Source organism: Leguminivora glycinivorella, chromosome 4 (assembly GCF_023078275.1).
Source record: "Leguminivora glycinivorella isolate SPB_JAAS2020 chromosome 4, LegGlyc_1.1, whole genome shotgun sequence".
In the NCBI taxonomy this organism is placed as follows: Eukaryota; Metazoa; Arthropoda; class Insecta; order Lepidoptera; family Tortricidae; genus Leguminivora; species Leguminivora glycinivorella.
The window spans coordinates 10209733-10353911 of NC_062974.1; the positions used below are offsets into that span (position 1 = coordinate 10209733).

A 144179-nucleotide genomic window follows, 5' to 3' on the forward strand; every position below is an offset into this window, starting at 1 on the left:
TAAAAATGAATAAAAGAAAAATATCTCTAGATCAGTCGGAAATATCCCCCCATTTCTAATCGTGTGGTGTGTATTCCAATACTATGCAACTGCTAGCGACTCAGTTTTGAAATCAGCTCATCTGAATCTCGACAATGAACCATGATAACTCCTTTCTCAGAGTCCACGCATCGCCAGGGATATCAGGTTGTGAATCTGATAGGTCCTATTAACCCGTTCTTGCTAGCTCGTTCCCCGGTCGCGGCGAATATTCATTCCATCCACACTGTTGGACCGGAATAATTATCGTAATAATTTCAACGAGTTCACAATAACTTCCCACGCAATTACGAAGAAACCTTTAGAGCTCTCATTATAAGTCCAGAGCCTTCAATCTCCATTGTCGGAACTCAAACCAATTTCTCTACCTAATCACTCCAGCCACATGTTTTGGCGCATGTCTCATACTTGAATAAAATATACCGACTTAAAGTTTGCTGGGGTGTTTTTTTTTTTTTTTTTTATAAAACAAACCTTAAATGACATAAGCATGTACCTCAACTCGGTACCATATCATGATCAAATGAACAAATGATTTGATGATACTAAACTTCACATATTTGAACACATAACAAGGAAACAAATATTGAAAAGAGCCTCGTTCTCACTAGACGATATCGACCCTTAAATATGTCGATTGTCAAATACATCCCATTCAAGATGAGGTGTGTGGTTTTCGTATGGGTCTTATTACCTTGTGTAGTAGTAGTCACAAAAAACTACCCTTGAAATGGGTCGAATCCATTGGATTTTAACCTAACCAATAAGAATTTTATGACTAATGTGTTCCCAAAATTCCCCCCTTGTTTGTTCCCGCAAATTCCGACCAAACTAGTTTTGACTACTTTCCAGCGCTGTCTGTCCATATCAATCCACTCATTCCATAAAAAAAAATCATTCGAGACACACTTCATTCAGTCATTCATCCCATTCAAAACATTCTTACATCTATAAACATTCATCATCTCTAAATTATTCAAACACACACACACATAATGTAACCATTCTTACTTCCTCATTCGCTCTTTCACTCGATCTCAACAGAAAGCCAACGCTTTTAAAAGTAATCAAAATAACGAATAAAAATGGAAATAAAATTACACAATAACTTCAAAAGTTTACGTATCCCATTTTACTCCACTCTACCCTGACTCGAAGGCAAAGAAAATTTCAATTTATTTATGATAGGTTTCATTTTATACATCTATATTTAATTTTATAAAATAATTACTAACCGCAAACAATTTGACAATGTGTGAAAATTGTTTGATGCACATACTAAAAATAAAATGTTCGTACGAAGAAAACGTTACATTTTATGTTCACATTTTAATTAGAGTCAATTACTGTAAGGACACTACCCTACTTTCAATTTTCCTGTCTTTGTTGTTGTTGTTTTTTTTTTTTTTTACAGTTCATAATGCAAAATTGATAGCATAAAATGCAAAAAATTATAAAAGTAAGTAAGCAAAAAAAGAATAGTGGCCCTCCCTACTCTGATCTTTGTCTGATAAAATCGTTATGCTTAGAAACGAGGATTTGCACTGATGCCAACCAACATCGTACAGTATACCACCCTATATAATGTAAAACCGATAACGCATAAATAATAAATATCACTGCTAACTGTAATAACTAAAATGAAAAATAGCTTTTCCACCGATCTCGATTTTCCTAACGTCTACCCCAGGCAGACTAGCTACTATGATGTCCAGTTATTGTTATATTAAAATAATCTAACCATACAATGTATATCCAATACATTCTTCTTACAAAATAAAGATTTTTAAAAAAAAATTGTTGTCCATATAATGAACCGACTTCTTTATCTAGATAATAAAAAAAAATCCGTATTATAAATTTACATCCACCATACACCATTTTATAATCCTAGGAACGAAACTACTAAATGACAGAGAAATTATACGATGTGCTAGCCAATAAAGCCCTTTATCACACAGATCACTATAGAAATAAAATTAATTTCTGACAAAATTTTGACTTCTACCACCCCTATAATAATAACACTGCATCTCAATAAAATTTTGAAGAACTCATGACACGTTTAAAATAATGATAATGATGATAAGAAAGAAAAATAATAATTTTCCCTATAAGTATGCTACAATTAAAGAAAACTCTTTACTAAAAGGTTATTGACTTGTAACCAATGTACACATCAAATTTACATTACACATCATGTAATGTTCATAATAAGCGCATAATACAATTTTGCAAAAAAAAAATAATTGCAATTTTGAAGTGGTTTTGATATTTTCAATTTTTCCTGCAAAAGATGATGTATCATCAATTTTGAAGTGGTTTTGATATATACATATTTTTTTTTTTTGTAAAATATAATGTAACAACAAATTTGATGTGGTTTTGATAATATATATATTTTTTTGTTTACAAACTATCCGCAAAATTTTATTTTGGTTTTAACTACCTTATGATAAAATACAAAATGATGCCATAAGTAGGTTCAAAATACTTTTATTTGATTGAATAATAATGTAACAACATAATAAATTTCTTAAAGCGAGCTTAAACTTGCATTGTCCTCTTCTATGTTCGTGTCTTCAATATTGTAAAACATGCCCCGACAGTCTTTTGTAACCTCAGACAATTTATTCCTTCTTCATGGCATTCGCAGCTGCAGCAAACTTAGAAAATTTTTAAAAACATGACAATGGACTGAGGAATTTTCCAGTGTGTCCTTTATGGACTGTACTCCGTCTTAGCACTATCCTCAAGTAAGTACAAAAAATCATTGCCACTAAACAGCTACTTTTTAACTTAATTAACTCTACTTAGTGAGTAAAACGACTCGGCAGGAAAGTTTACATTACTTAGAAACATGGATATGGTTGTTCTTCTTTTTTTTTTCTTAACCATGAATGGCCTAGATAAATATAAACAATCTTAATGATACGTATTTATAAATAAGATTCCTTAAACATACATACACCTTTTTTTAACAATTTTTTTTTTCATCTATACAATTTCAGGTTTTACCCGAGAGGCCACGCTTCAGGTTGGACCGTCTTCCATATATCTACTGACTTCATATAAATGAAAGGTACTTATGTTTTATTATAATAACACGTTCTAATTATTAAATTTAAAAGTGAACAGCTCATGGCATCAATATTTTATCTAGAAAATTGAAATGAAGCGTAGAGCAAAACGGCGAGGCATGAGCGACCGGATAAAAATCAAACTTAACTGACTCATCATCATTTTATTGGCTAAGCAAACTTATTACTAATTTATGTCCTAGCTCATGTAGATATGAACTGCAAGGCAGGGGTTCTCAAACTTTTTTTTATTTTTAATTTCCTTTTTGTAAATTTTGCTGTATGCATTGTTTTTTCTGACACAATATTTCTCATGGGCGTGTCTTAGTTCCAAAAATTAAGCGACGCGCCCCCGTGAATAGATAAATGAAATAATATTGTTCCTATTTGGCAGAACCCCACTCTAAAACTAAACCCTTTTCTTACGCTATCTACATGAACATTTCTAATCTCTGACGTTTCCTTTCAGTGTACTAAAGGCTCACTGATCTACACTACCAGCTCATGCTCAACGTTACTGAACAACAAAGTAATCCGACAATCAGACTGGACCCGGTCATGTTAGGTAAGTTTACATACTTAATGCGTACCACATACTACATACTTTTTCTGAACCTCAGTGAAATATGGTTTTATAATGATAATAGTGCTTATTATCTATGCCTACTTAACAGGAATATTACAAATTTCAATCAATTTTCATGAAATTATTTAAGCAATTGTGACAATGATCAAGCAGTGGTGGAGTTAGGGTATGGCGAGGTACGACCTCCCAGATGCTGGTAATGCTAATATTTCGTAGGATATGTTTGACATGGTTGTAATGAAGTACAGTATGTTGGCATACTCCTGACTTGTGAAATATTGTATAAAAGCTGTGTACACAATCTACCGAACATAATGATTGTATGGTTTTACACTTACTATTTTAGACTAGCCTACAGCTTATCATGTGAGGTATCGAACTCATGTCATATGGAGCTATTGAAAATCTTATTTATACATACATACTTATTTGTATTACTACAGTAAAAATGTATACCTATAGAAAGTTGAAATTCGTACAGTGCATTTAATTTATTGAAATAATTGGCAGACATAGGCTACGGTGACCTCTCACCATCAAGAGGGACATATGCTTGTTTACTACGGATGTAATATGAAAATATATGATGACTTATAAGCTAATGAACTAAAATTAGTCCTAATATGATTTATACCTATATCTTAACAGACAGAAACCTATTCTTCTCACGGCTGCACTACAGTGACAATATTTGGTACAAACCGTACAAACAATATGCCAAATTATTGTATGATGTATGAAATCCTGTGAGCCAATTTGTAGATTATAGAGTTACAACTGAAATGCAAACAAACCATCCATCGAAGGATGTACTTGTCATAGTATCACATGCGTGTAGTATCACATGCGTGTAGCTATTCAGCATTCATAGAAAAATGGCGGGACGCCCCATATAATATTGTACTTCAGCGCGACAACGAATAATCGCGCCCCCATAGCCATTAGACTAAAGCCTATCTTCTTGTATTACTAGGTCTTAAATCTAGGGCTTAGGTATCCTGGATTATTTTAGGAAAATAATCTTACATCTAGACTATGTTAGCGACCTACTTACTGACCTAACTAGTAGTTATCCTACCTATGAATGAAGTTCTGTATAACAGGCGCCTACTAAGAATAAACATATCAGAGTATTCATGGACTATATAAGACAGCATCGAAGCTATCCGATCTCCAATGTAAAGCGCAAACGTGATGTAAAGCTTTCAAAATAGCCCTGAAGATGGCAGAACCTGCTAAGAAAATGTACTGGGCATATAGAGAACTATTTGTTTTAACATGAAATTCTATTACTATTGTACATTGTGTACACACTTATGTTTCCAATTCCGATTACTAGGTGGGAAACTCTTCTAAACTACTACAGCTCCGCGCCTTCTTTTATTTTAGGTACATGAATATTTTTTCTATAAGTACCTAGTATTTTACGTACTAGCCCCGCCTATACAACAGCCATAAAACATACATTAAGACACAGAATAAATAATAGTACTACGCACAGGCGCAAAGGAACGTCAAGATGTGCCAATGCCAACAATTGCTACGTAGCAATGCAACCCGAATGGTGCTAAAATTGCCTAATCGGGACAATATTTAGTTCAACCACTGCGATTATGAGCTAATTTCCTAGAAATAGATTTTGTCTAAGTTTACTACGCTACTTTAATTTTATTATTTTATTTTTACAGATACCAGAGGAAGACGAAAATATAATTGATTCTGTACTGATGCATGACTTCGCTCGGAACGCTGCAAGAATTAACAATGGAAGAAAATACTACAGACTTGTTTATTAACGATAAAGTTATTTTAGTTTTTATGAAATAGCGATTGAATAAAAATATTAGGTATATGAGTTTTATTTAGAGATGAAATAAGTCAAGAAATACAGCACACCCACTCGTTTTCACAACAACAAATGTAGCCTGGTAAGGCTAATTCCTATTATTTATTTATAAACCTTGGTATCCAAGATGTGTTCTACAGAGCACATCTTAGATCCCTTGGGCACGGAACCAAATGTAACTAAACCTCCGCTCACCTTTACTTATTTACTTACTTACTCGACTAATCATCAGTATAGCTAACCCCCCTTTAAATATACCCCGTAAATTTGGCCTTGTGATCGTCTAGCGTGAATAAGTAGAACCCTTCGATGTGAACCGCGATAACCTAGATCCTTTAATGAGTATCAGCTGTATTTTTGACTAATTTTTAAAATTTTATTTATTTATATTTTAAAGAAGAATAAAGGTTATTGTAGCATAATAATATAGTGTTATAGAAGAGTATTTTATCAGATTTAGGCCTAGAAAGTTATATGTGAGAAAATTAATGACGTGATGAAGAAATTTTTAGTATAAAAGTTAGTGAGTGAAACATACATGAAATAAATATTAAAAAATATTTTGGTAATCATCCGCTACGCCTTATTAGTGGTCCCGGTTTGGGCAAGGGCTTGCGATTCGGTATGGGACCCCTGACCTGATCAAACCACTTTATCAGGATCCTAAGCAAGTAAGCCTGAAGGGCTATCTATCTACAAACTAACCCCCTTTTTGTTTTGTTTCTTGTCCCTAGCTAAACCCCCCGTTCCCCAATACTGCTAATAGACCATAACTTCTCGATCTTTCTAATGTTTTATCGAAACACCGAGCAGTTGCTAACTTTTATAAGAAATAAGTAAGTCAAACTTTTCTAAGCTTTAGACTTTCCATCAGTGGACGGCGCTCGCATGCCACTGGGCCCTATAACAAACAAATCCTTTTATTCCAAAGACAGTTTGTTTCCCTAGCCAATTTGATAGAATTTACCTTGAAAAACTAGTTAGCAACACTAAGTGTCCCGCAGCCACACCGAAAGATCAGAAATTGCTACCACAATTATTAATTTCACTCAAATAAATTAAGTAATAAGAGATTTTATAAATTACCAGTTTTACCACATATTTTAAGATAGTAAACACCACATTTAAAGTCCATTTAACCCATATAAATAGTAGTAGTTAAATTATTTCTCCACAATACACGTTGACCAATTATATTCCAAGACCAATCATAAAAGAACTCTACTTTCATAGAAATAGTGTGTGACTTTACCCTAGTCCTATCGTTTTCCCTACTCTAACATATCTGAAACACAGACCGTCACTTACCATAGATCTTGTGTTCAAAATATGCACAAGTGTATCCCTACCATAAGCTGTACAGTTCAGCCAGCGAAGCTGAGATAGGCAACCTATAGGCTTGTGTTCTTATCCCCCCCTCTGCTCTTGCCCGCGGGCTAGGGTAGCAGAGAGTAGATCGCCCTATCCGTGTATATATCCAGTATTCTAGGACACACCAGTACCAGCCACATGAGAGACCCAGCTGCGATCAACTTTACTTAGATGTGGATCGATCACAACCGAAATCCCCAGCAACCAACGCCAGCATGGACCAGAACACCGAGTAAATAAATATATATATATATAGGACCCCAGCCTCAAATACTGCCGACTTCAGTGAGCAAGGATTACTCCTAATGTCTTTCGTCAATCGTGAAAGTCCTCACTTCCATCTAACAGTTGGACTCTTTGAGACCGGTGAGAAAGTACGCTTTTGTAAATATAAAAAAGCGCCCAAGCCTCCACTTGGAACAAAAAAGACCCCTAAACGCCTTATGTTTAACAGCCGCAAGGTATAAAGCGCTTAGCCGGACAACAGTCTGTCACAAACAATGATCTGGCTTATAACTTTCACTAAATAACCCCATGGAAAATTACTAAATTCAATTTTACTGACCAACTAAACAAACGAGTGAAGTTTCCTTTACGTGCTATAATCTAAGCTTAGTTTTGCAAGAATTACTCCCTACAAAACCAAACACAGACTTATCTCAAAGCACCAGCCATACATAGACCCAGTCTTTGTATTGCTTAACGGCACTCATGAAACAAAGCACAGAAAACTTCACTATACACATCATTTAAATGTAACACTACACTATAAATAGAACACTAAAATAACCCCACAACTGACAGTAAAGCAATTCCACCACAGGTCTAAATTCAACTGTACGACGATATTGTCCCCGCACAATCAAACAAAGACACAATTTCAAAGTTTACAATCACTTAGAATAATTTCCAAGTAAAAACAAACAGAGAAACTATAGCAGAACAACTTCACTCACCAGTATAATACACGAAAGCCAGGGACACTGTTAGTCTTGTGGATATTGTAAGAATGACGCGCGTCGGCTCCCTCCGACCCTTTTATAGATTCTCTATAAGAGACATAATTGGGACACACCTGGGATATAACTGGGACAAACCTGGGATATAACTGGGACAAACCTGGGACTTGGGATATAACTGGGACATACCTGGGATATAACTGGGACAAACCTGGGATATAACTGGGACATACCTGGGATATAACTGGGACAAACCTGGGACTTGGGATATAACTGGGACAAACCTGGGACTTGGGATATAACTGGGACAAACCTGGGACTTGGGATACGATAAGAAAAAGATCATAACTACTTTGTTTACTAAGCCGTACGCCCTACGTAATAAAGTTCACGATCATCACGCGAATGTTTGCCTATTAACACGTGCAGATTGCAGCTGTTTTAGAGAGAGACAGAGCTATTGGTATTGATACCTATGTAGTCCAATAGTGGAGTGTTCCGTAAATATTTTTACGTAAATATTATTTTGTGAAAGATTGTTTAAATCAATTTAGTAAGTGACTTCGCAATGAAAGATCACATTTGTTCTTAATTGTTACATTGAATGATATATTCAGGAAGTATAATAATCAATATCAGTGATTATTACCTGTTTGACTCGTAAATGAAACCAAGACATAATATCGGAACGTTACGCAGCTGACAACTGTCAGTGTCAGTATTCCGTCCATGTGAACGTAGTTTGTTGATAAATACGTTTTTCCAACCTGTTTTGCATAGAATAACAGTGAATTTTATGAGTGAAGACGTGACTATACATGTGATTAAACATCACAGATATTATTTGTTAAAATATTCAATGAAATCCCGAAGGAAATATGCACCAAAAAGTTAGCCAAGGAAAAGTTGATTTGCCGTAAGTTTTATATGTAGTAACGAGTCCATTTCCTCGTCATAGACGCTTGTTCTGTTACATGTATTGTACCTTAATTATCATAATTTAAATTTAACTTTGACATGTAAAATTTTGAATTTTATGAATAAATGAATATGAATATAATATGACTTTTCTACAGATTTACCGGTAATTTCATTAGACTTACATTGACCGGGATTACCTTTTTGATTTTTGGCGAGTGTGAATGCGACCAGTGGTTACGCTGAAAGTGAACGCAGCCGACGCGCGCGAAGGAGGATAGATCGCGCGCTGTCTACGCAACTTTGACATCCACCCGCCTTCATCAGTTTTCCGTGATCATGATGCATGCAACTGCGTCGAAATATCGGGCGCTCGACAAAAATCAAAAAGGTTATCACGGTCCATATCCCGGTCAATATAAGTCTAATGAAAATAACCGTGAATAATTCAAAACTCTTAGCGGTAATATATGTTTGAACTAAAAATATTCCTTTCTTCAATGAGATAAAAAGTCCTCCTCCCTTGATAATTATGTACTTAAAAGACACACGTGGAATAAATAAAAATTATTGAGTTTACGTATCTGAATCAAAGCTCCTTTTGATCCATATATATATATCCAACAAAACTTCATTATTACAAAATCAAAACTTTTTAATCTCAGAAAGATGTACATGCTGACTAAGTTAAAAGTTACAGACGGCACAATAAAGTATGTTAAAACTTGAAGGTGCCTTCTGAATATGCTAATATACGATAAAGTACATGGTTTTATGGTAATTGCTCGACATAAATTAAGTAATTAGGAAGACACCAATTTGATTTATTTGCATTAGGTGTAATTTTAGATTTCAGTTATTTTCTATCTCACAAGAAAGATTGGAGCACCCGAGACAAAATGCGTAATAGTATTTTATACGGTACGAGAGTGAAAAACTTAATTATATCACTATTGTATACCTACAATACTTTTTCTACGAGTCATCATCTTCATCATCAATGGACGAAAAATATCATCATTCAAGTTAAAATTAATGTTAATAGCGTCGTTCACCGTTGTATCAACATCGAATTACCTTGCAACTAATTGTTTGTAATAACCGCTTCTGATTGGGCGATAACGCGATAGATAAAAATAATTTTTAAGAAAAAAAAACCGCCGCCTTCGGGGTTCTGATGAAAGCTACTTGCGAATGTTGGATTATGTAGAAATGTGTAGGTAATTTTTAAAGCTGCTTTTGATACTTTAATTATTTGATGGCAACACATTTGTCATTTGATATTTGCCAGTCGCTTTTCGATGAAGGAAAACATCGTGAGGAAACCGGACTAATCCTAAGTGCCTACGCCAAATCTTGGGATTAGTTGTCAAAGCGGACCCCAGGCTCCCATGAGCTGTGGCAAATGCCGGGATAACCCAAGGAGGATGATGATGATTTGATGGCAACACAAATGAATATACGTACCTATACCGTTAAGGTTTGAGGAGTTTCCTCAATTCCTCATGAATCCGATTATAAGAAATCGAAGCTTGACAAAATTTGACTTGAAAACTCAATATTCTTAACAAACATAATTAAATAAATGTCACTGTTCTGAACTTAAATGCATCGCTATTCTTATAAAAATACCAAAGTCACTATAAGTGTGCCGTTCAGATTTAAGGAGTTCCGTTCTGATCTTCATCAGCAGTTCCACTGCACCAAATGTCACTGTTCTGGACGTAAGTGCATGCTGTTCTTATAAAAATACCAAAGTCAGTATAAGTGTGCCGTTCAGATTTGAGGAGTTCCGTTCTGACCATCATCAGCAGTTCCACTGCACCAAATGTCACTGTTCTGGACGTAAGTACATGATGTTCTTACAAAAATACCAAAGTCACTATAAGCGTGCCGTTCAGATTTGAGGAGTTCCGTTCTGACCATCATCAGCAGTTCCACTACACCAAATGTCACTGTTCCGTACGTAAATGCATGCTGTTCCTTAAAAAACACAAAAATCACCATATGTGTGCCTTTCAGATTTGAGGAGTTCCCTCGATTTCTCCAGGATCCCATCATCAGAACTGGGTTCTGAGAAAAATGGGACCAATCTGTATGCATATACATTCAATCAAAAAAAATTTTTGAAAATTGGTCCAGTAACGACGGAGATATCGTGGAACAAACATAAAAAAAAATAAAAAATAAAAAAACATACAGACGAATTGAGAACCGTCCTTCCTTGAAAGATTTGAGGCGGCGGTTAAAAATGTGTTTCGGATGCAGAAAATATTGCTAGGTATCGCAAGTTAGTATAGAACTTTTATGAAGTTCTATTTTTGATTTTTTTTTCAGTTAACTAAAGTGAAGTGTTCCTCACTAGCTTGGAAACACGTGTTTTGTCCTTTAATACCAGCGGGTAAAAACGTATTTTATCCACTAGTGGATAAAGTAATTTGACCTTGAATATAGTTAAATTTTCTGCTTTAAAATTGATAAAAGTGGATGAATTTAGCGATGAAGATGATTTACCACCTGTGGAACTACTGCAAGCAGTGATAAACGCGTTTTTTTGTGTTGGAATTTCCTCGCTATTGTAAGGGGAAAAGTTTTTGTTACACACGGGTGCAAATGTATTTTACTTCTCGTGTGTTGAAAAACTCGCCAAGTTCAGGATTCTATTCTCGAACCACTCGCTTCGCTCGTGGTTCAACTATAGAATCCTTTCACTTGCTCGTTTTTCAATTCCACACTCGGCGTTAAAATACAACTTTGCCCCCTTGTATAACAAATAACTATTTTAGTAAAGATGTGCTACCATGTGTTTTGAATACGTTTCTCGGTAGCATGGTATTATATTCTGTTCAGTTTCTATGAGTTTCTCCATACAATGAATATCATTTTCTGTTACATTCACGCCGTCGAGTACAGTACCTAATAAAAATTCATAGTAGCCACACGGGAAACTACCGCAGCATTTGGGTAAAAATAAACTCAAACTACTTTTAGAAATTGTGTCTCGGAAACAGGTTCCAATACGATTAAATTGAATGTGCCAAATAGCCTACTCAGCGAAAGTGTTCTTCCTGGCTGAACTAAATATGTGCTTTTACACATTGAACCTTCTAACCCCAATTTAGATCACAGACATTTTTACAACACACTGCAATACTCGATTTAAAGGGACTTATGGCCTAATTTTCCAACTGAACCCTTATTTATAACCTGTCCAGGTCCAGGGCACTGTGTTCGGTGACGGGTTAAGGAATTTCACCAACCCTGTCCTCCGCTCGGGATCGTAGGACTGGAACATGACCAGAAGTGGAAGGTCTGCGACTGGCACTCACCCCACTCGCGCCATCCACGACAAGGAAGGATGGCCCATCACCGCACCCTTATGGAGCGCGACCCCACACAGCCACCGCAGCGGAGACGCTTAAGTGGCTTTTACACCCAGATACCCAAGCAGGCGGGTTCTGAGGTGTCGAACTCATCCATTCCTTCCTCCTGTGGGTATCGAAGAAGTCAACCGTAAGATGTGGGTTACATTAAGGTGTATGCGATAGGCTAAGCAACCTGTCAAAGCAATATCCCAATTTCATTTTTCAGCTCCTTGATTGCTACTCTTACCCCTTTAAGGACAACTGGCATTAGTTCATTAGGATGTCTCATCCGAGAGTTAATAGGTCATTGCATCACACACAAGAGAGAGCATTTGAATTTAAAAGTCTAAGTAGGTAACTACATATAGTCCTAATGTATACCTAAATACTTATCTGAAAGAAAGATTTATTCAACAAAAGCAATAATTGACATGGTTAACAAAAAGAAACAACGGGAAATCTATTTGAAATAACGTCTAAACATGAACGAAGCCCCAAGGCGGTAATAAATAAAATAAGCTTAAGCTTAGGTTATTGGTTTACGCGGGCTAGTTTCCGCAACTCAACGTTTCGAAATATGTTTAGGTGTAGGTACAGTATACACTTGTACAGTCAGCGTCAAGGGTTACGGCAGGAACATTTTCGTGTCCATTTTAGTAATGTTTCGAGCAACACTGGTTTGCCACACGTCGGAAGAGATATCTTACCGCACAAATGTGAAAAAATTACTGCCTTGCGCGAGACTTCACGTTATGGCCTTTAGATAAATAAATATTGTACAGCGCTAATAATTGAGCCAACATTAAATTCGTCATGTACGTATTGAGTTATTGACCTACTGGTATTATATGTTTATGGGAAACTTAACGTTGACGATGCTAACTCTAGCTAGCTCTACAGGTTGACCATAATTTACGAAAGCACCCGGACTTAGTTGGAAATCAGCACCGTGTACCGTAAGTAAACTTAGTAAACCTAACAAACCACTAGGAACTTATACACCCCACCCACTGTAGAATGTACATACAATTTCTAGGGACAGAATTAATGTATTCATAATCCTATACTATTGTAATTTTACCGGAACACATGAACGTGTCATACTAATCATGCTATTTCTGACTGTCTCAATACAAAAAGTACAGAGGCTGACTGAAGTGGCATGAATAAAGCATGATAAGTAGGTAGATAGGAAGGTTTATAATTAAAACGGGGATCACAGAGATCAAAAAATACTAAAGCAAATACCACTGTCCAATGTTCTAATGTTTAGTGCATTGTTTTGTCAAAGTGTTGATTTATTCAGGCGGCGCCTTTAATTTCCCGCGCCCGTGGATTCGCCCGCAAAGTTTCCGCAAGTCGCCGGACAAACCGAACTTGTAATCCGGCGAATCACCTTCCACCGCAATTGTACCTACTTAAAATGGATCGGGGGTCTTTAGACATACTATTTGGTGGGATATATCTGTATTCTTAGGTATTTTAAGTCACATCAAAACAAACTGTGACCTATGCAATACTTAGAAGTTGTAAATAACGGATTTTTTTTAGATATTTTGAGGGGTACAAATGAAAACTTACTTATAGGTTATTCGTTAATTCGATTAAGAATTTATTAATGAAACAAAAAATAATATATATTTGAGTTATGTTTGCATTAAATCAATCAGCTCACTGTAGCTAATCCGTGAAGATGCCCTTGCCGGACTGCCCTTAGGTCAAGTAATCACAATGAGTTCGCCGATCCAATTATAGACTGCTAGCTTTTGGACGGATACCAGTGGTAACACGCGCACTTAAATGATTTAACGTCCCTTCCTAAACAAAGTTTGGTACATAATTACATTAGAAAGTAACAAAGAAGTTACGTTCATCAAGTACAGTCAGCTGCAATAACATGTTACACAACGAAGACCGCTTAAATATTTAACACGATTTTATTTATAGGACCATAAGAGCGTCACATAATTTTGTGGCATTCGAAGAGTAACATATCATTGCAATTCTGTAAAATAACGATAGGTATCCATACTAATATTATAAATGGGAAAGTGTGTGTGTCTGTTTGTTTGTCCGTCCTTCACGGCAAAACGGGAGCGACGAATTGTCGTGATTTTTTATGTGGAGATAGTTGAAGGGATGGAGTGTGACATAGGCTACTTTTTGTCTCTTTCTAACGAGAGCGAAGCCGCGGGCAAAAGCTAGTAGCCCAGACACCCACTGACAAAACACAGTGCCTATTAGACGTCTCTAATAGCTCACAAGTAAATATAGCGGCAGACAATAACACTTTAAGGGTCTATTCAATTATGTGTAATCTTTGTTATAGAGCATCGGACGTGCCTCGAGGCCAGGCCCATAGCTGGGCATTAACTCGTTAATCCGTTAATCGTTAATTAACGAAGTTAACATTTCGATTAACGGATTAACTTTTAAGTTAACTTTAAAAAATGTTAACGGATTCGTTAACTTCCGTTAAATTTCATAGAGTCCGTTAATCGTTAATCCAGCACCCCAAGCGGCTCGCTGCGCCGCGAAAACCACGTTCTTACTACTGCTACTGTAAAAGCTCGTAGTACGGCAAAACCTAGGATTTATCGGTAAAAGCAGATCCGTCCGTTATAAACAGTCTAAATACCAATTGGCGATTTTAACTATAAAACTCCCGTGAGACTCATTATACATATTTAAAAATATTTTAAGCGGGTTACTCACGTATTAAGTCGATATAGCGTTCGACATGTTTCGGTTCAATTTCGAGAACCTTTCTCAAGAGTAGCGACCCCGCCTTTACATGTCGAGAGCGCGACGCATACTGTCGAAATTGAACCGAAACATGTCGAACGCTATATCGACTTAATACGTGAGTAACCCGCTTAAAATATTTTTAAATACCAATTGGCGACTTTGGATCACTTATTCGAGATCTTCTAAATCTTATTAGGCGTGCTAGATCGATCACTAACTTAGGAATAGAGTGCAATCATCAGGCATGACAGACAAATCGCGCAACCGACGCATCGAGTTAAGAGTCCGGCGCGGGCCTTCGATTACTCTACGAAGTTATCGTGCCCACAGCATCGAGTTGTCATCTCAAATCTCAATCTGAAGAACCGACGCACCACGATCGCGACCGCATGAATGACCCAATAATTACCAATCCGAAGTAAAACGTAGGATTTAGCCAACCAACGGCGGTAAAAGCCCGAGGAGACCGTAATTATTACATTTTGGTTTTTTACCAATTGGCGTCACAGGTTTTAATGTACTTAGTAAATAGAAATACATAATACCTACAGTGGAGTCCTATTTTTATGACGTGTTAACGGATTATCGATTAACTTTAACTTCCGTTAAATCTACCGAAATGTATCGCTTTAACGATTAACGAAGTTAACTTTTTAAGTAACGGATTAACGATTATCGAAGTTAACTATTTGATTAACGGTGCCCAGCTATGGCCAGGCCTCTAGATAAGTGGCCTTTGGGACGAATCGGTTTCGTGTAACCCTGCCCGACAATCGGATAGCTCCCGGCCGGACAAATCTTATGAGCATGTTGCTACGCTGCTATAAGCATCAAACAAGGGTTCAGTATTCTACTGAGATTTGAGTTGAATTTCTTATAATATAAAGTTGCATATTTTATTAGGTAATTATAATATGTCATCAGGGCTAGAACATGATGTTGGCGCGACATAGACTACCCCGTCATTATTGTTATTTATACTGTCAAGTGCTAACCCTGCAAGAAATAAATAAATGTGTAGGCGATAAATATGTCTACTAAGCAACTTATAACTTATAAAACTATGGAGTCAACCACGAAATTATGATTTTTTTCATAATTTTAATTTTGTGGTTACATACTAACCAGTCTGTCTGTCTACGAATTGTCTTGCTATCGAAGATTTTTTTGTCAATTCAAGGATTTGCCCGTAATAAAAGTGACCCAGTCTGACCCATATCATCTACAATACAATACAAATATTCTTTTTGTCAATTCAAACTTTAATTAACTTTGCCCGTAATCTCTTCCAGAAAAGTGACCCAGTCTGACCCATATCATCTAATAAATTATTGCAGGTAATGCGGCCAATACGATAAAGGAAAATGAAACAGGACCATCAATAAATATCTAATAAATTATTGCAGCTATATTCAGCATCAGAATGCAAATTTAGATTAAATTGATTAAAACATTCAGGTGCCGTATGATTTATTACGATCGCAGACGAACAATTGGCAAAGTATAAAATGTTGTCTCAGGTGTTAAAATTTAGCTTCGTTTACCCGAAATTTACGTATTTTGAGATTAGGATGATTCGATTAAACGGATATTTAATTAAACACCTACTAAGGTACCTTTAGGTAGGTATATACATCATATTACAGCAGCGCTAAGTTTATCGAAACTGAAAATCGAATGTATGAAGAGTTACCTACTTGTGTAGTACCTAATTCTAAAAGACTTTAAATTGACTGTTGTAGTATTTATTGAACTGGTATTTAGGTTTTTTTATATTTAAACCAAAACTGCTAAAAATATTCAATACCTCGAGAAATAAGTTTAACATCACCACATAAATCCTTTAAAATGAATTATCAAACGGGTAATTCCACGCAACAGTAATGTATGTGACCACTTCATTGCAACTTTATTTAAATATGATGAAAATTGAAGTCTTAATATGTCTCTATATAATACTGTTTCTTGATTCTTGCAGGATATATTGATATTTAAATTTGCACCATAAATAAAGAAACATGATGCAAATACTTAGTCACTTACATTACTCTAAGCTGTTACATGGAATTACCCAAACGTATATTTCCAGAGCGTAACGAGTGGCGTAAAATCTAGTATATTAGTTCCTTATTAATGACCGTAAGTAAAAAGGCGTAAATGAACACGAAACTAAAAGCCTTGTTTTCAAAAGCAAAGGTTTCAACACATCTCGTAGACATATATAGGTACTTACTATAGACCGGTCGCGGCCCGCAAATTCAATAAAAAAATATCCTGTTGCAAATTTAATGATTCATTAGTATGCGTTCGTTTTATTATACGCAAAATTAATTATGGATTGATACAGTACATCAGAGTCGGAAGATTGGATCATGAAGTAAAATAAATGGGACTTACAACTTTTTATAATTTGAGAAAAAATGGTGTTTTATGAAATGGAGTTTGTATACCAAATTGGCACGATTCCAAGACTAGTGTAAGTTGTTTTCAATTGTATCATAATATTATGTTATTTTTCAAATAATATAAAGACCCCAAATGACTGGGGTAAAGGCAGGCGAATGATGTTAGCATTCAAAAACCTAAATTGGCTAAATTATCTAAAACGTGAACCATTAAGCGAATAGCAAAGCAGAAAGATGCTTTGAGTAGGAAGCTTTTCAAAGATCTGCAAACGTCCAACTGTAGAGGTATGTAGTTCTACTTACTCCTATTAATTACCTTAATTTGAGGAAATCTTAAAGTCTACGAAACACGATTTTAAATTCAACTTTTCTGAACATAATCGAGTTTGCTGCCACGAAAGGCTGTGCCTTTTTAATGGATCAAAAGAGTTATTTCCGTCTTAATAGGAGCAAAGGCATAATGCGGTAAAAACGTTTTACATTTCGAGTAAGCAGGTAGGTACAAAATTAACTTAAACAGACTCCTATTCTCATATTATTTGAAATTGCACCGATAAAGAGGTACAAAAGGAAAAAGGAAAAATGTACACCTCCAGCAGGACTCGAACCTTGCTCGAGCTTTGCCGAAGGCCTGCTGGATGCGTAGCTATCGCTTTCAGACGTTTCTGCATGATAAAAAAAAATGTTTACTATTCAACATCATTTTATCAAATCCTATTTCAACAGATTTACAGCCTGTACCGTTTTGATTCAATCAAAAGACACGAGGTAAAAACATTTCACATCGCGAGTGTACGGAATTAAATTTCACTGAAAGAGGACGTCTAGCGGTGCGGTTCGCTCAGTTGAGCACTCGCTCGCGCGCATGGAACTACCCTTAAATACAACTTGTCGCTTTTAACTTACAAAATTATATTCATTGGTAGGTTTACGTTACGTTTCTCTTTTATGAGTGTTTCCCGTTATATTTTCTGGACGAAAAGTAGTTGTGGGATTTTTAGGGCTCCATTTCCAGAATGGCAAAATCGTAATTCTATTTTTGTTTTTCGAGCACTCGATAATCGAAAATCAGGGGAAATTTTCTTAAACATGAGCGATAGAAATTGGAAATCCACCATATACCTCTAAATACTTTGTACTACTTCTCTAAACTATCAAGCGATCTTGATTAAGCTAGAAAGGTCTAATATAAGTAGGTATGTTAAATTTAAACACTAATGAACTAATTGCATTTCATGCACAAAAATAACAAAGTGCTGCAATTTTTTGACACTTGGCTGGTAGAACTTTAACATGGCAATTTTGAACTGTAGGTACCTAATAACATTTAATTATGTTCGGTTAATGTTTTCTTCGCGTTGGCGTGATGAAATTTTTTTTTTGGTGGTGGCTATGGTTGACTGGTAGAGAATGCCTTAAGGCATTAAGTCCGCCATTTGTACTTTTTTTTTTTAATTGTGCTATTTAAAGTTTAAAAAAAAATTTTAGGTATCGCTTAAAAGCAAAGTTTGTTTTACCTTGTGTTTTGAAATCCTTGCTACTCTCAAGATTTCACGTTTCAAACTATTGTCAGTTAGTGTAGGTATTTCGCTTGCAAGAGTATCGATAATTAGGGTTTTTTTGTATTTATCTGACGTGACGACTTGACTAAACTTCATTTTCATTTAAGACACTTTAAATGAAATTGATTCGCATAGGTAGTTATCATTATCGATCATTTTATGCATCCTTTATCTGCAATATTTAACCTGCTAATATTAAAGAAAGAAAAGTGCAAATTTAAATATCAATTTAACCTGTCTACCAGTTCATCGCTCACGAACTTGATGATAATGTAAACAAACAAAAGGGGATAAAATTCCAGTCCCTTTTATAAAAATGAGCAAAGTTTAAAGCTATCATTTATGGCGAGAAACATCAAAAACCTTTACCTGCGTTAGCATTAAATCGAACGCAGCGGACAGACGCCATCAAAATCACTTGGAAAGTAATCGCTTGGTTTGCCTTCCCACCGCTTTCCGAGCACAAGAGCGAACTCTGCGGAACCCATATTTAAACATAAGGGGAACTGGGAAAATGCAATTACAAATAAGGTTATTAAATGGATACAAACTCTTCTCTCTAGTCTTGTATCGCTCATGCATCTTTGTCATCGCTCATTGCTGCTTTTCAATTTTAGCACTTGCATTGTAGGTTTGTATCTCTTTCTCGATCTGAGTGATAATACGTATGCATCAATAGAAATGAGGAGGCACACTGAAATGTTAGAGATGGCGTAAAATATATGCTCTCCTCCATTACTGCAATTTGGCGCACTGTATAGGCTAACTATATTAACAATAAAAATAATAACTCCGTTTGTAATGTTGGGTAAATATCACGTAAATATTTATGTCATTTGGCAGCTTGTTGCCAGCGTTTACGACAGGCGTATGACAGGCGTTTACTGCATTACGAGTTACGACCTTTATGAGACGGCGCAGACAAATCAAAGAATATAGTACTCACTATAAATAGGAGACAGATAGCAGACAAATGCACCGGCGGCGCCCCCTCAAAACTAATTTTAATAGGTATTGTACAATTAGCAAAAGTTTTGAAAACGTTTTCCCTATTTAATGAAAAGTTATTTGTAAGAAGATCGTGTTCGGGACAAAAATACCTGTTTATTGATGACTTATTGAGATATTAATTTTACTCGCTGGCAGCTTCGCGTCACCCAGCAAAAAAATAAACAAACGTTAAGTTGTCACATTCGATCAAAATTATAACCGAAAGCAATAAAATACAATTTGTAATTAAAATCCGTATTGGTCATGTCTCAGTAACAATTTGAAGTATAAAGTGTAATTTTATCGCAGGTGCTAAAATGTACCTGTCCCTTTAAGTATCAATAGTAGGTGAAGTGCAAATCAGCAGTATGAACGACTTTACCCAGCTGGAGAAGACGATAGTGCGGGAGTTGTCATGTCGGTTGTGTCTTTGTACGGACGTGGTGAAGCTTAAACCGCTCAGCGTGGAACTTAAGCGGAAGATCAAGCGACTTTACGGCGTTGTTGTACGTAATTAATAAGCTGATTTAAGCCATTTACACGTGTAATAAGTACCTAACTTTATGTTCCTCCGTGCAGCCAATAACAGAAAGGGAAACCTTCCGTATTCGCTAACATTCACCCACGCATGTCCATAAAACTCAAGTTTGAAATCGTAAAAGTTTTGAACAGTGATTAAACTGACTGACTGGGAGATCCCATACAGGGACGCCCGTGTTTACTCTATAAGTCAGTTTAGTGCATACATAAACTGGTTGTTTTGTATTTCTATTACGCTCGCGGTTCAAAAAGTGGAATCTTGAGCGCTGCGAGGGTATCAAGGCACGAAGGTTAAATAAACTTCGCCACCGAGTGAAACACAAAACTTTTCACCAAACCAACACGAACAAAATACTGACTAAAACATCAAAATAAATCAAATCCATCAATTTGTTCTATATTAATGATTCAAAATCATCATTTATTGGTAAAATCTATCAGTCAGCTTAAGACATCAGTTTGTATGAAATTACTTTGCACTCTTGTGGATAAAATGCAATTTTGCTATCTGTTTTCGAATAGCAAAGAGAGCGTTTACCAGTTGGTGTGGTGAAAAATTCATTACCTATCTATTTACAGATACGATCGGATGACACTCTCCCAAAAGCAATTTGCCATGACTGCTTACAACTAGTTGGCATTCAACACTTATTTGCTGTTAAAGTTGAGAAAACTCAAAAGTTTTTGGAATTTCGAAAAAATAAGCTAGCTGAAAAGGCTCACAAACAAAATACAGAAACAGTAACACACACAGTACAGGCCAATAATTTAAACCAAAACGCATTAGACACCGAAAAAAAGCAAAAATCAAAGGGAGACGCCCCATCGGAATCAGCGCAACACCAAGGTGACTCAAATAAAGTGAAAACTCTCAAAAAGAAAACACCTCTCGAAATGAAATTCATGGAATCCATGCCTTTAGAAGAATTCGTGCGAACTGAAAACGTCGATGAATCATTACTCAGTAGTACAACAACTGCAAACAGACCGGTGGAAAAAGTCAAATCGGGTAAAAGGGATGCTATTAAAGATATAGAGGACAGTACCACAGACGTATTAGATCCTATAGTAATCGTGGATGGTCGGCCTGCCAAACAAGGAGCCGCCTTAGACAGGCAAATAACACTATTCTACAAGATGGAATGCTGTATATGCCACCAAAATGACTTCAATTATAGGTCGCTAATGAAACATTATAAAGAAAGACATGGGGTGCCGGGCTACGTGGAGTGTTGTGACAAAAAGTTTCATTATTTCTGCCCTAAGAAGATTATCGAGCACATGGCGTATCATCTTCAACCAAACATATTCATGTAAGTAGCAAGAAGAAGTTTGATAAGTGCCAATTAAGTACATTCACCTAAGTTTTTCTGCAGGCAACTGGTAACAGGAAGCCAACAAAGTTACATTTGGTAAAAAGCTGCGTTGTTACCTCGTAAATTGCGTATAGAAATTGTTTATTATAAGTAGGTATTTAGTGATATAGACTATTTTATAATCTAAGGAGAGTAGTCTTCACGATCCCACAGTCAAACCGTGGAAACTGGTTTGTGGGACACTGTACTTGTATAAACTGTATAATTTTATGTTAATAAATAATAAATAAATAAAATATAAAAAAAAAAAAACAGACTAAACTTACATAGACAAAGTACCGCATAATTAAGTGTTTACAAAGAGCAGGTCAACACACATAGAAGAAAATTTTGTAAAATGCTACGATTTCAGCAGCACCGATTTGTATTTTGTACAGGTGCAGCAGCTGCCATACCAACTTCCAATCATCGCAAGAGTTGATCGAACACCAGAACAACGGCGGCCGGTCGGAGGGCAAGATCCTGTGCCCGCGATGTCAGGAGCGGTACCCTACTTACCACGAGCTCGGCTGCCATATCATCTCGCATCGGGAGGCCAATAAGCTGCAGTGCGATTATTGTGGGAAACTGTACGTATTTGTTAAATATATAAATAAAGACTGTAGGTCATGTAGGTACACGATGAAATCGGGCCATGCATGACATGGAATATTTTTTTCCTGGATCCACATTTTGAAGTAATTTTTGTACCTACTTTTAATCACCAGTATATCTTTAACTATATAATAATACATAGTAGCTATTCGTTGTAATGCATGAGTATGTGTGTGTTTTCGCCGAATATAGTCCATGCCTATTACATTTATTTTTTTGTCCAATTGTAGTTATATTTTTAACAGCCGTTTTACACGCATTAATGTCATCTTACCAAAAACATACTTATTGTAACTCATTTCGACATTTGGGAGTCAGGTCAGACTTTCTACTCTAAGCACTGAAAGTTGTTTTTGTATGGGACAGCCAAAAAGTGTCAAAAATTCGAATTCAGCAAAGTCAGAAAACCTCAGAACTTTCTTAATCTGATTACAATCAGAAAAATGTTTACTATTGTAAAATCAGTATGTTTTGGCTAATATGATTAAACATTAAAAAATCTTTTTAACAGGAAAGTTTTGTAAAGACTGCCAGAAGACAGTGGACAAAAAAATATTGGTACCATGAAATATATACTGCTAAAAATCATAGACCAACTAACGTTATGGTATGTTTATATCTTTAATTTGTACAGATGGAGTGCGAAAAGGGTTTCCTTCGTATTTTCGGGTAACGTTCGTATTTGTCATGCTAGTTCAGTCAATGTCAGTACATCTTGTACTGAGACTGACTGAAATAGCATGACACGTTCGTACGTTTCCGTAACTATACGAAGGCAAATCTTTTGGCACTACATTTGTAGGTTGATATCCACAAATTATTTGGAAAAGGTCCTGCTTGAAAATTCACTTTCTATTAAATGATTTACTATATATGGCCGGATTTCATCGTACACAGTCTTTAGTCTAACTAATCGGTTTCTTTAGCTTAGCTATAGTATAAAAAACTGCCACATCACCAGACTTTGAGAAATGCTTAATGCTTATGTTGTGGTGTTTCTATCTTAGCTAGTTGGATACCTAACTACATTAAACTTTGAGATTAGCCCAAATTATTTATATCGGATAATATTTTTTTCCTGTATTCATTAACAACAGGATGTTTTATTTTCAGATTGAAACACCACCACCGAAAGAAGACCGTAAATCACATGGAAGACGTCATACTTTGTTCCACATGTATCCGATCATTGAGAAATATTGAGAAACAAGAGAAAGAAATCGTGAGTAGGACTTTTCAAAAAGGGTCAAGTTAGTTCATTTATTTTAAAGCAATCCAAACGTAAGTAATATTTTAAATGTAAGTGCCAACTAGCCAGTGATGTCAGTACTTATTCTTCCTCACCGTGATAGATAATAACAATGTCCGTATTATGTTTTAAATGAAATTGTCATGAATGTATAAAGATATGTCAAATCGAATTGCATTTTTATTTCGTCTCTTTTTATTTCAGAAAGACAAAAAGAAGCCCATAACACCAGACAAAGTCACAATTCAAAAATATCAAAAATTCAATCAAGCCCTTGGCCTCTCTGGTGACGAAGACGCGTCTACTGACTGAAATAAACCATAAAAAACTAAAAATCGTAAACATGCAAAATTTAAATATGAAACTCAAGTGTAATATAAATTTTTTGTAATAAAACTCGTGTCATACTTACGGCTAATTTATTAAGAGAACCTTAATCTACATCGGCTTGAAACATTTAATCTAGTCTACGTTTCTTGACAAGCGACCCCAGGAGGTCGGAAATGGCCGGCAAATTGTTGGTTTGGTCATTGGCGCCCGTGTTCAGACTAGATAGCGGTATGTTCAGCTGGTTGGACGAAGTCTTCTGCTGTCCTTTCATGTTCCTGTGCTGCGGGAAGCTTGGCATCAGCTTTGGATCGCACGCTGCAACAAAAATAGCCAATAAACAAATGTAGAAATCAGGAGTGGAGAGGAGAGTGCAGGTGTAGAAATCTCTGGATGTTAGACGTCAGACAATTATGCTGCTTAAATGCAGTGATACTACAGTCTACATTACATACTTACGTAAAGGTTGTTTCTTGAAGTAGGAGCTCTGAAGGCACTCCTCAACCGTATCGCGTTTGTTAGGGACATACCTACATAGTACAGGAATTTGAGCATTTCGAGAAGCATTGCTTCTGGTCGTGCTGCGTGAGTGTGAACTGCCTATGGTGGACTTACGTAAAGGTTGTTCCTTGAAGTAAGAGCTCTGAAGACACTCCTCGGCGGTAGCACGCTTGTTAGGGTCATACATGAAGAGGAAGTTCAGCAGACGCAGCCCAGCGGCTGAGAGCCATGGGAAGCGCTGCTTCAGGTTGTTGTATGGCTGCTGTTTGAGCGTGAAGTTCTGAAGGGCGGGTAATGTGCTGAACTCGGGCCAGATCGCATCCGATGGGGTACCTGAGAAAAGGTGCAATTAGGTCTAAGCTTTAAATCAACAAATCAAAAAGGAGAGTTAAAATACCTAGCTTTATTAGTTTCATTACCTACTTTACCTTTAATATTATAAAAAATGTGGTAGCAACTCTCTCTTGTATCCTCTGAAATTGGACGGAAACCAGCACAGTCACCCTACTTTAGATTCCAAACGAATGGCACGTTTTCACAGCATCCATTTTCCAGGACATCCATGTCAATTTTTATAAATTACGTCATTGTGTAAGTATTAGGCACTGGTCCCACCGCGAGCTAGTAAACTATGAGCTATCGGCTATAAAAACGAACAAAAGATAATCACTCCCGCGTAAATAAAAGAGACACGGCGATGTTTATAGTTACTCGCCCAGCGGTGAGCTATCAATATCGCCGTGTCTCTTTTATTTACGCGGGAGTGATTATGATTATCTTTTGTTCGTTTTTATAGCCGATAGCTCATAGCTTACTAGCTCGCGGTGAGACCAGTGCCTTACTGACCAAATCTATTTCAATCTTCCTAAAATATTTTAAAACAGGAGGATCACACCAGGTAGGCGCCTTAATCTCAATAATATGAGAATTGTTATCCATACTAATCCATACTAATATTATAAATGGGAAAGTGTGTGTGTCTGTTTGTTTGTCCGTCTTTCACGGCAAAACGGAGCGACGAATTGACGTGACTTTTTAAGTGGAGATAGTTGAAGGGATGGAGAGTGACATAGGCTGCTTTTTGTCTCGTTCTAACGCGAGCGAAGCCGCGGTGAAAACTAGTTCTTTATAAAATCATTGGAAATCATGTATATTGAAAAGGTCGGAACGGATTTCAAAAGAGAATATTTGTGCATAAGGAAATTGCTCATTTTAGAAACCTTAATGATACGTTATGGGAGTCAACCTTTTAGGAAACGGATACGAGTCAAAAGGAGTTCTTTGTACAGGCTTTACTTGTAAGAATATAGGTGACACGTGTTTTCAGATATTTTTAGACGATTTTCGTGGTATATGTAGCAGAACCAAATGACGTCATCCATTGAAAATCAGAACAGGTACACGTGTCGTGCAAAACTTGACGCAGACGGCGCTGAAATCGTGTGAAGCTTGCCAAAGCTTAATAGGCAAGGCTCGGAAAAGCGGCCGTCACACGTCAATTTGAGATCATAACCAAGATCGTACCCATTCTAGAGTCATTGTACGGCATTAAACGTTGCATGGATTGAATGATTGAAATATTTAAGGGCCTTGAAGTGTTTGAGGAGTGTTAGAGTCGTCAATGTAACATCTCTGGAGCTGTAGGTATCAAGATGCCTTACCATAAGGCGGACCATATCGTCACTACTTTAAAAAAAACTTGTATCTTCGTCTGTCAATGAAAAGAAAATTGTAGTAAGTATGTATGGAATGCATATAGACTTATTGCGTTTTAACTTTGAGGAACAGAGTGAGATACGAGATTTTTTAAAAGTAGTGACGATATGCTTGCTTAGCAGTTAGCACCAACACGGTATGAAACGAAATGTCATTAGATACAAATATATAAAACTTACCAAGCAAATCTACGATAAGTTCCAGCTGCTCTATTTCACTTCTGCCTGGTAGCAGTGGCTTGTTGGCAAGCAGTTCACCCAAGATACAGCCAGCAGCCCACATATCCAGTGCTGGAGTTTGCTTCGGAGACTGGAGGAGAAGCTCAGGGGCTCGGTACCATAGTGTGACTACGCGAGGAGTGGCACTACGAGCGGGGGCGCCGAGCCAACGTGCTAGTCCGAAATCTGCTAAAAAATATAAAAAAATTTCAAATTTATTTAATTAAAATTTCTAATTATAAAAAGTAGCTGACATTTTTAGGAATATTTTTTTTGGGGGAAATAATATAATCTTTTCTCATATCCCTAAAAATCAAGGAATCCTGTATTTTTTACTTCTGTAACTTTTACTTCATATTTCGATTACTAACTATAAAAAAATACGTTTCATTCGGATGTAACAAAAGTTACTGATTTCTTGAAACGCAAGTTACCAATGTTTTGCATGTTTATTTTCATAATTGAAAAATATTAAGATTCCTTTTTGCTACATAAACATACCTGTACTCTTGACTGACACGATTTAAGTTACAAGAAAATTCGTAAACCAATATGGAAATAAAAAAATCGTATTTAAATGATGCTTTAAAAACCCATGTCCAATTTCTGTAATGAAAGTTACCACCTCATTTTAGTGTACTGAGGCCAGAAAATGGTTATGTTTCAGATAATTTCAACTTTAGTTTAATGAGATTTAACTGTATTAAATGGTGCACCAGCAAAAAAAGATATTTAAGTATGAATCAAGCCACAAATAACCTTTGTTTGACAACTTTGCGTTCTAAATGTAACGCAAGTTATCATGGAATTACCCAACTAGGGAATATTGTGTAGGAGAAATACCAATTTACTAGTCATTTCAAAAACGCAACGAAAGGAGTTTATGATGTAATGTTTGTTTTTAGACAAAATATCAAATGTTAGAGTTCTAGATAGATTAAAGAAAAAAGAAATATATTAAAGACAATAGAAAAGAAAACAGAAGAGGCATACTAGTTGGACATCTGCTATGACACAACCTGTTTCTCAAAAACATTGTAGAAGGAAAAGTAGAAGGAAAGAGGGGAAGAAGAAGACCTAGGAGAAATTATTTCACCAAAATTAAAGAAAAGGTTCAGGTTGTGTTGTACCAGAAGGTGAAGAAGTTGGCAGAGGACCGGACGAGTTGGAGAATGCTCCACCGACAAGAGCACAGCTCTTAAGTTAGAAGAAGAAGAAGAGATAATCCAATAGTTTCTATAGTATTCCTCAATAAAAAAATTAGGCTTACCTATTTTAACACATCCCTTGTCAGTCAGAAGTAAATTTGACACCTTCAAGTCTCTGTGCACAATAAAATTGGCGTGCAAATATTTGAGCCCCTTGAGTACTTGCAGCATTAGGCACTTTACTTGTGACTCAGTGAATGGAGACGACATGTTATCTAACAAGGAGGCCAGGTCCTGTTCACAGTACTCCATGGAGAGAAAAATGCTGAAACCATACAGTTTATGATTAGGTTAAAGAGCAGGCATCCATCTGTTAAACCAAAGACCATAAACTTGAGTTTGAACGATGAGCGTAGAACTACATTCTAGAAATATGTTTTAGCATTATGTACATTCAAAAAGTACATATGTTATGGCAATAAAAATTTTTAACAAACTTCCAGACGATCTTAGAAATGAAGAACTAGACTCTACTTTCATAAGGCTCTTAAAAGAATTACTTATTTCAAAATGATCTAGCACTAATTAATTGACTTTTTTTTTTTTTTTTTATATAAATATTGACATTTAACTTATTTTTAACTTATTTCTATTATTGTTTTTTTTATAGTCATAATTTTAATCTGAAAGTGGAAAATTGAACTAATATTATAAATTATTGACGGAAAATAACAATGTTAATGATATTTTACAAACTAGATCAAAGCTCCGTAATCTGATTTCTTTCTGACATACTTTGGATCTAGCACATAAGTTACCATACAAATAGTTCTAAAGTTACTATATGGATCTTATTATAATGGATTCAAATCAGGCGGTCTAGCACAACTTGCGCTCTTGCCCGCGAGTCGCAAGTCGCGCTTGATGTATGGACTCGCGCGCGACAATGCAAGTTGTGCTAAACCACCAGATGTAGTGCAAAACCACTCTAAGTATAATGTATTTTCTTTTACCTTTCTAGAGACCTCCCCACTAGCACCTCCTTGAGCTGCACTATGTTCTCATGTCTGCAAGCCATGAGCACCTGAATCTCCCGGAGACCACTAAGTGGCAGCCCATCTTTCTCCACTTCCATCCTCACTTTCTTGAGAGCTACAATATTACCATTAGCTTTTTCTTTTGCTCTATCTGGAATAAAAAATAAGTAGAAGGATCCAAGAAGGCATTATAGGTATTGAGAAGATAAATTAGAATACAATACTTACATACAATACCATAGGTACCCTCTCCTATACGGTTTATTTTCTCAAATTCACCAACGAATCTGCATCTTCCCAGCTAAAAAAAATTAAGCAGATACTAATTATAAAAAAAAAAAAACATGATTCGTGCCGTTATAATATTATAGGATATGTTTTCTTGGAGGATAGGTTATAATTTGTATACAAGATTCACTCACTATGTCTTTTTCCGGTATTTCCATGGTTTTACCCGTTCTGAATGATATAAGGACTCCTTTTCGCACCGCAGGACCCGTTGGATCCACATCTTGATTGTTGGATGGTTTTTCAGAGTCTAAAATAAGAAGAAACCTGAATTCTTTTACTTGATAATTTCTACGACTCTAGAGGAAAAATCAAATGTTATACGTACTTTGAGACATAGTAAAGGTTTCTACAGCACAACTGGTGTACGAGAAGCTAACAGCAACACATATATATGTTAATAATATTACAAACAATATTTAAAATCAATCGATGAAATATTTTGCTTCCTTTTGCCGATGCCGGCACAGATAAGACCAAAAAATAAAGTATACGTCACTGTCATGGTTGCCATCTTGGTTTTTTAAAGCTGGATGTACACGTTCTAAAAAAAATTATCTGATATGTTTAGTGATCCAGCGTTTTAAAACATGTCTCGATTAGTACAACAGCTGATCGATCCAGGGAGAATAGAGTAAGGAGGAAAATCTGTCGAAGTAAAACAGTCGCCAAAATGACCTAAGCAGTGCTGACCTTGTAATTGCAGTTACAAATCTCTTCGCTAGGAGCGCATGTCTCGCTCAATGAACAGCGACGTGACATGACATTAGACGTTCTGTTGTCTAGGCTGATTTCGTCGTACTGAGCAAGTCAAAGGGTAGTCCTTTGGTATTTGGTAGTGCGCAGGCTTCGTATGCAGATGATCTCAGGTTCGATTCTGACAGCGATCTTCTTGTTTCTTGTCTTTTTTTATATTTTAATTTTCTTTTTGTGTATTTTAATTGTGTTTAGTTATTGTTTTATTTATACATATGTCAATTTAAGCCCTTTTACATTGTTTGCCACATCTTTATAGGTAATGTTGTAAGTCTTGCGAATGAAATTTCGAAAAGTTGTAAAAACAAAATATCACAGAGAACCTCCTATAGAGTGGCAGTCTTGTATATTTGGTTCGCGATACGAGTCACCAGTGTTTGGGGTGCGAGGAGCGGGCGGGGAATGTGTTAAGCGCGCTGTGATTGGCCGTTTCAAGGACGGCGGGCAGTCGCGCCAGATGAAAAGGGACAGAAGTATGACTGTCCCTCTACTGACGCGTAAGTGGCCAATGTAAGTTGACCTATGCCGGCTCTGAATAAATTATAAATATGACTTATTTGTGGAATGTAATGCCGTCTGTTTTTAAATTTGAGCTTCTTGTTACCTTTCCACACCATTTCACACTACAGGTGGACATCTTTAAGGCATCAAAATACCCTTTTCCAATTTTTTTGTGCGAAAAACACGCGCTGCTTTCGGGTCTGTTACTTGGTCGATACTGATCGGGCACGGCGAGCGCCCGCGCTTATATCAGTGCAAATACTAGGAAGGCTGGCGACCGCGAGTCGTCTTGTAATAGACTAGCTTTTACCCGCGGCTTCGCCCGCGTAATAAAAGTATTCATTAAGATTTTCATTTGGATCCTTAGGTTTCTCTGGTATATTTATCTGCGATTATTTCGATTGCACATAATACTTTTGCTTGCAATGATTGTAGAAATATTACACATCGACCACAGCGTAGGTAATTCTATATACGCTGGGGAAACCTTTATAAACATCCCACATAGCCCGTATTTCGACACTATATGATCGGTGGGTAAAAAGTACTTTTTTCTATTATCCCTTACAATTTTTTACATTTTGCTTATACTTATCGCAAACGTAATCTTCAAGCAAGCAAACAACGATCGTCTTAGAGCACTTTGATTGTAAGAGACCGCCGACCGATTATCCGTATCCCTCTAACGATACCCATATTATCCGTATCCGTATCCTTCTTCTTCTTCAGGCCTTAGTCCCATCTCTATTTGGGGTCGGCTCTCCTAGTCCTAAGTCTCCAGAGTGGTCTTTTCTGGGTCGTCTCTGTGTTCGTGTTGGAATTCTTTAGGTCTTTCCTTATGACAGACATCCATGTAGTTCGAGATCCCCCGCGAAGTCTTGGTTTCGATTCCAGTTCCAGCACTTTTCGTGTCATGTGGTTGACTGGCCTCCTCATGACATGGCCGTACCAGCGTAGTCGTGTTTCTTCCAGCTTGTCAGGTATTGGCCTTATTTTAAAGCTGCCACGGATATACCGGTTAGGTACCCTGTCTAGTAGTGTGACCCCTGATGACCACCTCAGCATCTTCATTTCAGCAACGTGCAGCTTGTCGGTCTGTTGCTTTTTCAAGGGCCAGCATTCCGCTCCGTATGTCATCGCTGGTCTGACTGCTGTTTTATAGACTTTTCCTTTAACCCTTACTGGCATTCTAGTATCGCACAGCACTCCAGTTAGTTCTCTCCATTTCTGCCAGCCAGCGCCAATGCGATTAGTGATATCAGCGTCGATGGTGCCGTCGTTTGCCAGTACGCTTCCTAAATACTTAAAGGTAGGCACAGTTCTTAAGGCAGTGTGTTGAACATAGAGCGTGTGCTGGATGTTATTCCCGGAAAAGTTGCAGTGCATGTGTTCCGTTTTTTGCCTATTTATCCGGAGTCCTGCCTTTTCCAAGGCCGATCTCCATCTTTCAAGCGTCAATTGGAGGGCTGACGGATCCTTGTCAATTAAGACCACATCGTCCGCGTATAGTATATTCCAGGGTGTGGGTTGTTGAGATTTGGACGTTAAAAAGTCCATTACGAGGTTGAAAAGATGGGGGCTAAGTGCTGAGCCCTGGTGTACTCCCATCTTTACATCGAACTCTGCGCCAACTCCGGCTGGACATCGTACCTTCGTATTTACCCTTTCATACATGTCGGCAACGATTGCGATGTAGCTTTCGGGGATGTTTTGGGCTCTTAGGGCTTGCCATATCAGCGGTCTGGGAATGCGATCAAACGCCTTCTCTAAATCGATAAACACCAAATGTAGGTCTTCTTTGTTATCCCTGTGGTGTTCCATTACGATTCGCATTGAATGCAGTGCGTCGGTTGTTGACTTGCCGGGAACAAATCCGCATTGGTTTTCTGACACTGTTGTGAGTGTTCGTAGCCTATCGTTGATTACGCGCTCCCAAATTTTAAAAGTATGCGAGATTAATTTTATTATCCGTATCCGTATCCGTTTCCGTATCCGTATCCGTATCCCTATCCGTATCCCTATCTCTATCCCTATCGCTATCGCTATCGCTATCGCTAACGCTATGGCTATCGCTATCCCTATCGCTATCCCTATCGCTATCCCTATCCCTTATCAAGATAACACTAAGTTCTCGCGCTTTGTACACATATTTAAAGTCACATACAGGTCGAAAGCGATTAATTAACATTATTTTTACCTTTTTTCCCAACGTTTCGGCCAGGTTGCACTGGCCGTGGTCGCGGAAGACTGACGTCCCAGCAAAATGTCACCGGAGATGTAAACAACACAAAACTACCCGATATTAATTTATATAAATGTTCGGGGTAGACAAATAAATATAATTTACCCGCATGTAATTATTTACGACATCACATTAGAAACCTCAAAAATAACAGTACTTCTCCACTATTTAATGGATGTTATTATACATATAAACCTTCCTCTTGAATCACTCTATCTATTAAAAAAAACCGCATCAAAATCCGTTGCGTAGTTTCAAAGATTTAAGCATACAAAGGGACATAGGGACAGAGAAAGCGACTTTGTTTTATACTATGTAGTGACATCGCTATCCCTATCGCTATCCCTATCATTCATTCATTCATTCATTCATTTATTCCTTTATCAAACATAGTTTTACATGTCAACAAAATTACATATAAATACATTCTTCTTTGTTATTTTTTGTTATTAAGTGTCTACAGTCGGCACTTATAACTTACATAGTTAATACAAACATGCTGTCGAAGATACATTTCAATTTTATAATTCAAAATGGTTGGTATAGTGAACCAGTTCAAGAGTGCACGTCGTTGAAAAATTCGTCAACAGTGTAATACGCTTCAAGCATAAGTTTATTTTTAAGTTTATTTACGAATTTACGATTATCGCTATCCCTATCGCTATCCCTATCCCTTATCAAGATAACACTAAGTTCTCGCGCTTTGTACACATATTTAAAGTCACATACAGACAGGTCGAATGCGATTAATTAACATTATTTTTACCTTTTTTCCCAACGTTTCGGCCAGGTTGCACTGGCCGTGGTCGCGGAAGACTGACGTCCCAGCAAAATGTCACCCCATGTAAACAACACAAAACTACCCGATATTAATTTATATAAATGTTCGGGGTAGACAAATAAATATAATCTACCCGCATGTAATTATTTACGACATCACATTAGAAACCTCAAAAATAACAGTACTTCTCCACTATTTAATGGATGTTATTATACATATAAACCTTCCTCTTGAATCACTCTATCTATTAAAAAAAACCGCATCTAAATCCGTTGCGTAGTTTCAAAGATTTAAGCATACAAAGGGACATAGGGACATAGGGACAGAAAAAGTGACTTTGTTTTATACTATGTAGTGATGTCTATAGGGGTTGGTCTGTGCAAAATATTTTTGAATATTAAAAAAAAAATATTCAGGAAAAATAACGGTAGCAAAAAAAAAGACCTCATCAGGATTTGAACCCTCTTGCTCCGTAGGCGGGGTCACTACCGAGAAGGCTAAGAGATTGTCAAACCGTTATGTACCTGCGATTGCAGCGCCACCTATCTTTTTTTTTATTTGTGCACTTCTGATACTTAAAGTTTTCGCTCCTTACCTCTAATCTCCATAGATCGATCGGTGGTGCTTGTCAAACTGTCAATTGTCATAATTAGGGCAACTAGTTTTGAATTGCATAATTGAATTTTGTATTTATCTTTGTCAATTACATCCTAATTACAAGTTTATGAATAAAACCTACTCTTATTTTGCATGTATATTGAATATATAGCTATGGAACTACCCCGAAAACTAATTGGTTCTCTGAGCCAATTCTGGAAGATTAATGTGTAAGCGATTTTGGAGTGGCGTAATTTATCCCTCGCTAAGTTAGGGAAAGGATTTCATTGCACATTTTGTTTGATTTAGTTTAGACATTAAACAGCTGTATGATTCTGTAGAAAAGCTTGTTTTTGTTAGTATTAGTTTAGAAAAAAGGAAGACAGACGTGGTCCGAAGCCGCTACAACTCAACAATGCGAGTACCCAAAGCACTAAATCCAAGACTCCAAAAGCAGCTTTTGTAAGTATTTTGACTAACAATTAATATTTACTTAAAGCACTGTTTTGTTTGCATTTTCTTGTTTTTTTAACTACCATTATTTTTCATAACTCTTAACCTTTTTTCATTTACATCAAAAGTATTCCTAATTATAAGTAAACAGACATAACATGTCCATGAGCCACAAATCATAAATTAGTTCTAAAGTTATCCATTTCTTTCTCATATCTTCATTACTGAGTAATAACCACAAAATTCCAACATAAATATAATTTCATTCCAAAGTTGCCTTTTGTCTTCTCAGAAAGTGTGTCCAATTATTGCTATGATTGCAACCACAGTTACCACAACATGATCATAAACAATTTCAGATTACGATTTGGTGTATATGAAACAGTATATCCTGTTGAGACAACTCCAAGCAGAACAGTCCCAGACCACATTGAGAAGCCGGAGTATGTGTTACAAAAACAGCCAACGGTGTTACCGGACAAAGCGGAAGTTAAAGATGTCAATCAGTTGCGAGGAATGAGAAGAAGCTGCAAGCTGGCTGCTAATATATTAGCTCATGTTCAGAAGAATATTTATGTGAGTGGCAAATACTAGCCAGTTACTATTCTGAAACAGTATATGGTGGCTTAAATTATTTTACACATGAAATTAAAATAAAGATAAAATAATAATATTTATTAGCAGAAATAAAAAAAAAGAAAGATTCCTATTTGACTTAAAAACAAGATTGTTTGCAAGACTAATGTAAAACTAATTTCAAATATGGAAAACACTATTGCATAACATAAATAAATAATACGGAAAGGCTTTCTATTTGTATTGCAATAAGCTAAACATCCAAATTATAAACAAATCGGTCTGGCAGCAGTCGGTAGTGACCCTGCCTGCTACACCGCTGGTCCCGATGGTTCAATACGATAAGAATCCCGGTAAGGGCATTTAGTTTTGTGTGATGAGCACAGATATTTGTTCCTGAGTCATGGATGTTTTCGAATATGTACAGTATGAAAGTATTTAAATATTAGTTATATATATCAGTTGTCTGAGTACCCACAACACAAGCCTTCTTGAGCTTCCCCGTGGGACCCCTCAGTCAATCTGTTATGTAAAAAAAAAAAAAATGTCCAATAATATTTATTTATTTATTTATTTATTCTATCAATATGTTACCCGGCATAATAATTATCAAATAATAACAAAAAATATTTTTTATGCTATGCAGAGCTTACATATTCAGCGCTTTTATAAATGTCAAAGCCAAAAACCTATGGCAAAAAAGTACCTCAAAGCTTAGTGCTTATGTTGTAAAACTTTCACTATTTTTCCAGCCAGGTATCACTACAGATGACATTGATGGAATGGTACACAAGTTAACAGTAGAAGCTGGAGCATATCCATCCCCGTTGCATTATAAAGGCTTTCCGAAGAGTGTATGCACCTCTGTTAACAATGTTGCTGTACATGGCATACCTGATCTGAGGCCACTGCGGGACGGTGACATTATAAACGTTGATATAACAGTAAGTCTGATAACAGTGATAACGCTGTGCTGGCACCAGTATGTCAATTCCTTACAAAATAATGTATAAGTGAATGGTGATCGCAATTGGTGGCCACTATCGGATGTAAGAAGTGCCTGGCATCCGTTGGCTCGTTGGGTGGACATTCGAAAGACTGCGGGGCATTTTGGATGAGATTTGCTCAGGACCGGGATAAATGGCGTACACCAAGGGAGGCCTATTCTCAGCAGTGGGCGATTAATGGCTGAAATGATGATGATGATGATCTCAATCGATTGTGGACCTTATTACATTACAATCAGATATAGAACTGAATGAGTTTCGTTTTAGTTTTTGCACTTATCATAATTGAGGTCACAGTGAAATGAAGTCAGTGTAGGTAGGTGTTAGGGTAACTCAAATTATTATTCAAATGATAGAAGCAAAATTTATTTTCATAATACCACTAAATAAATCAAATTTCCATACTGATTCATACCTGCTCCAGCAGTTATTGAAAATAAGCCTTACGGGAACTTGCATACAATTCATATTATCCTGATATGAGTGATATTAATTATAGCGTGATTGGACGACATTATATTTTTTTATATGGCTTACTGGATTTGCCAAGCGACCTGTCTATCTCTTTCTGTTTGTTACTTGTGTAAGCGAGACGGGTGATTGCGTGTTGCACGGCAAATCGCACCAATGTCTCCACATTGTGCTACTCTGCGGCGGCGCCACCATAATGAAATTCAACTAATTATATGTTAAAATGATGTTCGTAAGACGTACAGTATGTACGTATAATTTTATGACTGTACCTATAGCGGGAAACGAAATAATGGGCTTTTATTGTGGCGCCGCTGCAGAGGATGCTCTGCAGCGGCGCCACTCAGTTCTCATAGATAGATATGACATCATCTACTTTTTTCTCATGGAAATTGATGTACCAATGCTGTTTATTATGTACGTATTGAAAAAATCACTATAACTTAGTAAATTTATGTACTTTCAGTAATTCCGCATTCCGCCTGAACGGTATGAGCTAGTATGTAAGGAGGTGTACCTACGGGTAAGCGAGAGGAGATATGTTCCTTCCCGCTCGCTCCCGCGCTCGGCGCGTTTCGTTCTAGGTTTCAATAATTATTATTAAATTTATGCCCCTGTTGTACACTTTGCTTTTTACTTCGATTGCGAGGAATTAATTATATTTTTCTCGGCAATTTACACCACGAAATTGTCGTAAAGCGAAAGAACATAATAGGTACATAAGATAACCAATTCCCGCCAACTTTTTTTTCAACATGTGATCAGAGTTTCAGACGCTTGGTTTTTTGCCAAGTCAAAAATTTTTTAAACGATAAGTAATCGAATCCTATTTTATTTAATTTACTTAATTTAATGACAGAAAATACGGAATTCTAATAAATTATAGCAAAAATAAAATAACCTATCAAAGTTTTGTCACCTACACAATTTTATTGCTCAATAAAATTGTGCAATATGTTTTAACTGTTTGTCTCTTGAGACCGATTACCTTAGTCTTAGGCCGGCACGGCAACAGACAGTCTTAAAATTCATAATCTTAAAAAACAAGAGTGTGTGTGGACTAGGGCTTCCAAATACCGGACCTTATCCAATACCGGTATTCATTCCGGTATTGGCGATTTCAATTCCGGGATCCCGGTATTGAAATCGGGAAAATATAAAAACCAAGTAATTTGCTTAAAATAACAAATTTTATTCAAAATCTCGTTACTTTTCATGCGTGTTATATACTACAGCGGAATCTTGCCAATCCGACTTAGTGAGGTGTCAAATCGATTACATTTCCAACTTCATAAGTTTCGATTTCAACCCAAACGGTTCGCAAACTTATGTGGCCAAGTCCGTTCAACTTCTATTGTTTTTAAGTATACATAGTTCAAAGGGCTACGCCCTGTGCTCTTTATTTTTGTTATGAGTCCTCAGTCCCAAGTACGCAGTATAAAAGCAAACGGGAAAGAGCGCCAGATCTCTACTCAGGTGATTCTGTAAGTTAGATATCGCCGCCATATCGGACATTTCACAAGAAGACGCGGCTATAGCAAACCATGTTTTCTGCCAAATCGATCTCTTTAAGCTCGTGCGGAATAGAACCTTTTACATTTTAATAATAACAAGCCTTTGCATATATAACCAGATGGTTCAAACGGCATCCTTGCGACACTTACGTTTGTGGCTGTACAGCCCAATTCGATAGAGGATCCCTCGTCCGCACACACGGCAGGTGTATGCTCCCCCAGATGAGCGGGGTTTAGAGGCTTGCTCGTGACGCCTCATGCGTTTATCATTCAAGGAGGAGAACCAGGCATTGTCGTGCTTGGATTGAACGTCATGGACAACACGGCGCCACGTGGTTCGGTCTTCGGCCAGTCGTTGCCACGGGTCGCATGGAATATCAAATGTGACCATGTCACGCTTCACGCAATCTTTAAAGCGCAGCGTTGGCCGTCCGACCGGTCTTTTTGCATCTACAACATCTCCCAGCGTGGCAAACGAGTCCGCTCCATTCGATACACATGCCCGAGCCACCTCAATCGCCTCTTCTTTAGTATGGCTGTGATACTAGGAAGCTGCTGTGGCTCATTCATGCTGTGTTACATTTTATAGTCAGTGTTAATGGTGTAGTTGTGCTGTAGGTTTAACTATAATATCACTTTATTAAATAACAAGCATTAAGAAGCATTTCTCGATTATAGTTTCATCATTGACTTTTGAAATTAGAACATGAGATGATTTTTTTTTAGAAACACATTGTAATCAATATCTGTGGTACAATTTAGTGGTATTTTTGTATTTCGTGGCGCTAGAGGCGCTAATGCACTAATAAAATAAATCCGCCAAATCATTGAACAATTAGCCAAAAAAGCTGAATTGTCCGACATAGATTATCAAAAATCACATTAAGAAATAATCTATGGAATCACACATTACTTTGCGGAAATCCATGATAATCAAAATCAAAAAGATTATCCGCGGAATAGGAACACTTAATTTACGGATTAGAAAAGTATTTTTCTTGATTTTGATAGTTAAGGAGTGATTTCCCAATTTCGGTACTAAGTATAGGGAATGTTATGTACGGCAAAGTTTTGAGCTAGATAGAGTTCAACACACTAACGCACACGCATAGTAAAAATAGAGTAGCTACGGTATACGTTAGTTCGTATGCATTAACCAATTTTTTGAAAAGTTATATCTATGATATAGATGCATCAAGGCGATTTGTTTACAGAGGATTTGTGTCCTGTTGCAACTACGTTTGATGTGTTGCTCCTCTGTCACACTTACGTGCGAATTCACAAGTGCGACAAATGTGTCAAAAAATGTTCGCGGCCGACCCTCCTCAATGAATGCTTTTGACACGTATCTTTAATTCTTTATCTAGCTAATCATCGAAAAAACAATCATTTTCATACAAATATTGCAAAAACACCAAACAGAGAATGTGTCAAATCGAAAAACGAGAGCAAGAAGAAGATTTACGCGTGTAGTAACCATCGTGATGCAGAAATTTAACGTTTTTGATGAGTGATTTACGTTCATTTGGTAGTTACTAAAAATACCGGGATCCCGGTATTACTAAATTAAATACAGGTATTGAAATGTGCCCAAAAAAAGGCGGGATCCCGGGATCCCGTGATACCGGGATCCCGGTATTGGAAGCCCTAGTGTGGACGGTCGCGAAATTGTATGGAACTCCGTGCACTCGATCTGATTTTTGTACTGATTATGGCTTCCCACAGACAGTCTTAAAAATTCATAATCTTAAAAAAAAATTGTATGCAAATTGACACTGACAGATCTGTCAGTGTCTTGTCAGTGTCAGTTTGAACTGTCAGATTGCATACAAGTTTTTTTTAAGATTATGAATTTTTAAGACTGTCTGTGGGAAGCCTATGACTTTATCAAATTATGAATTTTAAGACTGTCTGTTGCCGTGCCGGCCTAAGACTAAGGTAATCGGTCTCAAGAGACAAACAGTTAAAACATATTGCACAATTTTATTGAGCAATAAAATTGTGTAGGTGACAAAACTTTGATAGGTTATTTTATTTTTGCTATAATTTATTAGAATTCCGTATTTTCTGTCATTAAATTAAGTAAATTAAATAAAATAGGATTCGATTACTTATCGTTTAAAAAATTTTTGACTTGGCAAAAAACCAAGCGTCTGAAACTCTGATCACATGTTGAAAAAAAAGTTGGCGGGAATTGGTTATCTTATATACCTATTATGTTCTTTCGCTTTACGACAATTTCGTGGTGTAAATTGCCGAGAAAAATATAATTAATTCCTCGCAATCGAAGTAAAAAGCAAAGTGTACAACAGGGGCATAAATTTAATAATAATTATTGAAACCTAGAACGAAACGCGCCGAGCGCGGGAGCGAGCGGGAAGGAACATATCTCCCTCTCGCTTACCCGTAAGTACACCTCCTTACATACTAGCTCATACCGTTCAGGCGGAATGCGGAATTACTGAAAGTACATAAATTTACTAAGTTATAGTGATTTTTTCAATACGTACATAATAAACAGCATTGGTACATCAATTTCCATGAGAAAAAAGTAGATGATGTCATATCTATCTATGAGAACTGAGTGGCGCCGCTGCAGAGCATCCTCTGCAGCGGCGCCACAATAAAAGCCCATTATTTCGTTTCCCGCTATAGGTACAGTCATAAAATTATACGTACATACTGTACGTCTTACGAACATCATTTTAACATATAATTAGTTGAATTTCATTATGGTGGCGCCGCCGCAGAGTAGCACACGTAAGTTGATTATTATATTTCAGACCACTTTGTCAGTTAAAAAAGGCGCGAAATTCAAATTTTCTAATGGAGTTCGGCTCATACGCTGGTATTTTTTTTATTTTAAACCCTATTTTTCTGATAAAAGGAATGTTTTGAACAGCTAACCGAGGGCCGCCATCTTGCCGAGCAAATTTGCTCGGGCGAGGCAAACGTGCGCGCATTGAGCACGGACGTTTGCCTCGCGAGGCGTGCAGCCAGTGTGCACCCGGCTATTACTTATTCATCTTAATCTTGAAACGTCTAAAGACTCTTGTTAACATAAGTAACCTACTTAGCAAGCATTAGGACCCGTGCTACATACCGGTATCTTTCCGTTTCCTTTCGATCTTTGACTTATTTTTTTTTTAATTCGAAAACTCATAGTTTTTGCGTAAATACATTATTCTACTTTCCTACAAAAAAGCATAAAATGTTTCCGTTCCTGCTACTAAGGCGTATTCCTAAAGTACTTACTTAAATAACATTAAAAAAATATATCAAAGATGTTTATATTTTACTTTACAGGCAATCAAAACGTGTGGCCCAGAAGTGCCATTTAGCGAAATAGGAGCATCGATATTTAGACATTCGAAAAGAAATGGACTGACAGTGCTGCCCGCTTTCATAGGCCACGGTATTGGAAGATATTTCCATGGCCCCCCAGATATTTACCACACGTGTAAGTATATACGTATTTGACATTAGTTTTTTCAGATACCATCACAAAATATATATTATGGTGTTGGTGTAGGGGGAACTAACCTAAAGGAACATTAAAATAATCTTAGATTGTGTGTGTGTAATAGACGTACTTTAGGAGCCAGTTAATATGCACACGTCTTGCGAGCAGTGTGCCGCCATTCATAAGAATCTGTATATTTCAACGCTCATTGTGCACTGAAAGTCTACGCTCATGCACGCATTCAGTGTAGACAAATCTTTATCCTTTTTCACATCACTTGGTCTGTGCAACAAATCATCATCCTCCTTGCGTTATCCCGGCATTTGCCACGGTTCAGCCTGGGGTCCGCTTTGACCACTAATCCCAAGATTTGGCGTAGGCACTAGTTTTACGAAAGCGACCGCCATCTGACCTTCCAACCCGAAGGGTAACTAGGCCTTATTGGAATTAGTCCGGTTTCCTCACGATGGTTTTATTCACCGTAAAGCGACTGGAAAATATCAAATGACATTTCGCACATAAGTTCTGAAAAACTCATTGATTCGAGCCGGGGTCCGAACCCGCGACCTCCGGATCGAAAGTCGCACGCTCTTACCGTTAGGCGTTGCGCTTTGGTCTGTGCAACAAATATCATAAATACCTAATTAAATATACATCACTATCGCCCGAATCAAGATCAAGAAGAGATAAACACACTGTCGTCTGTTTCGTGCAACATTAAAAAATAATTAATAGGAAACCAGAAATAGTTATTTGTTATACAGGGGAGCAAAGTTGTATTCACAGAAAAGCAACTGGCAAAATAAAAATCAAATAACATTTAACAAAGTTGTATTTAAACGCCGAGTGTGGAATTGAAAAACGAGCAAGTGAAAGGATTCTATAGTTGAACCACGAGCGAAGCGAGTGGTTCGAGAATAGAATCCTGAACTTGCGAGTTTTTTAACACACGAGAAGTAAAATACATTTGCACCCGAGTGTAACACAAAACTTTTCCCCTTACTATAGCGAGGAAACTACAACGCAAAAAATGCGTTTATCACTGCTTCCAGTAGTTCCACAGATGGTAAATCATCTTTATTACTAGATTCACCTGTTTTTATCAATTTTAAAGCAGTTAATTTGACTTTATTCTAGTGGATAAAATGCGTTTTTAGGTCAGAAATTAGCTAGTTTACATTACATCAGACTAGTGAATAAAATGCGAATCCGTTTTACGCCATGTATAGTGCTTTTCTCAAACATACAATGAAATAAAAAAAAATTAAAGGACAGAACACGTCCTCTGTTTGCGCCCAAAAAGCGAGCCCTAAGGAAGTAAAGACAATATTTCATTGCATGTTTGAGAAAAAATCATTACAACGAGCCGGGGTTCGCCCGCGACTGAAAGTAGCACGCTCTTACCGCTAGGCTACCGCTTAATAAGTGTAAATGACGATATTTTTCTTTCCAGTAAACCGCTACCGTGGCCGAATGAGACCAGGCATGACCTTCACCATCGAACCTGTCCTCTCACATGGCAGTAAGCACACACTCATACTCCCTGATGGGTGGACGGTTGTCACAGAAGATGGCGCTAGGAGCGCGCAAGCGGAACACACAGTTCTAGTCACGGAGGATGGTGCTGAGATCCTTACCAAGTAGTTGTTAGTTTATTAATGTTATGACTTATGTTTATACATGTTGCCTAAAGGCAAAGAAATAGTACCTACAGTCTGCACGCGACTTCAAGGCCAGGCCCGAAAGAGATTTTCGGCCGCAAACTAAGTTGTATGAAGTCGCGGCCGGCCAGTCTCAGTCGGACCTTACTTCAAGGGAATCGATACGAATGCCCTTGCCTTGTCTTGAGGCCACTTGCATACGTCCGTTATTTCCATCGGATAATATATATATACAGTGTGGAAAAATCGAATGCCACATCAATGGCAACTACCTTAAATATTGTAAATAGCACATTTTGTGTAAGGGAGACTTTGCTTTGTTTTTAAAAACAATAAATTCTGCATTTAAGGATTTATGAAAAATCGCTTGCCTCAGTCGGGACTCGAACCGGTCAAATGTGACAAAAAATAACGTGCCGTATTCTATGATGCAGATTGAAAGGGTTACTGTCGTTACTGATAAGGTTCATTTTTCTTTAAATAACAAATACAATCAGAATAACGGAAGGCCATGAAAATTTGGCACGTTATTTTTTGTCACATTTGACCGGTTCGAGTCCCAACTGAGGCAAGCGATTTTTCATAAATCCTTAAATGCAGAATTTATTGTTTTTAAAAACAAAGGAAAGTCTCCCTTACACAAAATGTGCTACTTACAATATTTAAGGTAGTTGCTATCCATGTGGCATTCGATTTTTCCACCCTGTATATATATTATCCGCTTTCAGCGATTGTCTTTTAATATTTTGAGGAAAGACATTATATTGCTTTGATGTAGCTGGCGATTAGTAACACGGTCCGGTGTCCAGTGAAAACATCGAACGTCTACAAGCGGCCTTAGGCAGCGTTCCCACTTATGCGTCGCGTGTCTCGGGGCGCGCAAGGGGCGTCCGCGCCACGCCGCTTAAGTGTAATTCAAAAAGCGTCTCCTCAGTTCATTTTGTATAGGAAGGACGTAAGGCGCGCCGCCAAGCGGCGCGGCGCGCGCCCCGCCGCCGCCACGCCACCTGCCACGCTGCCTTAGTTTGTTCGTCTATTATCTACTTGTCTATAGAGGCAAATAACGAAAATTAAAGATTCGCCGTAGCTGTAGTCATAGTAGGTTGGTACCTGAACTGTTTAGTTTCAAAGTGATGCACAAACATGAGAGGTCTGAAATGTATGTTGAAATTAGGTTAATTTATAGCAAAACTGCCAACAAATCATACCAAATATTTTTAGTGCAATAGTAAAAAATGTAGTTGTTCTTTGTTATCTACATTTACTTGTATGTCTACGTAGCATTAGTAGCCAATTTTATGTAAATAAAACAAAGGAAATCAGCGTGTGGTGTTTTATTTTTTGCAATCTTAAAATAAAAACATGTAGCTTGGTACATTAAAAGCACAAGCCCAATTTATCACTCAGTCAGTCAATAGATAAAATTTTAAAGGCGTAGAAGGAAGGTATCGATTGAATTCATAACAATAATAATTGCGGGTTGCTGTAGAAACGAGTTTATGTTAAAGACTGTCAACGTTCATACAATTTTGAGTTCCATCGATCGAACTACTCATAGAAAATCAATCAACGTAGGTAATTGACAAAACAAAACTGTCATACCATAAGAGAGAAAATATATTCTACAACTGCTACTCAGAAATCACTAATGCCAGGTGTTCTTTTTGTAGGTACGTAGGTAAATATGATGTTTTAGAAAAACCAGAAGTTGTATAAATAAATATAGGAATATTTTTATGCTATACGAGTACCGTGTTAGTGGTTAAAATTTAAAATAGGTAGATCCAAACTGTTCAATCTTGACATTGTATAAGGAACACACATCGGAACAGTGGCGACATCTATACTCAACTCTACAAAGGTACAGTCAAACAATTGGAACCCTAGGCCACTGTAGAACTATGTCATTAGTGATGATATAAATTAGCTTGTAAGAAATCTCTTACTGCTTGTCATTTTGACATGGTTATAGAGTGGCCTAGGGTACAATTGATTGACTGTACACGATGTTGTATGGGGTAAACAGTCTTTACAATATACTGGTTTCTAGTTAAGGTTTACAGGTCAAAGGCGTAACCAGTGGGACGTTACACCCCCGGCACCAGATTCCTACACAATGGGTTCCACCACAGTCAGATTGGTCCCAACTATTAAACCAGCTACGCCTTCATAAAAATTCTAATAGACGGCCGTACCGGACTACGAACTAAGTACGGGCATATTCGTGAGGAAAGTGGTCGCCGTCGTCCGAAAATGGTGAAACCGAAAAAGATATGCTGATCGGACCATAGCCGCGGCCCGGTACACCCCTCTGTTAGTGCTATAATAAATATAGGTGCTTATTTAAGTGTTAACAATACATCCTTAAGAGTAGAGAAGAGGAATTATGACTAGATTAATAGATTTTTAGATCAGTAGATGTAATAAAATTGAGTACATTTTTATACAAATAAGCCACAAAAGCATATCCAGCAAAAATATTGCAGAATGCAACCATCGAAACACATCTAATAAGGTAAGACCTATATACTTAAACTAGTAAAATTTGAACACAGATAGTAAACCCTGCAGAAATATTTCAAATAAATGCAAAATCTAATTATATTAAAATCCAACAATAAAAGACATGTGCTTATAGTTCTTAGCCTTAACTAACTTTAAATATACTATTATACTGGAAGTTATAGAGGGGCTTTTGCGAAAATATTCACTTCTCTCAAATCTAAGGTCCATTGCATAACCACTTGAAATGTCTTTTGTGGGTACTATATTAATAGGGCATGTTTACATGGTTGATATGATGATTGGCTGTTTTTAGTTCTTTTGAGCTGCTTTGTTTTTTTAAACGCTTCTGACTAAACGTGATAATGGTTGTGCCCTAAAAACTACTAGTTGTTATACAACAGAGCTCTTTATATCGTCATCATCAAGAACTTTCAAACCAGAACAAGGGTGTCTATAACAGGCTTATATCTTAAGGTTTATTAAGTGTAATAGCAAGTATGGGGCTTTTCCTATGCCCAAGTTGAAAATGGTTATTTAGATAGGTAATAGTATGTATAATAAAGTAGATTATATGTATATTTCCTGCCCTGTGGACTCAAAAAGTTTTAGAATTAATCAATGGCAGGCAGGTCGAAGTTTTTTTTATTATTGGGTAAAAGGACGAAAGTTTATGAGCAAGGGAATATAATCACTATTGCGACGTGCAAGAGTACCAAATTACATTGTCCGATTTCAATGACATGTCGCACGAAGCTTTAACATATGTGTTCATAAAATATAGAAATTTACGTAACGTAACACAACACTTATCCCGATGCACTTACGCAAATATTTTTTAACAATATGCAGTTTCACTTTTAACTTACGCTATGTAATATTTGAGATTATACTCTTAATATCTGCTAAGGGTGCTAGGGCAGGATAAAAAGAGTGTATAAAAGTTGATACAAAAATTATTCAATAGATTTAACAACATACAAAAGCTACTTCGTGACCGTTTACGCTACTACATATAATAAATTACTTAAACTTTAATTTATCACTCAAGGTAACATACAATACAATCCGTAAACAAGGATTACTTCTCCAGTCGAAACGAGAACAAGAGGTAGAGATAAAATATACTCTTTATAATTTAACGGAACAGAAGAACAATAAACTTTAAAGACATGATATAATACCTATGTTAGGGTAACATGCCCTAACATTAGCCAGTTTTATAAAATCAGCCACCAAAGTTACCCATTCTCCTTACGTTATACAGAATTTTTACCATGGCATGGAGGCACTAGTTTTACGAAAGTTAATGCCACCTGACGTTCTAACATTGGAATAAGTCCTGTTTCCTCACATTCATTTGATCACATTTTTCCTTCACCGAAAAGAAATTGGTCAATATCATTCCGGAACAGTAATTGATACGAGCTGAGATTTGAACCCGCGATCTCCTACGTTTTTATAGCCACTAAAATAAATTCGGAGAACTGACCAATGTTAGCACAAGTTCCCCTTACTATACTTACACGCTTTTATAAAATTGAGATGTAAAGCACTAGCATCTCTGTAAATCTACTAAGTTATTTTAGAATTCTTCTATCTAAATACAGGCATCAGCTTATCTTTAAGGAATAGAAATATTTGATAACATTTATGTAATAATTCAATGTTGAATACATACTTCTATTCAATAATTAGAGAATTCATTGGTCAACAGTCCTATGTATGTTACACACTAATTTTATATTGAAGGAATTAAAAATTGTTAATGAACATAAGAAACTGTTAACTAATATGGTACATAGAAATTTGACCAATAAGTGGCTTTAAAATGAGTGGATATTGATAGTTATTGTGCAAGACACATCTTCGTGTGATAGTGTGGGCAAATTGAAATCACTGTGCTCTGAATATTTATAAGCTATTAGATTGACTTTATGTAATAATGGTTGAACTAAAAAGTAATTAAATAATCACAAGAACAACAAAGTAATAACAAAGATTATTACAACATAATCAACTAAAACCATGACCTGTCATGGAAATTTAAAAATAAAAAATGCGCCATTTGACTATCTAATGGTGTTGTCTGCCGGAGTACTAATTAGGCAGGTCCACACAGAGCAAGCACTACCGAACTTCAGCCAAGGCAATTAACAGTTTTTCCTCTAACTAGCAACCTATCTCATCTGAACCAAGTCCAAATTAGCCGTTTACCACAGAAGGACATTGCCTGACTATTTGCTCTGTATGGACCTGCCTAATTTTCCTGACAACCTTCTCAACATTCAAAATGTATATGATATAATGTTGCTACTGATTCTCTCAGGCAGGCAAGCACCATAACTGATTCTTGTTTGTACTACTTTTCTATCTTATAAAACCGTTGCACAAATTCAGTCAGACTCAAAACCTGGCCCAATCCTGATCCAATATCCATGTTGATGTACTCATCTAGGTTGTTTGTGGCCACTGAAAAAGTAAAGATTTAAATGTTAATACAAGTCCAACATAAAATAAACTACTGTTGAATGATATAGTTATAATATATGACAACCCAAGTAACTTCATAAATCAATTGAAATTGAAACAAAAATATTAGAGTTATCCCTGACCTCATATGTTCTAAATAATCATTTGAGTACCTGAAGTGCAGATGGCGGGATATGGAGGTGGGGGCTTAATCCATGAACCATCAGGTCTCTTCATGTGACGACGATCAGAGGCAAAATGTTGCAAGAATTGTTTTGCAGGCACAACACGAAAGAATCTAAAAGAAAATAGAAGATTAATTGTTTTACATAAAGTAATATTTTAAAGTTTAAACATCTCTATGATAGTTCTAAGAAGGCTGTAAGAGGTTTGCAACTTCTAGCCATCGCAAGGAACAGGTTATGACAAAGTGTTAATTGCTTACCTGTGGAAGTCTGACTTCAACACCTGATCTGTTCGAAATGTCTCAGTGACATATTTATGGAAGAATGTTGGAAAAGGCAACTCAGAGTCCAGATCATAAACAAGGCAAGTCTTGCAGTCCCAAGAGTACAAGAATATCACATGATAGTCCTGGAACACAAATATCAGGTTTGAAAAATTACAACCACTAGTATTTATTTACTAGTTATTTGGCGCGCCACCAAACGAGGACAATGCGTAAGTTAAAGTAAGCGTGACACAAATAATTGCACACACCCATATGACGAGACGATCTTCCTCGCGCCCAGCCCTTTGTTTCCAGAGAGGCACCGTGCGGCAAGGATTAGATATAAATACCACGAAGCACCGATCCAACTCCTCCGGTATTCTTAGTGATACATCCTGACACAATTTCCATACATTTTCTTCACTGTAACAATAATAAAATATACCATAAGACAAACAACCCAAATAAACGTAACAAATAAGATGATACACGACAAAATATTCCATACCAATAACAAGACACGTATGAACACTCTGCTTGCTTGGAAAATAGGGGTTTAAGAGTTTTATCGTTCATTTTAATGTTTTCATTTTTGGTCAAATGTACTTGAGCGTTGACCGACATTTTGACAGATTGCAAGTTCTTTGTTTTGATTCACTACCTTTGAAATCGATCCGGCGCATGTCGAATCCAAAGCATAATCTACTGAAGAATCATAACGTTGTTTCGTAGTATAGGAATGAAAATAAATATGCTAGAAAAAATTTAGTTTTCGAGAAATTAATTTAAATTCTTAAAAAAAAACACATTTTGACTTTTTCTGGCCGAATTTCACAATGGACACCATGACATCGTGTACTCCATACCTATAAGTACGACTCAGGAGATCATCTGTTAAACATATTGGCGTTTTGTTTCATTGTCGTGTACTGGCAACAATACTTGTTTCACCACACGGATTGACGATTGGATTGACCACCATTTTCCTCTTCACATCGTCGCCCATTTTATTGTTTTGTGGCTAGTTGGTGGTTTTTATTTCAAAGCCAGCTGTTATCTTTTAGTTGTTTTCAAAGTTCCTTTCATTGTGCATAAAGGGTGGGCGGTGCGTTGTCTTAGGTTTCGGCCGGACTAGCGTATCGTCCGGACTTTGTGCCACTAAGAAGACCAAATTTCGAGATTTCGACCTTGTGGTACTAATATAATCAAGCCACGATGACCCGTAAGTAATTCTTTAAATTAGTACTATTATATGAAGATACTGAACTATTTCTTATGTCTTCCTTCAGAAAGCTTTACATCCGATACCGATCTTTCTGCTTATGATCTAATTTCATGGAATAATCTAGAGTCAGAGCAACGTACACAAAAGCCTTCGTCACCAGAGAATTCTTACAATTATTAAATTTGTTATTGAACTGCGTTTGTTTACACAATAATGGTAATGTATATTACTTATGTGCAGTATTACTAGGCACAAGCTAAACAAAATAAATATGTTTTGCATTATTCATGAATACCTCTGCAAAGTAGTTTTTATAGTAATGATATGTGTGACTAATCAAACAGGTACAGCAATAAGTGTAACATGTTATTTGTTTAATTTGCAGGGGGAAATCAAAGAGATTTGGCTCGTGCTAAGAACCAGAAGAAGCAGCAGGAGTTAGCCAAGAAGAAAAATGCTAATGATAAAACAGGGCTGTCTTTATCTGAAAGGAAACATAGGTAAGCTTAATCATATATTACTTTTAAGCACATGAAGCAAAGTTGGTATATTTGTCTCCTCGTTAGGAAGAAAATAAAATAAATAGTTGTCCAACCACCATATTATCTCATCTTACTTAAATATACAACAATCCATAGTGCGCTTTTCTGACATATGCTTTATTTTTCTAAACCAAAATATAACCCTGTAAGTACTACATAAGGTTTTGTTTCCTCAAAGTAGATACATAGAGCGGAATTTGGAAACATAAACAAAACCATTTTACTTTCTAAACAATCCAATACATTCAAATTATTATATTAATGAATATTTATGATTGTGCCATGTTAACTATTATGATTCTGGTAATTTAAAAAAGTAATTTCATACAATAAGTTTTAAAATATTGCTTTTTTTGTTAATAGGGATGCTGAACTAATGCGAGAGAAGCAACGGAAAAAGGAGGAACAAGAGGGCCCCCACCAAAAACAAGCTGTAAATTAGTATTTTATTCTTATGAACAATCACAAGGAAATTAGTTTTTTGAAGAGGTGAAATGGTTCAAGTGATAACACAACAAGCAATTTAAATAAGAAATATTTGTATAATATTTTTTTTTATAATTCTTTGTTAATTATTCTGAGTTCCAAGTTCCAACATAAAGCTAATAATGCCACCATTAAGCTTTTTTCTTTATATTATAATAAGTAACAACTATTGTTCACAAGCTTTTCACAATATTATGATCTGAATAGTGTGCTAAATAACATCTTCTGTATCTTAGCATTTATGCAACTTCAAGTTAATTTGACTGAATATGTTTGTATGTATACTACTACTCAAAATACCCCTTTTTTGTACAATAAAGTATTAGAATAAGTACAAAATGTCTGTGTATATTATTTAATTTAGTCTAATCCTTTAATATAGGTAGCTGGAGCTAACCTGAGCTAAATAATTTTAACATTTTTGGTAAAAAAATGTGTATTTCATATTATGTACATGTAATGTATGAAATTTCCATTTTAATGTATGTGTAAACATTCTTTGGTGAAAACTTAGCCGGTTTTGACAACTTTGTTGTTAAAAAAAATACTGACAGGTAATTGTCAGTTTGTGACATTGTACAAACTGTACAAACATTGAAATATTTGTTGAATATTTACTTATTTTTTTTAAGCAATATAAGATCAACATTGTATGTTATGTCTAATCAAGTGGGAAATGCTCCAATTGAATGTAAAATGGATCAACAATCCGATAAGGAACTAACAGAAGAGGAACGTAAGTAAATTTATGGCGTTTATGCATATAGGGCCCTTGATTCATCTGCAGTGCTAAATAATAAGGTCAATTTATTGTTGGAAAGATTCTTTATTGTTTTTGAAGTTTTTGAGTGAAGCAAACAGCAGGACCTCTTTTTTTCTGGAAGGCCACAATGGCCACATTTATTCTTTGTTAAATACCTGCCCATCACCTAAAAGGCCTTACTACCTACTGCGAAGACCTAAGTTAGGTACCATAAAATATATAGGGTAGCCCTAATAAAAACCAGTTTTTAGGGTTCCGTAGTCAACTAGGAACCCTTATAGTTTCGCCATGTCTGTCTGTCCGTCCGTCCGTCCGTCCACGGATAATCTCAGAAACCGTTAGCACTAGAAAGCTGATATTTGGTACCAATATGTATATCAATCACGCCAACAAAGTGCAAAAATAAAAAATGGAAAAAAATATTTTATTAGGGTACCCCCCCCTAGATGTAAAGTGGGGGCTGATATTTTTTTTTCATTCCAAACTCAACGTGTGATATATCGTTGGATAGGTATTTAAAAATGAATAAGGGTTTACTAAGACCGTTTTTTGATAATATTAATATTTTCGGAAATAATCGCTCCTAAAGGAAAAAAAAGTGCGTCCCCCCCTCTAACTTTTGAACCATATGTTTAAAAAATATGAAAAAAATCACGAAAGTAGAACTTTATAAATACTTTCTAGGAAAATTGTTTTGAACTTGATAGGTTTATTAGTTTTTGAGACAAATACGGAAAACTACGGAACCCTACACTGAGCGTGGCCCGACACGCTCTTGGCCGTTTTTTTTTATCTTATCTTTCTTCTCGTTCTCAAAGCCATACCAAGATATCTATGGTGTGGTTGACAGCCACGCCGGTGTAAGTGTTACATGAAGCGTCAATTTGTATGAAATTTGCTTTAATAAAAAAAATGTAACGAATAGGTACTTGTGAATATAATTTCAACCTTAGCGACACTTGACTTAAGGATCAAACCACGATCAAACTAACCTTCGTTTCTGGAAATGTGTCGTCTTCAACCGTCTAAACTGTTTCATTTGAGGAAACTATACCTACAGTTTCACGCGAATTGGGTTGAAGGGTTACAACTGCTATTAAAAATGAAAGCAATATATTCCTTCACCTGAACATACTAAACATAAGGCTCCACCCCACTATTCTCTAAATATTAGGATTTCGTTAACCGCACATCGTTCGAACATACAAGAATGATTAATAGAGGCAGGTCATTTCGTTTTTCGCGTTAGACCTTCGACACTGTCGCCAACCCATACCTGGCAGGCAAGCAGTATGCAATATGCATCGTGGTCGCGCGATAACGATAAGTGATAAAATATCAGGCCGTCCCTATCGCATTATTCGTAAGTGCGATAGGGACGGCCAGATGTTTACATCATTTATCGCGCGATCATATTGCCTGCCTGGTCTGTAAGCTATTAACAGTAGATACTAACATAACGCACCTATGTAACAAAATGTTCGTATCCGGCTCGAAGGACCATGTTCCATGTATGGAATTCCATTATATTCAAAAGTTATTATTTCCATTCCAACAGTTGCAGAGTTCTATAAAACCCTCTCCAGCTTCGACATGCTGCCTTTGTTTGAACGCCAGTACGATGCTTTCTTGCGTACGCGGAAGTACTCTTTGAAGAACAACGAGAAACTCCGCGAGCGGTGGCATGACCGGCTGTGGGGTAAAACGGTGCGGGGCAGGACGACTTTGCCTAAGGTCACCAGGTAGGTGTTTTAATCACACACACACACACACGCACACGCGTAGCCGGCACGAGAGGTACTTACTTAGTGTTTTCCCGACTTTAGTCGGGTAGCGATAGCTTTTGAGGTTTCGATAATATTCACGTTGCTTCTTTTTTGCATATAGTTTTTAGACTATTGATCAAATATAAAAATAATATTTTGGGTCGTCCTAGGTACCTGCTTAGCTCGAAATTTAGGTATTTCTATTTTTAAGCAGTGTTCAGTCAAAGAAATATTCGAGAAGAAATTATTTGTATCTATATAAAAACAACGTGGTTGCCGATGTACATATGCATTTTGGGTCATTTTCATCCATGGGTTTAATGATATTTTAAAAATGTCTAATATTGGCCCTAAAACACCTAACAAAATATTAGAGTTGGTAAGTGAAGTCTTATACCATTCAGGACATTATTATATATATATTTTCTTAAAGTGTGTCACATTTTATCCATTGCTTATATATAAAAAATTTTTTTTTTTAATAAAAACCCTGTCAAAGCCTGAAAAAAAATTTCATGTTAATAAGTTGACGTCTATATTATTATAAAATGATATCAAGTCATCATTTTTAATTTGGGTCACTTTCATCCATGGGTTTTCAATATTTGGCAGAATAAAACGCAACGCAATAGAGTAGTATTTTAAATTTTTGCGCTGTGTGGCGCGCAACCGATAGCCAATCAGGTTGGCGCATGCCGCTGGCGCGACGCCGCGCTGTGACACGAGGCGTAGGTACCTACTTCTCGTGCGCAGTCATACATAATTTAAGATTGCCAGAGGGTCGGGCTTTGGCGGGATTCTCCCGATTTTTTTTGTAAGTCTTCCCAATTAAAACTTATACATAATAGGTAACCTTAAGAACTTTATTACATTAGTAACGAAAACAGACCAATTATAAATGTCGAAAACACGTAAAGGTCTACTATCTAAAATAAACGAAGTAAACTAGCTAAACTATCGTAAATTTTTATTATGGTGCATTAGGGTAATTCCGAATGACAAAAATGCTCTGGTAATTCCGAAGAGGGAATCTTGATATGATGGAAATAATGGTGATTTTTATGTGACTTTCGTAATTAGACGACTTTCGGAATTACCCTAATGCACTATTATTTTACATTTCCCTACGAAATCCTCGAAACTCCAGAACCTTTTGTCCCGATATTGAAGTACCTAATTCGATCCGGCGCTCCTATTCATACACCGTGATTATATTATTGTAACTATTGATTTCAGTTTTTAGTTCCACAATACAGGGTGTAATTTTTATGACGGGAAATATTTATGGATGCAAATGGATACAAAACCCAAAAAAAATAAATTGTAACTTGAATATTATTTCCTATATTTTCCTTAATTTTCATTTATAATGGACACGAAGCACACGGCGGCATAATATATCTGTACACCTTATAAAACAAAGTCCCCCGCCGCGTGTGTCTCTGTGCGCGCGCGTGTGTGCAAACACAGGTGGTGAGACTGCGGTAGCCATTATTGTAATTATTCTCATTATATGGCATTAGTATCCTTTTTACAGCAACTTTTAAATCGTAAGAGAAGGTCAGGTGGGGTAAGGTGGGGGGAAACATACTTCATTTTTTATATTTTACATCGAGCTCTAATCACTTTATTTAATGACGTATATTCATCTTGACCGACACAAAGTATGCTTCTTTAAGTCTGCTTTCTAGGGCGAAATTAATTTTTAAACTAGCTTTATTGCATGTAGCTGTAAATTTATAAAATGTTTAGGCTGGTCCTGCCGTTTCCCTTTCCCGAGTTTTGGGGTAAGGGAAACACTTCGCTAAAATCTCAAAGTATTGGTGCTAGTGTGGATTATACCGGCAATGTAAATTAAAAAAAACATCATCAATCAAATGGAGACTTTGGTTCTTTGACATATAGTTTAAAATAGAAAATATTTACATAAATTGAAATTCGGGGTAAGGGGAACATATGGGCTTGAGACAGGGGTGGTTAACTAAAAATTATAATTGTTTTTAAAGAATTTTTTTACGAGTTTTTTTCGAAAATTCAAATTTCAGTATTGCAAATTAAAAAACGACTATTAATTATTAGTAATTATTCGTATTTAAAATACTGAAGCATGGATCAATACAAAATTTCTGTACTTATAGAATATGTGTCTCTGAAAATGTTCATGACCCCTGAAATCGGGAAAAGAAAACATATGTTCCACTTACCCCGGCTATGGTAGTTCCCGTTACCCCGGTATGTCATTTGTAGGTTGTGTTATGAATCACGTTGAATTTTCATATTTACAGCATAGTTTTCTCAAATTCAAATACCAGACATGAACATTAAACATATAAAGGAATATTTACAGATATCAAAAGTCTTCGGACATGACTTTTTGCTACCCAAATCACTACACAAATAATACTCATCCAACTCGTGGTCTTGTAGCACGACAACTGATTTTTTGTTTTTGTCAAGGACGCACACTCCTTAGAGCTAGCGCTATTTTTGTTTTTGTTTTGGAACTAAATCCTAGGTAGTACCTTACCGACCACCAAATGACCCAGCTGCAGTCTATGAATTCAGAGTTACCAATCAGTGTTTCCCTTCCCCCATAGTCCCCCTTACCCCACCTGACCTTATTTAAATTTCAAATGGCGGCCTTTGTGGGCAAATTGAAATTTGTATGGAAGATTTTTTTAATAACCATATCTCCGTAACGGTAGGAAAAAGGTCAAAAAAGCTTGAACTACACAATTTCAAAATGACCGACTTTGATTTTCGGAAATTTGACTTTGTCCCCTCTCGCCGCCGTTTTTGACTTTTCCAAAAAAAAAATTCTCATTCCTATTTTTGGCCCCCGTTTTTACCACGTGCCAAATTTTACCGCGCTCGGACCGAAGATAAAAAAAAATAATTCAAAGTCGGCCATTTTGAAATTTTGTAAATGCCATTCGATGGACCTAAGATAACTGTACAACATTAGTTCAAGCACTTTAACCTTTTTCCTACCGTTACGGAGCTATGGCGATTAAAAAAAACCTCCATACAAATTTCAATTGTATTTCAAAGGCAGCCATTTTGAATTTTTAGAAATTTTCTTTTTGTATACTAATCTTGGGGCGGCTATCCACCCGTGTTGCGACGTACAGACTTGCAATTTTGAGTTTTAAGTATGTTATTATAGCTTACTAGACGACGAAAATTTCTGCGTTCCGGTCTTATCCAGAGGTTCTCAAATAGGGGCCTGAAAATGCGGCGAAATGGTTCCAGTAAAGGATGGTACGGCAGTGTTGGCTTCGTGCTCGACTTGGCAAGGGTACTGCCGTGCCCCCAGATTAAATTATAAGATAGTTAAGTTTAATGAAAAGGTTTATCTATTTGTATTCTTTTGCAGCAGCGTCTCAGCGAATCACAATGAGTTGTCTTGCCTTCGGCCGACCAATCGTATTATTAGTCTCTCGTATCTAAGTAATATTTAACGAGAGCTGTGATAGGCCTGTTTAAAATTATGGATATACATATATTAAAATCATAGTTCAAAACGATGGTTTTTGCCATACCTTTAACAGGCTTTAACACTGGCGTGTTTATTTTTGATAGGGGATGATTTTATTATTTCATAGTATAATTCCTCAATAAGGAAATGATGTATCTATTATTTTCGAGATACCTACAGTATCAACCATTTCAAAAGCTTTAACTGTTGTTTTGTGAAAACTTTTTATATAGTACTTTGGAGACTAGTTTCGAAGTCGTGACAGTTTTCAGACGTCCGTGACTGGCATCGCCTCGGCCATTTTGTACAACCGCGTTAAGAGCAAACGTCACCCAGCGTAAAAATCAACAAAACAAATCATGCAGTGATATCATAAAGAGATACCCAAAAACGCTGGCTACGCTAACAGGACTCAGGGTTCAGCATGAGCTAAAGCTTAGGTACTACTTTCCCAAGCGCTTATCATGATGAGTCGTACCAAAACACTCTATATTGTACCAAACCTGAGTTCTACTAGGTACAGCCGAGCCAGTGTCAGCTCAGTGTCAGCTCTATCTTGGATACTGCTCACCCACGAACTCACCGTGACGATTTCTTTAATTACGATGATAATTTGTTTGTTATTTTTCGAAATACATTAACTTTAATGACAATTGGCGTTCATTAATTTTTAATGGTTAATGACAATTAACCTTTTGACTGTGTAATTTTTGTTAATTACCGTTCGGCCAATACTCCTAGGCATTTCTTGCAGCCAATCAATAAATAATATCCTAAAACATCTGGACGACCGAGCTTCGCTCGGTTCTATTTTATTATATCACGTCTTTAGAAAAAAAAACTTATAAATACAAGAACAAAAAAAAAACAAAACAAAAAATTAAAACTTAATTTCTGGCCGGGATTCGAAACCCTGACACCTGCAATCTGTCTGCGAACATTAGACCGACCTCGTACGACTGAGCTAAGCGCAGCCGATGTGCGCGGGGCGAAATTAACGACCATATTTAACGTTTACTAACGCGAAAGAAAAACTCATTAAAACTCCATAATTGACAACATTTCATATTTTCGACTACTACTTTTTATTGTTTGGTTTGAAAGAACTCAATATTTAAAGATACACGTATTTTTTTATTTTTCCCAAAAACTGCTATTTTAATACGAAAATCCCTTTTTATTACTACTTCGAACAGAAAGAGCGTAAGTTACAAACGTCAAGACAGCGTTCTGACGTCACATGTGTTGTTTCATACACCTAAGAAAACGACAAAATCATTAAAAAAAATTAGTTTTAACAGTCAGCTCAAACAGTCCGAGATGTTTGCCTGTCAAGTGTCACTGTCAACAAATATGAGCTATGGAATGTAGACTATAAGGAGAGAAATCTGTCATAGTAGAACAGTCGAAAATGACGTGTCAAACCTTTATGTACTTGCAATTGCAGCGCCACCTGGTTATATATCTGCACTTCTGAAACTTAAAGCTTCCGCTCCTTACGTCTAAATCTCCATACTACTAGCGATGATAAGTGTCACAGTCAAACTCAAGTGACATCCCAACCGGAAGATTTTTTTGGTTATAGTGGCAGCTCTGAATAGTCTGACTCAGCTACGTAACGTCACTTCCCCTTTTAACTATTTTTAAGATTTTTTACTAAAAATAAGGAAAAAATATATTAAAAAATATATTTTTGTGATCTACAGGCGTATATCTCGAAATGGTTTTCGATTTAGGGACATTGAAAATTTTGAAATGTTGTCAATTCGCCGTTTTCCGGGACCTAAGGCTACGCTAGATCGATTTTCCAACCCCGAGAACCCCTACATAACAAATTTCAGCGAAGCTAATCTTCGGGTGGCCGTCCACCCGTGTGACAAATCTCAGCGCGCTAGGACCATTTTGAAATTTTTCAAAAAAAAAAGTCAGCCATATTGATTTTTTTAATGAAACTTTTTTCTACTTAAAACCCTGTATGACATTTGGTCGAGCAGCCCCGGCTATCTCTTACCGTTTAAAAGTTGCCGTACAAAACAAAAGTGGCCAGTTTTCTCACATTTGTAGTATTTTTCAATTTCTTTTATTTCATTCCAATCAAGGCCTCTTGGAGATTCTACAACAAAAATTTGAGCACTCTACGACAAACTTGAAAAATCTTCAAAAAAAAGTCGGCCATTTTGAAAAAAAAAATGGCGGCGTCAAAAACTGCCCAGGGTCCTCTATGACATTTTGGTCGAGCACCCACCGGCTATCTCCTGCCGTTTGGCCAGACCGTTCAACATTTTTTTACCCGGAACCGGTAGACCGACGGTCGGATTTTTCCGGGGTCTACTGCCACCTGCAAAATCTCCTGGCTATTTTTGGAAAAATGTCAGTCGGGTTGCAGCTTTATATTATATAGAAAAATAGAATAGAATATAGAATTGATAAATAAATGAATATACAAGAATTGCTCATTTAAAAGTATATGATATTCTTAAAGAAAATATATAAGTTATATTTAACCAAATTAACATGCAAAGAATTAAGTTATTTTATTTCATCTTTGTTTAAACGACAGGTAGGATAGGATAAGATTGGCTTAATAGTAATTTGAGGAAAGATTTCGTTTAATTTTTATCTAAAAAACCGGCCAAGAGCGTGTCGGGCCACGCTCAGTGTAGGGTTCCGTAGTTTTTCGTATTTTTCTCAAAAACTACTGAACCTATCAAGTTCAAAACAATTTTCCTAGAAAGTCTTTATAAAAAATTTTTTTTCATATTTTTTAAACATATGGTTCAAAAGTTAGAGGGGGGGGACGCACTTTTTTTTCCTTTAGGAGCGATTATTTCCGAAAATATTAATATTATCAAAAAACGATCTTAGTAAACCCTTATTCATTTTTAAATACCTATCCAACAATATATCACACGTTGGGGTTGGAATGAAAAAAAATATCAGCCCCCACTTTACATGTAGGGGGGGGGGGTACCCTAACAAAACATTTTTTTCCATTTTTTATTTTTGCACTTTGTTGGCGTGATTGATATACATATTGGTACCAAATTTCAGCTTTCTAGTGCTTACGGTTACTGAGATTATCCGCGGACGGACGGACGGACGGACGGACAGACAGACATGGCGAAACCATAAGGGTTCCTAGTTGACTACGGAACCCTAAAAACACTACGTGACGTCACGCGAGGCAAGTCCATTGGGCGTTTAGTGTTTTGTATTCGATATCAGTTATATGACTTCACCACGTTAAATATTGCCGGTTATAAAAAGTACATCCTGTATTTTGCTTTATAATCCTGTATTTTACTTTATAATATGATCTCGTACCAACGTCGATCCCCACATGTACTTCAAAATAAAATATGAATAATCGGCGGCGCGTGTGTTAGCTCATTGAATTATATATATTTTATGTATGTGGATTCATATTGAAAGATAAGCGCTCAGCTACCTGCATAGTGAGTGACACGCTTAAATATAAGTCTAAAGTACTTAGATGATAAATCGCATTATTTTATTTGGCAGTAGTAGTAGTAGATTCCACGATGTATACTAAATTTATTATTTATAAATTAAATTATTTACTGACGCATGTGGAAAATAGGTATATTAAGTTAAAATTGTTACTCTAGTAGTCTTATCAAATACAACCCTTTCAGGCTTAGCATTAAATAGCGTGATGCGCACAGTTGAAATAAATTTTGGCGTTTTGTACACAACGTGCGGTTTGTCGAATGTCGAGAGAGGTCATTGCCCTTCCCCGCTGCCGCGCCACGGCCGCGCGGTCGGTATCATAATACCTACACTACCCGCGTCACTGCGCTCGCTTGACTTGATCGAACGCAAATATTAATACCGTATTATTTTTCGAAGCATTCTATTAAACTTACCCAAATTCACGTATCTTATTTATCTTGTCTTTTTAGTTAATAAGATAAGAACTCTAGTAACTTTAATATTTTTTTGGAATGGTAAAAACCTATTTTTGCTAAATTATCGCAAATTTTATCAAGCACTGGAGTAGGAAAACACAATTTCAGTTTATTGATATATTTAAAGGAGGCAATGCGACGTTTCTTATTTTTTTTAACATGAATATTTTTTTGTGTCTGTTTCGCTAGGTATGACAAATTGTCATATAGCACTCGAGTAAATTGACCCAAACTACGTATACACGCTAAAAATATCATTCTAAATGCAATACAGTTACATTTTTTCTCTCGAATATTTTTTTTACCACATTAGATCAAATTAAAAATTATAACCACAAATTACCAAATTACTAAAAAAGCACCCTAGGAATGTGACCCAAAACGAAATGTTAAATTTATATGTTATCAATGTATTTATAAACGAAAACAAAATCGACTTTAATATTTTTTTAACTTAGGGCCCAAAATATAGCCAGCGCCGCAGGACTACTTGTGGAGGAAAGCGATGCGATTGATTACGTACAGCGGCACAGAGCAATCGCCGTCCTCGTCGAGTGGGTATGGCCGTAATGGTTCAGGACGTCCAGGTCACTGTTATTTTAGTTGAGTTTTTTGGTTAGTACTGAATCCTAAGGGCGCTATCATATGTATCTACCTACACCGGCATAAATAAGTGATGATTTTGTATGACAATTTCATATAACATTTCAAACAAGACACGTTAATGTGACAAGGTAGATATAAAAATCATCACATGCCGGTAACTGTACTAGCGCTTCGCACTCGCTGACTGGTACTAAATATGATAGCGCCCTCGTCAGGTAAAATATCATAGACAATTGAACCATGCAGTCAGCCAATTAAGAGGATAATTAGTTTACGATTGTATTTGTGCAGCGACGAACACTTCCACAACTGCCGTATCAAGCTACTGGCATCGCAGTCACCGGCCAACTTCCCGACGTTGCGTCGTCACCTAGTGCCTGGGCCTGGCGTTGACAAGTAAGTTATAAGCCGGGGCAATGTGCACGGCAAGCGTCTAGCGTGCGTAGCCGAATACAAACGCGCACGAAACGAAACGCTCGTAGATATCTATCTCTTTCGTTCTTGCGTATTGGCGCGGCAGAGTCAGAATACCATTCGCGGCGGTTCGTTTTCGTTTCACGTCGTAGAAATGCCATTGGGCTACGGGGCCAAATGAGGAGTGTCTTTTCAAAAGGACTTATTTCTATAAGTCAACAGAGGTTATTTTTATCTATGTCTTCCTAGAGAAATAAAACTTGTTGACTTATAGAAATAAGTCCTTTTGAAAAGACACTCCTCAAATGTGCCTCGGTCGAGGGCTCGAGGCATATTGCGTCTACATAGCACGTTTGCCGCGCGAGGAAATTGCCTCGCTCTGTGTGGACTCGGCTATACTCGCATCTCTCCGTTTTGCTGCTGTAACTTCTACTATCTAAACTTTATAAACTAATCTTCTACAGCACATAATTTAGGTAATTAACCAGTTTACTTAACCTTAGGTATTTGAGCGTTCTTTCAAATTCCGACCATTGATCTATAGAGTGACATGGAATTAGGGATCCGACTTCATTCATTTGTCTATGACCACATCAAGAACATAATTGTGTCGCTTAACTTCAAAAGTGGGTAAATCCATTTTGCTATAAGGTTGATTACTTATATAAAAAATATAATATGATCTGAATAAAAATAACCTTCTGAATGGATTTAGGTACAGAATTTAGGAGAGGCAATTTAAAAAAATAATAGCTCTAGGTAGGTAGTTTAGTAGGAACCAAGTTCACGGGAGCCTGGGATCTGAAAATTGTGAATAAAGTCTTTTCCTGTTTAATTTTCAACCCGTTTGTCTGGCTAAAATAGCTCTTTATACCGTTACGCGTATTGTAAAATGGTTCCGCGGTATTTCAAGAACCATTCGATTATTTTTTCAGGTACGGCCAGAGACCTATACCTGCAGACATGATGCTAAGAAAAACCGAAAACAAACGCAGTCGGAGTCCAGCTGGCATTAGCAAAAACAAAGACAAAACACGGGTAAAACAGCCAGTGGCGTAGCGAAAACTAAAAACGCTGCAATAGCGAGTTGGAAGTGCGCCCCAAATGTATTTGGTACTGAGCGAAACGTTGCGGCTCGCCTCGCTTTCATCCCGCTAGTGTGATAACGCCTTAATCAGATCGGTATGTGGCCGAAGTCACATATGAAGTAGTTTTCTGCCAATGTGCGTTCCCATGCTATTAAAAAAAAAGATACATAGATCAAGCAACATAAGTGTACTAAGGTGTAGGTATACCTATACCTAGGTTTGCCTGCTTATGAGCTATTGGTACCATAGATACCTAATAGTAGTAGATGTAGGTACATTTAAGGTATTTAAATATCGACACGGATGTGACAACAATAGGTACTTAGCCACAATCGCAATCAGATGTATCAAGTTCATTGTCAAGGCGTTATTGTGCCTGAAAGAGATATTATTGAGCACCTCGATAACTCCGATGTATTTACCTATAAATATCTGATGGCCGCTGTATATGTTGTATGGTCAATGAGGTCGTGTTCTATCCGTGAGGATAATATACCCTAGCAAACACTTACGAGAATAACTGTGGACCTTAAGTCCTTTCAGAAAAGGTCAATCGTAAGTAAATTATGTGCGATGGTAGGTACCTAGCGATAAGTATTGTGGTATGTGGTAATGACATTCTTTCGGTCCTCCAGGCGGGCAAGTAAAGTTGCGTGATATGGTGTATCGCGACCGTGCGTCTTTTTCGCACCCGTTCCGTAAGTGGGAAAGGGATGCACCGACGCGATAGTTTATATCACGCTAGTGTGCTATGCCCTCTGGCCGTTGATCTTCCAGTTTTAAGATTAGGCATATTTGTAGTTGTATTTTTAATTTTATTGTAACTAATTTAATAGGTAATTTATCAAAGTGTTGCAATCTTGAAATAAAAATGCATATTACACAAATCGTTATTTTAATAAGAGAGGTCTTACGTAGGCTGTACGTTTAGGTTTATATAAGTAGTGCTAACAAATATTCAGCTTATCGTAAATCACAATGAATACTGGTTAGTTTAGTAGACAACATTAATAAAGGATAATTTTGTTACGTTTGACCTTACTTGAATATGTAAGTTATTGTCAACTACTTAAGGTTTTAGGTAATTTGGTCTGGTAGATATACATACATTAAGGTTAGCCACCTACTAGGATTCGGACTGTACTCGTACCTACTACCACTTCAGATGTACTGCGAAAGGCTTTTTCTTCGTATTTTCATGGAAAATCATGAACGTTTATGCTATGTTTCAGCTATCTCATATATATTTCAGCTTCAGTACAAAAACTCAAAAAGTACTAACGTTGACCCGACTAGCACGAAAAATACAAAAATATCCAAAAAAATACGATGGAAAATCATTATGCACAACATCTGCACCAGCCGGAGGCAGATCAGACATACGTAACAAAATTATCCTGTATAAAATAAACTTCAAACATATATAAAATTGCTTACTTAACTATAGCCAAGTGGAAACAAACTTATAGTTTGTCAAAGCAAACAATATAAATCATTAATCAAATCAACAATGGAACATAACAAATAAAATGAAAACAATCATACATTTTTGGTTTTGCATATGTGATAAAATCTATAAAAGATGATTATAGCCCTTTTCAAAAGGGACACTTGCCTAGGCTAGGCTAATGTATTACTTAGATACAACAGAAGTTTCAAAGTAACTGGTTCCATCTGCAATATTATTTGACTATTCCTATGGTTTTATTGAAAAATCTTTTGATCAATACACTCATGAATCATGAACTCACAGGTACTCTAAGACTCACGGACATGGAATGTCAGATAGAGCTAACGGCCCCACGACATTGGTCAAAGGCGACAACGGCGAGGGGTGGCCATAGGTTGGTGCGAGACAGGCAGATGGGACCTTTCATTCGCACCTACGGCCGCCTTAGACTGAAGTCGTGGCCAGGCGGTAATGGGAATAAATTGAAGTATATTATTGTAACAAGCACATAGTAGAAATCTAGAGCCATGAACGCATAAAGGCACTTCAATAACTTAATTGGCTACCTCTTCACAAGTGACTGAAGAAACCCGGTTCTTTGGTGTTGCCTACAATAAAACCTAGCCTTTGTGTGATTCTGGAAGCCAGAATTGGGTGTTTTCCAAAATAAATACCGAAAATCTAATTTCGGCAGATCTGGACGTGTTTGGGCTCATTCTTCTCAGAATCACGAGCTGATTCGATCCCGACGATAAAAAAATGTGTCCCAAATTTTCCATACAAAATTCGAGTTTCCAATACGTCACGCTCGTAGTAAGTTCATACTAAAATCGTGACGTAAAGGAAAAAAAAACCGAGGACACATTTTTTTATCGTCAGGATCGAATCAGCTCGTGATTCTGAGAAGAATGTATTTTGGAAAAAGCCCAATTAACAACTAACAATGTTATTTAGACATCACGGTAAAATCATATGAATCAACAAATCACATAAATATGTAATTAAAATTGAGAACCATACGAGATAAAACGAATGAATATTGTTATTAATAATTTGTCTAAAAAATATAATAGACCCAGAGCCCAGGCCCGCCAGACCTTCCTCAAATTCTCAAGGATGAAACTTTGGGACAATGTAGAGTTCATATCGGCGGTTAATGTGTGCATATTTTCTAGTTCGGCCCATCGGCCAATTTTTTGCTATCAAGTGATGAAGGTGAAAAAAAAAAGTGCTTACTTTCCTTAAATTCTCAAGGCTGATTTTTATATATGTGTTCGAGCACGTTGTTAGAAATTGGTTATCATCAATGCCAGACCGTTTCCGCCGGCCATAACTTTTGCCAGACACGACAAAGTTGGCAAAAAACGACTCTAACTTACCTCATTTTCTCAAGCCTGATTTTGATATATGATACGCAGGGACCTATAACTAGACCGTTTGTAAGCAGCCAGACCAATCGGATGGACCCAACCATCCGCCAGACCGACTTAAAGTTTCGATATGAGCATTAGTAGAATTGAAATATTCCGGGTCTATAAAAGCTAAAAACTTGAATTTTCTACATTAAGCTACGTGTATATTGTATACTTGACGTTATAAGCGACTTTCAAAAATTTTACTTCTAAGGAAATAAAAAAATGAAAGTTTATATGTGGTGCAAGATTAATTTTAAGCTATGAATTTTATTTACACTGCGTAAGTACATGTGTATTTTATTATAAATATAACTTTTACCAGACGCGACAAAGTTGGCAAAAAACGACTCTAACTTACCTCATTTTCTCAAGCCTGATTTTGATATATGATACGCAGGGACCTGTAACTAGACTGCGTAAGTACATGTGTATTTTATTATAAATTTAAAGAAGAAAAGTAAATTAAACTTTTTTTTCGGTCGTCGAACAAGGTGGTTTAAAATTTAAGATCGATCCTTTTTAATCTGTGGGCGAGGGACCTCACACTATGTATAAAGGCACTATGTGTATGTTGCATATAATGTCAAATCCCTCGCATACTACAAAAGTTATTTAAGCATTTATATAAGTTCAGTTAAAATGAGGTGGAAAGTATAAGTGTATAAGTATGTTGTGTACACACGTAAAGTATTCTAAACTTTTTATAACGGCATACATGTATTTGAAGAAAGCCAAAAATTTATTCGTGTCTGAAAATTCAGCATCTCCGACATGGGTTATAACGGGGTTGATGATGTTCGTATTGAGTACAAATGTTTAAACTTCCTAAACTTGTAATTCTAAAGTTCGTCACTTAGGTATGTTACCATGTTTTGTAGGAGAAAGGAAATTCGTTTAGTTATATACCGTTGTAACATTGATTGTTTACTTCTTTGAATTGAATATTTAATTTATAATGCACTGCACCAATTTGTTTTTCCTTGTTTACGTTATTTATAATATAAAATTCAATTCGTTATTCAAGTTTTTATCAAAATCAGGCTTGAGAAAATGAGGTAAGTTAGAATCGTTTTTTGCCAACTTTGTCGCGTCTGGTAAAAGTTATATTTATAATAAAATACACATGTACTTACGCAGTGTAAATAAAATTCATAGCTTAAAATTAATCTTGTACCGCATATAAACTTTCATATTTTTATTTCCTTAGAAGTAAAATTTTTGAAAGTCGCTTATTACGTCAAGTATACAATATACACGTAGCTTAATGTAGAAAATTCAAGTTTTTAGCTTTTATAGACCCGGAATATTTCAATTCTACTAATGCTCATATCGAAACTTTAAGTCGGTCTGGCGGATGGTTGGGTCCATCCGATTGGTCTGGCTGCTTACAAACGGTCTAGTTATAGGTCCCTGCGTATCATATATCAAAATCAGGCTTGAGAAAATGAGGTAAGTTAGAGTCGTTTTTTGCCAACTTTGTCGCGTCTGGCAAAAGTTATGGCCGGCGGAAACGGTCTGGCATTGATGATAACCAATTTCTAACAACGTGCTCTAACACATATATAAAAATCAGCCTTGAGAATTTAAGGAAAGTAAGCACTTTTTTTTTCACCTTCATCACTTGATAGCAAAAAATTGGCCGATGGGCCGAACTAGAAAATATGCACACATTAAACGCCGATGTGAACTCTACATTGTCCCAAAGTTTCATCCTTGAGAATTTGAGGAAGGTCTGGCGGGCCTGGGCTCTTGATCTATAAAAAGACAACACACACTTTTGGACTGGAAGTAAAAAAAAAGGTGTAATTGTTGACACTGGTACAATAGCATTCAAACCTTATTATAATCTATACTGAGATATCTTAGATCCATTATCAGTTATCACCTAGAACCAGTCTAGTTGGACATCGCAAATAAAAATAATCTTAACTACGTTTGACGCGCTTTATAAGCCGGTTATAATTATGGCTTAATACTTATAAATACCTGAATTATTAAGTGTGAGTTATGTGGTACCATTTACCACAAATTTCTTTTCGAATTCCTCTCTTTGCCTGTACAATTCTGTTACCAAGTCCCTGATGAATGGATGGTTGAACTTCCCCTCGGTCGCTGTGAAGAATTCTTGTAGCTTCTTTGGAGCCTTCTCACGTTTCTCATATTCGAAGGCTTGTAAAATCATGTCATACCTATCTAGGTCTTTTGCAAACTTTGCTTCGGGTGAGGATTGAAACTCATATTCCTGAAAAAGATAAAGGTTTCTTTTAACAAGGACTTCCGGCAAGTTTTACAATTTAAGCGATTATTGTTCAAATTACGAGTAAAATATTATTTTTTGTCCTAGTCTCCGCCTCGACCGACAATCTACTGTACTGGCTTAGGCATGTAATCTACTATTACATGATATTGTGTAATACCGAATATGCGTGTTTTCATTTCTTAGTAAGAGCAGGGGCGGCTCACTCCGCGATCCTATCGCCGCGCTACAAGTACATGTCGGCGGCCGCGAGTTCGCGGCCCATTCAGTGGCGACGACCTTCGCGCGGCGCAATAGAATTCAATGTCGGCTGCTCGCGTGCGGTCCGTTTGTTAATGTGGGTAAGCATTTAGAATGGCGGCATTTTGTGAACATCAAAGGAGTGAGCCTTCTGTCATCGTACTATTATATATGTCGCAGGGAAATGGCCAAAACAGAGATTTGAACAAATCCCTAAGGGATATGATCAAATCACGCAGGATGACAAAATGGCGAATCCATTTCATCATTTCTCTAGAAAGTTTCAGGCATTTGACCAAATCCCTGACTGGGTCTAGTGAAATCACAAAATCGGTCAACAAACGCGCCACGTTTTGTCATTTTACTAGATTTGTTTAGGAATTTGATAAAATCCCTGAACCACGACAGTGAGTTGACGAAACGCATTTATAAAGTCAACTAGTTTTATCATTTCACTAAACCAATTCAGGGAAAAGACAAAAATCTCAACCATAGTTCAGACTGATCCGCTCGCTCGCGCGATCGTTTGATCCCCGCCTCTTCCCGCTCCCCCGCTCCCGGCCGGCCGGCTCCGACGCATTCGCACGCAGCTAGTGTAATAGTGGCAAGTAAACAAATATTACGTCACTAATTTTCGCGCGGTTTCTATAGAAAAGTTCAAGTTTTTATGTGAAATGGCTTCGGACGGACCCTAGTGAAAATCAATCTCCGACCCAGTTTGTGTGTGAAAAACAGTTTAATAAAACTATTAGTGCATGTTTTAATGACAGACAAGGTAAAGAAAAACCCCTATGGACTCGTGATAGGATTGCAGAAGCTATCGGGGCTATCAAACAATTTAAATTAGCTCCAGTATTGAAGATACCACGGACAAATAAGCAGTACTATTATGGAAATAAATACGATCTCATAGAATAGAATAGAATAATAACATTTATTCGTGAACACTGGCAAGACAAATTACACCTAATAACAATAAGACAGAAAATAATGAAGTGCCAAGAAATGGCCTCATCTCAGCGTGTTGCTGGGGACTTCCAGCGCTGATCTTCCGATAAGACCATCAAGTGAGAAAGATTCACGGAGGGTAACAGACAGAAGAAATGCAAAACACATACAAGAAAAGTGGTCAAACAGTTAAAAGAATAAAAGTGAAAACGTTACAAGAAAAATAACAACAGACTGTGATCTATATAAAAAAAAAGAATAATAACAAACAGAACACACTAAATTTAATTAAAAAGAAAAAGGAAAAGGGTCGTACACCAGATCATGTAGGTTGGAACTCAATAATATTTGATTATGGAGAGAAAGTCAGTTTCTGAAACTGTTGTGAAAGTCGTTTCTATGGACGAATTTTATGACATACTTAAAACATGTCATCAATTTACTGGACATGGACGGAGAGATAAAATGCTGCACTATTTAAAATCGTGGTACATACGTTATTTCGATACCTACTTCGATAGCACTAGAGTTTTTGAAACTGTGTACAGTCTGCCAAAACAAAAAGAAATTTCCTAGAAAAGGTATAGTTGTTAACCCAATAATATCAAATGATTTTAATCTTCGAGGTAAAGTCGATTTAATTGACTTCCAGTCAACTCCCGATGGAAATTATAAGTGGCTGTTGAACTGCCAGGACCATACAACAAAATTCATTTTCTTACGGCCGTTAGTCTCGAAAAGGGCCGCTGAAGTGGCGCTGGAACTGCTAAAAATATCCTTGGAAGTAGGTTGCCCACATATACTTCAGAGCGACAATGGTCGTGAGTTCACGGCTTCTATTATACAAGAATTGACAAGCCTGTGGCCATCTTATAAAATAGTAAACGGTCGGCCTAGACATCCGGCCAGTCAAGGTTCCGTTGAGAGATCCAATGCATCTACGCGCTACAGCCAAGTACCTACATCTTCATTTGCTGCAGTAGTTCCTCCTACGAAGCTTAGCCTACGGGAAATAGCAGCCAAGTTATCTTTATTCGGAGGGCAAGGTTTCAAGAAATGTTCTTGTGAAAAATCTAAAGTGCAGTGCAAAACAAATAGATGACATGTGCTTGTAAAAAAAATAACGTCATGTGTAACTCGAGATGCCACAAATCTACAAAATGTTGTAACAAATAAGAAAATAAATTAAAATAATTGTACATTACGATACAAGTGCGAAAAAAAGGAAGTTCGAAATGAGTGGCGATTTCGGTCGTGTTTTAAATCGACACGAGTTACGAATTTCCTTTTTGCACGTGTATCGTACAATGTTTTTCAGTACAGATGGCCATCCGAAGTTTCGACCTGACATATAATGAACCACTTCTCGAACTAGTGCGTATAAAAACACCATCTGTGCTGATGTCAGGTCGAAACTTCGGAGGGCTATCTCTACTGAAAAATGTCGTACGATACACGTGAGAAAAGGAAATTCGTAACTCGTAGTCGTAAATTTATCGTTCACTCGTTTCGAACTTCCTTTTTATCGTAATGTACGTACGATACGATCGTCGTACGATACACGTGCGAAAAGGTAATTCGTAACTCGTTTTCACGCACTTGTATCGTAATGTACTATTTAGCTTTGGTTTTCACTTTTTTTTTCTCTTATTTTCTTGTTTATTAAAAAAACTTAAAACGGATTAAGTTGTTTGCATTTCTGACGTTTCGAGCCCTTTACAATGCATTTCACATTTCTTTGTATTCGTTTAAACCAGCTGTTTAATAAAGAACTTTAATATCTATTTTGTCATTTTATTTTACCATTTCACTAATCTAGCAGTAGAGATTTGATCAAATCGCTTAATTGTAGGTAAATGATGTATTAGATTCTTACCTTCGTCATTTCACGAAACCAGTTCAGAGATTTGATCAAATCACCATATTATGTAGGTACCATATTCCAGTTGAGACTTTATCATATCCCTAAACTTGTTTAGCGAAATGATAAAACTAGTTGACTTTATAAGTTCGTTTCGTCAACTCACTGTCGTGGTTCAGGGATTTTATCAAATTCCTAAACAAATCTAGTAAAATGACAAAACGTGGCGCGTTTGTTGACCGATTTTGTGATTTCACTAGACCCAGTCAGGGATTTGGTCAAATGCCTGAAACTTTTTAGAGAAATGATGAAATGGATTCGCCATTTTGTCATCCTGCGTGATTTGATCATATCCCTTAGGGATTTGTTCAAAACTCTGTTTTGGCCATTTCCCTGCGACATATAGACCGTCAACCAAATCTTGTCACTAGAAAAAGGCGGCAAATTTGAAAAATCACGGGCTAGCAACACTAGTTTTGAAAATCGGTGGAAGTTCGCGTGTCATTTGTATCTTATCTGTGGAAATCTCCGTCCTAACAAAAAGAGAAATAACTAGCACATATTTATTTATTTATTATTTATTTATTATTCTTCGGAGAACCAACAGCTATTAATACAGAAAGGTTAACTTAATTAGGTTACAAAAAGCCAATTACAGGTTCCCACCAATAGTAACATACTGGGAGTTATTAGGTGGTTTACACTATCACATTGCAATACTAAGCAACCTACTTAATCTAACTAGATTTTAAACAAAACAAAACAAAAAATATCATGCTTAAATGACACACTTGCTTTAAAAAACTACAGTCATCGGGTAGGGCAAGCTCACTCAAAGCTATTGTTCACTAGATTACGCCGCACAGATTGGATATTACTGTTAAAAATGTCTATGTCTAAGTTTTTCGTTAACTTATTTAAACTTTTACTCGCACGTATTAAAAAACTGTTTTGCCGGTAGTTGCGCGTACAGATGGGAATAGAAAGGGGAGGAAAGTGTCTCTTGGATCTAGATGGAGTATTGAAAGAAAGTTCAGCTAGCAAATCGGGGCAGTCCACGTTCCCATTGGTTATGTTTAATATATAAATTATGTCCGCAATGTCACGACGTCTATTTAGAGGAATGAGATGGTGTTTTTTACATATGTTAATATAGTTGGAGGAACTATATGGAGTATTCAATTTAAAACAAAGGAACTTAATAAATTTTCTTTGAATGCGTTCTATTCGGTCGATATACGTATGATAACGAGGGTTCCAAATTTGTGATGCATATTCAAGCTTGCTTCTTACATATGCGCAGTAAAGAATTTTAATAGTTTTAGCTTGGGTGAAGTGTGTAGAACTCCGTATAATGAATCCTAATGTTTTTGAAGCGTTAGATATAATATTTTCAATATGTGAGTCAAATAAAAGTTTTGAATCATGCGTCACCCCCAGATCTCTCATAGATTGGACCCTTTTGAGTGGTTGATTTTTTATTAAGTATGAGGTATGAATTACGTTGCGTTGTCGAGAGAAGGTTAAAGTAAAGCACTTGGATGGGTTGAGTTCCAATTTATTGGATTGGCAGTATGATTCAAGGCGTATAAGGTCATCTTGGATTAAAGCAGAATCGTGAATAGAGTTTACTTTAGCAAATATTTTCATATCGTCTGCAAAACTCAGTAATTTAGAAAAAACGAAGCAGTCACTAATGTCATTGACAAAAATGTTGAATAAAAGGGGCCCTAATAACGAACCTTGAGGGACGCCACTTGGAACAGTAATCCAACTAGATACATAATTATTAATAACAACAGCCTGTGATCTTTTGTCAATATATGAAATAAACCACCGCAACAGGTCTCCATGTATTCCCATGTTATAAAGCTTGAGAATTAACAGTCCATGGTCAATCCTATCGAACGCCTTGCTATAATCCGTGTAGATTACGTCAACTTGACTACCTTTAGTCATCGCCTCAGTAACAAAGTTATTTAGCAGTATCAGATTTGAGACAGTAGATCTTCGTTGAAGGAAGCCATGTTGAGTAGGACTAAAATGGTTCTTGACAGCTCCATAGACCTGACGATAAACTATTTTCTCCAAAACCTTAGAGATAATACACAACTTAGAAATTGGCCGGTAGTTGCATATATCGGTTTTTGAGCCTTTTTTGTGGACCGGTGTAATAAAGGCTGATTTCCACAGTGACGGCACAGAGCACTCAGCAAAGGAGCGCTTAAACAACAAGTATATCGGTTCAACGATAGTTTTTGCACAATTTATCAGAATTTGACTTGGCAAATCATCTGGACCCGCCGATTTTGATGGATCAAGTGACTGTAACAGCCGAGTGAGTTCATCACGATTGACAACAATTCGAGATATGTGAGAGGCGGAGTTAAACGCAGACTCGACAGGTGATATTGGGTTGGTACTTGGTGCTGAAAAAGTAGTATGGAAATACTCGGAGAATGCCTCACATATATCTGAACCTGAATTGACCGAACGGTTACCATATTTTAAACAACTAGGTACACCGTGGGAAGTAGAGCGTGACTTCATGAATGTCCAAAATTGTTTAGGGTCCTTGGAAATGTTTTCTTCAACGCGTTGAATATAATTAGAAAAACAGTCAGTCTCAAGCTTTTTAACTCTGTCCCTCTGGAAATGAAATGAAATTAAATCAGATTTGTTACCATATATCTTATATTTTTTTAAGTATTTAGTCTTTTCTTTAATAGCTTTTTTAAGCGCTGGCGAATACCACTTTGGAAATGAGTCGTTATGTATTTTCTTACTAGGTATGTATTTATTTCTGAGTTGTTTAATTATAAAATAGAAATACTCAACTGAATCATTTAGCGAGCGCCGTGAGAACTCTTCTTCCCAATTAATAATAGTTAATTCAATATTAATTGAATCGTAGTCACCTTTATTATAAAAATACTTTGTTAGAGGAGCTGGCTTAAGACAGCTAATTACAGCGTATTTAATCGATATTAAAAGTGCTTTATGGTAGGGATCAATAGGTACCAGGGGGTCAAAACATTCTGTTACGCAAACAATATCATTCGACAGAACAAGGTCCAGCAATTTACCGTGGTGGTTGAGTACACCGTTATACTGACTTAAATTGCATGTATTTAACTCGTCTATTATAGTGCACTCATCATTAGTTTTATAATTTGACGGGGACATTGACGAATCCTGCGCAGTCCATGTGATATTGCTGAGGTTAAAATCACCTATTATTAGAAATTTATCATTGCAGTTACATAAAATTGCATCACTAAGTTTAGTTAAATAATTTGACAACTGTTGGGAAAACGTATATCCATTATTTTGTTTACATAGATATAGGACACATAAATGAAGTTTAATTAATATATTACGACACCCTTTAATGGATAACGTAACCCAGAGGTCTTCGGCTGATGAGTGGAAGGTAGGCTGCGGAACGACCGCCAATTCCCTACGAGTCGCAATGATAACACCGCCACCGCGGTTTTGTCCAGTCAAGGCTGAGTCACGATCCCGCCGCCAAACGACATAACGGTCATCGAACAATTCCGAATCCAACACTCCATCCAGAAGCCAAGTTTCTGTTAAGAAAATTATATCATAATTTGAAGAGATTAAATTGCGATAAAATGTAGATGTTTTAGAACGAAGACCCCTCACATTCTGATAGTAAATAGTGGGGTAAGTGTACCCGGGTTCCTTACCGCTTAAAGACATTAACGCGTGTAATAAATAAAATAATCATGGAATAAATACAGAGTAATTAAGAATATGAAATATAGGTAACATTTGATAATTAAGTAAACAGGCAAAGCAATTATTAAATGTAAACGATGTGACCGAGTATAAAAATATGCGGTTGTTACGAGACATAAGTTATTTTGCATAAGTGCGAGAGAGCGAGTAATTAACTGTAGTAGGTATGTGCGATAGACAGAGACAAATATAATTATGTGAGCTTGACCTAACCGGTGCGAAAAAAATGCAAGTAGCGATAAGACAAGGCGCCCAGCGCCTACAGTAGCAACAGGACCGGTCGACCGGCAAACGATTCCCAAACTTTTCTGTAGATACAATTTTATATTAAGCAATGAAAGCAAACACAATAAAATAAATATAACACATGCTAAGTTAATTTGTTTAAATCATTTTCACTGTTTATAATATAGACTTTCGAATTATCGTCTTTCCGTGCATGGATTTTTGCAAACTTTACCCACACATATTTAAAGTTCTTAGATTTTAAAATTGATTTTGCTTTAGTTAGTAACATTTTGCTTTCCGCCGTTAAGTGGTCATTAACAAAAATCCTCTGTTGGTTATTAGTGTATCCAATGTCATCGGCTAATATGGTCTTTTTCTACCGCGCGGAAGCAATAAAATCCTCCTTAATATAGCGATTGGTGAAGCTGACGATAATTGCTTTTTCCTTCGAATTGTGAATGGGAATACGTGTTAAGTAATTTATGCTCGTCTTTGGTACCGTGTGTCCCACCACGCAACTAATTTTCTCCAATATTGTGAAAAGATTTTCATTGTTCTTGACCGGAACACCCTTAATTTCGATGTTGTTAAGACGCAACCACTGATCTCGGCTGTTCAGCTCGTTTTGTAAATGACACAGCTGAGACGATAGTGACATGACCTTATCATCGAGTGCGTCGAATTGCGGAATTTTCTTTTCGACGTCTACCAAACGAGAAGTAAACTCTTCGACTTTGGCGTTACTAAATTCGCAAGATTCCTTCACTTCTGCAAGTTCGGTTTTGATAGTCTTTACGTCCTTCACCAGATCAGGAAGGCTCTGCAGGGATTTCTTCATTTCGCGCAGCTCATTCATAATCGTGTCCAGGTCGGTCGGTTTTGTGACTGCCGGCGATGCCGATCGGCTCGAGCCTCCCCTTTACAGCTCACGCATTTCCATGCCGCCTTTCGACTAGTAGGGAGTTTTCTGTATTCTGTTTCTGTTAAGTTCGCACAGCAGTAACCTATATCCGTCCCTTTTTAATACATTATTATTCGTAAGGAAGGAGCGAGCCCCTTGAAATAAATATATCTGTGGCTGTTCGACGTACATTGCTGGTTTTTGTCCATTTCATAGGGATACCATACTTTAGTTTGATGTACATTGCTACTGCCAAAATTTGGTTGACAGGCTATATATTCTGTGCTAAGAGAACAATGCACTTCACAAATGCTTCTCTACTACTATTAGGCCCACTTGCACCAACCACTTAACTCAGGGTTAGTGGGCTGTCATCTGTCAGATTCCATATAAAATGGTGGGTTAATCCTCGGGTAAACCCTACATTTTCGTTGGTGCAAGTGGCCCTTAATGGTCTGGTTATAAGAATAGTAATTTAGCAATTCAATTCAATATACCTAGATTGAAATAGATATCATACACAAACAAAAACATTCAATAAACAAAAATATTCAATAAAATAATTTGATTTGTTCCCTAGTTGTGAGCGTCAGGACCCCTGGACCACTACAGATATTTGATGTTTAGTACATACTAAAATTTAGTACCTAATGGAAAACTAGTGTAATTACACTAATTACTTTTATATTTCGACTATATTAATGCCACTAGTCAGTAGTAGAGATGATGTGCGTGTGCCTAAAACTAAATTCCTATTTAAGTTGACGCGCGTAGGAGGGCAGGCGGATTTGCCTCTATACTTTTGACAGGCGCTACATACTTCAACGGCACGGCCGGGCTCACAACTTTAAATTCCGTCATAACTTTTTTCTGGTACGCCAAAAAAATTTGAAAAAAATATATTGACAGGTACCAAATAGGGAGTAAATATTGACTAAGATATCAATTAGTAGTGTTGTCTAGAACTATGTAAACCAAAAATGTCCAGACATCCTGACGTCAGAATGTCTGGCCACTTTATTCGCTCGATTTTTCGATATCAGTGGAGGTACCAAATATATGTACTCAGGTACCAAATAGTATCAAATAGGTACTAAATTTTAGTATGTACTAAACATCAAATATCTGTAGTGGTCCAGGGGTCCTGACGCTCACCCCTAGTTGCCTAGTTGCAAACATCATACGTATAGTACTGCAAACGTCAGGATTGTCAGGAAACTATAGGTATAAATTGTATAAAAATAGTATAAATTGTATAAAAATAGTATAAATTGTATAAAAATAGTATAAATTGTTTGATGTGTATTGTGTATTCCCTATGTTTTACAAAATACGGAACCATAAAAAGTAGGTAGGCTGGTTGATGTTTGTTGTTAGTAACAAACTTGAAATCACCTTGTAAAGCTCATACATCCTGTTGCCAGCGAAACCAGTCAGCTCTGCAATTTTCTTCATAGCCTCATCCTCCTGCCGGTGCTTCTCCTCAGGAGACACTCCGCAGTGCGGAGTGATGTCTCCGACTATGCACTCTGCCAAATCGTGGACAAGAGCTGGAAAGGGATAGAATGATAAATGTATAGAAATCGGGTAACAAAAAAGGAAGGTTTCATACAAAAACAGGACATTTTGGGAAACCTAGTGGATCTTGCTCAGCATCATGGACTCTATCAGCCTACCAATTTTTATCAAAATCGGAGACGAGATCCAAATGTACAAAACTACAAACTATTCGGGAATTGCTGATCACATTGTTGAAACTTGGTAATTTATGATGATATAATGACTATAATGAGGTATTGGACAGTGAATGTTTTAAACTAAAATTTTAAGAACTCAAAAATGTAATAAGTACTTAAAGCAAACTTTTTAATCGGACTATTAACAAACTAAGAGGTACTAGAAGTTGGTTAAAAAACTGAAGTAGTTCGAGTGTGTAGGTACTTGACACATTTGAAGTAAACAGGTTCACAAGTACCAAATACTTTTCAGAGTTGAATGTGTTCATTGTTTTGGACATAATCTAACTTTGTATTTAATGATAACAATTTTTAAAGGAAGCTACATATCCATCATATCATAAAAACTGAGAACAATATTTTTCTTGTTCTAATAAGATCCTGTTCTCTATAATCTACATGATATCTCAAAACAAGGGCATCAATAGGAATGTAGATAGCCTCGAGGTCCTAGTTTGAGCTTAATTAGGCCAGAAGAAGGTGTCGCAAAATGTCCCTAGTCCATATAAAATTATATGGTGTTGGGCTACCAGTCTCTAGTTCACATCCAGACAAACTAAACCTATAATTTGACCAACCCCCCTGACATTGAAGCTGGGTCTGTGCAGGCAAACCCAGCAGTCAGCTGTTCATTTTGTATTGAAAATGGGGTTTGACAATTTTCCTTAAAGGTGGGGTTTGGCAATTTTCCTAGACTAGTTACCAACATATCACATTAAGCAGTAACCTTGATTTCATTCTTACATGCAGTAAAATTTATTATGACATGGAAAAAAAAAACCTTGAATGTATTTATTAAGTTTTAAATGTAAAATGAAGTTAAGATAGGAAGAAAATGTCAAATTTTCAGTTACATGATCACCTTTCAGAAATTTGATTATAATGTAGACAAAGAAACCATATTTTGTACAGAACTAATGTTACATATTTTTGATACCTTTCTTTTTACGTTATAAATTTGGGTTGAAGACGAATATAATTATATCGCCTGTAAATTATATTGACCCTGATAACAAGGCCAGCTAAAGGGCATACCTTCTCCTAATTATTACATCTTTCCAGAATCTAAGTATAATATATAATAAATCCAATTGGAAAACTCACCTATTTCAAGGCATTTAAAGCGATCCAATTTTGTTGGGTTGTTCTCTTCAGTAAGCAGGAAAGTCATCATGCCCATGCGGTACATGTGCCCCGCGATGGACTCACAATCGTCGATGTGGCACAGCACCCAGCCAGTTCTTTTGACATGCTGGAAATCAAAAATTGAATTAACCACTTAACCAAGACAGATCTTTTTCTCAAAATTTTATAGCAAGAATGGTACCTTCAAACGACCGACGAGTTCTAGAAACTTGAGGATATTTTTGTTCTCTGCAACTAGAGCCATTATTATTAGTTTAACGGGTCGACTAATTTATAATTAATAGAATTTGAGAAACGTTCACTTTTAAGCTCCGATTCAAGACCTCTACTTGCGAAACGAAATTTTGAATGAAAGTGGCTTTGTGATGTATCAGACGTATGTGACGTGAAATGGACGTGACGTGACTTTGACAATTGTTTTTTTTTTAATTTGTCCTGCACATTGGCAACTTGACAATTGGCTGGTCACATAATGCCGCCTCCTACTGCATAGCAATAAACGCCAAGCATTAGAGTGTGCGCTCACGGGCGACAAAGTTACGGGGACACAAGCAGTTAGGCTTGTGTAGTACATGTACTAATAGTACAAAAGACACGATTCCCTGTACTGTACTAGACCGAACTACTCCCAAATGATTCTGCTCTCTAGTACATTTAGTACACTCACACTCGCGCAACAAAATGGGAGCGAAAGGAGCGAAGAGCCGAGAAGTGACAATGACAGCAAAGCGATCCGTGTGATCCGACCGCAACCGAAATATAACCGACTGACTCGGACCAGTGTTGCCAGACGGAATCTGAAGTATACAGTAGAAAAATGAATAAAAAACCAGTAGATCAGGAAAAAAAGCAGTAGACTACAAATATTGATACTAAGTGAAGAAGAATGAAAGAAAAATTATGCTGTGACACGATCGAACACGGTCCTGGAACTCTTTTAGACTTCTCGCGATTTCAAATTCATGCAGATTGGCGTTGATAGGTTTTGGATAAAACATACGAAGGTCATTTTTGATAATTTTTTTTCTTTCTTATCCATGATTAAATGTTTGTATGAAAAAAAAAGAATCAGAATCCGGCCACACATCAAGAAAAAACTTATCCCATACAATTTTTACGAAGATAAACTTATTCCACACTAGCGGCCCGCCCCAGATACGCATGGGGATTAAAAATGGTTATATACAGTAAGTTATCCGTAAAGATAGACATATGCTTTCGCGTACTTTTATGTAAACCTATGAGAGATACACTATTTCGCCATACAGCTCATGATATAGCTCAAACGGTTTGGGCAGCGTTTACGATTAAGGCTCTCTCTCAGCCAGTGGGATTTTGTCCGACTTGTTTAGCAAATATCGTTATATTTCAAACAAAGTCTCAACAAATTATATGCTTAAATCTTCCCCAAGAATCACTTATTCATAGGTGAAAACCACATGAAAATCCGTTCAGTAGTTTTTGAGTTTATCGCGAACACACATAGACAGACGCGAAGGGGACTTTGTTTTATAAGGTGTAGGATGCATTAAATTGATTCCATTCCTATTCAGTATCGATGGGGCAGTTGCACAAATAAGAACTTTTTCTCAAACTTGCAATGAAATGTTGTCGGGACTACTACGTGTCCGTTGAGCTGAGTGAAGATAATATTTCATAGTATTTACAGCAAAAAAAAAGCCTGCCTGTAAAGCACCCTCCATTTGTTTCTAAACGGCAAATGCTGACACTACACCATGACATTTAGTAATCAAAAAAACATTAATAGTACTAATGTACCTGAATGTCACCATTTAATAAGTTACCTCAGAGTTAAAAAAAACTTTGGCGCGGAATTAGAAGAGTTTTCTTTTTGCCTAGTTTTATCAAAACTATCACAAGATTTTTTTTTCATATCATTGCAAGTTTGAGAAAAGTACTATAATTACATGCCTCGCCGTGAAAAGGGCTTACAGGCTTCGTATCACTATCCTACTCAGCTGGATATACCTACACAGCATGTAAGCCCTTCTTTCCCGACATCTGACGTAATGTACTATTATTTGATATGAACACATATTAAACCAGTTAGAATACAAACATCAAACTTCTTGCACCCGCCTAAATCGCTATTGCTAATACCAAGCTACGACTACATTACGAAATTTACGAACAATCGCAGATATAAAGTCTGTCAAGCGATTTCTGTCACTAGAAAAAAGCAGCAACTTTAAGAAATGAAGGGATGAAAGTTGGCCCATAGAAAATTTTAATTTCGCGCCTTGACTAAATTGTTGGACTGTCTATAGTAAAAATTTGAAGCCAATCCAATTGTTTATACTGAAAAATATCGATTTGGGAAAAAGCAGGTAGATTTCTTGAAAAATTACAAAAAAAGCAGTAGATCAGTAGATTTTTTCAAAATCAGGTAGATCTACTGCTAAATCAGTAGATCTGGCAACACTGACTCGGACCGAGAGCGCGCGAAAGCGGCCGATCAGCTCTCGGTTAGTACGAACGAGCGTTACTGTACGCCATATGCACAATTTGTCTCTCGCTCTCTCGGTGTACTACTGTACTAAATGTCTTAAAAGAACGAACTAGTACACTGCAGAGATCGTACTAGTTGGGAGCGATCTTTTCAGTGAACGAGCAGGCACAACTCTACAAGCAGTGCACACTCAAGCAGGTGTGTGCACTTTCATACTAGCCCATACCATAGACTGGATGTGTCCGACAAAAAAGTCGCCGAGTGACTTTGTCGCCCCTGGGCGCATAACCTTAACCACCAATCATCGAATAGATTTTTTGTGACTTTTGTGTTAGTTAAGGCTGGCGTTCACTAGGCTCGCAATGGTAGCCAATCTATAAGAATTAGTTTTTAATTTTCTGGGTGCCCTGAAAACCGCGCGCGAAAAGTGCTGCGTCTATAGACACGGTGTACGTTGAGTGGCATCCTATTTGGTGACTAGTTATTAATTACTTGTTGTTTTTATCATGTATCTCTATGCCAAATAAATATTTTCTTTCTTTATTTCTTTCATCGTGGATCGTGGTAGCCAAATGGTAGCCACACAGACACATGATGTAAAGGTAAATACAGTACGTGTGTGAGCTTTCAGAATGGCCTTCAGATTTTAGGGCTTGTCATACTACAACTAAATCGTTTAAAGTTGATTTATGGTCGCGCGATAAATGATAAAACATCAGGCCGTCCCTATCGCGCTTACTAATAGTAGGATAGGGACGGCCTGATATTTTATCGTCTAGCGCTCGACCATGCTACCCGTGTGATGTTTTATCATTAATCGCGCGACCATGCTTGCCTGCCTGAAATAGTATTTTATGCAACAGGCGTTTAAAGGAGGTCAAAAAAGACGAGTGGCGTGGGTAACAATTTGAGGCGAAGCCGAAAATTGTTAGTAAGACGCCACGAGTATTTTTTGACTCAGTTAAACACCGTTGCATATAATACTTTTTCTACGACCATCCACTTAGTTTTTAATAGTTTTCTTTAATAACTTTCGTGAAAATCACACTGTTTCCTGTATTTTGACGTAAAGGTTCGCACTGTCAGCTCTGCTCTCCAAAGCCTTCCCGAGCACGCGCGCAGTATCGTTATAACAATGCGTTGCCATGGTTACAGAGCCAAACAATGCGTTTTCAGTTTTTTCGATACTGCGCGCATGCGTGGAAAGCCGGCAGACGCTGGCTTGGGGAATAGACTTTTATGTATGGTTTTAAAGATCTATGCACGACCCTGTAAATGACGAATAACAGTTCGGGAGTAGAAAAAATGTATTATGACTATTGTCAGGGGGGCGCTGTTATTCGGAATGTCCATTTTAAGACTACTTACAACTTATTTTACCCGAAAACCAAAGATCCTTTTGAAATCTCACGGGCTGTAGTGTGGTCTTTACTTCAAGCGGATTAGCACAAGTTGCGCTCTCTTCCGCGAGTGAATCCCACGCCTGACCCTTTAGTACAACTTGTCTTGTCGCGCGCGAGTCCATACCTACATCAAGCGCGACTTCAATTATGGACTCGCCCGCGACAAGGCAAGTTGTGCTAGAGGGGCTGATGTAGGTACTTTACTTATTATGGATTTGCGCGCGAAGGCAAATTATGCTAAACAGCCTGTAGTTATTCAATCCAAATTAAACTTGCTAAAGGCAGGACTTTTATATTTATAACACTACCATTAGAAAACAATCATAAATATCATCAGCACTGTGAAAGGAGCCGTAAAATTGTAGGATTTATGTAAATAAATTATATACATCTGCATAAGTCGATAGGTAGGTTGGCGACGGGAAAAACCAGTATAATTGTGAACTCCCATAACATACAATATTGGTGTGCTCGACACCGCTTATAATGGTTTAGTCTCATAGCTGGCTGAGCTCAAAACCATAATTTAAAATGATCGAGTACCTAGACCAGCCTAACAACAACATAACTGCCATACCATTAAGTAAGGTATAATCACCATGCATTTATAAGTAAGAGTAAGATCCGTATATGTAAATATTGGACAGGATATATTCAGTCTTTCTAGCACAAACACGCGTCACACACGCAGGCATCGAAAGGATAGTTCTCCTGTTTAATTAATATGATCGATGGGCGAGCCAAGGCGCCCCATGAATTGCAATTGTGTGGTACCGCTATACAAATTTAAATTCAATCTCGACCGCCAGTGGTCAGTGAAAATGTGTGAGTACTCGTTGACGGTTCACCAATTAGTACTAGCCTGACCGGAAAATGAGCGCTCTAACTCTGGAGTTTAGTGAAGTTTTGCTCGGCATGTGGAAAATAGTTTGCCCGGTAAATTCTGGCGTGTGAGCGCTGCGGGAATGATTCTGTTGCTGCTCTTTTGTGCAGGTTTGTGGTAACAATTACTTATAACTACTCAGTTGTAGAAAGTTTTGTGGTCCTTGTTAGTGTTTTGTTTTTCATTATTAAAATTACGTCAGTATTTTATTTGTGTTAGAAACTAGGTAAATAAGCTTTTTCATTCGCTGTTCCCGTACGACAGCATTTTATCGTATACGAAGGTACTTAATAAATGTTCGCTCCTTGAAAAACATAGTGTCATTAAATGAAAAACGTCTTTTTTGGGTACAATGGTTTAAAGTTTTGAAATTTTTGAATTGTCAAAAATTGCCATTTTTACAACAAACTTGTAATTTTTTTGGCAGTTCTTGTTAGTTTTGTGACTAAACCTGATAGATATAATAGTAAATTGTATTTTTTTTATTTTGTTTCTAAGATAATTAAGCTTAAACAAAATGGTAGTGACACTTTTCCATTTATTTTTGTTTAGGGACACATGACAATTTTATATCTTCGTTTTACTTTGTGGAAAAATGACACTATAGCCATTTTTTTATGAAATTTACCTTTTATTTCAATGAATAATTAGCAATCAAACCACCTTTTATGTATATACATTAAAATTTATTGAATTAAATGACATTCGGTCTCAAACCCTGTATCTATTTAGCATTACTGCCCTTAAAAACTAGAAACACTCCTGGCTTGCCCTCTGAAACAATAAAATATAACTAAAAAAATATTAGAAACAAAAATCACTTTCAGTCTTGACATTTGCGTTAGTAATACAACATTTATTTTAATATCCATAAAATTCATGACATTTTATACAAAAAATTAAAATTGTCAGGAAAAAGTAACCAAAGTGCATTCAGGTTAAAATTAAAAAAATCAAACGCAATAAAATCAACAAATATCGAAAAAAATTACTTAAAACTAACCTTAAAACCCAGTGTTCCTCCCTCTGGCCCTTCGTGTAGCTTCCATGCGATCAGTTATGGACCAGACCTTTTAGCACAACTTGCCTTGTCGCGCGCGAGTCCATACATCAAGCACGACTTCAAGTATGGACTCGCGCGCGACAAGACAAGTTGTGCTAGAGGGGCTGATCAGTGTTACGATCAGTTTTTGAGGAATATTTTTCCATTCCTCAATAACTACGGCTTCCAGCTCGTTGAGGGTGGCTGGAGCAGGATCCCGTGACCAAACAAGCCGTTTTAACTCATCCCAGAGATGTTCGATGGGGTTCAGGTCGGGGCTCGTTGCTGCCACTCCATTACGGTGCATTCCGACCTCATGCAGGGAGTCCCGCACTATCAAGGCAGTATGGCGACGAACGTAGACGTGCATGAATTGGAAATCAGGTCCAAAAAACTCAGCGTACGAGACCATACGTTCTTCTAAGATCTCCATAATGTAACTGCCTGCAGTTAAGGACCCCTCAAACCGACCACAGCCAGTGCGGGAAACACAGACGAGATCCGTTTTGCCGTCGATGGAAATGCCGCCCCAGAACATGCACGTAACTGACTGTTTCTTCAGTGAAGACTGGTGTAAACTGCTCTCCTTGACTCCTGTACACCCTTTTGCGTCTATAGTTGGTATAAATGATCTCCTTCGTCTCGTTGGGGAACAAACTTTCCTCTATTGCTGCAACGTCCAATCCTTAAGCCTTATGGCAATTCGATTGGGGTATTGGCTCTGGCTTCAATTGGTAGCCCCTGTCAGCTCTTCTCGGGGTAACATTTTCTTCTCCCTCAATCTTCTTCTGATCATGAAGACACTCACTACAGTTCTTCGAGCTGTTCTAAGCAGTATCTGCAGCTCAGGAGCGATAAGATAGCGGTTCCGCAAAGAGGCCGATACAATGTACCGGTCGTCTCTAGCGGTGTTGCAGCGTCTTCTCTCAGATCTAGGCCTCCTGATGTAGTTACTGGTCTCCAGAAACCCCAACAAGACTCGTCGCACCCGGAAACGGATTATGCTTAGGCGTTCAGCAACTTGCTACTGCCGTAGTCCGTTTAGGAGCAGTACCACTTGAGCTGCTTTTTCTGGTTATTTACCCCTATTGCCTTCAAGGCTTTTTTTTTCTGCAGGCGTTCGTCCTCGGTGACCTTTGGAGTGCAAAAGATCCACATGACACCTTTACAGCTCCTTTAAAAACCGCCTGGGGTAGCACACCTAGAGTCCCATTAAAATCGCATCAATACCTTTTTTTTTAAACCACGGCAGATTGGCGATTATTGTTTTTAAGAAAGTTGTACACATTTTCTCTTAAAGGGCTTTAATTGTACTTTGAAATGATACAAATATTGATAGATTACAGTCAATAAGATTAGAGATATTTTTGCTTGAAACGATTTTGCGCGAGGTGCGATTTTTTTTGAACGTGGTATACCCTAACTTATGCGAAGTTTAGTCGGCCGCTTGAAATGTGCATGCTCGTGGCGATGTAGCAAATAGGTGATCTGTAGATGCTGGTGTGTTTATACTATTGATGATTGCTTTGAATTTTTGAGCCTTGAATATCGTTGAGCCATTTTTTACTGTAACAAACAAATATACTTATTTATGGCTAATAATTTAATTATATTAATGCACAAGAAATTTATCCACTAGCAATCATAGTTTTTATATTGTATCTTAAATTAATAATTGTGTCTTGTAGATCACAAAAATAGCAATTACTTCGTAAAAAATGATTATACAAAAAATAACCTTCATTTTTATTAGCGCTGTTTATAGGTATTTTACAAAAAAATAGAGTAAAATGTCTTTTTCATAGGATTTTATCAAAATTGTGTAGGTTTATGTGCTAAACTTAAATGGAACAATGGTATTAAACGTAATATGTCTAGAAGGTAATTAATCATTAACTGTTTTGTAATTTTAATTACCGCAAAGCATGACATAAAACTTAAAGTGACAATAATCAGTCAACGCGTTTAAAGCTACCATTACCAGTTAAAGTGGCTTTAAACTCATAACAGCGGTATTCCATTTCTTTGCAAGCGTAATTATGGTAATTCATACAATCAAAAATGACACTAAACAGATAATGACGATTCATTCATGCAAATTCTTTTTAGCGAGTTAAGACCATAACGTCATTTTAAGTAAAAGTACAGTACAACTTTATTTTTAACCTGCATTAAGCCTAATAGTTTAAAGCCAAACCGTCATTACGTGCACAGTGTCACTATACCTATCTCAAAACGTTTAGAATTGTTAAAGTACTAGTGTCATTATAGCAAAAATGACACTGTTACTTTAAAATGAAACTCAATATTGAATAGTTATTACAAGTTCAAAGTGACACTTTAAGGATTGATACAATGTTCCATAAGAAAATTGTCATACTTACCATTCAATCTCGCGGAACACCGTCACTAAACACAAAATGACAATTTTCGTCTTAGAGTTCACTACATTTTGATCGGCGTCCAGGTCATTATTGCAAACATGACATTGTTCCCGTCCCCCACGCGTCTATTCCCACTATTCGCCATAGTGACATTAGCGCCCCCTGTCGCCTCTAAGCGAGCTAAATTGATAGGTGTCTTTGCATTACGTTCGTTATGATCGCGCGACCTAGATGGCGTTGTTAACTAAAAACCTATTGTTTTTGGATAGTGTCACTATGTTTTTCAAGGAGCGAACATTATCGTGAGCGTTTGTGCATTTGGATACGTGTACTGAAATTCTCAGTTCTAATTTCTTTACCGTGTTAGTGCACGTCCAGGAGAGTTCTGGGGTATAAGCTTTAGTTGAAATTAACTTTAAAAGTTTATGGAACATGTACAGTAATCACTGAGGAAACGAAACTGTTGCAAGCAAATTGACTCGACGTGTTTGTGTGCATGCTACGAATCCACAATCTACGACGAACCACTCTAGACTGATAAATGTAATGAATGAACTAACTATGGAGATAAACATTTATTTTGCAACAGTGAAACAGTGATTTAAGGTCACATTTAGGTCGCGGAATGGATACGCGTAGGTACGCTACGCGGCTGAAGCGGCATGGGGCTTTCGCTGTCGCTTCAGCTTCATTGCATTCAACCATAGATTAAAAATAAGAAGATCATACCATCCCATACATTAAAATGCGACCGCCTAAGAACGAGCATATACTAAACCAGTGGTTTAAAACCACACATAAATGACGCCACAAAAAAATGCATTGCTGCCATCGATTATTTGTAGATTGGCGTTAAAAAAGTGACACACAAGTATAATCGAAAGCTACAAGATATTTTTTTTGTGACGCCATCTACGTGTGGTGTAGTGTATGCGCGTTCTTAGGCGGTCGCATTTTAATGTATGTTATGTATTAAATTTAATCTATGATTCAAATGAAAAAAAAAAAAATGGAAATATTGTTAAATGTTGCTCGATGTTTTTCTAGTGTCGGCGATTGAATGGGACGCGCCTTCGCCCTACGACCCTGTGTGGCTGGCCAGTGTGCAGGAATACGGCTCCGTGCCCTCCCTTAATGAGACCAGGTTCTGGTTCTGGGGATGGAGTTGGAGCTGGTTCAAGGAAGAAGATGTGCAGTTCAAGCTCTTTACTAGGTAGGTAATTGTATCTTTAATAAGTATGGTCAATAGGGACAAGTGCGTCATAAGGGAAATTGTAATTGGCCTTCACATTTGACCTTTTTACTCATTGTCGCAGGTGTTTTTGCGAGTTCATACGATTAGTGTTAAACTTATGAACTCTCAATACACACTGATCTTTGGTTTAGACATGCCTTATTGACCTTAGTAGGTACCCATATTTCCATTTCTGTTATATCTCATTTACGTTATAACTGACTGTTTCAATTCCATTAAATTAAAACACTCATCAAGTCTTTACTCTTCAATCACAAATTTATCACTTAATTTTCCAAAGGGAATATTTCGAATCAAAGGCTGAAGTAACAGTTCGTTTGTTAACCCATTCGCTGACACTACCTACGTCGACAACCAAACCACTGCCGCAAAAAGGACATAGGTATCCGTATATGTATTTTCAGTGATAGTACGTCGACAGGTGGAGCACTGTCAAGGAAACGGTTAAACACATTCCTGTTACTGTTAGTACTTAATGGGTAGTTCTATCATTTCGTGCAAATCGGCAAAATTTGGGAGAAATTTTTAATTTCCATTTTTTTGTGTGGTAATGGTATAAGAACTATGAACTATGGTTATAAGAACTATGAAAAAGAAACATTTATCAATAATGCATTTTCTATTATACGCAAAATTTACCGATTTATGAACAAAAGATTTTCCAAAAGAAATGGTAATGAAGTATAGAATATGGTAATGATGATAGATATTTATGGGAATAAAAATGCGATGATGGTAATGAAGTGTCAAATAAAAAAGCCAAAAACACAAAAAAGAGAAACAGTAATTAATAATAACATGTTCTATTTTAAATATACCTACTGAAAACGTAGTTTTGAATATTTACTTGTTACTTTCAATAGTCAGGAGCATGCTAATAAACGAGAATGGTAATTAACATAAAATGATGGTAATGAATTTAATACTGCAATTCATTACCACCGTTTTATGTTCATTACCATTCTCTTTATAGTAAACAGTAAATTACGGTAATGAAAAGAATGTTAATGAGTTTTCTTTACCTTTTGTCGATTAACTCTTTAAAAGCAAATGCTATTCTAGGTATATTTATTCACTAAGCTTTCGAATAGAATATTCATTATTTAAATATTCATAGTTCAATAAAACACGTAACAATTAAATAGCAAAACAGTGCAAATGGTAATGAAGAAAAAACGTACCAAATCCAAATCTCCGGCGCGATATATTTTTTTATAAAAAAATGGCACACGTCAGTCCTGTTCACTGTTTACTGGCCGACTGACGTGGTGATCGCGGTCAGAGCGAACGTCGTATAGAATAACACTTGCAATGCCTACTGGCCAATTCCATTGTTGCAAATTAAACTTATGGTAATGAAATTATTTTCTGTACAAAAATATTTTGAAGCGGTGGATATAAATATCAAAGTTAATACTGTATAAACCACCAAAATTTTTTTCCCTTATAAGTACTTCATCTAAATTAAGAGGTTAAATTAAAGCAGTACATGTAATAGTTATGTAATTTGCTCTCGAATCTATAAATCTAGGTTCTAACTGGTAATGGTAATGAAGTTTTAGCATGTTTATATTTTATTTATATATTTTATATTGCAATAATATAATTCATTTTAGATGCAAAGTATACCTATGAACCTTACGCAACATATAAAAAATATTTGAAATGAATTTAGGAGTTAGTATATGTTTTATGTCAACAAACATATGATTTGCACGAAATGATAGAACTACCCTAATAGGTGTTTTCTATCTGGGGTCATTACGCCACTTTTCGTTTCGTTAGTTATTGTTTTCGATATTTTTATTACGGTTTTATGTATAGGTATGGTTGATGAAATTGTAGTAAGTACAAAAAGTTATAAATAATATCCTTACTTGTTTTCAGGCGCAACCCGTACGAGTTCCAAGTTCTAAAGACTAACGATTCATTATCTTTATGGGACTCTAATTTCGACTTTAATAACAAAGTTAAAGTTCTCGCCCACGGATGGCTTAACAACGCCGATGGTCCGATGCCAGAATCGATTAAAGAAGGTAAGAAAGTTTAACACCACTTTGCTTTCTTACGTAGGTACCTGCGTCATGTCGTCATACCTGCCTGGGCCACTTGCACGAACGAAAATGGAGGGTTAACCCGAGGTTTAACCCACCATTTTATATGGAATTTGACAGATGACAGCCCACTAACCCTGAGTTAAATGGTTGGTGCAAGTAGGCCTAAGGTAACAATATTGCTTACTCCGAGTTTTGAGGCAGCGTCGATAATATCAAAATTTCAAGACTATCTTTCAATTAAAATTTCAACTGACAGCAATAATAACCTAACCACAAAATTAACATTTTGAAAAAAACCCCGACATAGTGGACCGATTTTCATGAAACATGGCTAAGAACACTCCCGACTAACTCAGCTTTCAAACAAAAAAAAACGAAATCTAAGTCGGTTCACCCGTTCGGGAGCTACTATGCCACAGACAGACACACGTCAAACTTATAACACCCCGTCGTTTTTGCGTCGGTGGTTAGAAACAATAAAAGATGTTTCACCCGGAATTATTCTTATTTTCCATGACTATTTTTCGATATACAATTTGTCATGCCCCGAATGTTAACTTACCAACTAGCTGTTTAATCCTCCTTCTATTCTTCCAGCATACCTCAACATAAGCGACTTGAACATCATAGTGGTAGATTGGGGCAACGCGGCCAATGTGAACTACGTCCTAGCGAGCTATAACGTTGCTATGGTGGGGAGGCTGCTCACAGAGTTTCTGAACTTTCTCATTGAAGAGGGAGTGTCTATGGATGACGTCCATCTTATAGGACACAGTCTTGGAGCGCATGTTGTTGGCATCGCGGGCGATCACGTGAAATATGGACCTGTGGATACAATTACAGGTATGTGCGTGCGAATGCAAAACCTGTGTAAACTCGGAATTAAAACACTCAGATACAATCACGGATTTATTTCACCAACTTCACTTCACAAAATCCAACAACGTAATGCCGTCAATTCAAATGTCAAACTACCTTATATATTAAAATATCAATACCGCCAAAAGAATAAATCTTAATCAATTGAGCTACTGGCAAAAATTAAACATAAATGGCTAACACCTGTGTGTTCGAAGAATGGGGTAGTGCGACGGTCTTCATTGAGGAGTAGGTACAGGTACTTAATGTTGCGAAGAATTCGTGAAGGGCTAGTGGTAATTGGGGCGAGATTTTTCTGTTCTTGTCATGAATAAGTAAACGTGGCCATAGTGGGACGACTGCTCACCGATTTCCTGAACTTCTTCATTGAAGAGGGAGTGTCTATGGATGACGTGCATCTTATAGGACACAGTCTTGGAGCGCATGTTGTCAGCATCGCGGGCGATCACGTCAAATATGGACCTGTGGATAAGATTACAGGTATGTGCGTGCGAATGCAAAACCTGTGTGTTCGAAGAATGGGGTAGTGCGACGGTCTTCATTGAGGAGTAGGTGCTAGGGATTGCAATTTGCAATCCGGTCTGACATCCAATCCGGCCGGATCCGGCCGGATTTTGGTCCCAAACCGGCGGATCCGGCCGGATTGGCCTTGAGGATTAAAAGTACCTAAATAGTAACATTTTTTGTATGTTTTCAGCATAATATGAGAAATATGATGGTATTTTGCTCGTGCTATGTGCGTGCGAATGCAAAGACTTACTTTATTTACCACGTAAACCAATATTAACGTATATCTTCCTTTTGTATTCCCCTAAATTAATAGTATAAGTAAATACCTACAAGTTGTATTTGTTTGTTTATTTACTTAACTCAAATAAAGAAAATTAAATGCATTATTCTCTAATTAGCTTCGCGTTTATTTGTAAGTACATAATGCTCAAACCTTCTCTTATTACTAGGCCTACATCTATTCGTTTTAAATCTCGAATCCTAATTACTATTCTTAGTAGAGAATCATCCTTTGTAATGTAACACATTCTGAGGCATTGTAATGTAAGGTAACGGACCCAATCATGGACAGTTTAAGGAAAATTTTCGCCTGTTTTTGATATTTCACTCATAAATGTAAAAATTCTACCGCTAAGCGTGTTAAATCTTGAATGTCCTATCCTTCTTTTACATTTCAAGCGTATTGCAGAATGGATACTCCTATTAGTTTCTTCATACTTAACAAATTAAAACTAGGTGTTTTTTCTCCAATTATGGACGGCAGTTCTCCAGTAATGGATCCCCCATTATGGACAGTGAAGTAAGTTTAAAATTTTACTTTTAAAGCCAACTGATACTCAATGAGTCAATTTTATATACCATAAATACAATTAGTTTGAGTTATTTTAACATAGGATTGTTTCTTGTAAATTTTGGTTTTGTAAATTGTTCCTTGTCCATCATAGGAGGTAGGCAGTTTTTCGATTCCAGTAATGGACACTCGCAAAATAACGCCATTTCTTTATATCTTTGGAGCAACAAACTAGTATGTTTTATACCTTATCTCATGCTTAATGCAGTAAGTAAAACGCATTCAAGTTTACACCGAGTATTTTTTTTTATTATTTTATACATGAACTCAACTCTCTTAGCAACATTACTAAGAATTCGTCTTGATTTTTTTTTCAGTAAACTGATGAATTTTATCTTGTCGCCAATTCCTTCAGAAATAACCGAATTAATTGAAACTTCAAAATGAAACAGCTCTACAACTCTAGTTTATGGTACATAGCCGTCAGTTTTTAGAAACTAATTTTAGATACTTATTCTTAAGGATTTGTGTTTTTTTGTCCATAATGGCATCACCGTCCATTATGGGGTATTTCACCTTATAAAGTTAAGCCATTCAAGTGTAGGTACTTGTAGAATAGGTACGAGTGCAATTTAATACGACCACTTAGTTATACTATTATCCATAACGACTATCATGAACGGAATGTAGTAGATAACATTTTTATTGCGTCTAGTTTTATAGGGCAGTAAAAGGCTAGGTTTTATAACTGAGGCAGTAAACAGAAAGAGGACCCGGATGAATTTAAAAAGTTAAGTTTTCAGGATATGTCGCTGTCGCGACGAGCGGGTGTTGGCTATTGTTTCATCTTGTACCCTTCCCTTGTATGAGTGAAGTAAGCATTTAGGTAGGTACTGTAGCACATGATTATAGTAAGTATCATTTATAGCACGACGTCTCACATCAGCGTCAATTTTTGTACGAACTTCAGGCGCCAATGTTAACGTTTAAAGAAGACCTCTACAGTAAGCATAGTGATTTTGTGATTCATAGTAAGCGGCCGATATAGCGATCATAAAATACCCTAGACTTACTGAATGAAAGCGAGTAAAATTTTCTGGTGAAACTCTAAAATTATGCATAATTCGCGTCCAACAAATCCGACCAACATACTCGTAGCGGAGCGCTACGCGGGGAAGGATCGACTATAGGAATACCATTTAAACTCCTGCGGTAATGTCTACACATCTGCGGTCCGCAGCGCATTACGAGTTTTACCGAACTTCCCAAGTTATATTAAACATCTTAGGGCACTTAGCCACGCTAAGACAAGCCAACCAGCTCGCTTTAAAACCCTACATAAAAGTCGATTCCCCAAAGCCAGCGTCCGCCGGCTTTCCGCGCATGCGCGCAGTATCGAAAAAACTGAAAACGCATTGTTTGGCTCTGTAACCATGGCAACGCATTGTTATAACGATACTGCGCGCGTGCGCAGGAAGGCTTTGAACAGCTGAGCTGACCGTGCAAACCATTACGTCAAATACAGCAAAACAGTGTGAATTTCACGAAAGTTATTCATGAAAACCCGTGTGGTGACGGGTTAAGAATTTCACCACCCCCTTTCTTCCCGTGGGTGTCGTAGAAGGCGACTGTGGGATATGGGGTAAATTGTGGCGTAGGCGAGAGGCTGGCAACCTGTCACTGCAATGTCACAGTTTCGTTTTCTTTCAACCCCTTATTTGTCAAAAGTGGCACTGTAACTTTAGCAGTTTCACGTGCTCTGCCTACCCCTATATGGGAAACAGGCGTGATTGTATGTATGTATGTATATTATTCATGAAAACTATTAAAAACTAAGTGCATGGTCGTAGAAAAAGTATTATGAGTCAAAAAATGCTCGTGGCGTCTTAAGAACAATTTTCGGCTTTGCCTCAAATTGTTACCCACGCCACTCGTTTTTTTTGACCTCCTTTAAACGCCTGTTGCATAAAATACTATTATGTTCTTACTCCATTAAAAAAAGAATCGTAAATCGTCAATGTTTTAGGCTAAACCTTTTCAAATTCAAAAGTCACCATAACAATGCTGACAAAAGTCGATTTCAATATTAAAATTTCCATTAAATTTCAATAAAAAAATAAACTACTTCGGTTTCTATGAAAATCCACAGTGTGCCAGGCACTTGATGATTAAAGGCTTCCTACTCATTTTTGATAAGGTTTCTATAGAAAACAAAGTAAACAAAAACTTCTTGTTGCTGTTCAGCGAGAACGTGTGTTTAAGAGTTCCGTTTTGAGCCACTATGGACGAATCTAAGTTTTCCGATGCAGCACTGGGGGCGTAGCCGAATGGCATTTCTGCGACGCGAAACGCCACCGAAACGCCGCAGAAATGAAGTCTGGCTTTATCGCGCCGATACGCAAGAGCGATAGAGATAGATAGCTGCGAAAGAAATATTATCGTGAGCGTGAGTTTTTTAGTTCAAAAGGTGTGAAAGGTGTCTTAGATTATCTTAGAAACTTTTAAACTTTATCACCCGATTTTAACAGCATTTTCAGTCTATTTTTATACGTCTTAAAGTTCCTTATCCTAGCTTATGTAGGTACTTTACATAAAAACTATGTAAAAGTTTTAAATGTTGACTTAAGTTCTTTAAAATCGCGTCAATAGAAATTGTAAAAAATGTAGACAAACAAACCATTAAATGAAATAATATATGCATATTATTGCATATTCTAGCACTCTTTTATTGTTTTATTGGTTTAGGATTATGATGTTATGAGTTGATTAAATAACACATCGTTTTAACCAATATTTGATGTCAGAATGGAAATTGAAATCATTTTTCCGACGATGGTTTTATCTCTTGCAGTTCTTACAAACTAATAATGCTTATAAAGCAATATCATAAAGTTTCACCTTGTAGTTACAAAGGTCGTAGATATGACCTACTTATTGGAAATATGTTACTGAACATAAAATATGTTCAGTACGTATTTCACGATTTATTTAAACTGCCATTTACAGATGTTGTATTATTTATGTTCTAAAACAGTTTCTGAATGTTGTGTTGTTTAGTAGACACCTAGTTTGTGTAACATCCTTTAGTATAACATTGAAGCTAGGAACATACTACGCGGACGTCCGTCGTAAATCGACCGCGACCGCGACCGATCAGTGTGCACGGTCACAAAACATCCAGCGAGCCAGATTTCGATCGGACGTCCATGCGCTCAAGGCTATGTCCACGTCCGTCGACCGATAGTTTGCACGGTTAAGTGTATAATATCTGGGCAACCGAGCTTCGCTCGGTTCTGTTTCGTATCCTTGACATGTGTCGCCATCTAGTTCAAAAATGAATAGTACCTACATCGAGCGAAAGAATTCTCAGCCTTAACAACACAACTACTCCACACGAGATGGCGCGCATTTCGCCACAAAAACTCAAATAGTGTATTTTCTATTCGTTTTAGCCTTGACCTGTGTCGCCATTTAGTGTTTGCAATAAATAGTACTTACATCGACCGAAAGAATTCTGTCTTAACAGTACAACTACTGCACACGAGATGGCGCGCGAAGAAAAACGCATGAAAACTCGAAAATTCGCGTTTTCCGGGACCTAAGGATAATTTAGACCGATTTTTCACCCCCAAAAACCCCCACATAACAAATTTCTGCGAAATCGTTAGAGCGGTTTCCGAGATCGTCAGTGTAAATAAATATATATATATAAATAAATAAATAAATATACAAGAATTGCTCGTTTAAAAGTATAAGATTCATTGTCCAGATCCCCGTCCGCGGTCGAATTACGACGGACGTATTATAGTATTTTATGCAACAGGCGTTTAAAGGAGGTCAAAAAAGACGAGTGGCGTGGGTAACAATTTGAGGCGAAGCCGAAAATTGTTATTGAGACGCCACGAGTATTTTTTGACTCAGTTAAACACCGTTGCATACAATACTTTTTCTACGACCATGCACTTAGTTTTTAATAGTTTTCTTGAATAACTTTCGTGAAATTCACACTGTTTCCTGTATTTTGACTCAAAGGTTTGCACTGTCAGCTCGGCTGCCCAAAGCCTTCCCGCGCACGCCCGCAGTGTCGTTATAAGGCGTTGCCATGGTTACAGAGCCAAACAATGCGTTTTCAGTTTTTTCGATACTGCGCGCATGCGCGGAAAGCCGGCGGACGCTGGCTTTGGGGAATAGACCTTTATGTAGGGTTTTAAAGATCTGTGCACGACCCTGTAAATGACGAATAACAGTTCGGGAGTAGAAAAAAGTCGATATAACGTGAGTTGCCCGCTTTAAATATTTTTTTCTACTCCCGAACTGTTATTCGTCATTTACAGGGTCGTGCACAGATCTTTAAAACCCTACATAAAGGTCTATTCCCCAAAGCCAGCGTCCGCCGGCTTTCGCGCATGCGCGCAGTATCGAAAAAACTGAAAACGCATTGTTTGGCTCTGTAACCATGGCAACGCCTTATAACGACACTGCGGGCGTGCGCGGGAAGGCTTTGGGCAGCCGAGCTGACAGTGCAAACCTTTGAGTCAAAATACAGGAAACAGTGTGAATTTCACGAAAGTTATTCAAGAAAACTATTAAAAACTAAGTGCATGGTCGTAGAAAAAGTATTGTATGCAACGGTGTTTAACTGAGTCAAAAAATACTCGTGGCGTCTCAATAACAATTTTCGGCTTCGCCTCAAATTGTTACCCACGCCACTCGTCTTTTTTGACCTCCTTTAAACGCCTGTTGCATAAAATACTATTAAATATGCTTGAGTCTCACGGGAGTTTTATATTATAGGTAATTATAATTAGTTAGTTATATATTCAGTTTGACTTTACAGGTTGTGATTTCATAAAGATCGTTTAAATGTACTTGATTTCCATACGTTTTAAAGAACATTAATTAAATCTACTTAAACGCCTAAAAGGTATTAGTAGAATACGAATATTTTTAAAGTGCTTCAAGCTGATTTTATACCCGTGACTATATTGAAGTTATACGAATCACACTAATTTTAATTGGATCCGGTATGGCGTGAAATAACGTACTCTGAATAAAATTCTATTCAAATTTAGTCAAATACCCGAGTGCCCGTGCAGAAAATAAGTTTAGTGTTGAATAAATAAACACTCCAACTGAATGACTAACAAAATTTGAAACCAGCCAGGGCTACCCCCACATTTTAGGTACGAGTAATGTAGAATTGAGTAGACAGAGGTAAAAGCCTACATATGATAAAAAGAGATATTTAAATTTATTTCTGAGTTCTGACATGTCTTCCAAATTGAGGTCATTGATTTTGCATTATAACCATAATCTGTGATCACTAGTATAATCACAATAATGTCATATGGGTATTACAGGTATTCTGTGATAATGAATCTATAATATCAGCTATAAGTATTTAGTACAATTACAAAAAGCGGTTACTTGGTATGTGCGAGGCCAAAGCTTAATTAAAAGCTAACAAATTACTGAATCCGGCAGTGGTTCACACGCTAACAAACTAACTAATTAATACCTACAGACCGAATCTGTTTGCTTTTTGAACTAAAAATGATTCCCAAAATTCCAGCGCAGAAATGCTGGATAACTTTTCGACATGTTTGGGATGTTCATCGTGAGGAAATACACTTTTTAGGGTTCCGTAGTCGAATAGGAACCCTTATAGTTTCGCCATGTCTGTCTGTCTGTCTGTCTGTCTGTCCGTCCGTCCGTCCGTCCGTCCGCGGATAATCTCAGTGACCGTTAGCACTAGAAAGCTGAGATTTGGTGCCAATATGTATATCAATCACGCCGATAAAGTGCAAAAATACATACATACGTATAACATACATATAATCACGCCTGTATCCCATAAAGGGGTAGGCAGAGAATATGAACTACTAAGTTTCAGTGCCTCTCTTGGCAAAAAGGGATTGAAAGAAATCCTAATTGTGACATTGCAGTGACAGGTTGCCAGCCTCTCGCCAGTGCAGTGCAAAAATAAAAAGTTGGAAAAAATGTTTTATTAGGGTACCCCCCTACACGTAAAGTGGGGAGTGTTTTTTTTTCATTTCAACCCTAACGTATGATATATTGTTGGATAGGTATTAAAGATTAATAGGGGTTTACTAAAACCATTTTTTGATATTGTTAACTTTATAAAGACTTTCTCGGAAAATTATTTTGAACTTGATAGGTTGAACAGTTTTTGACAAAAATACGGAAAACTACGGAACCCTACACTGAGCGTGACCCAACACGCTCTTGGCCGGTTTTTTTAATGCTTGTTTTTAGGATAGGACTGAGTATTTTTTACGAATAGTTTAATCCCACTTAAACATGTGGCGTAACTGCCTTTACTATACTCCGTTTATGCCTAAGTTTTCTGCGTCCTTGATCCTTTAGGCCTGATTTAGACGTGATAGATGATAGGTACCCGATCTCGCACCCGATTCGCAATGTAACGACAATCGCATGACTTTCGTTTGTTTCATTACAATGCGGCATTTGATCAGCCAGCTGAATTGGATGTTATCTCAAAATAGTCAGCAATGTATCACAGAATATATAATAGTAAAAGTACAGAAGGCTCACTCCTTTGATGTTCACAAAATGCCGCCATTCTAAATTCTTACCTACATTAAAAAACGGACCGCACGCGTGCACTCGACATTGAATTCTATAGTGCCGCGCGAAGGTCGTCGCCACTGAATGGGCCGCGAACTCGCGGCCGCCAGCATGTACTTGTAGCGCAATGATAGAATCGCGGAGTTAGCCGCCCCTGAATGTATCTAAAATCGCATACAAACTCGCGCGTCTAAATGAGCCTTTACTACCTCAGGTCTGGATCCTGCGAAGCCGCTCTTCTCGCTAAGCAACAAAGACGCACGCCTGGACAAGCACGACGCTCGACACGTCGAGGTCATCCACACTTGCGGGGGTTATTTGGGGTTCTCCGACCCTTTGGGGCACATTGACTTCTACCCGAACGGGGGCACGCGGCAGCCGGGCTGCGGGTACGATTATAGAGGTATGTTGAACCTTTTTTTTTATTAGAGTTTTGGGAATTTAGAACTCTATTTTATCCACAAGATTTTTGACGTCGGGATGTCCCGGAGAGACAGTTTCTAGTTGGTGAGGTTCACGGGTACAACCACTCATTGACCTGATTTGAATTTGTGTTTATTTAACCTTTTTTGGAACTTCCGGTTCGGGTGCCATCTTAGCGGCATCGTGTCGTGAATAATTTCTCCTTCTTTTGCTCATTAATTTTGTTTAAAGTGTAATATCGATAGCTTATTATGCAGTAAACTAATGTTATAGTGGGAAGCTGATGAAGAATTAATCTCGAAACGCGTTTAGCCCCTTTTTTGTCATCGACGGCCGATAGTCCACGTGCCCTTGTAAAATCTAGCTATCAATTTACAAGTGCCAACTATTACCGAACAACGTCGCACTTACCGTACCAAAATCTAAAACAATTAGCTTATATCACCTTGACACTGGCAAAATAGTCCCACCAAATGGGACTGAGGCCATTTATTAAAAAGTGTTAGTTATATTATAAATAATATCATTTCGTGACAAATACGAACGATTCGTTGCTGTGACGGGGTGGCCTAGGGGTTCATGCTGGCGTTAGCCCGGATTGCTAAAGACGCCGGTTTAATCCGGCCTTCGCCACTGGTGGTGTCCGTCATTTTTTTTTCTTTAATATATGACGTATTATTTCGATTTTTAACCGCCTTCCAAATCTCAAAGGAAGGGGTTATCAAGTCGTCTGTATGTTTTTTTTTGTTTTGTTTTTTTTTAATGTTTGTTCCTCGATATCTCCGTCGTTACTAGACCGATTTTGAAATTTTTTTTTGATTGAATGTATATGCATACAGATTGGTCCCATTTTTCTCAGAACCCAGTTCTGATGATGGGATCCTGGAGAAATCGAGGGAACTCCTCAAATCTGAAAGGCACACACACATACATACATACATACATACATACATACATACAATCACGCCTGTTTCCCAGAGGGGTAGGCAGAGATCACGGATTTCCATTTACTACGATCCTGACAAACCACTTTCGCTTCACACACTTTCATAACATTTCTCATACACGCTCGTCGGTTTCGAGTACTTCTGACCTGGCCTCTTTGCAATATTTCCCCGATTTGATCAAGAAAAGTTCGCCTAGGTCTTCCACTACCAACTGACCCTTCCACTCCTTTTTCATATACTTTCTTCGTTAATCTCCTCTCATCCATCCTCTCTACATGCCCAAACCACCTTAACATACCCATCTCAATCTTTGTCACCACATCTACATCCACTCCACACTTCTCTCTTATCACGCTATTTCTGATCCTATCACTCAACTTTACACCAGCCATGCTTCTTAACGCTCTCATTTCTACGGCATTCACTTGACTTTGAAGTCTTTTCTCCCACACCCAACTTTCACTACCATACATAAGTGTAGGCACCAAAACTCCTCTATGCACCGCCAGACGTGCTTTTTGCGACACTTTCTGGCTGCCCATAAAAGCGTTTAGTGCTCCATTCACTCTATTCCCAGCATTCACTCTCCTTTCAATATCTTTTCCATGTTTACCGTCCCTTGTAAACAACGTTCCCAAATACACAAACTCTTTCACTTGTTCCAAACTTTCATTATCGATCTCAATTTCGCAATCTGTCATAATCTCATCTCTTTCAAATACCATTACTTTCGTCTTACTGACATTCATTCTCATTCCTTTCCTCTCGAAGGATGCATGCACTCTTGTTACCATCAGTTGTAACTCCTCGGCCGACGACGCAAGTAATACTAGGTCATCGGCATATAGGAGACATTTGACCAGTAACCCTTCCATTCTCAACCCACAATCATAATCTTTCAGATCTTGCAAACAACTATCCATGAATAAATTAAACAGCCACGGCGACGCTACACATCCCTGTCTAACACCCTTTTCGATGCTAAACCACTCAGTGTATGACCCGTTTATTCTCACGCAAGCACTGGAATCCTCATAAAGAGATTTCAGTGCTTGAACGAGTTGACTGCCTACTCCATACATGGACACTACCGACCACAATTCATTCCTCATCACTCTATCATACGCCTTTTCCAAGTCCACGAAAGCGCAATAGACCTTTTGACCTTTGGCCAAAAACTTTTCGGCTATGCATCGTAAGGAAAAGACTTGATCCGAACATCCCATACCCTTTCTAAATCCCGCCTGTGCATCCCATACTTTCTCGTCGGTTACTCTCACTACTCTCTCAATCAACACTTTCGCATACAGTTTTCCGACGATGCTGAGTAAGCTAATGCCCCTGTAGTTTTTGCAGTCCAGTCGTGAGCCTTTTCCCTTGTAAAGAGGAACGATGACGGCCTTGCACCAGTCCTTAGGTACCCGGCCGGTACTGAAGCACAAATTGAAAAGGCGATACAACTGACTCGCTACAATGCCCTGTCCAGCCTTCAGCATCTCGGCGGAGACCTTGTCATATCCTGCAGCCTTACCTGATTTCATACCTTTCAATGCTTTCACAATCTCATCCATGCTAATTTCATCCATTGATAAGTTTCCATTCAAACCTGAGGTTAGCATATTTGCTTCCTCCCTTTCAAACAAGCTTTCAAAATACTCCTGCCATCTCTTTAGAATACATTCTTCCCCATTCAGCAAACTTCCATTCGAATCTTTCACCGATTTTAGCTCAGAGTCTGAACTCTTACCTCTGGCTAGGCGAACGGATTTCCAGAAGAACTTTATGTTCGTCTGAAAATCTTGCGACAATCTTTCATCCATTTGATCATTAAGTTCATCTTTCTTTCTTTTAACTAATTCTTTCACACGCACTTTCATACTTCTATAGTTATCCTTCGCTACATTCACCTCATCAAAAGAGGCTTTATGGGCTCTTTGATTAGCTCGTGCTGCTAACCAATCCCGCCATAGCTTCTTCTTCTCACATACCGCCTCTTGCACTTCCATATGGCATACTGTAATGGTATTGGGGGACCTAAAATACCATGCTGAAGGCTTTAGAGAATTAAATAAATTAGATTGATTAAGGTGTAGATGAATCTAAGGAGTCTGAGACTATATGGGGTAGTTGTAAGGAAAGGCACATGGCGATTTATAAAATTGAAATATATTATCGCAAATTTATTAAGGTATAGGGCGTTCCTATCAAAGAAATCTATAAGGCATTCGTTATATAAAATGAAATCAAAAATCTATGAATGCGAACTTGAATACACTACAGAAATACGTACTTGAGGAAAACAGTTTAGGCCTTTATCACTTGAAATATTTATATAAATTATAAGACAAAAGTGTATACAATACAAGTCAAGCCCATACCTTTGCGGGGACAATATATTAAATCAATGGCTCATGAAGTAAGGGAAAACCCGCTAAAACCCTTACTTCGCCTTATTAATGTACGTCTACATACAATGTCTACATAACATCTATAGGCTCTATTTAATACAACAATACAATAATTCGTCAGGAATTGTAATAACAGAATTTCCATAATTTCCAAGACAGTTTACTCTAAACACAGTTTGAGTTATAATAAATGCACATGATGTTTAATCTGTAGGATATAACAATATAATATCGATCGTCTCGTTTCAATCCTTTACGAAATGTATTTAGGTACATTAGATATCTCAGGAACTCGAATCCTGGTTTCAACAAATATATATGGAATATATTTAACATAGTGGCGAGGCTCGAACTCGCACTAATATTCACCAATAAAGTGTCATACAAGATATGTAACACAAAGCTGAAAAAAACTGAAGAAACATTATACAGTTACTTTAAAATACTAATTAACCATTACGAGGTTATAGGATTTGTCCCAACAATAAATCCAGATTATAACGCAAGAATTGAACTTGCCTTGCACTTGAACAAAGATAATAAAATATGTTGTGTTACTTAAAATACAACTCGAGACGCTGTTTTGATAAAAGAGGTACTTAGCTCATTTATCGCCGAATCCGGAACCACTGGCTTTACTCTCTACTATTACTACTCAATTAATACAATTATATATGATCAAGGAACAAATTTTAACAAAGCTGGAAAGACTAGGGTCTCCCTTCGAGTCTAAAATCAGAGTGTCCTCAACTCTCGGCCTTCGTCCTAACTGGAGTCCCTGCAAACCCAACTTATTTCTAGTTACGCTAATATCAACTTTATTAACAATGATATAGGGATTTCGTCGCTACAATTATCCAATTGCGCCCACGCTTTCTCTATGGGATCTTATCCCTTCCAAGGCTCTGATTTGTGCGCTGTCTCGCTCTCTCTTACTGCAGCGGTGCACGTTGTCTCGTTCGGCGTGGTCGGGTCTTCATAGGAACCCCCCGCTGTCACTTTTGCAACGAAGGGTACGGTCATGGTCAAATGCCTCGACACATGGGCTCCAGATGTCCTGGAAACAGTTTACCAAGGAGAGTAGACTTTGTATGGAATAATATACCATATTAGAGTATAATTACGTTATAGGTTTGGCGTACTGTGCATTGTGCGATAGCGGTTTTTCTGTTGTTCCAGTAAACTCATAAATAAATCTTATAATGGGTTTTGTTTTTAAAATTCTATAGAATATCTTTTAACTAAAATATTGGGTAATCCGAGAATGGGAAACTGCCTGCTTTCTATTTTTATTGCCGCCCTTTTTTTTTTCGGCTAGCCATTTTAGATTTATTACTTTTAACCGATGGCAATTTTAATCACCTATTTATAACTACTTAGTAAAGCACGTATTCACGTATGTGGAATACGGGTTGCCATCTCACGCCCCTCTCTGGTTAGTCGAACAAAATTACCCTGTCTTCCACGTAACCTATATAACATGAATACGAGAACTTGGAAAAAATGTAAACTCCTTTTATTTATATCTTAATAATTATCGATGGAATCTGGCGTTACTTTGTGCACGTCCACGATGCTCAAATCTAGAAAACTACTTTATTAATCCGCGAAAAGGTAGCGCGCTTGTCAATCAATGCTATCCTGCTACTCATGTCTTTGTCCCAATGGTTACAAAACGGAAGGTAGCTTTAAACAAGTTAATTATGCTTCTTTCTTCTCTAACAAAACCACACTATGAGACTTGTAATGGGCAATAAACCAATAACAATAATATCTTAGCGCCGGCGCCTATACTTCTGAAGGAACTACCTGACGTTTGGGCACGGATAATAAAATAATAATGAATTTAATATTTTAAAATATAACAATTTTTATAGTATCTTATTGTTTGCATTTAGACTGTTACAATTACTGCCTCTTACTGATTAACCATAATAATATGTCTCTTAGAGCGTTATTTGCTTAATGAAATTGAATTAATTTTGTATCTTGTATTTCAAGCTTTATGCGTTTTCATAAAATTATCTAAAGTTCACGTTAACCGAGTAGACTTCAGTTTGTGTTAACAAGATCTCTTGACTCATACATCACCATACAATCTTCGTAATCGACACATCGTCACCTTCTCAAGACACTAATAAGTTACAATCACACATCTCCTTTCACAACCACGCATTACCCTGGCCAGGGATTTTCCACACAAAGTTCACACATAAGACCTCTAGTTTATTGATTACAATTTACAATCAACTTTCAATAATACTTGATAGCTTGTAGTAGATTATTACATATGTAAATAACACCTATGTTGTCGTCAAGAGATCTCGCATCTCAAATTACACTGATCAAAATAATTTTGTGTCATATAATTTATATTGTGGCATAATAAATGTCTATTTTCTATTTAGGGACATTTATTTACATCATTAAATTTGTTGAGTATAGCTGTCATAAAATAAAACCCTTTGTCATCTCTGTTCTTTAGGGTATTTAGATAGTATTATGATAGTGATGCCAGCTAAATGAAAATTCACTTTAACTTTTGTTAATAAGTGATGCAATTGAACTTTTGTTATGAAATAATGATTTGAACAGACAATGGCCTGACCATACGTCATGTAATGGTATTATGGCCCTATTTAGTAAAGTTTGGACAGACAAATACCTCAGCCACACACCTCAGAGTCACTTCCTCACGGACAGGGCCTGATCTACTATAAAACGCGTTCGTCTGAGACGAGAGAATTAATTCTCGGGTCACACTGCGTCCAGCGTGAGCGGAGGCGTAGAAACAGTCCTTCCTAAGCGTAAGTGAGATGTACTACTCAGGGCAGCCCTGGGTGCCAAAGCTTCTAAAACTGACCCCGTCTGTAATACTTACGAGGACTGAAGTACTCAAAACGTGAGGCTACGTATCAAAGTATCGTAGGGGTTAGCGAATGCGCAAGCGCATGGTAGGGCATTCATTTGTAATGATTTGGTGTCAGATGTTAAACGGTATACCTTTGACACTACTTGTGAGTGATCACTGCGGCTAACCCCGGCGCCTCAGTTCAAGTGAAGTCAGGTTATTCCACGCAAGCCGTATAACCTCGATGTGTTTTGGCAATTAATCGATTCCCTATGCCCGTTTGACGAATGAACGTCGTTAGCCCAAAGGTAATCTAATTACAGTTATTTATAATTGATAATGGCGTTCCTGTTCTAAGCATATCGCTATGAACAACCCAGTGATAGCGTACTTACAAGTTCACCCCAGTCAGGTGGATCCCTTACAAGTTCGCGTCAAAACTGCCAATACACATCGAAGCTTTGGTGCCGTGGCATCAGTTCTAGTCGCCTATTAAAGCCAGGTACGTAGGGTATGCCAGGTATTAACTTTTAATTAAATACCCTGTTGTCTGTCCAATTTAGGTATACTGCTTGCTTTTCATCATGTCAATAAGGCAATTAATATTTAGGAGTCTAAGATGCAAAACATTAATATTATTAGTGTTGTTATTAAACACACATTGATTTATTAAAATAGACATAATCATGTAGGTAGTTATAGGAATTGTCCTCCTTATTATCAAAACGCATTCGGCCAGAAATACAACAAAACTTGACACAAATTACCTATTGTGTAATAATGTTTTAGACTTCTACTTCAACCGCTTATCCATGTATGTATTAATCGCAAATTTAATTTATACTTTCGTTACTTGAGCTGTGTAATAAACCGTTAAACTGGGTTTATATGTATGACTTTAAGTATAGGTAATTCACTGAAACGTAATCTTTATTATTCTAAATAAGTTTTAGTTATAATAACACCAATAGTTTAAGGCTAATGATAGTAAATGTATTATAATAACAACATAAAATTACAAAATACTAGGGTAAGTAATAGAGAATTATAAGGTTTAAAGCTTCTATTATTAGATCGGTCACGTAAGTTCCTTTATGATAACAATAATAACCGAAAATCGAGTAGTAGCTTTAACTTTCAAACTAAGGTAAGCAATATGGAATTCAGACACATGTTCTTTTTCATTCTTGTTTTATCTATTGTGATAAATGTATGGTTATATAATATTCTACCTGCTTCGTAAGATGCTTCACTTCAACGTTAACTAGTATCGACAAACTATATCAGTGACTGGTGATTTAAGCAGATTAATAACGTGTATTCGACTCACAAAATATTTAGACATACATACATACTACATCCTTTATGTCTGAAATAACTTCATATTTATATATCCATGCGAAACACATTTATACCTACTACATTTTACATCGCTGGGATCCATACTAATATTATAAATGGGAAAGTGTGTCTGTTTGTTTGTCCGTCCTTCACAGCAAAACGGAGTGACTAATTGTCGTATTTTTTTTAAGTGGAGATAGTTGAAGTGAAGGGATGGAAAATGACATAGGCTACTTTTTGTCTCTTTTTAACGCGAGCGAAGCCGCGGGCAAAACCTAGTAATTTATAGACTGCAACTGAAATTATAAGTCATCAAACCTAGATTCGTAACCGAATATATTTAGTTTCTCCCAACTTTAATAAAAGCAACAACATTTGAATGTTACTATGACGTCTATATATTATCATAATCATCATCATCATTGGCGTTAACGTCTATTGCAGACGATTTATGGTATAATATTCGAGGAGCACCCCTTCTGATATATATTAAATGTACTAGAAATCTACTTTGGTAATTATCTGTGTATCATCACAAAATCATTTGACATTCTCTTTACCGCAAGCCTTCACAATATCATCAAATTTTCCTTTAACTGAACTACAAGTACGATACAATACAATACAATACAATACAATACTCTTTATTGCACACCTTCATAAAATACAACAATACAAAACAACGTACGATACGTTTATCTGCTAATCTCTAATGCATCTATCTGCTTATGTAGCTTATTCGATTGAACTAACTGCAAGCTATTTTTATTTTAATATTAATCGTCAATGTTAAATCGTAATCCGTATTACTAAGAGTGAAAATAATATACCACGCCAGTCTTGACAAAATTAGTATTATTTTATTATATGTATGTATGTACGGTCAATTTTTTTTTCCGACACGCTTTGTTATATAATAACCTGCTATATAATCTCGAACTGCCCAGGTAACACTATTCCGATTATTGACCGTCATTTACATTTTAGTTACAACTAAACATATTTCTAAAACTGATACTAGATTACTGATTTTAAGTTATATAAATCGCGGGAACAACTGACTCCTGCTATTTAAATATCAGCACAAAACACGCTATTGCACACAAAACACACAGATATACAATAAAATTCAACGGAATAAAAGTAGGTATACTGTCTTGGAATTTCTGGTTGTTAAAATATTACAGCAAACTACATACACAAATATTGTTAAAACTGCTAATCATTATAGCACTTTATACAGCAACTTAACACCCCTCTCAGACTCTTCATAGGTAGTATAAGTAATCGAAGTGATCGTCATATTAAGTTTAATAAAATTTAAGGTTTCCTACGTTGTGTTTAATTTTTTAAAGTTAGAAGTTCTTTTTCTAGTTGTGTCTTTTTGTAAATGATTTTAGACACAAGCACTAGATCCTGCGTCACTAGCGCCACGTGTAATGGTATTGGGGGACCTAAAATACCATGCTGAAGGCTTTAGAGAATTAAATAAATTAGATTGATTAAGGTGTAGATGAATCTAAGGAGTCTGAGACTATATGGGGTAGTTGTAAGGAAAGGCACATGGCGATTTATAAAATTGAAATATATTATCGCAAATTTATTAAGGTATAGGGCGTTCCTATCAAAGAAATCTATAAGGCATTCGTTATATAAAATGAAATCAAAAATCTATGAATGCGAACTTGAATACACTACAGAAATACGTACTTGAGGAAAACAGTTTAGGCCTTTATCACTTGAAATATTTATATAAATTATAAGACAAAAGTGTATACAATACAAGTCAAGCCCATACCTTTGCGGGGACAATATATTAAATCAATGGCTCATGAAGTAAGGGAAAACCCGCTAAACCCTTACTTCGCCTTATTAATGTAACGTCTACATACAATGTCTACATAACGTCTATAATTATGCTCTATTTAATACAACAATACAATAATTCATTAGGAATTGTAATAATAACATAATTTCCAAGACAGTTTACTCTAAACACAGTTTGAGTTATAATAAATGCACATGTTGTTTAATCTGTAGGATATAACAATATAATATCGATCGTCTCGTTTCAATCCTTTACGAAATGTATTTAGGTAAATTAGATATCTCAGGAACTCGAATCCTGGTTTCAACAAATATATATGGAATATATTTAACATAGTGGCGAGGCTCGAACTCGCACTAATATTCATCAATAAAATGTCATACAAGATATGTAACACAAAGCTGAAGAAACATTATACAGTTACTTTAAAATACTAATTAACCATTACGAGGTTATAGAATTTGTCCCAACAATAAATCCAGATTATAACGCAAGAATTGAACTTGCCTTGCACTTGAACAAAGATAATTAAAATATGTTGTGTTACTTAAAATACAACTTGAGACGCTGTTTTGATAAAAGAGGTACTTAGCTCGTTTATCGCCGGATCCGGAACCACTGGCTTTATCTATTTTCTACTATAAAGAAGTACTAAATTAATCTTTAACAATTATTACAATTATACATGATCAGGGAACAAATTTTAACAAAGCTGGAAAGACTTGGGTCTTTCTTCGAGTCTAAAATCAGAGTGTCCTCAACTCCCGGCCTTCATCCTAACTGGAGTCCCTGCAACCCCAACTTATTTCTAGTTACGCTAATATCAACTTTATTAACAATGATATAAGGATTTCGTCGCTACAATTATCCAATTGCGCCCACGCTTTCTCTATGGGATCTTATCCCTTCCAAGGCTCTGATTTGTGCGCTGTCTCGCTCTCTCTTACTGCAGCGGTGCACGTTGTCTCGTTCGGCGTGGTCGGGTCTTCATAGGAACCCCCCGCTGTCACTTTTGCAACGAAGGGTACGGTCATGGTCAAATGCCTCGACACATGGGCTCCAGATGTCCTGGAAACAGTTTACCAAGGAGAGTAGACTTTGTATGGAATAATATACCATATTAGAGTATAATTTGACGTTATAGGTTTGGCGTACTGTGCATTGTGCGATAGCGGTTTTTCTGTTGTTCCAGTAAACTCATAAATAAATCTTATAATGGGTTTTGTTTTTAAAATTCTATAGAATATCTTTTAACTAAAATATTGGGTAATCCGAGAATGGGAAACTGCCTGCTTTCTATTTTTATTGCCGCCCTTTTTTTTTTCGGCTAGCCATTTTAGATTTATTACTTTTAACCGATGGCAATTTTTAATCACCTATTTATAACTACTTAGTAAAGCACGTATTCACGTATGTGGAATACGGGTTGCCTTCTCAATACATATGGTGATTTTTGTGTTTTTAAAGGAACTGCATGCATTTACGTACGGAACAGTGACATTTGGTGCAGTGGAACTCCTGATGATGGTCAGAATGGAACTCCTCAAATCTGAACGGCACACTTATAGTGACTTTGGTATTTTTAGAAGAACAGCATGCACTTACGTCCAGAACAGTGATATTTGGTGCAGTGGAATTGCTGATGATGGTCAGAACGGAACTCCTCAAATCTGAACGGCACACTTATAGTGACTTTGGTATTTTTATAAGAACAGCATGCACTTACGTCCAGAACAGTGACATTTGGTGCAGTGGAACTGCTGATGAAGAGTGAGCCGCCCCTGGTTAGAGTTCCGTTCTGATAATCATTCTCATCTGTAAGTACTTCAGAATCATCCAGATTTCAAAATTGGTTCAGAAATGACGGAGATATCGAATAACAAACATTAAAAAATATACAGACGAATTGATAACATAATCCAACATTTGAAAGTATTTATCACCAGAACCCCAAAGGAAGGCGGTTTTTTTTTTCTTAAAAATTATTAATTTATATAAGTATAGTAGTGTGACTACTTAAAAACACAAATCAAAATATTTGTTAAAAATAATTTAGTTTGTTTTCATAGTTGAACATTTTCCTGTCTAGAAACTATAAAATCATATATTTTATCGTCCTTGATAAAAAAGTAAAAAAATGTAACTTGAGAACTTCAAATTAAAGTAATGTAAATAGACCGTATTTGAATTGGCAAAGTCAGCCGGCACGTAAAAGGAGGTAGCGCACCTCCGGTTTCAGGACACTACCTAAGGCTGTGGAAGCAAACGGCACGTAGAGCGGCGAGCGGAAAATTGAAGCCAATTTGCATTATTATTTTATATACTTACATATTGCTCTCGGCCAAATTTCCATTCCACTTCCATCCTGTCCGTCGCCTACAAGAGCATAGCATAGAGTCTATGCGGAAACAGATACATTAAACAACTCTACGCTTTCCGAACAGATTCTAGCAACATACGTTTGTAATCTATATTTTTTGCAATTACAAGTACGTACATAACATGAAGGCTTATTTAATTTTGCTAATACCTACCAATAAATGGTCTCAACCTACATATCATGTTTTTAATTCCCAAATGCATATTTAGGGTTGCAAAAAACGGTTTACTGTTGGCAACACCACCGTCTCTCCACACAGTCCACGCTCCATGCCGCATCGGGGATTCCCCAATAAACGTTTGTATATTGAATGTTTATCGAATTAAAATTACGTTATTGATATTGAAACGTTACAAATCACGAAAAACCGTTATTGTCGTATTATTTGTTCATCTGAAAAAAATCATATTTAGAAAAAAACCATGGTGCTTGTTTTTTTTCATAATTCTGAAAAAAAAAACATTTCTTTTTTTCTATTTGAAACCCTACATATGCATGACCATTTGTTAAGCATAATCGTGTCAGTCCAAAATCAGCCGAGACATGCATATTCCTCTGACTTATAATAAATGTACTAGGGCTAGCACCATGCTTGACGCGGCAGTATCTCTCCGCTTGGTTACCAATTTTTAGTTACGAAACGGTACTAAACCGCGCCGATCAAATACTAGCCCTGCGGTACATGTATTTAGGTAACAGTATATACATATGTTGAACGTAAGTATGTTCTTAGACATAATTTCTGACAGTGGGATCAAACGCACATCGTCTTTGTAGTCAGCGCAATGACGAAAGGGTTAACGACGGGGACGGGTTATGCTCGCTTTGTGTCTTCATATAATTGACCTCAATTTGAGGACATTTATGCACAGACATGTTGTAAATAAATGTAACATTTAGAGTTAAATTATGAAGACTACCTATATCCTTCAGTTTCTTTAAGACAGGAAATGTTCAACTATGAAAACAAATCTTTTGATTTTGATTTGTGTTTTTAAGCAGTCACACTACTATATATAAATTAAAAATCGAAATAATATGTCATATATTAGTGTAGTACTATACCTACTATTATCCGAGTGTATGGTATCTATTTCAGCTTATTAAAGTTGTTAATGCCATGCAAGTTGGTCAAGTTCCTATTACTTAGACTGGAACCTAATCACTTTTATCTTTTCGCAAGGTCTATGTGCCCACAACCGGGCGCACATGTTTTTCGCGGAGTCCATCATATCGGATGTGCCATTCACGGCGGTCCGGTGCCGAGACTACGATGAATTGTACTACAATGGTTCCTGCGAGGGCACCGGTGAGACGCTTATCATGGGAGGCTTCGATATACACTACGGGTGAGTTAATGATGGCTTCGATCAATCACGTGACAATTTTTTAAGACGATTCTCCATACAAACGCTCTCGACTATTTCCTCCCTGGTTTTTATTGAAGATAGAGCAATGATTTTTTTCAACACAGATTATTATTATTTTTATCTATGTCGGACCGTTTTGATTTTTTTGCTATTTTTATTTTAAAAGACGCTAAAAACGGCCTTTTTCTATATGGCTCAAAAAAGGTGTGATATTCAAGATCGGTAACAATTAGCCAAAAAATCTAAACGGTCCGACACAGATTATTTCATTGTTATTCAGATTTTCAAAATTCGTTCCGTTTAAATAAGTTTTGAAGGAGCACTACATCAGTTAACACGAGGTCTCCGGCGAAACCTTCTTGTCCTTTTTCATGGGAAGCTTCGACATAGATATACTATGGGTGAGTTAGTATTTCGATTGGCAAAAGCTTCATGAGACGCACGTGACCACAGTCACTTTCAACCTTCGTGTATTTGCACAGGGTTCAGGATGTCGCGGTGCATGTGATACCTAGGTGTTGTCAGGGTCAAACTTTATCTATTATATGAACGTTCCCTACTCATTCTACCTCAGCCTTAATAATGAGCACGGTAACCTGAAACCATTACCAACAAGTTCCCAAACTTGCATAATTTATGGTTTAATCAAGAACAACGGCACGCGTCCCACCCTATCAACCGTTTTTACTTAAACCCCGTTGACAACAAAAGAAGTAATTTTAAGTATTCATGAATGGTGGTAACTTTCGTTTAAATTAACAAAGAACACTCGTTTGTAAAACATTAACAACATTAGTTTAAATCTCGGAGATCAAGGTCTATTGTTTAATTCCAGGAAGGATGGAATTTACTACCTCAAGACCAACGCTGAAAAACCCTACGCTCTCGGGGAGCCGACGTGAAATGCGGTAAAATATTAATTCTTTGCTTTGCCAACTTCGCCTATAAATTAAATTTTCATGAGAATGATTGCGAGGTGCCGTTTTACATAATTTGTTAGAGACAGGAGCCGGGTCGTCAGGGTGCCCACTGTGGCTCAGCCAAAGTGTGTACTATGTAATGTAATTCTACCGGGACAGTCTAATTTCCTAAACTTCTTATTCAATGGCTGAGTGTTGCTCGATGAATGTTCTTCCTAAAGTTAAGGATGGTTTTCATTATTTCTGATGATGTCAACGAACTATTGTTAATTTAAATAAATAATAACGCGTAATTATTAACGATGGCCACAAAAGTAAGCCGCGCGCTGTGGTAAGCCGCTCTTTTCATCGATAACGTAAAATCTGATGTAGGGGAAGGTTGCTATTTGCTATCATTGGACCACTTAACTTCGCTGCTCTTTTTTTAAGGTTTTTAAGGTTTTAAGTCAAAAAATAAAACTAGTTTGAGAAGTTTTAATTATTGACATCTATTTATGAATTACCTTATTCACAATAAAAAAAAGTATAACAAATTTAGTGAAAAATCGCGAAAAAGTTTTCATCAGCTGTTGTCTTCTTTGGACCAGAGTCGCCTTCATTGGACCACAAAGTCGCCATCAATGGACTTAGCAAATTTAGGCCAATGGTCCAATCAAGGAAACTTCGACAAAAAAAAAATTAAATACGGGTGATTAATTCTAAAAAAGAAGTTGCCATGGTTGGACCGGTCCGATGATAGAACCCACAGGTGGTCTATTGATAGGAATTAGGTATCACATCACAAATATAAATATTAAAAAATAGAGAAAACAAATGCCTGGAAACTGATGTTTTAAATTTGCTCTTGTATTAATAAATGTTTAAGCATTATACGTGAACACACAAATTCAATTGCCAATGTATTTATACTTTCGTGATTTTATTCCTTCGCGTAATTTAACTTCAACAGCGCTCGAAACACACTTGAACGTGTCACTCTTTTCCGGGAAGTGAGGCGCGACTGAGGTTACGGGGTGGTCCAAGGTTAGGCATAAGGTCACCTTGTACCTTACTGGATTCCATCTAGCACGATTAGATTTTGAAATATTTAAGTGGTCCAATCAAAGCGCTGGTCCAATGATCGCAACCTTCCCCTAGGTACATAATAATATTTTTACACAAAGGTAGAGCGTCGCGTCGGGCCAACTGTATGAAAAAGACGTTGCGTCGACGCGACGTCGACGCGGCGTCAGGTGCCCATAAGACCTGTGGGGGGACCCAAAGAAATGTGGAACGTATAAGATGTTAGAAAGTAAAATGTTAGAACTAATAAGAAAACTAATTCACTGTTTCGTATCCATTAATTCATATTTTACGCATTTTTACGTTCAATATATCGTCACTACTTTGAAAAAATCTCGTATCTCACGCTGCTCCTCAAAGTTAAAACGCAGTAAGTCTATATGCATTCCATAAATACTTAGGTACTACAATTTTCTTTTCATTGACAGACGAAGATACAAGTTTTTTTTAAAGTAGTGACGATATACAATTACATGAAGATTGTATGTCAGTAAATGGATATTCAATTCGAGACTTCGCCGTCCCACCGTTATTTGGGAACCGATTGTAAGGTAAGCCAAGCTGAATCCTGAAACTAGATACTATCGACAAATAAGCAAATGTCGCAGCTCCAACAAATAATGTTACTTTGGTGTTCTTTCTCCTACAAATTGATTTTATTTACTCTCTGACTACGACATTTTTATTTTGGATCTTAGATGTATAACTTAATAGAACTTTGACGTCAATTGTCTTTTTCCAAAGACCGATGTGCATTCCTTATTGCCGTTTACTAATAATATTAATAACGTACCTATTACCTACATACTAGCAGTTCCTTTATTATCTAATAGAAATGAAAATGGTTAAATTGTAAGCTAAGATTTACGTTGAAGTACTGAAACTTGCTCATGATAAACAGTTGTATTTATATTTATTTGTAAGTAAAAATGTGAATTAAACGTAATTACACAGAAAGGATGACTTTTACTTATTCGATGTCTTTTATGGCAGAATTAATCTAGTAATTTTAAATAAATGTGAAATCTCAGGGCGTATTTTTGCATGATTGAATTTCTTTTCCTTATTTACTTTTTTACATCAAACGTCTCGTTTGCTCGTTGACACCGCGGGCTCCGTAGGCAGTAAACGGGGAATGTGAACGTGGGGTAGATTGGGTAATATAATAATATAAAGCGTTCACAGACCTTGATGGCCTAGCGGTAAGAGCGCACCTACGTGTGGATTATAATCAGGAGGTCGCGGGTTCAAACCCTGGCTCTCGTACTAATGAGGATCTCGTACTATCCCTGTGATATTTATGTGATAGACCCTAACTCTAATAGGTATACCAATGACCTAGCAAAGAACGCAAGTTTTACAACGGTTTTATATTTTGCATCTTTACAAATTCCCATAATAATTTTGTTGTAGAACGTTCCACAATTCCCCAACAAATACTTTTTACTAGACTAGGTACCTAGGTACTATGTATAAGGGTCAAAAAGATTTAGTAAAAACGTCACTTCTGTGGACAATATTATAAAAGTTAACGACTCAGGCCCCGTAGCCGAATGGCATTTCTCCGACGCCAAACGAAAGCGATACGCCGCTGGCTCTGTCGCGCCAATACGCAAGCGCGATAGAGATAGATATCTACTAGCGCTTCGTTTCGTGAGCGTTTCGTGAGCGATTGTGCCATTCGGCTAGCCACCCTGGTCTGGTACATTATTCTTATCCCGTTTTTCGTATTTGAGTGTCAAGAACTAAAAAAATGTTTCCCGTCATTAGAATGTCGTCTATAAAATTAGCACTAGATTTTCTTAACTTTTGTAATGTCCACAGGAGAGATATAACCAATTACCCATACATTAAAATCTGTTTGACCCATAAGAAAGAATGAGACTATGCTTACCTACCTGGCGGTTTAGCGCAACTGGCGTTGTCGTGCGCGAGTCCATACATCAAGCGCGACTTCAAGTATGGACTCGCTGGCAAGAGTGCCAGTTGTGCTGGACCGCCTGACTTATTTTATGGTACATACTTTGTGTGTTAAGTAGGTATGTATCTGTTGAACTAATAACTATGTTCATAACCTGTGAGGACGTGTACATTTTATAATTCTAATGAGGAGGCACACTGACATTTTATCCCGCCAGGCAGCACCTGTGCAAGTGCCTAGGTATGTCACTGTCATTCATATACTGTAAGAGAGAGAGAAAAAATATCATCTTCTCCCTCTCACGTATGCAATTCTTTATTTGTGCAATGGACTAATGAGATGGCGCCATCTGTCATAACCTTTGAGTGTGCCTCCTCATTGTGTATTTTATAAGCGGATTCCATCGTCTCCATCCTCTTACCTACAATTCTGAAAACAAGACTCCCTCTATTTGAAAATTTCAGAATTCTGCTAAACTAAATATAACTACGAGTGCAAATAAAGTTCCGAATAGAACCGAACACATAACTTAAGTCTTTAGCTCAACTGCGCCTTTCGTGTGCAACTGCCACAGACCACCTTACTACACGGAGCATTCAAACCAATTCAAAATCAACGCACATAAATGATCTCCCATAATAATTTAGTATGGGGTCGCAACCGCTTGATTCAGTTAAGTCAATATTTACAAAGGCAGCACTTGTGTCGTGTAATTTCGAAATATTTATAAAAAGAGTTTTGGAAATGAACCTGTGCTGTTATAATATGTAATGGTGTAAGCAGTGTAAGATACTAGTCAAATGCGCTGCTCCAATCGCGGTAGGTATTTTATTAGAAAAATTGTACGTATGTCTGGTGACCACGCGCTCTTTGTTCATGATGCGTTGTCTGTATAGTCTGTGGCAACTGCATTCGCGACGTTTGCCAAACCATTTCATACTCTTAGTGTGGAATTGTATGAATTTGTATTCCCCGTGGGACGTTCCGGAGACTGGTCCGGAATATTAACCGCGCACCGGGAGAAATAATGTGGAATAAACCGCCCGCGGCACAACGTGCATGCAAGATGCACGGTTGACATGCGCTTGATGTATTCATATCTTACAGACACAAGCGGTATTCTATTCTAAATATCACAAGGGTTTCATTGTACTCGTATTTTGTAAGTCCAGCAGGGCAAGTACATGATTGACGATCGCCGTGACGTGGAACCGAGGGTTAGCCCACCATTTTATATCCATATAAAGTTCCCACCAACCCTGAGTAAAGTGGTTGGTGCAAGTGGGCCTAATTGTATTAAGGTCACTTGCACCACCCACTTAACTCAAGGTTGGTGGGCTGGGCGTCAACTGTCAAATTCCATATGAAATGGTGGGTTAACCTCGGATGCAAGTGGCCCTAAATCACATAATTATGGTTAAATTGGGTAATCTATCTTGAGCCAATCATGTGCTAGCAGTATAGTTGCACACTAGTCGCAGGCCAGCTGCAAGGGAACTTCAGTAGAAGAGGAGGGAAAGGAAGTAGAGAGTTCTCATTGCTAGGACAGGAGTAACGACTGCCTAATATATGTGGCCACAACGGCCTCTCGGGAGCAACCTACCCTACATTTCGTGTTTTGTTTTAAGCTATGTATTCCAAAAATCATTTTGCTACTAATTTTAATGCGTAGGAGTTTCATCCAGTGCGTCATAACATGCTAACGTATGAGAGTCAGTGGTTACACTCTATAGTCTACATTATGCTATGCGAATAATGCGCTAGGTTCAACATCTTAATAGGCAAAAAACTAACCTTGCTTGTTTCGCAATTTTCACCATCAACTAACTCAAGCAACACTTCTGAAATATTATTTCCAAGCATACCGTTCAACTTTCTACGTGGGCAATAAAATATTTTCTAGAAAAACAGCCACGGTACCTAAGTATAACACGGCAACACCTCGTATGTCGTGAGAATTGTGGAGAAACAAACTATCCGGTCCATTAAATAAATTGCGCTGCTTTTGAGAGTTCCTACAAAGAGCATGTGGCGGAATGTCTTGCTAGACGTAAAGTTATGAACGTACGAATTCCCGTTTGCTATAATTTACTGAGTGCTTTTATAAATATTCCTTATATAGTTATAATGAGTGGTCATGTAATGAGGAGGGATGAATGTCATATAGGCAAAATAATGTTGCAGGAGATGAAGCTTGATGGATGGAGAGGGAGGGGTAAACCCAAACAACGATGAATGAATTGTGGAACCTGATAAATCGAGATATTTTCTTTGAAATAAGAACATTGTGGAATTTGGACATAGTTCGAAATTCAAAAACCAGTTTGCTCAACTTATAGGGTTTCACCAGTAAATTCTCGAATTATGAGAAAGAAAGATGTGAGTGTTGAGATGACGAAAGATACAGGAGAATGGAAGAGAAAGACGTGTTGTGCCAACCCCACATAAAGTGGAAGAAGGAGAATTTTATGATACGAGCACTTATTCTATTACTTGATGGTCTCATCGGAAGATCAGCGCTGGAAGTTCCCAGAAACACGCTGAGATGAGGCCATTTCGTGGCACTTCATTATTTCCTGTCTTATTGTTATTATGTGTATTTTTGTCTTGCCTGTGTTCACGAATAAATGTTATTCTATTCTATTCTATTCTACTTTATTATTAATATTCTATTTTGTGCTGTGTTTTTGGTGGCATTCGCTTGTGATTAGGTACTGCAATGGATCTGCCAGAGGCAGGCCCAAGTGGCTTGCAAAAACACCGTCAAGTAGTCCTCTGAATTTTAGTTTCTCGAATAAATAAATAAAGAAATAATCACTCCAATTTTGCTTAGCAAATAATCAAATGATGCGGTTGATATACCTACGGGTGCAATAAAAAAAAAACTAGAAATAACTAATATTGACTCGTTTTAGTTAAAATTCTTAACATCTAATATTTGTCCTAAGAAGATAGGTTGACGACGACTGCTTCTTTGATTACCAAATTTCTAATTCTAAAAAAACAGATATAGCCTCCGCTATGGTAAATACAACTCAAAAACATTATTGACTAAAAATAATTCTAGCCAAATACGAAACAACCAGCAGGCCTAACCGACGATGAGACATTCCCTTGTCAACGACTCGACCTTTGTCTTGTCTCTCTGCTGTCAGTCATCTTCACACTATTATCGAAATAAAGAAACACAAACGTTTTGTTATCGTAACGCAAGTGATCGTTACCTTGGCTAAGCCGGCGGGTATTATTTTTATTTTTATTCCATTCGATTACACGTTCATAGTTACGCCACACCTTGGACACTGGCGATCAAATATATGAAAGAGGCGCGTTCCTAGCACACAGTCTAAGCTCGTGTAGGTGAACGCGTACTATGCTTGTATGAGTGACATATGACAGGTCGACTGTTCGCGTTTTTGACAGGCGGTAACTGTCAGGTAACCGAGAGGGGGTGGGCGGGACTTTCAGTGGGGAGCGGAAGAGGCCATACTGTATGATAATACTCTTTTTTATACTGTGGTTACGCTGAATTGCAAACTTGGAAAAAAAGCTTCTCAACTTGGAAATTTATTACACGAAAAAACATGAAAATGGTGCTGTGCTTCCAGGTAAAATGATATGAAAAACTATGGAACGAGGGGAACTAGGATTTGTTCTCAACCAACTTATTCAAATATTTCCGCAGACTGTTTACAGAACATACAGTAGCTATAATGTAGTAGCAAGTAGTAATGTGTAGCCACAGGTCTATGGGTAGGGTAGGTTTATAGATACCTAAGTGAGCATTTCTTTTTTTTTTGCCACTTTTATGAAGTGTGATATTTTTGAAAAAAAATATGCTATTTCTACTCAGAATTACTAGCCTTTTCAATCCTAGTAGTTAAAAATTGTCCCATACGATTTTTCTTATTTTGTTACCATTTCCGTACATGTTATATGGGGTAACAAAAGAGGAAAGTAACAAAAATGTATGGAAATTATGGGACACTTTTTGTCTCCCAGTGAGATTGAAAGTACTCGTGATTCTGAGTACAATTGACCTAAAATTCCCTAAAACAATAAAAAAAAAATATTGGCAAAAAAAAAGAAATGCTCAAGTGATTTTTTTTTATATTAATGGCTGCGACGGTAATATAAATTAAAAAGAACTCCTTTAAAGAATAATAAATTAGTTGTCAGTGTCACGCACGAGTGCACTTATGTAGAACGATAAAAAATAGTCAACAACAATACCTACCTACATATACATATTTCATCAAGTGTGTGTGTCGCGGAGGTAATACGAATACAAACTCATAGGTACGAACTTTCGTTTTATTATCGGTATTTTACGACCGGTCTGGCGCAGTTGGTACCTATTAGTGGTCCTGCCTGATAAGCCGCGGTCCTAGGTTCGAATCCCGGTAAGGGCATTTATTTGTGTGATGTGATGAACACAGATATTTTTTCCGGAGTCATGGATGTTTTCTTTGTAAGTATATAAGTATGTATGTATATCGTCGCCTAGCACCCATAGTACCTACAAGCTTTACTTAGTTTGGGGCAGATCTGTGTAAGGTGTACCCCAATATATGTCTTTATGTATCGGAACACGGCGGTTAAAGGGTTGATAGAACCGGAAATGAACAGTGATCATCGGATAAACCTTTCGCGGAAATATTTAGAATTACAAGCTACCGGCTTATCTAAACAAAACTTCCTACGCTCTGCAAATTTATTCAGTTCAGAATCCGTTCTTGTACATTTGTAAAATAAATATTTTTGTTTGGCTTGTGCTCGATTCGTGAATTTAAGTTTTATAAGATAAATTAAATTCCTCTTGAAAATTATTCAAATTATCTTCATTTCGCGTGCGATAACTCTAACGCGGACACAGACTTAGTAAATATGGATATGATATGCGCCCAAAGAACAACCATAAGTGATATGGTTTATTGAAACCCACCATCCGTACATAATTTATGATGAGGAATAAACAGAATGAGGATGGAGCGATTGTAACTTGACGCAATAATAGTAATGAATTTAATATTAGCTACGTCGCCTACGTCAAATATTAAGAAAAATAAATGGATTGAACAATTAGTTCATATTTACTTAGGTCATGAAGTTCAAAGCGGCATTTTTGTTTGACGAAAGTGACAAGGTCAACAATAATAACGCTTTCTCTGTTCTAATCAAATCAAATACTTATAAGACTGTCTCGTTAAGTCATTTCCCTCCACCGCTCATGTCTGGTCCAGCGGCCATTTCCTTCGCATTGTCTGATCCAGTTTACAATAGATTCATGAACTGGGAGCTTACATTTGAAGTTCCAGGGAGCCGCGAGCCAGTGTGCTGAACGCTTGAACATGTTAAAAGGCGAGACTGCTGTGGCTAAAGAATAATAGTAATGTTACTCCTATTCAAAGATAGGTATATAAGATAAAAAACTGTCTCGTTCAGCTGTTTTTCTCCTGCGCTCATGTCTGATCCAGTTTACTCTAGATTCATGAACTGGGAGCTTACATTTGAAGTTCCAGGGAGCCGCGAGCCAGTGTGCTGAACGCTTGAACATGTTAAAAGCCACTAACTTTATATTACCCTTTCTCTTGGGATAATTACGCGTGGTTTTAGTCTTATACGCTCAGTATTTTTAGTTTAATAGAAGCTCTCGTGTAACTTATACTTTGCTTTCAGACAGGTTTACTGATTTTAATTATGGATGAACTCGATCAGAATTTTTGTTTCAGAATTTCGATGGTTCGATTTCGAATAGACAAAATGGAATGATCGAAATCGTTAGTGTTGGTCGTTACAGGTTCAATATTAGACATTTGAATTATACCTACTGATAAAAGAATACAAATAATTTATCGATTCATATCTATCGTATACAGATCGATCGACTACTTACATTATCATATTATTAAAATTAAAATACACCTGAGTCTACAAACTCATTGAAACTCAAAGTCTGCAATTTTAAAAGTTTGTCTTTACTACACCGTAAGCGCCATCGACAATAAGGTCCCTTTACCCAGATAACGTCACATAAATATTATGTTGTATCGCTCAAATCAATTGTTTTTAATACTTTTTTTTGTTTGTAGTGTTTTGTTTATGTTCTTATTTACTGTTTTTTAAATTTAAGTTTCATGATGGATTGGATTTTTCTGTAATGTCATTGAAATATGTTTTCAAATAAATAAATGTTGGATGGACGGGAGTCTAAGGTTTTGGGCCAGTTGCATCAACCACATTTGACAGACACATCATCGTCACGCAGCCGACGTCTATGAAACTTCCCATAAAATAAAATTTAACTAACGCTTTAACGGTTACAAACGGTTTGATACAAACGGCCCTTAGTGTTTTAAGTTTTAGTTTTACATACTTGTACCTAGATGTTATTGTATCGTTTAACAGTAATTAGTAAATAAGTAAATACAACTAGGGAACACATCAAATTATTTTATTCAATATTTTTTTGATTTGTTTTTTTTCAAGTAGTCACACTACTAATATATAAATTATAAATTGATATAGATGTCATATACGAAAGAAAAAACGACAAGTCGTCGTTGTCGGTTTTTCTTTTGTGTATGATATCTATTTCAGTTTATAAATAAGTAAATATTCTTTATTGCGCCATTTTACATTAAGTGGAATAAATCATACGGAATAAATAATAAAATAAATATTGGAGAGACCTTACACAGATCAACTGAGCCCCAAACTAAGCAAAGCTTGTACTATGAGTGCTAAGCGAGGGTACGTATCACAATGTCTAAAGTTAAAAACCTAACGTCAAATGAACTACGTTCAAAATACCTAAAATCAAAATACATAATGGTGTTTCGACCGAAATTCAAAATACCTAAAGTTTAAAAAGGTGCATATTATAATGTCTAAAATAAAAAAACTAACGTTAAATGACCTACGTTCAAAATACCTAAAATTAAAAAACGAACGTTAAATGACCTACGTTCAAAATACCTAAAATCGAAATACTTAATGATTAAATCCGAAAATAAAAAATGTCTAATAAATGGGGCTTAAATAAACAGTTTATCCTTGAATCGTCGACAGACAATTAATCGAATATTATTTCAAAGACAACGTTTAAAATAATTTCATTTCATCGACAGTTCATATCGCAGAATGATCGATACAAGTCAAATTAAACCGTGGACTTTTACTTCGTAGATAACTTATTCCGAGTATACTTTATATCGTGGTATTTTGTTTTGTGTTTTTTTCATTTCATTTTGTTTTACATTAAAATTAAATACAATTTATCTATAAATACAATAATATTATTTCAATTTTGTAAACCTATTTCAATTGTTAATTTTTCTAAAATTTTACAATTTGTAAATTATTTGTTTTTATGTTTGGTCACAACTAACCTAACCTTCTTCTAACCTAACCTAAACCTATTTTAAAATTCGTGCGTTGATGTGTAGGATCGAAGTTCTAACCTAACCTAAACCTACTCTGTAAGCCGTTCTTTTCTGTGTGATCGCAGTTCTAACCTAACCTAAACCTACTCTGTAAACTGTTTGTTTTTGTGTGTGGTCACAGTACTAACCTAACCTAAACCTAATCTGTAAATCGTTAGTTTTTGAGCGTGGTCACAGTTCTAACCTAACCTAAACCTACTTTGAAAGCCGTTAGTTGTTGTGTAAGGGCGGAGTTCTAACCTAACCTAAACCTACTCTAATATAGGATTTAAACCAATCGGGCTCCCTCTATTTGGCATACCTTTAATTGTCCGAAACGATTTTCGCATAACAAACTTCGCATTATCGATTTTCGCCGAATGTTCATTTGTCAGAAAAATTATTTGACATAATCTAAAATAATACTAATATTACTTTGTCCGAAAATAAGTTCGCATAATACTTTTTACGCCGATCGTTTTTTATGAATAACATTGCATAATTGTATTTGGTATATTTCTTGAAATCAGAATAACCACCCATACTAAATGCAGTCAGGAGAGTCGGTTAGGTTAGGTTAGAACTGCGACCTCAAGAAATACAATATTTTGTTAAGAATGCACGAATGTCGGTTAGGTTACCGGCTCCCGGGTAGGTTATAACTGCAACATCAATATTAGCAAAATTCACATAAATGGAATGTATTTTTAGGGTTCCGTAGTCAACTAGGAACCCTTATAGTTTCGCCATGTCTGTCTGTCCGTCCGTCCGTCCGTCCGTCCGCGGATAATCTCAGTAACCGTTAGCACTAGAAAGCTGAAATTTGGTACCAATATGTATATCAATCACGCCAACAAAGTGCAAAAATAAAAAATGGAAAAAAATGTTTTATTAGGGTACCCCCCATACAAGTAAAGTGGGGGCTGATATTTTTTTTCATTCCAACCCCAACGTGTGATATATTGTTGGATAGGTATTGAAAAATGAATAAGGGTTTACTAAGATCGTTTTTTGATAATATTAATATTTTCGGATATAATCGCTCCTAAAGGAAAAAAAAGTGCGTCCCCCCCCCCCCTCTAACTTTTGAACCATATGTTTAAAAAATATGAAAAAAATCACAAAAGTAGAACTTTATAAAGACTTTCTAGGAAAATTGTTTTGAACTTGATAGGTTCAGTAGTTTTTGAGAAAAATACGAAAACTACGGAACCCTACACTGAGCGTGGCCCGACACGCTCTTGGCCGGTTTTTTGCTATGAAATGATTTTAGCCGTTTCGTAATGAATCCAGTGGTATATGGTTTATGCACAACATCCCTACACTTTTTGAGAAATTATAATTTTTGTAACACAAGTGACATTCGCGATGACCACCCGTGAGGACCCCGCCACTCAAGGGTAAACTTTTTCTGTCATTTTATCGGTATCCTTGCCACTCAACAGCTTTTTGTTTCAAGTCCGGCTCCCGGTTACCTGCCACTTTACGTGCGGTCGGCTCCCGGATTTCGCCACCTGAAGGGTTATAGTAGCTATGATAAAAATTCTGCGTGATAAATTTCGACTAAACAATGTTATGCATAAAAACCACTCGATGAAAAACCTTTATGCACAACATATATTCGAACAAACAAAAATATGCCTAGATAAATTATGCATAACTATTGCTTAAAATTAATACTTCAAATACCCTCTTTTACGCTCGCGGAACCTACTCTACTACTTCGGTATTTTGACCGGTTAATCATTTTAGGTATTTTGACCATAGGGTATTTCAAATTTTGGTGTATAAAATTTAGGTTACATATGAAATAAAACTATGGAAACGGATTAAATCGCGTATAATGAATTTAAAATACATCCCGACGTTTCGTACTCTTTACAGCGTTCGTGGTCAACGGGTGACTGAGGAAAAATTAAAATGTGCAGAAGCTACCCACTTACAAGAAATATTAACGAACCATGACCACAAATAATATAGATTTCTAAGGCAGGATCACACACTATTAATAAAGCTAGTTATACAATATCCAAACTTTAATAGAGAGGATGGCTTTACTTTACCACCGGCTTGGGATCCAGTAGTACATCTGATAATGGAACAAGCACGACGAAGGCTGTGAGGCATTTGTGTTGTATGGTGTTGGACATTTGCAGTTTGTTTCTTTGTCAATTTTGTGTAGATTAATTGGTTAATTATTTTTTAACAGAGTAATGGTAAAATTTTTTGAATATTGTATAACTAGCTTTATTAATAGTGTGTGAACCTGCCTTAGAAATCTATATTATTTGTGGTCATGGTTCGTTAATATTTCTTGTAAGTGGGTAGCTTTTGCACATTTTAATTTTTCCTCAGTCACCCGTTGACCACGAACGCTGTAAAGAGTTCGAAACGTCGGGATGTATTTTAAATTCATTATACGCGATTTAATCCGTTTCCATAGTTTTATTTCATGAGTAACTATCGCGGTAACCGAAGACAATATTAGGTTACATAGTTTTTGGTATTTCAAACATTAGGTATTTAGTCCAATAGGTATTTTAAATTTCGGTAATTCGTGCGTTGGTGAAACTTGCTTAGGTATTTAAAATCATTAGGTATTTTGATTTTAGGTATTTTGAACGTAGGTCATTTAACGTTAGGTTTTTTAATTTTAGACATTGTGATACGTACCCGCTAAGCGACGATGTACATACTTAAATAGATAAATACATAGAAAACATCCATGACTCAGGAACAAATATCTGTGCTCACCACACAAATGAACGCCCTTAGGTACCGGGATTCGGGAGGCAGAGTCACTACCGACTGCCAGACCGGTCGTCGTCGCTCGAATGTTAAGTGTATTAGTCTTAAGTAACTGTAATAGGTACTGTGTAAATATTAAATAAATTACATTAATATGGAATTAATATCAATCAAAATCCCATTTTGAAAATCCGAGTACGTCCTCTAGCTGTAAGACATCAACAGTCAGCTTTGTTATTTTCCAAACTGTAATAAGATCCTGTAGAGGTGCTCGTTGCGCTATAAAATGATATTTGTCGTAAAACATAGCGCGAGATGACGGGGGTTGTAAAAAGTACATAATATTGGGTCAGCGAGGTCGTAAACTAACGTTGGTCTGAGTGGACATTAGGAATGGTGGAATTGAGCTAGGCTAGCTCGTCAAACGGTAATGACAATTTTCATCATTTTTCGTATAAAGGGTATCCGAATAAAGCACTTATGGACTACAATACTTAACTTTTATGAGAGTGTAATACGGCATGATTCGAACTATAAATAAATAAATATTATAGGACATTTTAAATAGATTGAATTAAGTCCCACGGTAAACTGAAGAAGGCTTGTGTTGTGGGTACTCAGACAACGATATATATTTATAATATACAACTACTTATATACATAGAAAACATCCATGACTCAGAAATAAATACCTGCTGTGCTTATCACACAAATAAATGCCCGTACTACCGGGATACGATACTAACTATAATATTGAGTTCTATTGACATATCCGATCTATGAGCAAAAGCATTTTATTGCTCTTTATCACGCTACATTTTACAAATAGACCAAACAGAGGTTTCACTTCGAGCAACCTGACTGGTTAAGACTGAGCAGAAATATACCTATGATTGCAGGAGGGCGCTGTTATTCCGATGTATTAGGTGACAGTTCAGTATAGTATGAAGTAGTAATAGTTCTAATGAAATTACGCAACGTGGCGCGTAGTCATATATTTCTGGTCGGGCTTTATATTTGACTCAGCATGTTTTAGCAATAGAGGTGAGAATGGAGTGCAGCCACATAGCCGCGCCGCGTACTCCTGCGTCCTCGTCGCTCGTGTAACCAGCTGCCACCAAACCTACCAAACCGCCATAAACAGACACGCTGCTGTCTAAAAGAATATAATCCGAAAACATATGACGGGAGGCTGTCAATCGATCTGGAGAAATGTGTGAGGAGGATTTGGCGTTGATGGTATATTAGTTCTTCCGAGGTACGTTTTTTCTTAGACTAGGTGTGTCGCTTAACTTCAAAAGTGGGTAAATCCATTCTGCCATAAGGTTGATTACATAAAAAATATAATATGATCTGAAAGATAATCAACCTTATAGCAGAATGGATTTATCCACTTTTGAAGTTAAGCGATACAGGTATCTGCCTATACGAAGCTAATATGTCTATGGAACCACCAAAAAATAATACCAAAGACTATTTTTTTATTATAAGTGTTCAAAGTATAATAATATGACTATACGCCATTTGCAATTATGGTTTTGGCTATATGCCAACCAAAGTCGTTGGCTTTAATGATTGTTCATGTCATTGAAAATCTATTAAACGCAGGACTGACCTATGATGTTATTCCTAACTACATTCGCTATTAAAAGTATGTTTATAAATACAGGTTAGCAAGTCATAGCCTATTAGATCTTACCTGACGAAATGGACCTACCGCGAACACCAGAAGCCCTCTGTTCTGTTATACAGACCAATTTCATTTCCTTTAGTTGCCAACGAAAATTCCATTTGTTTATTTTTGACTAGGCCTTCTAAGTACGAAAGCATGAAACATAGTATAAGTTATTAATTTTTTTTGATGAATACTTTTGCATGTTAAATTGTATCTTGTTGTTTAATGCATGTTAATTATAAAATGTAATGTTTTGAAAAGAAGTGGCCCGCCGAGTTTCTTGCCGGTCCCATAGTGGATACCCCCCTCCCAACTAAGGGGGACTGAAATCTTCTCGAGGCTGAGGCGTAGGGTTAGAGCCGGCGTAGCTTTATTTGACGTTCATACGCGCATAATACTAAGCCGAGTGGCGCTATCTCAAAACCAAACGATTTTGAAAATCGAACTGTCAGCTATAGATACTTAAGTATAAGTTAGCTATGGATTTTCGTTTGAGATAGCGCTTTTCAGCTTAGGAGCTTTTTCAGCCTATTTGAAAAATAACTATTTCATTTTAATTTTCAAAACAAATACACACTTTAATTATAAAATTGTCTTTATACACAAACTAACGAGTATCCTCACAATTTAGTGCCTGTCACTGTCTGCTCCCAGTTTCCAGTGTTTTTCTCTATTTGACTAGTTTTAGCGCCCTCAGTTTGTCCTCGATCCGCTTTTTTGCCTCCGGGGACAGCGGTTTGTTGACCGGCGATGGCGGACCCACTTTCAAGCCAGTTACGATTTCCATGCCAGCTTTTATCGCTGGCACCAAGTCACCTATAAATAAAGAACGAGAATGAAAATTAATTATAGATATACTAGCTTTTACCCGCGGCTTCGCTCGCGTTAGAAAGAGAAAAAAGTAGCCTATGTCACTTTCCATCCCTTTAACTATATCTACTTAAAAAATCAAGTCAATTCGTCGCTCCGTTTTGCCATGAAGGACGGACAAACAAACGGACACACACACTTTCCCATTTATAATATTACTTAGTATGGATTTTTTTTAATATTTATAGGCATGTCTACCTAAAACCAACGAGAAAAATAACGTGTCACAAAAAGATACCTATTTTGAGTTTTGACCCGTTATTTATATCGATTCATGAAACGTTGTATGGGACAGTTATGATCACTTTGGTTATCTTTTATTGTTCAGGTACAATAAGAAGCGTACCAGTGAGTTATGCGGAAATTATGTGCGAAATTAATAATCTTTCATAAATTCTACATTATACCCGTCATTATAGCCACGTGGATCCCTGGCAAATTTTTGCTTTTGAATTTAGATCTTTCTTTTATTCTTGTATAAGTTCAAACCTTATACGTACGTACGTACGAGGGCACCAGGACCCAGGAGGATAGGTTGAAGGAAAACATCATGACGAGACCGTACTAATACCAACACGGCCTATAAGTTTACCCTCTAGGTTGGAACGACCAGATATCAGTCGTTTTCGTAAAAAAACCTATGCCCACGTCAACCAACGGCTCGGGATGTCCCCATGAGCCTTGTCAATAATATGCGCGGATAACGCAAGCAAAAAAGACTATAAAGCGTTAAATCAAAAACAAAATAACTAAATGCCATAGGACACCGAACAGAACCGTTTAGCATCTTATATAACCTGAAATAAATGTCATATACAAAGAAAAAATGACCAAGGCCTCCAAGTGTCCAAAGCTGGATTCGAACCAGCGTCCTCCGTTATCGCGACGGATGCCTCAAACCACTCGGCCATTCGGTCACGGTGGCAAGGGTCGAAATTTTCAAGTATATGACACAATTACCGAAGGCTAAGGCGCCCCCTGCCATCTCTGAGATAGAACCGAAACTAGTTCGATCTCCTAACTGAATCAACTCATGTGATTACGCATTATTGTGAACGGAGGACGCTGGTTCGAATCCAGCTTTGGACACTTGGAGGCCTTGGTCATTTTTTCTTTGTATATGACATTTATTTCAGTTTATAGTTAAAATAGTAGTGTGTCTACTAAAAATACAAATTAAATTATTTTTTATGAGGATAATTTAATTTGTTCTAAGAATCTTATATAACATCGGAAAATATGTAAAACTATACGTACCTTCAGCCGTATGGGCCTCAATAGCAAGGCTAAGAGTCTCCTGAAGCGCTCGCGCTTTGGGGACATCACTGGCTTCCACGGCAGCTATGATATCCTGCGCCAGTTTTGGGAACAAGTTGAACGATATGCACATGAAGTTTTTCACCCGAGTAACGCTGCTGGAGCTAATAACTAAAAAAAAAAAACTGATTATAAGAAGATAAGAACTAAATCAATAAAAAATCTGATGGTAAGTAGGTACTTAAAACCTCATCAATCTCATAATCTTTATTACAAGCTTTTATTCAACTTGCCTCGTTAGTAGTTAGTGTGCGTCAAAACACTCAAAACGTAGAAGCTAAATTTGACCCGGTTTCCGATTGAGCTGAAATTTTGCACACATATGTAAATCACGTGACAATGCAATATTATGGTATCATGGAGCTGATCTGATGATGGAGCAGAAAGGTGGTCATAGGAACTCTGTTATGAAACGTCGTATCCCCACCGAGTAAGAGGAAACGTCTCGGAGAGCAGTAGATGACTGTGGAAAGAAAGGTACAGTCGGCGATAAACACTTGCGCCAAAAATGATTTTTTTGCAAAAAAAAACTTATTTAATCGCCTTAGTGAGGCAGAGTAGGTAGTGTTAAAAACATCAACAAATCAAGTGAAAGTTCCAGGCGCAAATGACCGAAACTTTACTTTCTGCGAAAAAACATATTTTAATTATTTGATGCACACAAAATTTCTGCTGGGTAATAATTAATGTGACAAAATTGCGTAGGTTATGTTTGATATATTGTCAGTAATCTAAAAACGAGTTATTAATTTAGTCGCATTCGCAGCGAGTGACCGGTATGACACTTCTACTCATATAGAAAATAAACTCACGGTATCAGCCGATACGAACATCTCCTGTCCATCCTTCATGGCCCGCAGAATTTGAGCACCCTCGCTCAAGTCTCTCGGGGAATATTTAATGCCTTTAAAATTAGGAATGCGAGCCGTCGCTTTAGCCACAAATTCGGGTGCGTTTACTGAAAAAAAGTAAGGTATTGGAAAATTGTAGGTAGGTATACTTCCAGTTTATTAATTAAAACAGTAGAACCAAAAAGAAAAAGGAAAGAAGGTGTGTAGGTCACGAAATAATAATATAGGTACGTTATAATAATAAACAATAACCGTGGGACACATTATTGGGTAAGATTTACTCAATTTAAATTGCAGTTTACTCTCTTCTATCTAGACAATCTAGACATAGTATACCATTGCCTTGATTTAATAATTTTCTGAATACCGATATTTATAGCAAAATCTAACAAATGGATTTAGGATTAGAACTGTTTAGAAATTAATTTTTCCCCTGTGTTTCTCTTTAGCCCTAAGTGAGTTTTCACATTATCCGATCCGATGTTCGATGTCGGACCGATATCCCATATTTACAGGCGCCACCTTGGATGTTTTCTATTGAAATCCCTCCGACATCCGATATCGGATCTGATAATGTGAAAACAGACTAAGGTTGACTGGTAGGTATGTATTAAGCCTGACGTTTGCAAATTAATGTACACTCACTATTTACTTATTTTCAATTACACTGGTTAACAATGGTTTTGCCCATGAATGATGAAATACAAAAATAGACAGTACTTGGCAAATACTAATCATCAATTATAATATTACAAGTGTCTTAGCTCGAGTTATCGAGCTTTGCAAGTTTAATCTTGTATTGCGTTCGCCGCACTCTCGCAAGTTTCGACTTGTTCGTTATTATAGCACAGCTTTACTTTACTAGATTTAATACATCATAAAGAACGTTAAGATTGCGCTGGCGTTCGCTAAACACCGTGAAAATACAATTAGTGTATGACGTGGTAATAGCACTGTAACATACAGCAACATCTTAAGTGTATCAAACAAATTTTGTTTTTAGTTTTTATTGTGAAGTTTGAACTAAAACTTTGTGAATTTATATTTTTGATATGCCTCGTTCCTGTGAAAGTAATCCTAACACTTTTTGTTACGTTTGTGGTAAAATTACTACAAAAAATACGAGCGAAAACTTCAGTCCGAGAATCTGTCGTGCTTACGAACTTTATTTCGGAATACCAGTGAAAAATCAAGACAAGCCCTGGGTTCCGCATGTAATATGCTTGAGTTGTGGTAAACACTTGCGAGATTGGCTATCCGGCCACCGATCATGTTTGCCTAAAAGGATCACATTAAAGATTGTTATTTTTGAATAAATAAGACAGAAGGGCTTAATACGCGCAAAAAGTTCAGTCATGGAACAGCGATACCAGGGCAAATGGAGTCCTGCTATGTTAGCAGACTACTGCTGGACGTTGAAGAGAGAGGCTGTAGATATTATTTACAAACGGAACAGCAATATATTAACTCATTTTAAAATTTTATAATATGTGATTTATGAATATAATGTTATCTTAAGATTTTTATTTGATTCCACAAAAAACGCGAGCTAACTCGACCTTAAAACTTACATCAAAATGTATATTTAGAGGTATTCTTTCGCAATTAGCACAACTCATTTCATGGATTAACAAAACCTTAAAATTTGTTAACCAGTGTTATTTATATTTAAGGTTCTTGTTTCAATTTGTACAACTGCTAATGTTTGCAATAAAATGTGAGGACTAAAATAACGCCATGCAATTTTACAAACTGCGAATAGAAATTAAAGCTAAGTTTTCCCGCCGTCCCGAAACTTGTAATGAATTTCAATTTAATATATGTTAACTAAAATAATAGGTAGTTTTAATTAAACGCCGACAAAGTTACTGCGGGGCGGTACTCTACTAGAAGGAGTGTTAAGTATATATACTTATGAATTTCCTAGGATGCCTCTTTCTTGAGAAACATGAAATAATCCATGAAATATTCAATTGGTGGATTCAAATATGTGGTAAAAGCTCCCGCTTAGTTTGCGCTGTATACACCCTGTTTTTATTGAATTCCGTAAACTTTAAGGGAAGGTTCTTTAGATCAAATAATTCAATTAATTTCTCTAAGAAACAAGTGTCTTAACTTTTACGGTTATCGAGTTATTAAGAAAAATAAGATAATTACTGAAGACGTGTGTGACAGCCTTTACCAATTCCTAATGTTATTTGTTTTGACATGTGCCGTCAACCACTTGACTTGACACTAACTTGAATGTAATTAATTCTTAAGGGACTCTCACACTAATAAATCCATTTATTTAAATTAAGTATGAAAACGATGAAACATTTTTGCGAATTTCATTAAAAGTGATATACCTACAGGATGGTTCCTGATAATGTACACGTGTCGAATTTAACGGAAAACAAAAAAACCGGCCAAGTGCGAGTCGGACTCGCCCACCGAGGGTTCCGTACAAACTTTCAATGGTTAAAATAATCATACTACTCATACTCGTATTCATTTATTTGTAACGCCATTTTACACGTCAAGATTTGATTTAAAAAAAATATTGATACAACAATAATACTTAGAAAATAAATAGACAGAAGATTGAAATTACAAAAAGTTAGGTAACATTCACATAAAAAATGCACAAAAATATTTTTCTAATTAGGTAATAAAAAAATTGTCATAAGTGTAGAACGGGTGCTCGACCAGCCAATTTTTTAAGCGATACTTAAAGTTCGACACACTAGGCGCTTCAAACACATATTGCGGCAATTTATTATAGACGGCAGGGTCCATCACATGTGTTAATTTGTTGGATTTCGCCAATTTACGGTCGATACTTTCCGGCATTTCGAGTGTTGTACTTGAAACACATGTTGTTAGTTTTGTCACAGAATATATAATAGTACAAGTACAGAAGGCTCACTCCTTTGATGTTCACAAAATGCCGCCATTCCAAATTCTTACCTACATTAACAAACGGATCGCACGCGAGCAGCCAACATTGAATTTTTCCCCTCACTAGCTCGGAAACACGTGTTTTGTCCTTTAATACCAGCGGGTAATAACGCATTTTATCCACTAGTGGGTAAAGTAATTTGACCTTGAATAAATTCAAATAACCTACTTTAAAATTGATAAAAGTAGGTGAATCTAGTAATAAAGATCATTTACCACCTGTAGAACTACTGGAATGATATTTTCTAGGATTGAATAATTTTATGATGACATTGTAATTAGATTCTATTTATTAAGGTTAGTTTTAGTTTTGACTTGTTATATAAATTGGTATTATAATTATAGTGTGAATTGTGTGTATCGTCTTAAAATGTATGTATGTACCTACGCCTGTAAAGGTAGAGTTTGGTGAGACTATCTGAGTAGCAAATATAACCTAATATGCAGGGAGCGTACTTTTCATGCCGATGACATTAATCTGACGTCACGCTCCGTATAGGATGATCCCAAATAGTTTTATTGTAAATTATTAATCATTAGTCGTCAATCATTTTAATCTCATACAAATTACTTCAAATACTACTTCAAATACTATTTACATGTGGCATAAATAATACCTACTTGAAATGTGAAACGTGAATAAAATTATTTTATTTGTTTTTATAAATAAATTTAATTAAATAGTATTGTTAACAACACATTACAAGAAATACGTAGAAAAGAGAATTTCTCTCTAACGTAAAGCACACCATCCTTCTTTCATTCATTACCATGCAAAGAAATTCATAACTTAAAATGATTGATGACTAATGATTAATAATTAACAATAAAACAATTTGTGATTACCCTATATGGAGCGTGACGTCAAATTGATGTCATCGGCACGAAAAGTACGCTCCCTGCTAATATGTAACCCATTCTCCACATGCATAAATAAATCATTTCAATCATTTCATTTCATTTCAAGCAGTGATAAACGCATTTTTTGCGTTGTAGTTTCCTCGCTACATTGAGGGGAAAAGTTTTGTGTTACACTCGGGTGAAATAGTACGATACAAGTGCGGAAAAAAGGAAGTTCGAAACGAGTGGCGATAAATTAAAACACGACCGAAGGGAGTGTTTTAAATCGACACGAGTTACGAATTTCCTTTTCGCACGTGTATCTTACGACGTTTTTCAGTACAGATGAGCCTCCGAAGTTTCGACCTGGCATATAATGAACCACTTCTCGCACTAGTGCGTAAAAAAACACCATCTGTACTGAAAATGAATATATGTAGACTAGATGTAATCCGTTTGATCAATTTGATTCTCTCTATTTGCAACCAAGTACATATTTCTGTAGCTGCACGGATGAATTGCCTTTGAACGATATGCTTCGTTTGTAGAGAGCGGCTTTCAGGTAGCGATTTAAATATTAATATGGATATGATTCGCATAATTTATTATTTTTTCTACTTTGCGGTGTACGATGTATAATAATAAAAAATTGTAAGACCTTATTATAAACCACATGACATATATTTAAAAAAATGCACTAGTCATATCCATATGAAAAATCGCTACCCGAGATCCGCTCTCTATTCATATGGTTGACATTCTCTAACGTCGCCGTCGCGTCAATTGGCCCATTCAGTTTGTTTTTGTGTAGTTCCGTTTATCTGCTACCTATACTCTTCTTCATAATAAAAATAAATTTGCTATTTGTCACTAAGCGCTTTTCATACGAAATACAGAGCTAAACCTATAGTTATTATAAACAGGAGGCGTAGCCGAATGGCATTTCTGCGACGCAAAACGAAATCCAAACGCCGGAGAAATGTAGTCTGGCTCTGTCGCGCCAATACGGAAGAGCGATAGAGATAGATAGCCATGAATGAGATATTATCGTGAGCGTTTCGTGAGCGTTTGTGCATTCGGCTACGCACACAGTACTATTTAGGTATAAACCAGACCCTTTAGCACAACTTGAGTTGTCGCGCGCGAGTCATACCATACCTACATCAAGCGCGACTTCAAGTATGGACAAGTTGTGCTAGAGGGGCTGATATAGTGCATGACATCCACGAAAACGCACTCTGGTAAATGAAACCATCAGGCAGAATAAAACATAAAAACAAACAAGTAAAGAATGAAAACATTGGCAGGTACATAATACCTACTAAAAGTAATATAACCTAACCACAAAATTAAAATTTTGAAAAAACCTCCGATTTTCATGAAACATGGCTAAGAACACTCCCGACTAACTCAGCTTTCAGACAAAAAAACTAAATCAAAATCGGTTCATCCGTTCGAGAGCTACGATGCCACAGACAGACACACACACAGACAGACAGACAAACAGACAGACAGACAGACAGACAGACAGACATACACACAGACAGACACGTCAAACTTATAACACCCCTTCGTTTTTGCGTCGGGGGTTAAAAATAACAATCGACAGTAGATAAGGGACTGAGTATATGAATATGATAGTCGATATGAGACTAGGCGTCACTTTCATTATCAATACTCTCGAAAGAGATGCAACGCCAATATTGACGATAATGCTTGTTGCTGCCGGCTTGAGTTGAGTGTTTGAGAATGAGTTTACCTTGACTTTTGCGTAAATGCGTTACATAAGCTTTAGTTACCTATACATGATTTAGATTATACCTCTACAATGCATTTACCTATAGTTCGTACAGTTATTTAATTCAAGATCGCGCGCAAATTTGTCATATTCTTAATTTAAGACGCTACAGGAGCGAAAATGCTAAAATGGAAAGGAACCCCCCCCCCTTTCAATTTGGGAATTGTAGTTTAATATTTTAGTGTTAAAAACTAGATTTTGTCGAAAAAAAAGTGTCCATTAAGAACAACTCAGTAAAAAGTTATTGCGACTTTAAAATCGAGGTTTCGCTCTCGACTGTTTCCTCCTTCAAAACTTAATCAATCTTAACGAAATTTGAGAATCTGAATAATAATGATCTGTGTCGGACCGTTTATTTTTTTTGGGTCATTGTCACCAATTATGAATACCACACCTTTTTTACACCATATTCAATAACGCCGTTTTTGGAAATTTTTGATGGACTCTAGCGTCTTTAAAAATAAGAATATCAAAAAATCAAAACAGTCCGACACAGATAAAAAATAATTATTAATCTATCTAATTATTTGTAATAATCATGGATCTATCTACAAAAACCAGGGAGGAAATAGTCGAGAGCGTTTGTAATGTATGGAGAATTGACCCCTCCTGTATCGTCTTAATAACTTTACAAATGAAAATGACAATACCTAGGAATCGAGGCACGCGCCATTATGAATGGCACGATCTACATGTACTATGTAAGAATTATCACCGGCACCGTTTTGATAACAATAAACAATTATATTATAAATAGCATCAGGAAGTCAGTGAATAAATTACTTGTCGGATAGCGACTAAAATGTATTCAAACTGAAGACGCCCCCAACCCAAATATTAGCAAGCATTAGCAGCACGGGAAGCATGGTCGCGCGATAGACGATAAAATATCAGACCGTCCCTATCGCACTTACTAATAGTGCGATAGGGACGGCCTGCTATTTTATCGTCTATCGCGCGACCATGCTTCCCGTGCAGAGCACAAAAATACACAAAAAATCTAATTTACTAAACAAAGCATGTCCAACAAAACGTCAAGTTGACGATAAACCGCACCGAATATCAATAAAGACTTAATTGTAGTGGAATGTGTCTTATCATTTTGATTCTTGAGACTAGCAGCAGAACGACCGAATTGCGACGCGCCTCCGGTGCGCCTCCGTCTCGACTAAACGCGATATTGCTGGGCCAAGGCCTTCTATTATACGGATAGGAAGAAACGTTTGGTTGGTTAACTCTCTCTCTTTCTAAAGAACAAGCAAGAAGCATGAGATTTAGCGTAATTAGTATAGAAATTGTATAAATAAATAAATAAATATTATAGGACATTCTTACACAGATTGACTGAGCCCCACGGTAAGCTCAAGAAGGCTTGTATTGTGGGTACTCAGACAACGATATATATAATATAAAAATACTTATATACATAGAAAACATCCATGACTCAGGAACAAATATCAGTGCTCATCACACAAATAAATACCCTTACCGGGATTCGAACCCGGGACCGCGGCGTAGCAGGCAGGGTCACTAGTGTCACTACCGACTGCGCCAGACCGGTCGTCAAGGTCAGGTATGAAGTTCTATTTTTGAAATTATTATAGAACTAAAGTCAACTATAATGAGATATTATAGTTAAGTTGGAACTGCCATAGAGTATCCAACACTGAAAAGTTAGCACTTATAGTTTAGTCTGTGGTGCCCTAATTGACAGATTACAGTCGACAAGCAGAAAAAACAGTTTATTGTGACACCTGATATAATCTTGTTTATACTGTAACAACTATAAACAGGCCCCGGCCCCGTAGCCGAATGGCATTTCTGCGACGCTAAACTCCGCAGAAATGCAGTCTGGCTCTGTCGCCCCAATACACAAGAGCGATAGAGGTAGATAGCTACGAAAGAGATAGTATCGTGAGCATTTGTGCATTCGGCTACGCACACTGATATGCACAATCTGACAATAAATGATTAGGTACCGTCAACCGGGGTGACTTTAGAAAAATTTGGGGGTTACTTTGATGGTATTTGAGCGGCTTTAAAATCAACATTATTTACTGAATCTGTTCATGTAACTAGTTAGATCAATAAATATTCGTAAATCTACCATAGAAAATCGCGAATTTACTTACAGTATGATCAGGCGCGGCTCACTCCGCGATCCTTTCACCGCGCTACAAGTACATGCCGGCGGCCGCGAGTTCGCGGCCCATTCACTGGCGACTACCTTCGCGCGGCGCAATAGAATTCAATGTCGTCTGCGCGCGTGCGGTCCGTTTGTTAATGTAGGTAAGAATTTAGAATGGCGGTGTTTTGTGAACATCAAAGAAGTGAGCCTTCTGTACTTGTACTATTATATATTCTGTGGTATGACTTTAAAACTAGATTTTCAAAGTCGCCCCTGCATTTTAAAGCCACCCCGGTTGACGGTACCTACCTACTACTTTCATAAATGAGCTTGAGACATGTGATCATCCATACTAATCCATACTTCCATACTATAGGTAATATTATAAATGGGAAAGTGTGTGTGTCTGTTTGTTTGTCCGTCTTTCACGGCAAAACGGAGCGACGAATTGACGTGATTTTTTAAATGGAGATAGTTGAAGGGATGGAGAGTGACATAGCCTACTTTTTGTCTCTTTCTAACACGAACAAAGCCGCGGCCAAAAGCTAGTCCATACTAATATTATAAATGGGAAAGTGTGTGTGTTTGTCTGTTTGTCCGTCTTTCACGGCAAAATGGAGAGACAAATTGACGTGATTTTTTAAATGGAGATTAGTTGTAGGGATGGAGAGTGACATAGGCTACTTTTTGTTTCTTTCTAATGCGAGCGAAGCGAATGCGAAAGAATTCTGAGATATTTGGATTGAATGCGAGCGAAGCCGCGGGTAAAAGCTATTATAGATATATGATTGTTAAGATATCGTTATCTTATTTATTTATACAATGTTAATTAGTAATAGGGAATGACATAAATAAAAAATTCATAACGTATTATTTAAGAAGTGAATCGTCAAATTATAATCCAATTTTCAGCAGTAATTCGGGAACAAATACTTAGAATGAAACATTAAGGAATCTATTAAATAGTAACAACTACCAAAATAAAGTGAGAACCAAGTAAAATGAATAGTAGGTACGAAATAAATTGAGAGCCCTTGTTTTACATAATAATAATGTTTGTGTGGTCTGTACTTTAGTACAGGACATGTTGTGAGTAGTTCAGTACGGGGCATGTTGAAGCAGGAATTGCAGAATTAAAATTAAACGCCTGTTCAAACTTGTGTGGCAATGTTTATAGTATATTATATAACGGTAACGTTATGAAGGCTATAAAAGTTGAGTACCGCGGTTAGGCCACGAAGGCTTGCCGAGTGGCCTAATTAAGGTACGAGACTTTTATAGCCTTCATAATGTTACGATTGTATACTATACTTTTTCTACGACAGCCACATAAATACCTATTCAAGAATAATAAAATGGGTTAGTTACTTACTTCATATAATGAATGGGAATATTTGTGTGGATCGTCGTAGCATTGAGTATTCTGTCCACAAAATGTTGATGGTGAGATATTGTTGCACAATTCTTCAAAATATGCCAACAATGCGATTTCAGAGAAAGTTGAAACATTTTTTTGCAATTTCCATGTCATAAAACAATCATAACATTTTTGCTACGCTGTATCCGACTTTTCAGGTAACAAATTGTCAGTCACTTTGAGCGCCATAGCCTTGATTTCTTGGGGAGTATATTGTTCACCAGAATCACTCATAATTACTTAAGTTTTTGCACAACGTCGATTTAAAATAAAGTATAAAACACTAAAATAGTTCAAATATTTTTTTAAAAGTTTACAAATGCGGGAACCAATAATGCACAGCCAGAGAATGCTCAAACCAAGAATTTACGACCCAGGAATTGGCGTCCATGATGTACGAGAGTTCTTGGGCCGTGAATTGATGGGTTGGGCATTCTCGGGCTGTACACGTTTGGTCCGGGCGATAATTCGAAGCCACTTTTTTTACAGGGCGGCAGTATTGTACGACCCCGTAATTCGCGTCCAAAAAAGTGGACGCCGATTTTGGGCTGTACATTTCTGGGTCGTACATTAACCGAACTCTTCATGCCATAGACAAGAGAAATAGAAAATAAGCCGGTTTTCAATTACGAAAAATGTGGTTGCGTTCAAGAATATTTAAATGTCAAATGTAAAATTATTTGATAAACTTATGATTTTTACCTTTGTTTTGCAATATCTAATATGTAAGACGCATTTCAGTTTATTTTTTCATCTTGATTTAAATTATGAACCTAAATATTATATTATTTATTAAGAGTTATTTATTATTGCAAATGAAAACATACCTAATAAATGGAAGTTGTACTTTTAAAAATAAACTTACAGAACTCCTATATTCATATGAATACTGCTCAGCAGTTATCATATGAACCTATAGACAAATAGACTTTTCTATCGTTACTCAAATGAACTTAATTTGGATATCGCTGACAATAATCTAATTAACAGATTTAAGTGCTGGAGTAGAAAAAATGTTTTGTAGCAGCACTAACAACTACAACTGAATACGTAAAATGTAAATTTTGGCAATTGAACTACCAAAATGGCAAGGGGTCGTACAGTGGCAACTTTGTAGTGCCGTCTCGTGTTCTTATACATATTGATTTGAAAGGGAGATTGGACTCACTACCTACAATATTTTATGTTGTTACTAGAGATGCACCGAATATTCGGTTACTATTCGGTATCCGGCCTATTCGGCCCTTATTTTAATATTCGGCCGGGTACCGGATAGTGACGAACTATCCGGCCGGATACCGGATGTGCTATTTTTGGTTGACTGATTTTGGGGTAAACAAATTAAATGTAAAAAAAAAACAGTTATGGTTATAATACTCATAGCCCTTTATTATTAAAAAAAATATACATTTAAACAAAAACGGACTCCGCGCGAAGTTCACTACACTCAAAACCGACGAAGCCAAGTCGAAAAACCTGCAAACGCGATAGAGATAGACTAGCGCTTCGTTTCGTGAGCGTTTCGTCGATTGCCATTGCTAGCTTGTAAAATTCTGCTTTCCGAATATTCGGCGGCCGGATACCGAATTTTTTTGCCTTATACGTAAATACGTATAAGGCAAATTCTTATACATATAAGCATGTTAATTAAGTTAATTGTAATAAAATAAAATTAATAATATGTATATTAAATATAAGTATAAATTGGTTTGTAGTAACCCTCAAGCATTTAAACTTACACAGTATACAAAATGGGTCTTGATGGTAAGCTAACGCCTCAATCGTCTAGTCACATTAATATTAAAGACGTTTCGCCTCGGACCGTAAACGATCGACACATTTGGCACAAATGTACACCTAGGTGTGGAAAGGAGAATTTATTTTTTAGGAGATTAGATATAGAGAGTATTAGGTATCTTATCATTATCAATCAATTCAAAAGTATCAGTTCAATAATTGACTTAACTTAAATCTATTCTTTCAGTTTTAAGATTTTTTCTCAATTCTATTTGACTAGTTTGAGCGCCTTGAGTTTGGCTTCGATTCTCTTTTTGGCCTCGACAGATATCGGCTGTAGGACCGGCGACGGAGGGCCGACTTTGATGTCAGTCACGATCTCCATGCCAGCTTTCAGCGATGGCACCCATTCACCTGTAAAAACGAGAGAACATGTGTCATTCCCGATGCCACTGTATTGTAATAAGACATGGGTGTCTCTCAGACGTAGGACCGAAAGGGATGACGAACGAAGATGGAAACATTTTATAAAGACCCATAACCCTATGAGCTACAATGAGCGGGTTTAAGGAATAAGCTGCACTTGCAAGCTGAGCGGTGCTGCAGCAAGGTTATTATAATACTTACTTCTATAAAATATTCTACTGGTGTTAGAATAGCATAGAATAGTTCTAATCGAAAGCACACAATTTTACACTGACATAAAATAATAATAAAGTGCCACGAAATGGCCTCACCTCAGCATATTGCTGGCCACTTCCAGCGCTGGTCTTCCGGTGAGACCATTAAGTGAGAAAAATAACGAAAGACAACATACAAAAAGAAGAACAGTTTCCTTTAGCTACATACCTTCAGTTAGATGGGCCTCAATCGCAAGACTAAGAGTTTCCTGCAGAGCACGAGCTTTATCGATGTCCTTGGCTTCCACAGCAGCTATGATATCCTGTGCCAGTTTCGGGAAAAGGCTAAAGGACGTGCACATAAATGATTTCACGCCGAGTAGTGCTGCTGGGGCCAATTGCTGAAAACAAAATGTTCAATTACCTGCTTGGAAAAAGAGTTATTTAACTGTTCATGTCAATTTTGCGCATTAATAGTCTTTTAAAAAAATATTTAAGAGAAAATAACGAAAATGATATTCACTCCTGATATAATACAAAGGATAGCTTAACCCCTCAAACGCCTTGTACCAGATCTGTCTAAGACAATTTAAACTGTAGGTACTTTATTAACAAATTGTTGGTTATTACTTCAGTAGCAAAGTTTTGACAACGGGTTCAAGGGGTTAAGAACTCAAATTTAATTTAAAATAATCATAAGTAACTCACGGTGTCATCAGAAACGTACACCTCCTGTCCTTCCTTCAGGACCCTCAATACTTGAGCAGCCTCGCTCATATCACTAGGGGAATACTTCATGCCTTTGAAGTTTGGAATACGTGCCGTCGCTTTGACCATGAATTCGGGCGCGTTGACTAGAAAACACAGTTATAATAAATCATCTAGGATAGTTATGTTTTATAACTGCTTAAAAATAAAGACACTAAGATCAATCTTAAATCTTTAATTACGTTGTTTATTATGTGAATTTAAAAGTAAAATTAAGAGAATTATTTAGTGGATATTATCTTCATAGAGTCAACACGTAGTGAACATGAAGAGTTTAAGCAGTTAGCAGATGATAAAATAGTTAGGCAGAGGGAAGTAGAAAGATTTTTATTTCCCAGAGGATGTCATTTGGCTGATATAACTCTTATCTTATATACGTACTTTGGACGTTGCTTCTGCCGGGATTGTGGTAATAGAAAATGGGCAGTTTAGGCGCTGCCTTTGCGACTAAACCCACATAGTTGACCAGCTCGTCGGCATTCTTGGGTTTGAAGTACAGCTCTGGCATCGTGAGGAGAGAATCCACGCCAATTGACTGACAGTATTTGGCCTGAAATTTAAATATATTTTTAAGTAGGACAAACAAGAGTTTGGTGACCCAGTCGAGTCGTTGGCCATTAACAAGATAATGGTAGCTCAACCATACGAACACCAGAGGCCCGCATCAAAAAGTTACAAGTTACAAATACGAGTATATAACTAATATTAGGAATAGACTTGTAATTTGTAACGTATAGCTTCGAGAATTAGGCTACAGGT

General features: G+C 36.9%; 9 protein-coding genes and 1 long non-coding RNA gene across 14 annotated transcripts in view; 6 read left to right on the forward strand and 4 right to left on the reverse strand.

Moving 5' to 3' along the window:
* Positions 1 to 3063: 3063 nt before the first annotated feature.
* LOC125225831 lies at positions 3064 to 5541 on the forward strand. Its single transcript, XR_007177027.1, has 3 exons — positions 3064 to 3121; positions 3589 to 3684; positions 5394 to 5541. It is a non-coding gene; the product is annotated as an uncharacterized LOC125225831 (long non-coding RNA).
* Positions 5542 to 19979: 14438 nt separating this feature from the next.
* Positions 19980 to 24033, forward strand: LOC125225390 (myoneurin-like). Of its 3 annotated transcripts, none has more exons than XR_007176981.1 (5): positions 19980 to 20375; positions 20989 to 21722; positions 22163 to 22354; positions 22891 to 22986; positions 23493 to 23601. XR_007176981.1 is itself a non-coding variant. In XM_048129090.1 (5 exons), exons 1-5 carry the CDS (start codon positions 20238 to 20240, stop codon positions 23916 to 23918), a joined length of 1287 nt encoding a protein of 428 aa, XP_047985047.1. In that variant the 5' UTR covers positions 19980 to 20237; the 3' UTR covers positions 23919 to 24033. The 3 variants fall into 3 exon arrangements, 2 of the variants coding, with proteins under 2 accessions (XP_047985047.1, XP_047985048.1); XM_048129090.1 differs by lacking the exon at positions 22891 to 22986 and adding an exon at positions 23833 to 24033 and having other exon boundaries at positions 23493 to 23629; XM_048129091.1 differs by lacking the exon at positions 22891 to 22986 and adding an exon at positions 23833 to 24033 and having other exon boundaries at positions 19982 to 20375.
* LOC125225391 (cyclin-dependent kinase 10) lies at positions 24033 to 29323 on the reverse strand. Of its 2 annotated transcripts, none has more exons than XM_048129093.1 (8): positions 29192 to 29323; positions 28998 to 29086; positions 28804 to 28876; positions 28552 to 28726; positions 27661 to 27863; positions 26352 to 26579; positions 24571 to 24789; positions 24033 to 24273 (listed from the first exon to the last, which is right to left on the reverse strand). In XM_048129093.1, exons 1-8 carry the CDS (start codon positions 29199 to 29201, stop codon positions 24086 to 24088), a joined length of 1185 nt encoding a protein of 394 aa, XP_047985050.1. In that variant the 5' UTR covers positions 29202 to 29323; the 3' UTR covers positions 24033 to 24085. The 2 variants fall into 2 exon arrangements, with proteins under 2 accessions (XP_047985050.1, XP_047985049.1); XM_048129092.1 differs by having other exon boundaries at positions 28998 to 29113.
* Positions 29324 to 33801: 4478 nt separating this feature from the next.
* On the forward strand, positions 33802 to 43149 carry LOC125225193 (methionine aminopeptidase 1D, mitochondrial-like). Its single transcript, XM_048128787.1, has 6 exons — positions 33802 to 33970; positions 34050 to 34202; positions 34553 to 34769; positions 35522 to 35776; positions 41068 to 41221; positions 42678 to 43149. Exons 1-6 carry the CDS (start codon positions 33894 to 33896, stop codon positions 42866 to 42868), a joined length of 1047 nt encoding a protein of 348 aa, XP_047984744.1. The 5' UTR covers positions 33802 to 33893; the 3' UTR covers positions 42869 to 43149.
* A 1055-nt stretch (positions 43150 to 44204) lies between these two features.
* On the reverse strand, positions 44205 to 49111 carry LOC125225602 (protein N-terminal glutamine amidohydrolase). Of its 2 annotated transcripts, none has more exons than XM_048129381.1 (5): positions 48972 to 49111; positions 48580 to 48733; positions 48305 to 48453; positions 48033 to 48157; positions 44205 to 47859 (listed from the first exon to the last, which is right to left on the reverse strand). In XM_048129381.1, the coding sequence occupies exons 1-5, from the start codon at positions 49007 to 49009 to the stop codon at positions 47750 to 47752; spliced, it is 576 nt and encodes a 191-aa protein (XP_047985338.1). In that variant the 5' UTR covers positions 49010 to 49111; the 3' UTR covers positions 44205 to 47749. The 2 variants fall into 2 exon arrangements, with proteins under 2 accessions (XP_047985338.1, XP_047985337.1); XM_048129380.1 differs by lacking the exon at positions 48972 to 49111 and adding an exon at positions 48819 to 48958.
* A 143-nt stretch (positions 49112 to 49254) lies between these two features.
* LOC125225541 (putative SERF-like protein) lies at positions 49255 to 50902 on the forward strand. Its single transcript, XM_048129301.1, has 3 exons — positions 49255 to 49532; positions 49921 to 50035; positions 50441 to 50902. Exons 1-3 carry the CDS (start codon positions 49526 to 49528, stop codon positions 50517 to 50519), a joined length of 201 nt encoding a protein of 66 aa, XP_047985258.1. The 5' UTR covers positions 49255 to 49525; the 3' UTR covers positions 50520 to 50902.
* Positions 50903 to 51157: 255 nt separating this feature from the next.
* Positions 51158 to 63494, forward strand: LOC125225442. The gene is made up of 4 exons (XM_048129174.1): positions 51158 to 51299; positions 52885 to 53068; positions 61397 to 61501; positions 62455 to 63494. Exons 1-4 carry the CDS (start codon positions 51221 to 51223, stop codon positions 62576 to 62578), a joined length of 492 nt encoding a protein of 163 aa, XP_047985131.1. The 5' UTR covers positions 51158 to 51220; the 3' UTR covers positions 62579 to 63494.
* Positions 63495 to 67233: 3739 nt separating this feature from the next.
* LOC125225441 (5'-deoxynucleotidase HDDC2) lies at positions 67234 to 78938 on the reverse strand. Its single transcript, XM_048129173.1, has 4 exons — positions 78736 to 78938; positions 78513 to 78660; positions 77068 to 77222; positions 67234 to 67714 (listed from the first exon to the last, which is right to left on the reverse strand). Exons 1-4 carry the CDS (start codon positions 78796 to 78798, stop codon positions 67478 to 67480), a joined length of 603 nt encoding a protein of 200 aa, XP_047985130.1. The 5' UTR covers positions 78799 to 78938; the 3' UTR covers positions 67234 to 67477.
* Positions 78939 to 83275: 4337 nt separating this feature from the next.
* Positions 83276 to 114467, forward strand: LOC125225698 (pancreatic lipase-related protein 2-like). Its single transcript, XM_048129528.1, has 7 exons — positions 83276 to 83420; positions 87784 to 87949; positions 89879 to 90027; positions 90646 to 90891; positions 99051 to 99239; positions 112198 to 112363; positions 113220 to 114467. Exons 1-7 carry the CDS (start codon positions 83393 to 83395, stop codon positions 113284 to 113286), a joined length of 1011 nt encoding a protein of 336 aa, XP_047985485.1. The 5' UTR covers positions 83276 to 83392; the 3' UTR covers positions 113287 to 114467.
* Positions 114468 to 141837: 27370 nt separating this feature from the next.
* LOC125225639 (N-acetylneuraminate lyase-like) overlaps positions 141838 to 144179 on the reverse strand; it is a 5478-nt gene continuing 3136 nt past the window's right edge. The window contains exons 4-7 of the mRNA XM_048129448.1: positions 143802 to 143970; positions 143361 to 143506; positions 142882 to 143053; positions 141838 to 142446 (exon numbers count right to left, since the gene is read on the reverse strand). Coding sequence (XP_047985405.1) covers positions 142301 to 142446; positions 142882 to 143053; positions 143361 to 143506; positions 143802 to 143970 — 633 coding nt within the window. The 3' untranslated portion in view covers positions 141838 to 142300. The remainder of the gene's footprint in view (positions 142447 to 142881; positions 143054 to 143360; positions 143507 to 143801; positions 143971 to 144179) is intronic.

What these genes read in the sequence shown, in the direction of transcription:
- LOC125225602 (XM_048129380.1), bottom strand. Translation starts at nt 48,934, where the DNA reads ATGTCGGTCAACGCTCAAGTACATTTGACCAAAAATGAAAACATTAAA. An exon ending in TTGAAGTCAGACTTCCACAG is followed by an intron (nt 48,158 to 48,304) that starts GTAAGCAATTAA and finishes ATTTTCTTTTAG; the next exon opens with ATTCTTTCGTGTTGTGCCTG. An exon ending in TCCCGCCATCTGCACTTCAG is followed by an intron (nt 47,860 to 48,032) that starts GTACTCAAATGA and finishes TTACTTTTTCAG; the next exon opens with TGGCCACAAACAACCTAGAT.
- LOC125225390 (XM_048129090.1), top strand. Translation starts at nt 20,238, where the DNA reads ATGAACGACTTTACCCAGCTGGAGAAGACGATAGTGCGGGAGTTGTCA. An exon ending in TGCGATTATTGTGGGAAACT is followed by an intron (nt 22,355 to 23,492) that starts GTACGTATTTGT and finishes TTTTATTTTCAG; the next exon opens with ATTGAAACACCACCACCGAA. An exon ending in GACTTTTCAAAAAGGGTCAA is followed by an intron (nt 23,630 to 23,832) that starts GTTAGTTCATTT and finishes TTTTTATTTCAG; the next exon opens with AAAGACAAAAAGAAGCCCAT.
- LOC125225441 (XM_048129173.1), bottom strand. Translation starts at nt 78,798, where the DNA reads ATGGCTCTAGTTGCAGAGAACAAAAATATCCTCAAGTTTCTAGAACTC. An exon ending in AACTCGTCGGTCGTTTGAAG is followed by an intron (nt 78,661 to 78,735) that starts GTACCATTCTTG and finishes TTTGATTTCCAG; the next exon opens with CATGTCAAAAGAACTGGCTG. An exon ending in CTTTAAATGCCTTGAAATAG is followed by an intron (nt 77,223 to 78,512) that starts GTGAGTTTTCCA and finishes ATCCCTTTCCAG; the next exon opens with CTCTTGTCCACGATTTGGCA.
- LOC125225193 (XM_048128787.1), top strand. Translation starts at nt 33,894, where the DNA reads ATGTATATTGAATATATAGCTATGGAACTACCCCGAAAACTAATTGGT. An exon ending in CAATTCTGGAAGATTAATGT is followed by an intron (nt 33,971 to 34,049) that starts GTAAGCGATTTT and finishes TGTTTGATTTAG; the next exon opens with TTTAGACATTAAACAGCTGT. An exon ending in CCCAGATATTTACCACACGT is followed by an intron (nt 41,222 to 42,677) that starts GTAAGTATATAC and finishes TTTTCTTTCCAG; the next exon opens with TAAACCGCTACCGTGGCCGA.
- LOC125225442 (XM_048129174.1), top strand. Translation starts at nt 51,221, where the DNA reads ATGTCTAATCAAGTGGGAAATGCTCCAATTGAATGTAAAATGGATCAA. An exon ending in GGAACTAACAGAAGAGGAAC is followed by an intron (nt 51,300 to 52,884) that starts GTAAGTAAATTT and finishes CCATTCCAACAG; the next exon opens with TTGCAGAGTTCTATAAAACC. An exon ending in CCTGGGCCTGGCGTTGACAA is followed by an intron (nt 61,502 to 62,454) that starts GTAAGTTATAAG and finishes TTATTTTTTCAG; the next exon opens with GTACGGCCAGAGACCTATAC.
- LOC125225391 (XM_048129092.1), bottom strand. An exon ending in GTGGGGAGGTCTCTAGAAAG is followed by an intron (nt 27,864 to 28,551) that starts GTAAAAGAAAAT and finishes GTATGGTTTCAG; the next exon opens with CATTTTTCTCTCCATGGAGT. An exon ending in ACTTATCGTAGATTTGCTTG is followed by an intron (nt 24,790 to 26,351) that starts GTAAGTTTTATA and finishes ACCTTTTCTCAG; the next exon opens with GTACCCCATCGGATGCGATC.
- LOC125225541 (XM_048129301.1), top strand. An exon ending in TTATCTGAAAGGAAACATAG is followed by an intron (nt 50,036 to 50,440) that starts GTAAGCTTAATC and finishes TTTTGTTAATAG; the next exon opens with GGATGCTGAACTAATGCGAG.
- LOC125225698 (XM_048129528.1), top strand. Translation starts at nt 83,393, where the DNA reads ATGATTCTGTTGCTGCTCTTTTGTGCAG. An exon ending in GCCAGAATCGATTAAAGAAG is followed by an intron (nt 90,028 to 90,645) that starts GTAAGAAAGTTT and finishes CTATTCTTCCAG; the next exon opens with CATACCTCAACATAAGCGAC. An exon ending in CTGCGGGTACGATTATAGAG is followed by an intron (nt 99,240 to 112,197) that starts GTATGTTGAACC and finishes TCTTTTCGCAAG; the next exon opens with GTCTATGTGCCCACAACCGG.